This window comes from Thermobia domestica, chromosome 12, assembly GCF_964235325.1.
Source record: "Thermobia domestica chromosome 12, izTheDome1.hap1.1, whole genome shotgun sequence".
In the NCBI taxonomy this organism is placed as follows: domain Eukaryota; kingdom Metazoa; phylum Arthropoda; class Insecta; order Zygentoma; family Lepismatidae; genus Thermobia; species Thermobia domestica.
Genome location: NC_137465.1, coordinates 198,060,357 through 198,204,535, shown reverse-complemented (window position 1 = coordinate 198,204,535; position 144,179 = coordinate 198,060,357).

Here is a 144,179-nt window from a genome sequence, read left to right as displayed (position 1 = left end):
CAGACTACGCAGACTGGCCATAATAACTAGTATTTCTTCGATTTTTTCTGTACTTAGATTGTAAAGTATGTACCACCAGACATGTCAACTCTGACGCTCGTAGCAGTTGTAGTAGTAGTAGAAGTAATAATAATAATAATAATAATAATAATAATAATAATAATAATAATAATAATAATAATAATAATAATAATAATAATAATAATAGCAGTAGTAGTAGTAGTACTAATAAGAGTAGTAGAAGTACAGTACTTTACAGTCTTGAATAAAGAGTTAATTTCCCAAACACCAGTGGCGGCGGTTGGACGTTAAAAGTGAGGGGGCAAGACATGATCTGAATATTTTATATAAATGTTAGTTTTCCTGGTTGTTTCTAACATTTTGTTTGACGAAAGGTTGTATAACTAATAGGATACTATATTTTCAGTTAAAATACCGTATATCGTATATAATAGTTTATTAAGTAAATTGAGAAGAACAACGCAAGTAGATACTAGCCCTTTGTACTCTTAAACAACGAAAGTGTAAGAAGAGATTTGATTCCTTGCTCATGAACATCTTAAAATTCTGTCTGGAAAATTGTGTGATCAGATTATTTAATAAATTTGCAAAACAAATAAATAGAAAGGATAATATTAATCATAGTAATGAATAATGATGCTTGTTTTGCAAAAGTTATATTGAAACTGAGGACTAATGAAAAACTTAATATTTAATTCCAAACATGATATTAAATGTATGTTATTACTCTTAGAAAATGAAAGACAGTAAATACTACAAGCATATGCTACGACATTTAAAGAAATATTTGCTTTTGCAACTTCTTGAAATATGTTCGTTGCCATTAGGTGCAGATTTCACTTTCTTGGAACACATCAAAACACAACAATACTTACAATCCACACTTCAGTTATACAAAATAAACTTAAAACCTAGAATTATGTTCAATTTACTAAATTTTATTGTATATACACTCGTACATCCTTAAACACAACACTTCACTCGTATATTACACTACTAAACAATGGAAAAGGTAGAAGTTGTTTCTTATCACGCTCTTTTTAATCGATATTCCTTACTTTAGAAAGAAGAAAAGACATTTTAGGAACTGTCAATTTTTGTGCAATTAAAGAATAACTTGTGAAATAGGCCCTACTTTTTTGCATAATGTTCTTTCGATTAGCTTCAAAGCGGCTCACTAACATATCGAGCCCTTGTAAGAAGAAATGAAAGTATGCTGAAATTGTGCTCCTATAGGTTATTTTTTGGGGTTATTTTCTGTGGCGATTAAAACGCAATTACTGTAGCTTTCTTTACTCCACGGGAAGACAACCAATACGTATTCACGCAACAGCAAATATTATATGGCAGCATTTTTTCCTATTAATCAGTAACACATACAAAATCGTTATATTTCCAAATGAAACTATATACATTAATTGGTTACTTAAAAAAAGTGCGGGGGCAACTGGCCCCCTTTGCCCCTCCTAATCGCCGCCCATGCCAAACACATTACGATTAACACAGGCTGCCAACATTAGTTTCCGATCCGTCTTTCACAGTGTTCGGGCCGAGTCGGGCCGGCCCTGCTCGGCCCGGTTTGTGCTCGGCCCGTTTCGGCCCGATTTGCGCCCGGCCCGTTTCGGCCCGGCTCGGCCCGAAATGTGCCCGGCCCGGTTAGAGCCCGGCTCGAGATTCGGGCCGGGCCGGGTCGAGCCGGGCACAGAATTCAGATCCATTCGGGTCGGGCCGGGCCGTCTTTGGGCCTGGGTTTGCAGGGCTCTGCCCTGCACGGGCTGGGCGTGTCCTGTTCGGCCCGGACACAAATGCTATAGGGCCGAACCGGGCGCACGTATTTCCGGGTTGGAACCGGGCACTCAAGGACGGATTGGAAACTAATGTTGTCATTTTTTCCCTTAAATGTCCTCCTCTACCCCTGCCTTTGCCGTGTTCGTACGGTCTTACTGTCAGTCTATGTTAATCGTAGTGTGTTTGGGAAACTGACTCTTTATTCAAGACTGCAAAGTACTGTAATACTACTAATATTTGGTCTAGGAATTAATTCGTGCGGGTGGACAAGAGATGGCGCAACGAACGGAGCGTCCCACAGTTCCGTGTATCCACACATGTGTTGCAAACCCCTGTAATCGCGTATCGTTCGTAGTATAGGGCAGTGGATTAAAGCGTCAACAACACCAGTTTGTAGTTAAGTGAACATGTCGCAATTTGTGCCTGATAAAGTGTTTTTGCGGGGTGTCCTGCTGCATTACTTTAACATGCAGAAAAGTGCGACTGAAAGTCATCGTATTTTGGTGGAAGTGTATGGTGACCATGCTCTAGCTGAGCGAACGTGTCAGAAGTGGTTTGCACGGTTTAGAAGTGGTGATTTCGGCTTGGCAGACCAAGAGCGAGCTGGACAGCCAAAAACATTTCAAGACGAAGAATTGGCAGCATTGCTCGAGCAGGATTCGTGTCAAACGCAGGAACAACTTGCAGCAGCATTAGGCGTTGATCAAACAACAGTCTCCAAACGCTTGAAAGCCATGGGAATGATTCAAAAGATGTCACATTGGGTTCCACATGAATTGAAAGACAGAGACGTTGAAAGACGAAAAACCATTTGCGAATTGCTGCTTCAACGACAGAGCAGAAAGGGGTTTCTGCATCGAATTATTACGGGTGATGAGAAGTGGATCCATTACGAGAACCCTAAACGAAAAAAGGCCTGGGTGAAACCAGGTGAACCAGGTCCATCACAACCAAAACGAGATATTCACTGTGCAAAGGTTATGCTGTGCATATGGTGGGATATGAAAGGTGTGGTGTACTATGAGCTGCTGCAACCGGGTGAAACTATGAATGGAGAACGTTATCGACGAAAATTAATGCGTTTGAAGCAAGCTCTGGCCAGAACACGAACAGAATGGGAGAACAGACATGATAAACTTATTGTTCAACATGATAACGCTCGCCCACATGTCGCAAAACCGGTCTAAACCTATTTAGAAAATGTCGGATGGGAAGTTTTACCCCACCCGCCGTATTCACCAGACGTTGCTCCTTCGGACTACTACTTGTTCGATTGCATGAACAACGATTTGATTGGACAGCGGTTTACTTCTTCAGAAGATATCGAAACATGGGTCTCTGACTGGATCGCTTCCAAGGATGAGGACTTCTTTCGCCACGGAATCCGTACATTGCCTGACAGATGGGCGAAAGTGGTGGCTAGCGATGGACAGTATTTTTCTTAAGGTATTTATGTATTTTGTGTTTGTACTACAGCTTCAATGTGTGCGTACCAACCGCACGAATTAATTCCTAGACCAAATATTACTACTACTTCTATTATTACTACTACGACCACAGTTAATACTACTATAACTGCTACGATTTCGCGTCAGAGTTAACATGTCTGGTGGTACAGAATTTACCTTCTAAGTACAGTATTTTATAACAAGACTTGTCAAACAGGGTGAAATATCCCTATTTTCATTTTCCAACCATTTTTGACCATAAATCGACTTTTGCGAGGTGAGAAAGGAAGATACGACAGAAGGAAAACAAAGTTATTGTAGAAGCATTATCATCAATATTTTGCATTCCAAAATACGGAATGTTACTTAAAAAACATAACTTTAAAAGAAATATCTACTAAAATGAAAGAACAATCCTGGCATTTTAGGCGTGTGCGTAACAGTAATATACAAAATAAATATTACAATACTTTTGAGGGTCTAGATCATTTAGATTAGATATTGGTATTCCAAAGGTAAACAAATGGAATGTTTTTTTTCTTTTGACTGAAAACGTGATTTTGAATTATATATATATATATATATATATATATATATATATATATATATATATATATATATATATATATATATATATATATATATACAGACTGTTATACAATTCGTGTAATTTTCTACAGCACTGAAGTTTTCACGCCATTAATATAAAATTTGGCACTCTTATTGAGAAATATCTGAATTTTTCGAATTACTAAAGGAAATAGAAGAAAATTAATGTTTAGCCCCCCTTTTGGAAGTGTAAACACAGAAGTTCATTTTCCTTATGGGAGGTTCAATGTTAAATTTTGGAAGCAGTTTTCTCCAATAAATATTCGTAAAGATTTTGGGGCAAATGAGTTGTATTTGTTACGAAATGCAAAAACACTCATTCACAAAGCTAGTAAAGCCGTCTCAAACATTATTTTGGGAAGGCCCCCTTCGGGGGGCAAGGGCCGTAAAAAGCTGGTGGGTGATGTGTTACCAAATCCCAAAATTTATTTTCGGAGTGCCAGTAAACGTCAGATTAATCACGAATGTCACATAATTAATGCTCCAATGCTCCTTACATGTAAGAGTGACTGATAATGGGGCTACAGGCCCCTTTCAAAAGTAAGAAAATCACCAGAAATATCCTTAGTAGGGACATACGAGAAGAAGGTGTTTTTGTTAATTAGTGTGAAATTTGGCGTCATTGTAGCAAAAGAGTATGCATTTTTGAAATATAGAATGCTATTTTGGTAACGCACCGCCTTAGGGGGGCACAGGGGACGAAGCATTAGATGATGTACCTTTATAAAAATTCAAAATTTTGTTCCGGAAATGCCAGTGAGCGTCAGATTTTTCACAAATGTCACAGAATTAATATTCTAATGCTCCTTGCATGTGCCAGTAACTTGTGTGGGGCTATAACCCCTTTTCATAAAATATCCCCATAATTCTTCAATTTATTTGAGGTGACCTTTGTGCTGCCTCTGTATCATATCGGGTTGTGCATTAATGGAAGCCATGGCTAAAAATAATATACATTTCCTTTCCCCCGACTTCGATCCGACATTTTGTTCTCGAGTTACGGCTGTTTTGGGCATTTTTCCGACTGGTTTTTGGCTGGTCATAGCGCCAAAAGGAAGCATTGTGCACCCATGTTGTCTTATCACGGTGTCAGGAATGAGCTCTCAAACGTTGTAAGTGTTGTTTTGAAACACCCTCTATATTTCTATCCTGTTTCTGGTTAGCTTCTCTTTGCCAATCAATTTCCAGTATTCCCAAAATAATCCAAAAGTGAACTAAATTCACTAAATCGCCTTCCCCCCATGCTTTCTTCTTGTATAGTACTTATTATATATTTATATTGTAATTGACAGAGATTTCCAATATTGATTGAAATATCTGGTTAAAATTCTATTAGAGGAATTCCCTCTTCAGTACAGAAATTCCCTCCTTGCATCCTATCGCCATTTTAGGCGAGATGGGATTAAGTAAGATGGAAATTCCCATCTCGCCTAAAATGGTAGACATTCTTATTTTGGAGATATAAGTGGCTGATAAATCGTTAGGCGAGGTGGGATTAGGCTAGATGGGATGGAATCATCTGAAAAGGTAGGGGTACGGTAGGTAGCGGCATGACGTCACGCCGTCCCCCATGCCTATCTTTGCCCATTGTAATTGCTTAGGAAGTGGGAGGACGCCGTACACAGTTTTTTGGAGGTGGGGATAGGGTCCCCCGCGTTCCCACGCACTTTAACCCCTGCTGCTAAGTATTAATTGCTGTGAGGACTAACGAAAAATATTATGTGATAATAATAATAATAATAATAATAATAATAATAATAATAATAATAATAATAATAAAGTATCTGAATGATACAGATATTTTTTCAACTTTTATTACAATTGCTGTGGGTTCCCATGAATCTGGTTATATTGTTTTTGAAAGGAATAAAGAGGCTTCAAACAATATGATTTGTATAAAAGAAAAAAAAGCCTTATCAGTTGCAAGAACTGACAAGTGGCCTTGTGTCTGTTTTTTTAAACACAATGTTACGAGGCACAGAAGCCTCCACGCCTGCGGTGTGCTTGCTTTTTTGCCTCAGGCAGCTTCAGTACTAAACTTAAGACTTTGCTTCAGGCAGACAGTATTAAAATTCTGTCAATTTATGTGTAGCTATCAGCAACCACACAGGTTCTTTGAAACGCTGAATTTTACAAGAAAGGTTTTTTCCATCGGATAGGAAGCGAACGAAGCCCATCGTACGTTGTAATCCCTCCCCTCTTTTGCACACTGTGTGAAATTTAACTTGTATACTGTAGTAAGTTACAGAAAAGAGAATGCTATTTTTTTAAAAAATGACATTATCGAATAAGATTGACCATTATTACAATATATTCAAGATGAAAAATATTCTTTTAACATTCGTCGTACTTAGTTGTCTGCACTGAAATTCCCATAATGTGCTTTCTTCTTTTCTAATATGAGCTCCGAGCTTCTTCGTGTCTAAGTGGTTAGCGTACGTGCCTTTGGCGTGAGAGACCCGGGTTCGATTCCGCTGAGAGCTCATGTAGTTCGGGTTTGTCAATTAATCAGTAGGTCCCGTCTTATATAGCCTCGTTGCTGAAAGGGACGACAAAATCAACTCAACTCACATTGAGCACCATAGGAGATATAACTCCGAGGTGAATTTTGTCCCTGGAAAACTTCCCAAAAATCATCAACGGTACGAAATATGTCTGCAATGCAACATGTCCATCATTTCCAACTCTATGCTCTGTGATCTAGTTTGCTTTTCATGTTTTCAGTAAACTAGACATTCAAAAGGAAGAATAGAGGCTTTCTTCCAGAAAATTGTGTTCGAGGGTGGGGGGTCACACAGGCTCGTATCCACGGGGAGTCTAGGGGGCCGAGATCACCAAAACTTTTTACATTAGAATGATTTATGAGCATTAAAGTAGTCAGCCATTAGGATTTTTTTTGTTTTAGGATGATACCAGAATCGACTCCTGGTGTAAGCTCAACTTTCAGTATTGTGTCATTTGCAGGTCTCGTCTCATACAGATTCGTTGAAAATCCTCTAAACATGTGCTATGACTAGTATGCGAACTAAAGTTTTTTTTTAGCAAAAGAGAGAGAAATTTCTTGCTTTAGACTCTGCCCTGTAATCCAGTTTTTCTGGAGGCGAGATAGTATGGTTGGGAACGACCTATCAGATTCAAGTTCCGAACCCACATATAAAAGACCTTCCTTTATAACCTTGGTGTTCTATAAAGACGAAAAACAAAAATATACTGATAGCTCCAGTAATAGATATTATAGCAAAGAGATTTAAAAAATAGGTGGTTTTGAAATAGAGAAAGGACAGTACCTGAGCTTTATTAGTATTACTAGCATATATTACCCGCTTTGGTAAGTTAAAATGAAAATTTTAAAGCACAACTCCGTATTTCATGTGTTTAGTACCCGTGAAATATGCTGTTTTCGTTTTTAATGGCATCGATTTAAACAGCATGGGAAAGATCATTGATGAACTCGGCGACCCCAAAAATCATGGATTCGACACCAATAATGGTCATTTTCGGTCATTTATATATATATATTTCCTCCTCCCCTATGTTGCGGGCCATGGCAACGAAAGTGTCACTGTTCATCTCAGCGACCCCCCACAAATGTGGATTTAGCACTAATTAGCGGTCATTTTCCATTATCTTTAAATATCTCTTCCTCCTTTTCCCCCAAGTTGTGGGGTAGAATTTGAATTTAAACATTATCGAAAGTACCACTGCTCATCTAAGCGACCCAGTAAACTATAAATTTGACACTGATAGTGGCCATTATCGATCATTTTATATATCACTTTCTCCCCTTCCCGCAAGTGGCGGAGCTGATTTTGCATTTAAACCGGATCGAAGATGTCACAGTTCATCAGAATGATCCCGAAAACTATGGATTAGGCACTAATATTGGTTATTTTCGATTATTATTATTATATATAGCTCCCCCTCCCCCGTGCTGCGGCACACGAAATCAGAATTGTCACTGTTAATCTCAGCTACTCCTAAAACTATTGATTCGACACTAATATTACTCAGTTTCGATCATTTTTAAACGTTTATCCCCCTCTCCTCCATTGTACCCTCCACCTTCCCAACTATTAGGGCTGAACTTGGATTGAAACAGCATCAGAAGTGTTACTGTTTGTCTCATCGGGCCCGAAAACTATGGATTCAACATTAATATCGGTCATTTTTGATCATTTTTAAATTTCTCTCCCTCTCGCCCTCCCCTACGTTGTTTCGTCAAAGTAAATAGCCTAAAGTAATCCCTGCCCCTATACTCATGTATATTGAAAATTTGATTTAGATCGGTCGGGTGGTTCAAGAGTGATGAAGTCACAGAGACAGGCATTTTTATTATTATTTTTTTTACATATATCTGCCCCCTCTCCCTCCCCTACGTTGGCTCGTCAAAGTGAAATGATAAAAAAACACCCAAGTCCCGACCCTCATATTTGTTGAAAATTAGATCGAGATTGGTTGGGTGGTTCAAAAGTTATTAGGTTTTATTAGTTTCTATTTATACGTTCCCCCCTCCCCCCTAGGATGTACCGTTAAAATAAAATTACAAAAATGTTTCCAGATCCAAACCTCATACATCTTGAAAATTTGATTGCGATCGGTCGGATATTAAAGATATAGTTCAAGAGTTATTAAGTTACAAAAATAGTGGCTTTCAGTCTTATATAAATTGATTTTTATATATATATCTCTCCTTCTTCGCCCCCACGTTACTTCGTCAAATTTAAATAACACGATCCCAGGCCTGAGCCTCATCTATGTTGAAAATTTGATCAAGATTGGCCGAGTGGCTCAGGAATTATTAAATTTTATTTATTTTTACACCCCCCCCCCTAAGTTGTACCATCAAAGTGAATAGCTTCAAATTTGATTAAGATCAGTGGGGCGGTTCGGGAGATTTATAGTCACAAACATAGTGTTTCTCAATTATATATATATATATATATATATATTAGTAGTGTCGAATCTAGATTTTTTCCTATGGGGGCAACGTAAAATTTTACGGCACATTCCACCAGCCCCCCTTCCAACAGAACGGCGAATATGCATCGTTTTTACCACTACCACTCTACATTGAGACTTTTCCCAAATAGGCAGTACTGGCTTCGATAGAAGGAAAAAAAAGTTTGAAGGGCCGGATCGGGACAGTGAAGAGAAGAGTGGCAGTGTTGGGCAAATTTCAATTGAATTGACAATTACCAATTAATCTGTAAATTTAAGTGTTAATTGCAATTGACAACGGAAGTAAGTAATGGTTAATTGTTAATTGCAGTTGCCCATTAATAAAGGAGAATCAATTGCAATTAATCAATCGATTGAAAGTAATTGCAATTGAAATTAATTAGCAATTAATTCAATTGCAATTTTTGATTTCCACAGCAATTACTTTCAATTGATTGATCAATTGCAATTGATTTTCACTGATTAATTTTCAACACTGTAGTTCAGAGAGAGTGTGGGGCAATGAAAACTTTAGCCACGACCAACTGACCCATCACCCATCGTGACCTATGACCCACCGTGACCCACTCTGTCCCACCATCCACCATGAACCACTGTCACACACTGTGACCCAAGACCCACCGAAACCCATTGTCATCAACTCTAACCACGAATCATGCCCTCTTCTCTACTGACTAAAGAGTTTAAACTTGTAATAAAACAAGGCTATGAAATTATCACTCATTGGATTTTAAATTTCTACGATCAATCACTCAAGCACCGCTCTATTACAATAACGGTAGATCTGACCTTTCTAATATAAATAAAATAGAGTTTGCTTGAGTGTCTGTCTCTCTATCTGTGTGCGGCCCGTGGACCAGACGAGTGGACGAAAGTTTTTAAAATTTGGTCGCGGGTAGCTTGGTCTAGGCCACAGATCAAGACGAAGAGTTTTTTTTTTCAACCGGGACCGGCCTGGGAACCAGACAAGTTGGCAGAGAGTTACCAAATTTTGGACACGGATACCTTGGTTCAGGTCCCAGACCAAGGTGAAGCGTTTTTGACTAAATTCGAACCAGGGGAGTCTCAGGAGGGCGTTAACCCAGACATGTAAAAGTAGTAGAAAATGACCGATATTAGTGTCGATTTCATAGTTTTCGCGGTCGCTGAGATCAATGGTGATACTTTCATTAGCGATGATTTTCTAATTCAGCCACCATTGTATGTGGGCCGGGAGTCACCGGGGTGGAGAATTGCGAGACATGTAAAAATAATGGAAAATGACCGATATTAGTCTCAAATCAATAGTTTTCACTGTCGCTGAGATGAATGGTGATACTCACACAGGCGTTGACTTCCAAATACTGCCCCCATCGGCTGCTGGCCAGAGGCATGGTTTTTTTCAAAATTGGAACCAGAGGATCATAGGGGCTTTTATCGGAATATGTAAAAGTAGTAGAAAATGGCAGATTTTAGTGTCACATTCATAGTTTTCGCGATATCGGCTGGAGGCCAGAGGCGATTTTTTCACAATTCGAACCAAGGGGGTCTCAGGGGGCGTTTACCGGGACATGTAAAAGTAGTAGAAAATGACCAATATTTGTGTCGAATCCATATTTATCGGGATTGCTCAGATGTATAGTGACAACCCCGATAGTGTTTACGTTCAAATTCAGCCCCCATCGGCCTTCCCAATGAAAACACATGTATATATATTATTTTGTTTTCCATGTAGTTAACATTAATGTCATAGTAGATTAAATGATAAAATTCGAATTAGTAATTCTGTTTTACATTGCTCCATACATACACAGGAGCAAATCCCGGGGGGATGAAGGGGACATGTCCCCTCCAATCTTGGAACTGGGGAGATTGTCCTCCCCAATAATCCGATTTGAAATGTGTTTTTTGGGAGAGAAATTTGATTATTTGTGTCTGATCGCTAGAAAGAAAGTGAGATGAAATTAATGTCCACTCAGAATAAGCCTCAAATCTGCCCGCCTCCCAATGTTGAAGACAATTCTGCTCCCCTGATCCTCTACAGCATTGTTTCTCGGCTACAGAAATATTTTGAACATCGCTATATATGTATATATATAATATGGGAACGATCTTACCCGTCCCCCCCTCCCCTAATGTTGAAGACAGATTTGCGCTGTTGCATACATACCTGTCGTTTCTCGTTTCTTTTTGTCCATGAACTCAAAATCCTGGACAAGGCTTGCATAAATTTCTCGCCGTGCTTTTTGCTTTTCAATCCTGTTCTTGAAAGAGTCTGTTATCTTATCCCATATGCAAAGTCTACATTCCACAAGTTCAATAACGGTTAAAATATCGAATGGAAAAATTCCTGCCATCTCTAAAAATCTAAGCAAAACTAGAAAGGTAAGAATGCAATAATATACAACCTTTTGATCCAGTCACTGTAGCTAAAATGCAGAACTCTATCAGGGGGTCGATCCCGGTACAAAGGGGAGAAAGGGGAGAGGGAAAACTTGGATACATAGCTTTGGTCTTTGTTTACAATTGCCATTCTACACATTATTTTTTAAAATGGGAGATTTGGGATAGTTTTGGAAGTGAGAGAAAAAATCTGTAACAAGTGAAGCATGAAGTCACATCCCTATTGTTGAGATCACAATCAAGAAAATGCCAAGTGAGTAACTTGTCCTTGGAGCTTGGGAAAGAGTGTTTGATTGTGTTGGTTTCGTTTCAAAATAATAATTCTACTTTGACTTGTCAAAAAATATTGTATTCAATCACTGCTTATTGAGTGGAACCGGGAAAAGTAATCTGCACACAATTCTAATGAAAATAAAAGGAAGTAATAATAATCAGGATTTTTTTCATATGCTTATGTTCACAGTGTATCAAAATTTGAAAATTACGCTTAAATTAATTTCCAGAATGTATTGAAATTTAAATGCATTAATAGATTAAAAAATATACCATCAAAGAGTGTGTGTGTGTGAGAGAGAGAGAGACAGAGAGAGAAAGAACAAAAATTAAAATTTAGTGGAAAATAATCAAGAACTTGGTTATCTAAATTTTCTATATTCTATTTGGTAATAGCTATTTAGAGGGAAACCAGTACTCTTCAAACTTCCCACATTTTATACTTATTTAATAAAGGGAATAGCTACTCCAAAACAGAGACTGTAAAAAAATAATAAGCTGTTCCGAAGTTGTTTATAGGACAAGATAATAATAATATTATTATACAATTATAATAGAAAAAAATGGAAACAACAAAATTCCAAAGACAAGAAACGAAACAAAAATATACAGCGCCTTGTCACTCACTCTCTTCATCTAACCCACTGGCCGGCCGACATTATCGGCCACATGTGCATCCAATCATAAGAAAACATTGCCACCGACAAAATCGGTGTCGGCGATACCGCCGACATTATCTGGGGCTTGGCCGACAGCATCTGCGTGTCGGAGGATCGGCCGATAATATCGGTGGCGTGTGTAAGCTACGATTTGAGTACATTGAAGTCGATTTCACCGCCGACATTATCGATGCTTCCACCGATATTATCGTTGCCGTGTGCAAACGCACTAAGGCTTCTCTTTGATCTGTATGTAAACTTTTGTCAGTTGATGCAAAAAATAAGTGTGTTTGTTCTACGCTCTACATTTCGAAACTGATTTTATAAGATGAACAGACTCCCCACACTTGAAAACAACATAGACAGATTTTCTGAAACTTTCGTACGTTGTTAGCTGCAATATTCCTGTACAGGTAATTATTCGCGGAGATGTTTACATAGAATCAAGGAAATCTTTACGATCTATGAAGAGAAAGAAAACAGACTTTGTTCTTATTTGTTGTCAATCTGCATTCCATCGGTTTCTTTCTCTCCGCGGACAATCCTAAGTTCACGCACGTGACCTAGCGAGGGAAGAGAGAGAAAGAAATCTACCTGGTTAGATTCCTATCTGCTGTTCTGCACTGTTGCAAAATGCAGCCAATATCTTAAACAGCTTTTAAATGGAAGAAAATTAATTTTTAATTAGCGCGCTATAATATTACCTTAGCAAGAAAAAGTAAAAGTGAACATGCAATATTAATACTAATAAACATTTGGCCGAATTTTGAACTCTATAATATTATATAATAAGTGAATTATTAAAAGTGCATAAAGTTTTTTTTTTTATTATTGATGCGGACATTTTTAGTAGCCGCTCATTAATTCCCAGAGGGGGATTATCATATAATAAGTGAATTATCAAAAGTGCATAAAGTTTTTTTTTATTAACATAGAACAAAATGAACAATTAAAATAATATTTTTCAGTGCAAATAGTCAAAGCATCCAAAAATAAGAATAACCTGAGGCCAAGGTTGTGTGAACTGGAAAATAAACTTTCCCATAACAAGCTATAGCGTAACACCTAGCTGACCTCGATAGGTGCATCGGTGATCTCACAATTGTTTGCAGGAAAAGTTAAAAACACAATATCTGGTGATGTTCTGGTGGACAAATACACGGATTTTCCAAAACTGAAGGGAAAAACAAAAATAACCTTTATATTTGTATACATAACAATAATATTTATTAGGAAACTATTTTTTGACTGGTCTAAGATTCAAAAATATAGTGCCAACTAGTTGTGACAAACAAAAACATTTACAAATATAAAAAGACAGATTTTATAAACCAAATATACATTCTTTTGGAATCATTCATTCGGAATCCACCATTTCGGATTCACTTCGTTCCGTTCAGAGCTTCAACATGAAGTCTCTGAGTAGCTGTCGTCAGGACATTAAGTATAAACTCAGAAAGAAAGTATAACTAAAGTATGGTATAGTATGACAAGTCAAAAATTATTTATTAGCAATTTACATGTTTTGTAGTTATTGTATGCTTCTTTCTTTTAGTACCGTAATATATTTGTGCATTTGACTTATGTGTAATTGTTTCTTTTATTCTGAATATTAATTAATTACATTATGCATTCTTCTTATATATTTTATTCAATCTTTTATTTTACTATCTGTCACATCTGAATGAAACGTCATGGATCATTTGGGTAATGGTCTCCATGTGACAGGTAATACACTATAACTCTAATCCCACTATACTACCCGTTCCATTATTGTGGTATACTATTACTTTACCCACTACACCGTTGAGAATCAATTTCATTTATTTTTTTATATATATATATATATGTGTTAATAAAATAAATAGTTTTTATAGAATTTTGGAAATAAATATGCTATGTTATTATATATATTAGGGATGGCCAAAAATTTTCGGATCCGGATATCCCGGATCCAGTGAGATCCGGATCCGGATCTTGCCGGATCCGGACCTAGATCCGGATCTCGGATCCGAATCTCAGATCCGGATCTCGGATCTGGGTCCGGATCTCGGATCTGGATCCGAAATTCGAATCTCAGATCTTGATTCGTATCCAAACCTACATCTGAAATTGTGATCTTATAAAATTGAATATCGAAAATTCGTTAAAACTTTTTTCGGATTCACTGATATAGTAAGTTGCTGTGCTTTTAAATGTTTCCGTAACACGTTTGTGGTACCTTTGTTCTTTATTTTATTTTAACCTTGCAGTATTTACATGTTGCACTTTCTGTCGAAGTCGCTTTAGTAAAATGTTTCCAAGTTTGATTTCTTCCCATTTCAGAGTATAGTGAACTGTCTGAAAACTGATGTAAATGGTAACAAATTCTTCTGTTTAGCTCCTCTTCGAAACTTAATGTTAGCTTCACATTGATAATATTTATTTTATTCTTAGAAAATAAATTTTCTCCTTTTCTCAGATACAAATGAAATATCTTTTAGATAAGGCCCTTTTAATCGCAGGAATACTAGACAAAACAAACTCTTTATTAATAGTAGTTTCTGACCAACTAGAGTCCAACCATCAACAAATGTAATAATGAATATCTTTCACTTCGAAGGTATATACAACAAAAAATATAGACTGGTTGGCGTGAGAATTTCAGGAGAGCGCTATGGTTGTGTTCGTTGTATGACTTTATTACCTAACTTATGGCTTGCCCTTCTGAGGTCGGTCGTTTGTTGAAGGAGTAAATATAAAAGAGATTTCTATTATTTTTTCTTCACCCTCCATGTTTCTTTAAACATACATTGCAGGAGGTAACCAAAACATAACCATGCGTCGTATCATTGAAGCGTTTTGTGTTTTGTATATTAAAGTGTTCAAAAATATTTAATATATTCGCATTTGTTCATGTGATCTCAGGTTCAATTCTCGGTGGGAACATACATGAGAAAATTGAAAGCTGAAACAATATGAAAATAGTATTTAAAAGTCAGGAAATTGATATTAAAACTTTAGCTATATATTGGGACTGTAAGGCTGTAGTTAAATTAACCCACACGTTTCGTGAAGATATATAACATCGTTATTGTTTTTTCACTATAAGCTATCAGATACATCCTCAGAGGCTACTTTACCCTGTAGTAATCAACAGATGAAAACATTGGAAAAGGAATGGAAGGAAGGTCTCCAGAGCCTTAGATCAAGGTACTAACCTAGCATTTGCCCAGTATAACTGAGAAACAACCCTGGAAAATCCTCAGTCAGGATGGCTGGTCTCCGAATTCGAATCTGGTATTATCCAATTGCGAAGCAAGAATCATAACAAGTAGCCTGAGCTCGCTCCGTATTATTATTATTATTATTTAATTAATGTAATGTTTTAAAATTAGTGCAAATTAAACCGTACTTTATTTATTGCTGATGTTATAGTTAATACGTCTACATGAGACATCAGTCCGCTATCAAGAAATAATACTAGAACTGGAATTCAGGAAGCGGGGGTAAAGAGATTAATGAGGATGAGGAAACTATGTACGATGCAAAAACTGAGTAATTATGACTTCGTCACAGATATATTCACTTACATACGTCAATTAATATTTCTCTGATACAATGCACTCTTACTTTCTATAGTGGCAGGAAAATGGCCCGCTTTTGTAAACGAACACGCTAAGCACGTGGGTATAGGTGCAATGTCCGTGCAAAGAAATATAGGTAAAACTAGAAAAAAAATAGGGAAAGCGAGGAGAAATGATAAACCGCCCTTCAACTTAAAAAAAAAAAAACTAACTAAAAATAACTAAACTTAGAGTTACGAAAGACGCGAGACGAATTTTATTGAAAAGATTGTTTTTCCTTAGTGATTAGTTCTTCTAACTATGAACATGAATTAAAAAGAAAACAAGTAGCTAGCTCCGAGTTTCGCAAACTAGTTGAAAAGAAAATATTGGATAAAATTTAATAATAAAGAAGGCATTTATGATAATTAAAACAAACTAAATTCTTGGCACGACAGTCCTTTGGTTCCTACCAGCGGCCTTACGTTCAAAGTGGGGATGTGTAGTCAACGCATCGACACCCGAAGTCCTTATGCCGGCTTTCTAGACTGGAGTCCGCTACCTCTTACTTAAGATAACTCCCCCACGATGCTGGGTCAACATCGAAATTGTTGAGTGCCTCTCCGGAAATTGAACCCATGACCACGGGCACCGAAGGCAGGCTTTCAGTCTTCTATAGACGAAAAGCTATAGTTACACACATTATCTAATACAGAAATAAGTTCTGATTCTCTAATAGCTGCTGATGGTGATAGTCAAGGTTCACCGAAGCATGAACCCAAACCCAAACTGAGATATTGATGTCACTGGAACGCCTGAAAAGTCATTGTGGGCAAGTGAATTGCCCGGATGTCCGGAATTGTCAGGATGAAGGGCGATGGTGATGTGAAATGCGGGGCTGTCAGAGATACTACTTATGATAATTGGATTTATAATCTATGTTGCCATAAACCCTCTTCAAGAACATAACTGTTAATCTTAGCTTTGAAAATGTTACATAAGGAGCTTTATTGCTATTATTAGGTTGCATTAGGAATTATCGGATTTATTTTAACGCTTAATTTTTACATCTCTTCTAATTTACGAATATTTAAATCGCAATTATACCCTTAAGGTCAATTAGTGATATTTTAAATCATGAAATGAAATGAAATCTTTAAGTTTAACGTCCCGCGGTTATGCCGGTTAGGCTAAAGGAGACGGTGATAATGAGAAATGAGTGAAATGGTGGAATGAAGGAAGTGGGAGGAAACGGGAGAACCCCGAGAATACCCACGAGCACGATGTTTGTCCACCACAAAGTCCACACGGCGCGTGCTGTGATCGAACCAGGAACCCCAATCACCGGAGGTGAACGCTCTACCACGGAGCCACCGCACCCTTCATTTTAAATCATTTCGAACCAACTTTATATACGGTTAGTCTTACTATATTTGAATAATTGAGACCAGAAGCAGTCTACACGCTAAGTCCAAAAGAATCTTGGCCGACCTCCTGATAAACCACGTCTTTCAGAAAGATGAATTGTGGCAATCCGATACCCACACGAGGAAATCTTCGGTTCAGGGTGAGAGCTTCCATAAGAACCAGCACTCTCATCAGTGAAATGTGCTTTGGTAATTTTTATTCAATGTGAAAGTACCTAACTTTATTGCTAAAAAAATGGCATTTATTTCAAACAAGTTGCCATTACAGTTTTCGTATTTAAACACAACACTCATGAAAAGTCATGTTAAAGCGCGACTTGCCCTTGAAAAAGAATATGTATCTGTTTTTAGTTTCTCGTGTTCCCCAAAGTACACCCGGACTTTGTGCAAGTGCTTTCCGCTCGCACTACCTAGGTACAAACGGCTACGATCATGGTACTAGCACTTGTTTCGGTTTCCAGATCTCAAATATTTATCTTTCAGCCTGATTCTATGTATGAATCCGAAATTTCAAATCTAGATAAGGGGCACCAAAATTCATAGTTTATTCTCGGTGCTCATATTGTGATTTATTAAATAATTATTAAATCTAATTGTAAGTTATACATTTGATATTTTGAGCAGACTGAGCAAGATAAATATACGTAAAAACTAGTCAATACTTATCTTAACTGTTTATGTTTTCTTAACTGTCAATGAAATAGGTGTATTGAGGAATTTTAAATATTCGTGTTTTGTATTCCGGTTTCAAATATAAATATGTATGTATTTCATCTCGGTCCTTCAACTGGGTGGACTTAGATTCGACATTCGAACTCTCATCCGGATCAAATCAGATTATTTTTTTAGTTAGGTAAGCATTTAATCGTTAGTGTAGATTGAAGGAGACAAATAGACTTGCCAGTATTCTTCTTAATTTTCTGTTTTCTTCTTCACTGTCAGGACTTCGTGAAATTTCTTTCGGCGAATTTTTGATATTCAAGTTTATCACAATTTGGGTGGGATGTGGGTTTGGATAAGAATCAAGATCTGAGATCCGAATTTCGAACCCAGATCCGAATTTCGAATCCAGATCCGAGATCCGGACCCAGATCCGGATCTTCGAATCCGACCAGATCCGGATCCGGCCATCCCTAATATATATAACGTTACCCTCGCGCTCCCCCTCAGTTTTACCCTTACTATATATGAGAATTAACATTTCCCTTTATACTTATTATGGACATAACAAAATGGATACTCAGAACAGTTTTGGTTTTCAAACACTAATGCCAAGAAGCAAGCATATCTCCATGAAACAAGCATATCGTTTTGTTTCTTTCTTTCTTTCTTTCTTGACTCTTCGATCTAGTCGATCGCCTGAAGGCAAAACATCGCACAGCAAACAAGCTGCTTCGACACGTGCCAACGACAGAACGAAAGTCTTGAGTTTAGTACTCAAACTACACTCAGGCAAAAAAAAAAGCAAAATGCCCGCACGCTTCTGTGCCTTGTAACATTGTGTTAAAAAAACACAAGGTCAGCTGTCAGACACCTGATAAGACTTTTATACAAATCGTCGTTGTTTGAAGCCTCTTTATTCCTCATAAAAACAATATATCCAGATTCGCGAAAGCCCACAGAGATTGTATTAGAAAGTTAAAAAAATATCTTTATCATTCAGATCATTTATTATTATTATTATTATTATTATTATTATTATTATTATTATTATTATTATTATTATTAGTAGTAGTAGTAGTAGTAGTAGTAGTAGTAGTAGTAGTAGTAGTAGAATTACCACATAATATTTTTCGTTAATCCTTACAGCAATTAATACTTAGCAGCAGAAGTAAAAGTGCTTGGGAATGCAGGGGACGCCGTCCCCCACCTCCAAAAAATGTGTACGGCGTCCCCCCAGTTCCTAAGAAATTACAATGGGCAAAGATAGGCATGGGGGACGGCGTGATGTCATGCCGCTACCTACCGTTCCCCTACCTTTTCAGATTCACTTTATCTTTGCTTAGCAGGAAATCGATACAAGAGTTAGTAGGACAGCCACTCTTTATTGATAAAAATCGTAATTTGGCGTTATTAAAAAGAAAATTTCTGTGTCTAGAGGTAGAAGAGAGGGGACCATGGAAGTTACTATTGCCCCGTACAAAAATGAAACCTGTATTCAACACTGACTACGTATAACTCAAGGATTTTTTTAAAGCAAAATGCTTACACCTTTTCAAAAGTAAAATTAAAATAATTACTAAGAAATACATTCATTGAAAAACTCAAGGGTGGCAAGTCCACCGTTTTAAATCTGCTGCAGAGCGTTCGAGTCCAAATTCAAGTAAAGTTAACGCATGGAAGACCCAGGCTCGATTCCCGGTGGGAGTTCATGTGATTCGGATTCGACGTTAATTAGTAGGTCCACGTTGTATATAGCTTCGCTGCTGAAAGGGACGTTAAGTTCAAAATCAACTCAAGAAAAGTTAAAACAATGAGAATGTTTTCTACTGTTTTGTCGTATGCAATTCTATGTTAAATAAAACTACATACACTATTTGATAATGGAAGCATCGTCAGAAATACAGTATCCAATAAATAAAACTTTTCACGGAGGGTTTATCTGAAGATACATACAAATATTGAAAATAGTTTAAAAAGGTGCATAATGCGGAAATACTATTTTATCGCGTATGAACTTAAGGCTTCTAGAACAGCAAGTTCTGACCAGATATTAACACCGCATAACCAGAATATGATCAAGGGATGGACTAAACCAGCGTTTCCCAACCGGTGTGCCGCGGCACAGTGGTGTGCCGCGAATGGGTCGCTGGTGTGCCGCGAGGAAATCGGAACAAAATTATTAATTCTATAGCAATCAAATTGCAAGACATACAGAAAAAGGTATATTTGTATTTCAAATTACTAGGCCTACTATGAATCTAAAATTTAAAGTTTCATACTGTGTTACTTTTCTGTAGAACATTTTTCTGTACATTTCTAATTTTGAAAAAAAAAAGTGTTATCATTGTTATGACCATTAGTGCTTCTTTATTGTTGCAGACTATTTCGTAACTTGAAATTTTAAAATATTATTAAATCCTTCCGGCAAAGTAAACATGCATACGAATTACCTATATTTGTGTTTTAAAAGTAAAAGAGGTTCGTTTGTTCGTTCGTTATTTAGTGATCCTCCTTCTTAATGAAAGGTTGGATACAGTTTTCGAAAAAAAAATGTATTTTTAACAACTTGAGCCCTATATCTGATTGTAATTGTTTTCTATTTTTAAATTAAAATGAAAAATAAGCATAATGATTTACCACGGGGAAAAAACAGTGGTCTAGCTTTCTTCTCTGTGAGAAGGATGTCAGTAATCAGAAAAAAATACTACAGTATTTTATATTTTCAAATAATAATAATAATAATAATAATAATAATAATAATAATAATAATAATAATAATAATAATAATAATAATAATAATAATAATAATATGTGTGACGCGAGAATTCAAGTTACCCTGGTGTGCCGCAAGTTGAAAAAGGTTGGGAAACGCTGGACTAAACCATAGTTTCCAACTTTACCCAGTGTAAATAAAGTAGGATTGAAACCCACTCTATCCAGTGTACACCTGAGCGTCATGGGGGGAGGGGGGCTGTATCCCTATCCCCTATAAAATTCCTCTTGGATCCGCGCCTGTTGAAACCAATTCATATTTCATAACTTCATACACGGCACGATCAAGCACTGAATCTATTGAAATCTTACTACATAAAATAATTATCAAGTGTCTACACTTTTTCTATTAAAGCTCATAGTATATTCCATCATAATATAAATTGCCACTCATGTAGTGTGTGCTAATATAACTAGGGATGCGCACGAGACAAGATTTGTGGCTGTCTCGTCTCGAAAATGTGCTGTAAAAGTGATGTCTCGACTCGAAAAATGTATATTTCTCTATTGGAAGTGCCATGTCTCGACTCGAATTTTGTCAGGAAAATCCTGTCTCGATTCGTCTCGTGCGCATCCCTAAATGTAACTCATGACAAAAATGTTTTGTTTTAAAACAAAATTAAACGGTTGAAGTGGACTCTGCCGAGTAGAAGACATCCAATTTATTAAACCGCCTCGCAACTCACTTGGCAGCACACTTAGGTTACACTCTTCACCTTTTTCTCATGCTATCTAAAGTATCGGCTAATCTTAAATTCGCATTGCCGATTCGGGTTTTCTAACAAGAATTATTATGTTGCAACTTAATTTGGATGTGAAATCCTGACTTAATTAGCATTTAAGAACTTCGAAGTCTGCATTAAAATCATGACAGAAATATAGTTAAATCTCAGTTCTAAATTTTATGTCTAGCTTGCATCTAAATACTTGTGCTGTCATTTCTTTCAATGTTGGTAGGAGCCGAAGTTCCAATTGATCCCAATTTTTCGCTTTAATTCCCTCTATTTGTTCATAAAATTTTAGAGAAATATTATTATTAACAAGCAACACTTCTGAAGTGTAACACTCCGATCTTCATAAAATTTGGAAGGTAGATATTACACATGAAATAAACGAATACGTGTTTCTTATTTTCTGCGGAGAAAAGGGTTTTAAGGGGCAAGAGACCCCACCCACAATTTTGAAAGTTGACGCCCCAAAGGCAAAAACCAAGGAAACCGAAGAAAACGAAATTTTACACACATATTGCAGATATAAAATGAGGGAACACGTGTTTCGTATTTTCCTGGAAAAAACAGTTAGGTGGGGACCGGATCCCTCCAAAACTTTCATCACGAAATATCGAAAGTGATAATAGCAATATGACAAATGTGTGTAAAGGACACAAAGAATTGCAACGAAACTTTGTGTATGAACAACATACCAAAAAATAAAGGCACACGTTTTTTTTTTTATTTTGTGCTGAGAAACGATTTCAGGGGGCAAAAGCTATCACCCAAAATTTTGAAAGTTAAGGCCCGGAAGGCCAGAGGAAGTGAACCGAACTGAATGAAATTGTGCACAGATATTGTCGACATAAAATGAGGGAATACGTTTTTCTCATTTTCCTGAGAAAAAAAGAAAACCGTTTAGGTGGGACACACACACCTCCAGAACTTTGATCATGAAATATCAAAACTGCTAATAACAGAAGTGTTTGAAGGACATGACGAATTGGAACGACACATTGTGTAGGGACAATATGCAAAAAATAAACGAATACGGTTTTTCTTTTATTTTCTGCGGAAAAACGGTTTTAGGGGGCAAAAGCCCCCATCCCAAATTTTGAAATTTGAGGCCCGAAATGCAAGAAGAAGTGTACCGAATTAAATGAAATTGTGCGCAGATATTGTAGACGAAAAACGAGATAATTGGGTTTCGTATTTTCCTGGGAAAAGCGGTTGAGTGAGGCACGGACCTTCTAAACCGTTGATTACGGAATATCAAAAGTGCAAATAAGCATACGCAAAAGTTCCTAAAGAATATGGAGAATTGGAACGAAACTTCGTAAAGGGACTATTTGCAAAACAGTACATGAAACGTGTTTTAATTTTGCGGAAAAACAGTGTTGGGGCCTAGGTCCCATCCCAAAAAAAAAAAAGGAAATATTACCGTAATAGCTCAGAAAGGAGTGGACCTAAGCAAATCAAATTGTGTGTAGACATTATATGTAAAATAAGGGCTCTCGTGTTTCTCAAGTGTTCCTATCAGTTTTGCTTCAAATTTGGCATACCAATAGCAAACTGGAAATAAATCGACACGTGTTTTTCTTTATGCTGAAAAAACATTGCAAGGGTTAAAGGTGCCTTCTGAAATACTATAAAATGCGCTATACTGTTTGTGTTTGCTGTTACTTGATCTGCCAAATTTGAAGAAATCGGATGGAGACACGACACTTTTGAAACACGAGAGGCCATATTTTACATATCCAATATCTACATACAATTGCTTTCGCTTCGGTCCACTTCTCCCGCGACTCAACGCCTCGGTTCAATTTTTTTTTCTTTCAGGAAAATACGAAACACCTCTACAATATTAGTGGACATTTCATTCACTTCGGTCCACTTCTTCTTGTCTTTCGGGGTCAAATTCCAAAATTGTAATCGGGGGCTTTTGCCAACCAAAACCGTTTTTAACCAAAATTAAAAAATGTATTCGTTTATTTTTTGCGTATTGCCCATACTCGCAGAGCTCCTCCGTGGCTAAGCGGTTAGCGTACGCGCCTTTGGCGTGGGAGACCCGGGTTTGATCCCCGGCGGGAGCTCATGTGGTTCGGATTCCACGTTAATCAGTAGGTCCACGTCTCATATAGCCTCGATGCTGAAAGGAACGCTAAACTAAAATCAACTCAACTCAACCCATACACGCAGTTTGATGCAATTCTTCATGTCCGTTACAAGCATCTGATATACTGTTACTAGATATTTTGATATTTCGTGATGAAGGGTTTGGAGGGATCCATGCTCCACCTGGCCGTTTTTTCCAGGAAAATAAGGAAACATATTTCCTAATTTTGTGTCTACAATATCTGTCCAAATTTCATTCACTTCAGTTCACTTCTTCTTACCTTTCGCGCGTCAACTTTCAAAATTTTGGTTTTGGGTTCTTTTGCCCCTAAAACCGTCTTTCCGCAAAAAAGAAAAACATGTTCTTTATTTTTTGTCCACACAGAAAGTTTTGTTGCAATTCTTCATGTTTTTTACACACATCTAACATATTGTTACTAGCATTTTTCATTTTTTGTGATCAAAGCTTTGGAGGGGTCGGTGCCCCACCCAACCGATTTCTAAAGGAAAATACGAAACCCGTATTCACTCATTTTATGTCTACAATATCTGTGCACAAATTCACTCCCTTCGGTTCACTTCTTTTTGCCTTTCGGGAGTCAACATTCAAAATTTTGTTTGGGAGGTTTTGCCCCCCAAAAACCGTTTTCCCGCAGAACATAACAAAACCCGTATTCATTTACTTTCTGCGTATTGTCCATACACAAAGTTATGTTGCAATTCTTTATTTCCTTTACACACATCTGACATACTGTTATTTTTACTTTTGATTTTTCGGGATCAAAGGTTTGGAGGGGTCTGTGCACCACCCTACTGTTTTTCCCAGGAAAGTACGAAACTCGTACCCTCATTACACGTCTGCAATATCTGTGCACAATTTCATTCACTTCGGCTCACTTCTTCTTGCCTTTCGGACGTCAACTTTCAAAATTTCGGGTGGTGGCTTTTGCCCCTGAAACCGTTTTTCCGCAGAACAAAAAAAAAGTATTCATTTTTCTGCGTATTGTTAATAAAAAAAGTTATGTTGGAATTCTTCAAGTTGTTTGCACACATCTGACATACTGTTGGTAGCACTTTTAATATTTCGTGATCACAGATTTGGAGGGGTCCATGCAGCACCCAACCCTGTTTTCCAGGAAAACAGAAAACCGTATTCCCTCATTTTACGTCTACAATATCTGTGTAGAAATTCATTCACTTCGGTTCACTTCTTTTTGCCTTTCGGGCGTCAATTTTCAAAATTTTGTGTGGGAGCTTTTGCCCCCTAATACCATTTTTCAACAGAACATAAAAGAACCCGTATTGCTTTATTTCTGGCGTATTATCCATACAAAAAGTTTCATTGCAATTCTTCATGTCCCTTATACACTTTCTACATACTGTTATTAGCATTTTAATTTTTTGTGATCAAAGGTTTGGAGGGGTCCGTGCCCCACACGACTATTTTCTCCAGGAAAATATGAAACCCGTATCCTTATTTTATGTCTACAATATATGTTCACATTTGCACTCACTTCGATTCAGTTCTTGGGGCCGCGGTGGCTCAGTGGTAGAGCGTTCACCTCTGGTGCTTGGGGTCCCGGGTTCGATCCCAGCCCCCGCCAAGTGAACTTTGTGGTGGACAAACACCGTGTGCGTGGGTTTTCTCGGGGTTCTCCCGTTTCCTCCCACTTTCTTCATTCCTCCATTTCATTCATTACTCATCATCACCGTCTCCTTTAGCCTAACGGGCATAACCGTGGGACGTAAAACTTAAAGATTTCATTACATTTTTTTTCGATTCACTTCTGTTTGCCTTTCGAGTTCAACTTTCAAAATTTAGTGTGGGAGCTTTTGCCCCCTAAAACCATTTTTCCGCAGAACTTAAAGAAACCCGTATTCGTTTACTTTTTGCGTATTGTCCATACACAAAGTTATGTTGCAATTTTTCATGTCCTTGACACACATCTGACATACTAGCACTTTTGATATTTTGTGATCAAACGTTAGGGAGGGTCCGTGCCGCACCCACTCCTTTTTTCCAGGAAAATAGCAAACCCATATTCCCTCATTTTATGTCTACAATGTCCGTGCACAATTTGATTCACTTTGGTTCACTTCTTTTTGCCTTCACGGCGTCAACTTTCATAATTTTGTGTGAGAGCTTTTGCCCCTAAAACCGTTATTCCGCAGAAAAACCCTTCTCCATTTTTTTTTTTTTTTGCGTATTGCCCGTACATAAAGTTTCATTGGAATTCTTCATGTCCTTTACACAAATCTGATATACTGTTACTAGCACTTTTGATATTTCCTGAGCAAATGTTTGGAGTGGTCCGTGTCCCACCTAACAGTTTTTTCAGGAAATACGGAACTAGAATTCCCACATTTTATTTTCACAATATGTGTGAAAAATTTCATTCACTTCAGTTCACTTCTTCTTGCTTTTTCGGCGTCAAATTTCAAACTTTTGGGGTGGGTTCATTTGCCCCCTAAAACCGTTTTCCTGCAGAACATTAAGAAAACGTATTCTTTCATTTTTTGCCTATTGTTCATACACAAAGTTTCGTTGCAATTCTTCATGTTCTATACACACATTTGACATATTGTTACAAGAACTTTTATTTTTCGTGGTCAAATGTTTGGAGGGGTCCGTGCCCCACGCGGCCGTTTTTTCCAGGGAAATACGACATTCGTATCCTCATTTTACGTATTCAATATCTGTGAAAATTTTTATTCACTTCGGTTTACTTCTGCTTTTCAGGGGCCGCCGTGGCTCAGTGGTAGAGCATTCACCTCTGGTGCTTGGGGTCCTGGGTTCGATCCCAGCCTCCGCCAAGTGAACTTTGTGGTGGACAAACACCGTGTGCGTGGGTTTTCTAGGGGTTCTCCGTTTCCTCCCACTTTCTTCATTCCACCATTTCATTCATTACTCATCATCAACGTCTGTCTCCTTTAGCCTAACCGGCATAACCGTGAGACGTAAAACTGAAAGATTTCATTTTTTCTTCTGCCTTTCGGGCGTCAACTTACAAAATTTTGTGTGGGAATTTTTTTCTTTAAAACCGTTTTTCCGCGGAAAATAAAAAAAAACAATATTCATTTATTTTTTTGTCCACACATAAAGTTTCGTTGCAATTCTTCATGTCCTTTACACACATCTCAGATACGGTTACTAGCACTTTTGATATTTCGTGATCAAAGGTTTGGAGGGGTTAGTGCCCCACCGAACCGTTACTTCCAGAAAAATACTAAAACCGTATTCCCCCATTTTATATCTACAATATCTGTGCACAATTTCATTCACTTCGGTTCACTTCCTTTTGCCTTTCGGGCATCAACTTTCAAAATTTTGGGTTTGAGCTTTTTTCCCTTAAAACTGATTTTTTCACAGAAAATTTAAATAAATGTTTTCCTTTATTTTTTGCGTGTTGTCCATAGACGCAGTTTGATTAAATTCTTCATGTCCTTTACACACATCTGACATGCTGTTACCAGCACATTTGATTTTCCGTGATACGTTCCGTGCCCCACCTAACCGTTTTTTCGAGGAAAATACGAAAATCGTATCCTCATGTTACGTTTGCAATATCTGCGCTTAATTTCGTTCACTTTGGTTCACTTCTTGCCTTTCGGACATCAAGTTTCAAAATTTTGGGTGGGAGCTTTTGCCCCTAAATCCGTTTTTCCGCAGAAAATTTAAAAAGGCCGTATTCCTTTAGTTTTTGCGTATTTTCAATACAAAATGTTCCATTGCAATTATTCATGTCTTTTACACACTTCTGACATACTGTTACTAGCAGTTTTGATATTTCGTGATAAAAGGTTTGGAGGGGTCCGTGCCCCACCCAACCGCTTTTTCCAGGAAAATACGAAACTCCTATTCCCTCCTTTTACGTCTACAATATCTGTGCACAATTTTATTGACTTTGGTTCAGTTGTTCTTGCCTTTCGGGTGTCAACTTTCACAATATAGAGTGGGGCTTTTATATTAAAACTTACGTAACTTTATGTAACTTTTTCTTTTTTATGAGATTCTTTTTTTGGGAGGTGAGGAGAGAAATGTTTTCCTCTGATATGTGTCTTTTGCCATTCATCTTTTTTGAACTGCTTAAGTAAGATCATTTTGTAACTCTCCGTCATGATAAAATTATTGTTATTTTTAACAATTTGTTTTATTCCCTCATTTGCAGTCTGCCACACTGATATATTTATTACAAAATTGAGGTTTGGTCCAGCGCCTTTCGAATTCGGAACCAACCCAACCGCCGAGCTTTTTGGGTTGCCTGCTATTGCAGGAAAACGAGAATTGCAGGTGGTAATGCACTTTTGGAGTCGTGTATACAAAACCCGTGTTAACATATGAATCCGTTTGAACCTGCTGGTTGACATGACTAGGCGTCATATCATTTACGTCACTGTCCGACGTAACTAACAAATTATAATCACTTGAAGGAGACAACGAAAGATCACTCCTATCAAAAAATGGATTTGTACTATCATGTCGAATAACATAACCATGATCCCCATTGGGCATATTATTTAATACTAGCTGACCGGGATAACTAATACTAGAGCCCTCAAAATCCATTGTAAGAGGGATTTACCTCCTCTATTTATTCTTTCTCGTCTTTAATTTCTTTCCTTTTTTTTATGTGAATGAAAAAAAAATTAACTTATTATGAAGATAGTAGCTTGATAATATCAAAACTAACATACACAGTAAATAGCATTTATCTATCTTTTCAGCGCTGACCTATTCTTTTTTTTTTCCTGGTGCTGCATGGACACGTAATTAATATAAACAAGAAACAGGTTTTTAAACACCTGCTCCCAACAGAGCAACAACATGCAATAACAGCACCCACTTCTTATCGGCAGACAGAAACGAGTAACCTTGACTGGTTACGTATCTGGAATGTAAGCTATCTACCATAGCTGAGGTCAACACACCACGAAAGACAAAACATCGACACGCCAATTCATACAACGATGTCCAATGACTCATAGAAATAACTTAACTTTATTCTTGTAGCTTCTTTTCCTACTTTTTTTTTTTTACTGCCGAATAGCGTAAGCAAACTAGCAGACAAATTGCATAAATTCTTAACAATCGAGCTAAACAAAAATACTGACGACCGTACTTAACTAAATATATATATACATAACATGTACACTCGTCTACAACAATCAATGACCTGATTATATGGTATTCTGTCGGCTTAACAGACAGACAGAAACTCACGAACATGAAGATAGCTACTTAAAGCTGTGCAACGTACCCCGTCCCATATAATATGGAATAGCAGTGACGTTGGGTGGAAGTGAGCCGGAACAATTAAAACTGCCCTACAAAACTCACTACACTGAAATTACAATTGAATTTAAATTGTTTTAGAATAATGATTATATGATTTAATAAAATATAGCAAGCTACGAATCTAATTAACTCAATACCTATCGGGTTCATAGGTCAAATGAATATATTAATTGTAATTTTATTGCAAAGAAAAAGCTGTATATGATCGAAAATATTTATATGACAACTTGAATAGATAGATATATATATTACAAACGCTATTCATACAACAGAATTTAATCTATATGTATTATCAAAGCATATAATTGAGTCACTTACCAATGAGTAAAACTGCTTGTCCCTTTTACAACACATATATGGGTGTTTCAGTATTCCTCTCTAAATATTATATTTTTACACTTCTTCATAGAATCAAATGTTCTTACGAGAAATAGAGAGAAAATACTTTTCTATATGTCGTGGAATTTCTATTTCACGAACAAATAAGTAAGGCAAACTGGCCAACCATTAATCACATCACTCGAAAAGAAACAATTTCTTCAATACGAAATGTAACTTCACCCACAAAATGTCTCATGACGAAACCTTATAGGAGGAACATAACACAATAATATTTTAACGCAGAATATAATATAAATCAGACTCAAAAGTAAGGTTTCTTTTCACGGTGTTAATCCACTTTACGTTAATGTCCCTTCGAACCATAGCTATGCGTATTCTATTTAACAAGGCAAAGCTTCAAAATTCAATGTGTTCCACCTGATACTTTAAGTAGCTATATTAACCCGAATCCGAATCCGCTACCAACAGACATCGTAGTTCCATTTTCTGGCACTACGGCGCTGCGAAACTGAAATAATATCATAAGTCTCGAGTTCTGCTTTTTTTTTTAATCTTTCTCTCTTATTCTCTCTTCCAAATATCGTTACAACTGCTAACTGGTCGTATGTTAAGAGTGAGTTAAAGATTAAATTCAACTCTATTTGGACACAGCTGAATTCGCTTTGACGGAGTTCGCTTAAGTTTTATTTAGCGAATAGTAAACGAAACCACGTTTCAATTTCCTTGGCTCGGTTTGACGACAGTTTAGGTCGTCAAAGTTCTACCGACAGTTCTGAACGGTATGGTTCTGTTCGGTTTGAGAACGGTTCGGTTTGGTTTGAGACCAGTTCAGTTCGCTTTGGGAACGGTACGGTTTCGGCTAACCGCTTCAAACCGGTTTAAGTGGTAATCCAAAACCACGGTTTACATTTCAGGAACCATCTACCCCTAGGTAATTGGAAAAGACAGAAAATGTTATTGTTGCGATGCATCGATTCAAAAGAAAACACTCTTATCGCACTACTCCTACCTCCTCTTGTTAAGCTCTACGCAGACGAAAACTGAATGTTGTACAAAATATCTACTGAATAGGGTTTTAGGACTTAGATTTCTGGAACCTCAGCATTTATGGTCATGTTAGCTCGCCACGTATTAAGGATGACATTCCTCGACGTTCCCACCATCCTACGAAAGGGAAGGAAGAAAGAATTAAGAAGGAAGGAAGCGGCCTGAGACCTGTATGTTAGGTAACATCCCGGCATTTGACAGGCGTGAATGAGGAAATCCTGGAAGAAGCTTTTACACTTTATCTACTGAGTTTTCCATCTGGAATGACTCTGGGACCACTCTCACGAAAGGCGAGAGCGTTAGCGATACTCTATGAAGGCCACTGCACCTCGTTTCAGTAGAGATGCTAGTATGAAAGGTGTCTTTCCCTAAGGCACTGAATTGATCGAAAAATCTGGCACCATTTATATATTTGTTCCATTTCGATGAATGTCAAACCAAAAATTGTTTATTTTAACCGTTTTGGTTTGAATCGAGGGTCAATAGGCTACAAAGAATTTACGCTTGGCATCTTAATCGATTCCAAATGGCTTTTTTCTGTATTTCCTATCGATTTTGCTCTATTGTGACAGTTGAGAGAACAGTTTAAAGGGTTGACGTATAACTTAAATAAACGATTAATGGATTCGATGAAGCGTATTTCTGAAACGTTGAATCCGTATTTCTGAACTTCCAAAATACCGTTTTTCGATGAAACTCAAAGTTTTGTACTGATACCTACCGAGGGAAAGACAGACGGACGTACCGAGAAAGGATACTAGATGTCAGATATTTATCCATAACAGTTTGAAAATCTAGTATTAGCAATATCAGCGTTAAAGATAACCAATAATCCTAGGGATTGAGTATACAGAAAATTTAAATTTAAGAACGAAAGGTTTCCTTTTGTGTTTAATTGTTACATTTATATAAAGAAAAATGTGTTGAAAATTCTAATATTTTATTGACGTATCTAAGGTTAGTCTTGTAGTTGCCTAGAAAGATCTTAAGCTCGTTCTCCAAATTTATGTTTTCCTTTCGTTTTCAATATTTAAGATAAACCATTAATTTTACTTAATTTTGTGTGTAAAGCAAGAAATTTCATTTGTGTCAACTGAATGTATTACAATCATCAATTGATATCATTTTTCTCTGAATAATTAAAGTTTACCAAAGTAAATTAAACCAAAATTGCCAATATAATTTCTTACTGAAAATACAAAAGAAAGGCTTATTACAATCAAGTTCTGATACTGTACTTTTCTGCATTGCATTAAAAGGTGCAAGGTACGTTTTACACTGCTCACTGCCTCTCAACTCTGTTATGAATGTTTTTATTACAAAAACTAACGTGTTGTATTATTACTAAAGAGGAGTAAATAACACTAGAGCTGTTTAACGGAACTCGTTAATATGCAAAAGAAATACCGTATATATTTGAAGTACTTTTTCAGGAGTTAAAAAGGGTCAGATCAAAAATACTCAAATATCACACATTAGCAAATCAATTGGTAATATTATAATATGTTTGGATTATGAGTGTTAAAAATCAATTCTGGGGCCTATATACTTAAGAAAAAACATCTTACGTGCATATGCTTACTATTGTTTCTTCATTTTTGAAATGTCCTGACATTTGATTAAATATTTATTTAGTGTTCCTCGTACGTCTTTTAATCACTTTACACGAATTATCTAGTGCATAACACTTCACTTTAAGCAGCATTCACTGACTTTTGTGCTTTTTTAACTTTCTGCAAATTATTCTTACTCTTCTACGGTAGAGGGGCAGCAGTAGCTCAGTGGTAGACCTGTGGTGTTTGGGGTCCCGGGTTCAAACCCTGCTCCCTCCATGTGAACTTTGTGGTGGACAAACACCGCGTGCGTGGGTTTTCTCGGGGTTCTCCCGTTTCCTCTCACTTTCTTCTTTCCACGATTTCATTCATTTCTCATCATCACCGTCTCCTTTAGCCTAACCGGCATAAGCGTGGGACGTAAAACTCACAAATTTCATTTCATTTCATTTTCTTCTACGGTAGAATAGCGAAGTAATGAATCACCACAAAATATAAATTTCAACGTTATAGAGACATGAATAGACAAAGTTCGCTTCGAGGTGAATATTCCCTCTCGAAAATTTTTATTTTCACAAATGCACAGTATCTGTCGAGTACTTACAGAAATAACAGTGAAGAATTGGTGTTGTACTTAATACTATAGTACAACTGTTTTCCGTAGCACTAAGTTACACGTTGTTTACGGTATACTGTTCCTGATGCTAACTAAGGAAAATGCAAAATGCTTTCCATGAGCGTAGCAGCAGTATCGACAGCTAATCGTTCCAAACTATCCCTGGAAGTGGCCAGAACAACGTCACCACTAGGTGAATTGAAAAGCTTACTATACTCACGAGATGAAAGCAAATATTTCTCCGTATCTAAGAATAAGCACTATTTTAGAAATATTACAAATTACATATTTCAGAACAATTAGGGCTTAAGTAACTGAACAGGTTGCTATAAGTGGGGGATAATGTCTAAGATTTTTTTTCTAGAAATTATAGACCTCGTAGATCAAAATACTGAAGTGTTTTGGTTCCAGAGATTGGTAGTATCTTGTTTGAACAAGCATTTCTATTATGTCAACTGGGTAGTAAGCTTTACAGAAACGCTTGTGTATACCTTGCCTTACGTACTTAAACTATTGTGTCAAATGATTATCTATTACCTGTTAAAATATACTTAATCTTTAATAAGGCTGAAAGAATGATAATGTACTTTCCATTTTATGAATGATTACTCTACTAAAACCAAGAAACTTGATAAAGCTTATATCGTACTACAACTGAACTTCACAGAAACCAAGCGAATGCACCTAGTGCAACATCTTTTTACAATTGGAAAATAATACCACAATATTAATACAACAATCTTATTTCTACAGGGCGATTATTACACATCCTTAGTCATGTTTTCAAAGAATACCTTTCAACTCTGATCGCAGGGTATGTGCCTCTTGCCTCACAACACGTTTTAGCCACAACGAACTTCTATATCTAATAATTAATAATATTGCATGGATCCCCACATCACAACAGACGCACGTGTCAGCTCAACGCGTGCTATTATTTATAATCAACATAGCAGACAGCAATCCAACACGGAAGGAGCACCGAGGAACACCGAAAGCAGACGGACCTCAAGAAAGGACCCGAGGAAGACAAACAAAAGGAGGACCACCGAGGGATCCAGCATCAGTCGACCAACTGATCGCCTAACCTTTACCTTCCTATGTCTCTGTGGACTAGAAGCACCTCTTCCTTACCCTATGCCGCACTGGGCTAGGGATTCATCTTGAACTTATAATGCAAGCCTAACCAACAACCTGCTAAAATGTTCTGGAAACTGCCATGAGTGGAAGGAGCACCCGGCTAAACATTTATTATTCCTTCACTTGGTCATTGAGGAAGAGTCATTGAATTAACGACACTTGTACTTATTATATTGTATTTTGTAATAAAACTTGGTGAAGGGGAAAAGACACCCGGTCTATCATTTAACTCTACCAAACATTACAATATATATGTTTCAAATCATAGATTACAATTTTCAGATATATGTTACTTAAGACATGTCCGCTCAATGGGTGTTTGATCTGGAGACACAAATAAGTAAATATTATAACTGGGTACATAGTATTCATCACGGAAACCATAAATAAATAAATCTATTTTTTTTAGTAAATATGCATACTTCTCTGATAAGTAATTTCTCAAGTATATTGCGTTACCTGGTAATAGGTAACAATGTCTTATTTTATTTTAGATCACTCTGGGTTTGTGCCTGGGTGGTTTCAGCTGGTATTGCTGTTTTTGTTTCTTTGTTATTGTGGAATGATTACTACTACAGTTCAGTTTCTTACGAGACAGAAACCGACTACATCCACTGGAATTCTACTTTTCCAGCCGTTTCATTTTGCTCGTTGGATGGTAAAGACTGGACGAAGATGTAAGTAGAAAGATTATTTCCAAATATTATTTAAAAGAATTAGATAAATGTAGTTTATTACATCTTCACGATAACATGACTGAATCGTTTGATTTGAATTTGAGTTTAGTCTCCCGTTCAGCAACAAAACTATAAAGACGTGGATCTGCAGCCTAACGTTGGATCCGAAGAAATGAGCTCCCTCCGGGAATCGAACCCAGGTATGCCCAGCCAAAGACGCGTGCGCTAACCAATTAACCACAAGGGAGGTCACTGAACATTTTGAAATAAATTTATGAAGGTTGTTAGCACTTGGTTTGAGAAGCAGTTGTATAATTTGAATGAAAATTCATGTCGCAAGTGAGCAAGAAGCTTAGAATTGTACGCTGGAAAAATAACATATTAAGTCTCTCAAGTTAAGTGGATGATACTTGGTATATAAATTCCTCATAAACATAAAAGAGTTAGAAGTAAGAGATCAAAATATGCAGATTATACCAAATTAGTAAATCGCTAAAAGTCTTCATAAGTTTTGAACACGATATTTTGTGATACCGACGGAAATTCAACACCAAAATTTAGAAATGTACGTCATGGACCAAAAAAAAGCATATACAAGTGCCGAACGTTTGCCATAATTCGCAAAAAAATTGGAACATGCACATTTGATGTAGTTAAAACATTATATTAAAGAAAGGCATATTATGAAACTTGGAAAGCAAAAATATTATGAAGGATATACATGTAGAAGGCAGTGGAAAACGTAGTAACTAAGTTATAATAATGAAAGTCGAATTTGGAAATTACGCCAAGCTCCAAAAACAAACAAATTGTCAAAATTAGGTGAACCACAAGAACATATATTGCCAACATTATTTTCAATCTTTACAGAGTCTCAAATACATATTTCCCAATATTCGGGCAAAATACAATGTGACAAAAATGGTTATTTTTAAAAATTATGACAATGTACACGACAGTTTCAAACATTTGAACATTTCGCACCGGAATAAACGTAATTTATAGCAAAACTCGAATCAAATTATTGCACAAAATCTAGATGGCATATATCTTGGTGTAGACTACCTCATTACACCAAGGAACGTGGTTAATGAAGTATACTCTATATTAAATCTACATTCAATATTTAGACGCAGAGCACCGAAGTTTTAAATGGAATTAAACGTTATTTCGGAAATTTTCAACCGAATCAATTATACACATCGATTTCAGTTCCAAAATGAAAACAAACGTTTGGGGCACCAAATTTAGTGAAGTCAGAGCTGACGAGAAAACACCATATATCAAATTTGGATGAACACAATATTCAAATGTGTGCTACCGTCAAATCTGAAAGTAAGTAACACAAATTAGGAAACTGATACATAGGGACATCTAATGTGAATACTGTCAAAATGGAAATGTTCCAGAGCTTATAATGAGAAATCATTGAAATCCACAACATGTGTAAAACTAGGAATCAAATCTTGTGTAATAGTAATATATTCAACATTCAGATAGAAGTGTCCGAAATTTTAAACAGAATGTTATATCGGAAACTTTTATCTGAACAAATGATTTACCTTTTTTTACAATTCCAAAATGCAAACAAACATGTCGATGGGTATTTGGAAAAAGGTGATATGTCCATGCTTTAATTTTTGCAGAACACAAAATTCAAGTCATCTCATAAATCAGAGGTTCATGCAAACTTTGTTTTTATTAATGGAATATTTACGGGAGGTTCTTTTGCTTTTATGCAATGTGTTACAAATGCAAAAACGTTTATCCATATCAGTCGAAACCTGATTTTCGAAGAAAAATGGACATATCGCTTTTGTCCAAATAACTAATCGATTTGTGGACAACCTTCACCTACCAACACCATTCTTTCATATCTTTACTTATAGGCCTATGGCCTCGGATTTTTGATATGTGCAAATGTGTGTGTGTATGTATGTATGTATGTGTGTGCGTGTGTGTGTGTGTGTGTTGGGTCATAAAATTGGGTGCATTGAGATTAGAGATCTAAATACACAACGTTGGGGTTTAAGAAGCACTCATTTCATTCATACAGTGAGAAACTTTACATACGTTTGTTTTGTATTATTTAAAAAATATCTAAATTGTATTCTTATATTCTTTAATGTCTTCTTCTACCCATACCATTTCACCTAATTCTGAGTTGCACACCTTTAGAATTCTGACATGCTTGATATGGAGCAATTCACATTTCACCAGAATTATATTAGGACATGTCAAATTGCGATATTATAAAAAATTAATTATAACTCATATATTTTTTTTTTCATTTCTTCAGGCCCTTAGAAGACGTAATTTCGAATTGTATACAAGATGGAGAAATAAAACCGTGTTCTACATATTTCAGCCACTTACCTTCTGATATGCCGTACTGTTATACTTTTAATTCTCTGCAAACAAAGCAAGTAATTTATAATACCATTTTAATAGTTTCTTATTCTTGTTACGTGTGCGTTTATTCTTTTAGATATGTATACTCTTCTTAAATCTTAAGAAAAGTTAAATGTCTTTTTCTTGTTGATTATTTTAATGTAGAATTCGTTGTCCAGTTTCACACTAGAAGCACCAAGCGGCTTCCAGATATATATATTGAACGTTCTCAGTTACTTTTGTCGATTAGTCACTCGTACTCCACAACTTATATTTACTTGATATTCAACATATTTACAAGAAGTTTGAATAAGAAATAATCTGAGTGGAGGGAGTTTCAGCATGATATATACCTAGAAGCACCAAGCGGTTTTTAGACCGCATAATGTTAAGTAATGGGAAAATGAATGAAATTACTGTTGGTTATCGTGTTAATTTGCGAGTGGCAGAAAAGAGATTTTTATAAAATATTAACACATTGACTGCCACTGTGTTACTGAAAATATACCTCTTCTGGGCCAATACGATTTTCTTCTTTCAGACCAAATATAAAGTAATTATATATACATAACATTTCAAAACAATGAACCGTAAGCTCATTGTTGACTTTTTTGTATGTGGATGCATCATATAGTTTTTCTTGAACTGTGTATACATTTTAATATACAAGGCCTAGAATGAAGATATTCCTTGTGTATGGAATAGCATACACGCGGCGCAGAAGCAAGACGCCATCTGTATGAAATAGCATACACATGGCAGTCAATGTGTTAAGTATATTTTACATAAGGGACATTAAGTAACAGTAGTATCAATTATATAGCTTAACTTGATTTTTTTTTACATTTCTTTAAACCACAAGTGATTTTCGAAAACTCAGTTTTATATCTTGTTCCCTCTTTACCTAATTTGTATCATCAGCACACTCAAATTTTGTTTTCAGATTGTTTGATCACTCGTATATCATGCTTTAGAAAGGCACTTTATTCCTCTAACCAAGTAATTTTATACATTTTACACGCTTTGCTGAAATATGCGCTCAGTGCTTGAGAATACTTAGTTCTGTCTATAGGAAAATTATTGTGAGTGTTTGGTTATAATAAGAGTTCTGCTGAAATGAAACCATTAGAATTTCTTCTCACACTTCAGGATCTAGAATAACAGATATCTGGATATGAAGATTGGGACCAATTATCAGTTGTAAAAAGCGAAAGTTTCAATCAAGATAGTTTCTTACATGGTGATGACAGCAATAAAAGTTGGGAAGATGATATGCCGAATAATATTATATCTCCTACAACTACAAACAATTTTGTAACCGCAGATGGGCCAAAATTGATAAAGTTGAGTAACACACAGGACACTAAGTGGAGTATCAACAAGTACAACATCTTACGCGAAAAGCCTGATCATTCGTCGTACGCAGTTCTACATGTACACTCATGTCCAAAATTATTGTCGTGCTGTCTATGAGTACTTTGTTGTAGGAATATAATTACATAGCTAAATCGACCAGTGTTTCTTATAATTTTGGTATGTGTATAATCGGAAAAGATATGTATGTGGTAAATTTGATGTCAATGGAGCAGTAAATAAGAACAATAAAACGAAAATAAAACTTTCCTTCCATTTAGCAACATTTTGACTTATTCATTACAATTTTTGTATTTATAATCCTTTTCCTATGAAATTTACCACAAATATACATTTTCCGATTATACATATAGTATCTGTATTAAACGTACCCTGCAAAATCATTATCAAATTATATTCTTACAAGAAGACAGTTATAGGTATGGATATGAATCTACATAATGATTACATAAGTGCGTTTCGTCTGTTTGTGGATGATAGAATTCTGCGACTCATACGTTTACTGTTGACGTTTACTGTGATTCATATCTACGAAGCTAACATTCAACTGGACTTTGAATGCAAGTAGTATTCCAATAAGATACTTGTAGAGCAAACAACATGGAACATTATTTTACAAACTAATAACGAGCAGGTACAGATTTTCTGGGATAGTAAAATTTATATGATTTGATTAAAAACCTTGTTGATTTGAGAGACTAAAGAAAGGTAAATTTACTCTGGCTTCTGATATATTGCACATTCATCGGCAATTATAGCAAAAACTACAAGCCTCAGAAAATTTTACTGGTTGCGAGCTACTATTTCCAACGAAAGTTCGTTGTAAATTTATTCAACATATGCCGAACCAGCCCAATAAAATTGGGTTGAAATTTTGGAGATTGGTAGACACGAAATATGTGCTTGTGAAAGCATCAAATTGTTAAGAATGTTCCATTTCACTTGGAAAATCAACCACAAATATGGACCTGTAACGTATAAAACAAACTAGCTGAATATTTTTATATATTAAATTTGTATACTTATACTGTAGAACATATATTTTGTATTTATTGTAATAAATTATAATAAAATCATTGAAAGTGTCACCGTATACAGGGCGAATGAAGACAATTTTCTAGTGATTTACATTTCAAGTGAAAATTTTCTAGTGGGTTCTATATTACGTATGGTATTTAATGTATGTGGTTAGCTCTATTACATATACATTTGAGTGAGCTTGGGAGGGCAAGCAACAACCTGCCCCCAACTTCTGGCGCCTATGATCGTGTACTATTGTATTGAATACTTTTCAACCTTTGTTAAATACAATGATATACGTTTAACAAAAAAATGTAACGCCATGATTACTGATAACTGGAAATGTTCATGAACGGTTTAAAAAACCGTTTAGTGTTTTTCGGAGCTGAAAATTTCCTGGTGCTTAAAGTTATCAAAGTACTTGAGTATTCTCCAAACATTAACTGTAATTTCTTTAGGAATAGTCTTTGACATTTTCTTGTAGAATTGAAGTGAGGATTGTGATATTCTAACTATCTTACTCCATAGCCTATTTAACCCGGACGTTGAATGCTACGTTCACAAAAGCTCTCTATTGACGTCTATCCTTAGCCAACTGGATCCACATTCTACTTGCTATTCCTGTTTCTGCGAGACAAATCTTAATATTGTCCTGCCATCTGCGACTAGGTCTCCCTAATGGTCGTTTTCCGATTAGTCCTCTAGTTAAGACGTTGAAAGCGTTTCTACTTTCTTCCATCCTAGATACACGACCTGCCCACCTAAGACTCCTACACGTGATGACCCTAACAATGTTTGAAAATCGTATAAATTATGTATTTCCTCGTTTTGAAGTTTCCGCCATTCCCCATTCTCGTTATTCTTGGGTCCGAATATTCGTTTAAGTATCTTCTTCTCAAATACTTTTAGTCTAAGTTCTTCCCTCAGGGTAAGCGATTATGTTTCGCAACCATACAGAACAAGAGGCATGATTATCGTTTTATATATTTTAACTTTCAAATTCTCCGACAATATTCGCGCAGACAATAGATTTTGAACTGAATAATAAGATGAATTCCCTGCCTTTAGTCGACATTTAATTTCTTCGTGAATATGGTTTCCGTATGTTAATATTGATCCTAGATATTTGAAAATACCCACTGATGATGCGCTTCCAGGTATTTAGTTCTCTCTGCGTTTGCTACTAAATTTATGTGCCTGTAAGCTATGATAAGACCTCTGCAATTCATTCTAGTGCTTGCCTATCATCTCCTATTAAATTTACACCATCAGCATATGCCGAAACCTGGTGAACTCTGCCCAATTCTAGGCTCTGGTTGTTATCTTTGATTTTCCTTATAGCGTATTCCAGGACAAAGTTGAATAATGATGACGACAATGCATCTCCTTATTTCATTCCATTCTCGACGTGAAAGCTCGTAGAAAAAATATTTCTACACACACTTTACTCTGGGATTCATTTAAAGATATGTTAAGTAACTTAGTTAGCTCTTTTTGCATTCCAAAACCTGTAAGAATGTTTTATAATGTTTCAGTCCTAACCGAACCGTAAGCCTTTATAAAATCAACAAATAGTTGCTGTGCATATTGTATTTCCACTTCTTTTCGAGTATTTGTCGAATGGTAAATATTTGGTCGATGTTTGATCGATTTCGTCTAAATCCGTACTGATAATCTAAAATAACTTGTTCAGCGTATGGGGTCAATCTTGGTAATAGAACGTTTGAAAGTATTTTATAGCTTGACGACAGAAGAGAAATGCCTCGATAATTACTTCAGTCATTTTTATCACCTTTCTTGTGAATTGGAACAATAATTGATTCTTTCCATTATTGTTGCAATATTTCCTTGTTCCCGATTATAAGAATGAGGTTCTGAATCTTGTTTCACAGTTTTTAGCCTCCAACTAAAATTAACTCAGCCGGAATTTCATCTACTCTGGAGGTATGTGTTTCTTTAATTTGTTCATAGCGATTTCTACTTCTATTCAGTTAGGTTGTGGAATACACGGTTCTGCGGTGTATATCTCCCTTTCTCAGCGAACATTAGTTTCTAGCACCATGTTTGGCAAATCGTCAAAGAAATCTTCCCATCTTTTGAACATGCTATCTGTATCAGTGAGAACTTTTCCGTCAGATTTGTTTAATATATAAGCATGAGGTTGATATTTTCTTTAAATTCGTTGATCCCCTTATACAGGTCCTGAATGTTTTTATTTTTACTATATCTTCAAGTTCCTTTATTTTTTGCTTTCGAAAAACCGATTTTCTTTGTTCTAAGTGTTTGGGAAGTCTTCCGCCTGTTGGCTATGGAATTTTTTGTAGCAATTTCATTCGCACTTTGTAGCCAATATTTTTGCCTGTTTAACTCTTCTGCTAACTTAGTGCATTACTGGTCAAACCATGGTTTGTTCCTACACACTTCAGCGTCTCCCAATTTTTATTTTGCTGATATTTTAATGCTATCTCTAATTTCAATCCGAGTATCCTCAACAATAGTCACTCCGAATTTATTCGAAACTTCAATCTACTATTCTTCTCTTAAATACCTCTCTTCTAATTTCTTTAAATGAAATATTTCAGTTTTCAGACATTGAATATTCACCAGGTAGTGATTAGTGTCACAATCATCCCCTGTAAACGGCCGAACATCAATTATGCTATGTTGTCTTCTTCTTTCTACTACTAAAACATACTCAATTTGATTATGTGTTTTTCCGTCTGGTGGGGTCCAGGTGTATTTATGAAATTTGTGATGTGGGAATTATGGACTCTTTACGATAAGGATTTTGGATTTTGCAATGTTCGCGAGTCTAACACAGTTTTCGTTAATTTTCTTATGCAGAGTTTGGTTCTTATAATCGGTTTAAAAATATAGTCTCGCCCTACCTTCGCATGAAATCCCCTAATAGAATTTTTATATGATATCGAGGAAGATCGTCAGATATCTGTTCCACGTCTTAGTGAAAACTGTCTTTTATATCGCCATCCTTATCTTTGGTTGGGGTATGTTCCTTTAAAACAATAAAATCACACCACCGACCCTTAAGAGTAATAAAAGAAAGTCTGTCAGTAACTAATTCAACCCACTTAATTGCTGATATTATTCGTTTGTGAACGGGAAATCCTGTTCTTAATTGGTGATTTTTATTTCCTTTCCCGTAAAAGAACGTAAAATTTCCGGAATTCACAGTTCCATTTCCTTTCCACCTAACTTCCTGAACTCCTACTAGGTTCATCCTGTATTTCTGTAACTCAGTCTTTACAGATTTTATTGCTTCTGCCCTATAAAGACTTCTAATATTTCTTGTTCCAAATCTCATGTCCATTTTCTTTTGCTGAGGTCGTGCCAAGTTATCAGTCCTTGTTCGAAGTTTTTGTGAACGTTTTTGAACAAGTTCCTTTTTTACAACCTGAGGTTGTTAGCCTTACCCAAACTCTCAAGCTAAAGAACCACTCCTTGTCATCTGCCCGCGACTGTTTATTCAGTGTATTTGCAGCTAATCTCTACATCTAGAGACCTTCTTCTCAATCTGGAACCTGAGGACGCGCCATGCCATGGTGACAGGAATCCACCATTCCATTCTAATAAGATTTTTGTTAGTGTCCATCTGTTAACCGGTAAATCCGTTAAAACTTATCCGATTATAATAAAAAAATTGTTAGTCTCCTTTTTTCCATTTACGCATAAAAGAATTTTTAGACTTGCAATCTCAAGAATAAGGGAGTCAAATTTCACATATTTTGAATTTGCACGTGTACACGTAAAATTTTATAGTGTGAATAAAATGTATACTATAACAAATTAAGATATTATGATGCTACAGTTGAACTGTAAGTAATTGACTCTGTGCGTTTATCTATGCATGTTTCCAATGAAGCAAATATTAGTGCATATGATATATCCCAATTTACCTTCATAATATACATATTTAGATAATGGGTTAAATATTTATTTTCTCATTAACCGTAAATTAGTGTGGCATGCTCGAATATTTCGTATTGACAAATAAGATGGGGGAAATTTACAACATTAATCAAACTAAAATATATATATTACATATACCCTGCTTTTGAGATATAATGGGCATTTAGTACTATCAAAAATTGTGTTTTATAAGTGATGTTGTATTCTCTGTTATATTTAGGAATGTTTAAGTATTATAGGTAATAATGAATTCTTGTTTTAAAATATGACTCGTTTAAATTAACAATCGTGTAATATATATGATATGAAAGTCTGTTCAGATTAATACTTACTAGAGCAACCCACATTATGCTTTTTATAAATATGCTTTATTATGCTTAATTGTTAATTTCAGTGATTGCTTTATATTAATCATGTCCCCATGCCATAATCGTTGCCAACACCTAGTGGCCCACTTGCGGGTAAATGTCGATCGTCGATATAGCGAAGCGTCGATGGATTGCCGCTGGTGTCCCACTGGAGGCAGGGTTTCGTCGAGCCAAAACAGATATCTCGAGTCGGAGTGTTGAAATTACCATTGCGTAGCAGCGAGGACTTCGTTTTTGTCCGCGATCCTTCGATTCGTCACGGAGAATCGCGAAGGGACCAACACGAACTATCGCCAGTCATGTGCATGCGCTTATTATTATATATTTTTTCCCTGACTAATTGTTCCTAAAGTGAGCTCCGAATTCAAGAATAACCTCTGCCTCAACATCATGAAGTGTAAAATCTTGAGAAAGTGCAATAATTTTATGAATGTAGATGACAACTGTCGTCGATCATTAGAAAGTAAGTATGGGAGAACTATGAAATAAAGGAAATAGACACGCGCAAATTTTGTTAAAAAATTACATGAGGAACGCATTTTGTCTTATCCCAAACAGTTGCCGTCTAATATACATGGGTAAAGGAGCACTCTCATTGACCAAATTAAAAAAATCTAAACGATATTTCCCTTTACAAACGACGTTTCCTTCACCGCCTTCGTGGCGAAGTTGGAAGAATACCCGGCTAGAAATCATAAGGTTGCTGGTTCGAACTCCTTCCGAGGTACTTTTTTAAAGTGTGATTTAGACTCACCTTAATGTAAACAAATCCCACATATAGGCGATTTAACATATTTGGTGGAGTAATTTTGTGGTTCATAGCCGTTTTGTCACGTCTCTGCCGCTGTTGGTATAATTTTCAAAACGGAAGAGGGGCCACCGCGGATCGTTGCTGCGGGGCCGCTAATTTTTGGCGAGATATCGCTAGTTGTCCATCGATGTTCCACCGACGCTTACGGCATGGGGGTATAATGTATAATATTTACTATAAATTAAAAATTCAAACTATCTTTATCTATTTATTAATATTTTACGCAACTAATTTCTTTCATACAGTGCATTTCTACTTAATGCACTGTAAAGAGATATACTTTACTCGAGTCAGTTTTTTTATCAGTTGTGTGCACCTTAGAGGTACATGTATATAAATTGCTGCATTCTTATATTCGAAAAGATTTGGCATTTCAAATATTGGTTTTAAAAAATATTAATAAAGTATGTTAAACTTACAGTTAAACATAATTTTCCAGGAATTGCTTTAATAGAATTTTCCAAGAAATGTGCAATATATTTTAAAATATGCTTTATTTTTTGTTTTCTACAATTATACTTTATTATGCTTTCAAAATTAGTTTCTTCTGGACCCTTAGACAACCACAACCATGTTCAAGGTACCAACCATATGTGTGAATTGCTATTATGCTTTTTATGTTTTTATGCTTTTGAATTGCTTTAATAATTACTTATGCTAGTATAAATTTAAATTTGTGATGAGAAAGTTAATAAAAACATTCAATTGAAAAACGTTTTTGCTCTTTTGTACACTCCGCATCAAACAAATTGCGACAGCTAACGCCATGCAGTTAGGCCACCCAATATACACCTTCTTATCCCATAATAGAATCAGGTAAAGAGACCCCCTCTCTCTCCTCCTTTCTTCCCTCCTATACTAAAATTAGCTAACAACATGAGCGCAATTCTTATTTTAATTTACACATATATGCGTTTCGATAAAATGAAATAACAATACTGAGACGAAACAAGGTTGATAGGTTGATGTAGGGACAAACTGAAACACACATAATGAAAAATTGAAACCAATGGATGTCTATTAAACAGAGATTCATAAATGAGGCAGAGAAAGAGAGTGAAGAGGAGAGAAGAAGAAAAAGAAAAGGAAGAACATATAAAACTGTGGATTTCAAACGTAGAAAGAAAAGGACCTAACATTATAAAGTTCCGATTCCAGAAATCAAACAGTAATATAGAAATAACGTTTGTTTTTACATATTTTTTCCAGAACTATTCGAATATATAGAGGATGCTTTAAACATTCATTATGTCACTTTTATAATGGATAGCATACTCAATTTCAAGCAGAACTGTAGATCTCCCAGACAAATCCAGAATAATGTCAAAAGTTTAACACACATGCTTTGTTTCCGCGTTGTTCGATTGCAAATTCGGTAGTGCTCATTGGACGTACTGTTCCAAAATACATTCTAATAAACCCAGTAGGTAGCATTGGTCATATCCTCCATTTCAGACTACTAATGCAAACTGAACAAAACAGCAAAAAGAAACGAAATGAAAAGAAAAGAAAAAGAGAAAGAAAGAAAAAGAAAACAGAAGAAGTTCTATTTTACTATTAAATTTCTATCAGAAATACCCTATATTAAAAGTTCAAACTGTATCGTAATGAAAAGTTACAAATATTGGAAAGGAAAAGTTTATATTCCTCTTAGATGTAGCATGTTTCATATCTCAACGTGAAAGAAACACATTGAATTATAGGATGGGAACAAATTTTGTGTCGAATTAGTATAAATAAAATTTTGTTTTCAAATAACCAAATAGTTACCATTTTCTATCTTTTCCGAAGATTTATATGTTCCGAACACCCAGCATTGATTTCATCTCTTCCGGATATGACTTAATTTGCACAGATAGAATGAACACGCTAAGAACTCAAACAGATCATTGTGTTAGTCGGATGATGTTGGTTAGTTTATAGACCACCACTAGGTCGAGGATTCAAATCCGTAGTCAGCTGGTAATTCGACTGAGACTCGGTAACCCAGAGGATATAAAAGAGATTTTACTTATTCCCTTGCATTTAAACAGTATTTCTGTTAGAGATGACCAGGACTAGAGATGCTACCCACAGAGCACGAAAAACACGACGCCTAAGTTAACAGTTAATTAGATTCTCCAGACCAGGTATATCGAGCTCTTGCTCCGTTTTAACTTTTGAACATGAAGTACAGGTGTGAGAGAAAGGGGGAGAAGATGCAAAGACAGGATAGGGAAACATCAAGACAGAGAGAGAGAGAGAGACGAATATAAATATGAAACACACTTATCATTACAGTGTATGATATAGAACTCACACACTGTTTATTTGAAATATCGCCAGTGATGCCTTGTAAGTTCTCCATCAGAAGATAAATCTCTGCAGACATTATTTTATGCGAAAAAAAATCATACTACCTGATGGTCAACCGAACCTACATTTTCCACTTGGAAGTCTGGCACGTTACCACTACTCCACTGATTTCTTTAGCCAAACTTTGTTTAACGAATGATGTAGTGTTTCTTTCTGAGAAGGATAACACGAAAAGTGTATACTGCAGATCAATGATGTCTTTGGAATGTCCTGGTAATTCCCTTGTCCTTTCCCAACTATCATTCGTAAATCGTCTCAATCATTATACAGGTGTTTGCTTGCAAATTACTCATTCTTATGTACTGTTTGCCCAGTATAAGAAGTCGATTCTTCACAATCACTTTGTAAAAAGCTTAACTTCGACTCGAACAGGATTTGAACCTAGGTTGAATAGCTGTACTATTTATAAATTCATTACGTTACCACTACACTATCACGAGATCTCAAATTACAAGCCAAATATTACTTACTTTAGCCCTGATCATTTGAACGAACGAAAGTACACAACGAAATTAACTTATTCGACGGCCTAAAGAGAAACTAAAGCCCACTAATAAAGAAAAAACATACAATCCAAGAAAAATTAAAAAGAAAACACATTTTGCAGTAATTGCGTCGTGCAAGTTCAAAAGTACGTGAATAATAATAATAATAATAATAATAATAATAATAATAATAATAATAATAAGAAGAAGAAGAAGAAGAAGAAGAAGTGTTCACATTCATAGTATAGTAGTCTATTATTATTATTATTATTATTATTATTATTATTATTATTATTATTATTATTATTAACATCAATTATCCGCTTAGTTGGGTTAAATTGAGACAAGATAGTAATATGTTCCTTTACTCAGTCACTGTTTAGAATTACTAAAGCGCTCTTTGATATCGGTCATTTTCGATGTGTTTTATATATTTCCTCCCCACCCTATGTTGTGGGACACTGGATCTGCAGTGTCATTGTTTATCTCAGCCTGCCGGAAAACTATGCATTCGTCACTGATATTGGTTATTTCGATCATTTTTATATGTATCCCCCTTCTCCAAGTTGAAGAGCTGAATTTGGATTTAAACGGCATAAGATGTGTCACTGTTAATCTCTGCGACTCCGAAAAGTATACATTTGTCACTTATACCGGTAATTTTTCGTTCTTTTTTAAATGTCGCTCCCCCTCCCTCTTTTAAGTTACACCGTCAAAGTGATATGACAGAAACCATCTCAGGTTCGAACTTCATCTAGGTTGAAAATTTGATCGAGATTGGTTTGGTGGTCCAAGAGTTCAGTAGTGTTTTTAGTTTTATATATCTCCCATTCCCCTCCCCAAGTTCTCCCGTGAAAGTGAAATGATAAAAATCATCTCGGACCCGATCCTCACCAATGTTAAAAATTTGATCGTGATTGATCCTTTGTTTCACGAGTTATCAAGTTTTATTTATTCTTTCTTACTAATCCATCCCCTCAAACCCTAAGTTATATCTCAAAGAAAATAAATAAATACTATGTTAGGCCTAAACTTCATCTATGTTGAAAATTTAATCGAGATCGGTCGGGTGGTTCAAGAGTAATGAAATCAGAAAGACTGTCACTTTTATTTTCATTTTTTTAAAAATATATGTCTTCTTCTCTCCGGCCCCTACGTTGCACCAGTAAACTGAAATGATAAAATTCGTCCCAGATCCGAACCTTATCTATGTAGAAATCTGGAATATGCAAACAAACATCTGTATAATGATTGAGACGATTTACGAATGCTGGTTGGGAAAGTTCAAGGGAATTACCAGGACATTCCAAAAACATCATTGATCTGCAGTATACACTTTTCGTGTTATCCTTCTCAGAAAGAAACACTACATCATTTGTTAAACAAAGTTTGGCTAAAGAAATCGGTGGTATAGTTGTAGCGTTCCAGACTTCCAAGTGGAAAATCTAGGTTCGATTCCCCATCACCTAGTGTGATTTTTTCGCATAAAATAATGGCTGCAGAGATTTATCTTCTGATGGAGAACTTACAAGGCATCACTGGCGATATTTCAAATAAACAGTGTGTGCGTTCTAAATCATACACTGTAATGATAAGTATATTCCAAAGTTGAAACGGAGCAAAAGACCGATATATCTGCTCTGTAGAATCTAATTAACTATTAACTTAGGAGTCGTGTTTTTCGTGCTCTGGGTATAACATCTTTAGTCCTGGTCATCTCTGACAGAAATACTGTTTAAACGATAGGGAATAAGTAAAATCTCTTTTATATCCTCTGGGTTACCGAGTCTCAGTCGAATTACCAGCTCACTACGGATTTGAATCGTTGATCTAGTGGTGGTTTATAAACTAACCAACATCAACCGACTGACACAATGATCTGTTTGAGCTCTTAACGTGTTCATTCATTCTGTGCAAATTACGTTATATCCAGAAGAGGTGAAATCAAAGCTGGGTGTTCGGAAAAGATAGAATATGGTAACTATTTGGGGACAGAAAATGGTCCCACCCTATGTTGTGGGACACTTCATCTGCAGTGTCATTGTTCATCTCACCGAGCCGGAAAACTATGCATTCGTCACTGATATTGGTTATTTCGATCATTTTTATATGTATCCCCCTCCTCTAAGTTGAAGAGTTGAATTTGATTTAAACAGCATAAGATGTGCCACTGTTAATCTCAGCGACTCCGAAAATTATACATTCGTCACTTATACCGGTAATTTTGCGTTCCGGTATTTGGTTATTTGAAAACAAAATTCTATTTATATTAATTCGACACAAAATTTGTTCCCATCCTATAATTCAGTGTTTTTTTCACGTTGAAATTTGAAACATGCTACATCTAAGAGGAATATCAACTTTTCCTTTCCAACATTTGTAACTTTTCATTACGATACAGTTTGAACTTTTAATATAGTAACGTGTGCTACAAATTTCCAGCTGGAATGATTTAGTATTTTAGAAACTTTTTATACTTGGGGGTAGAGCGTAGATCATCTGAAATTTGTAACACCGTTTATTTAGACAACTCAAGGATGAATTTAACTAAACATCTTAGCATAAGAAATGAAATAATCAATTACTTTTTGAATATTTTCGACGTCACACCACAAGCTATTAGGACTCGAAATGGTTTTACTATAAAGATCTACTACATCGTAATGGCACAGAAACTTAACCATTATGATTATCTAACATCGCAAATAGATGCAGTACTCACAGGTAGTTCAACTCAGTTCAACTCCAAACGATGTCCTTCCACTATCCAATCTTAATTACAACTCCCGAGTTCACTCTCCGTCCTCAACCAGCACAACCCCTTTCCGGGATTTAGGTGCTTCCTGGTTGTGGCGAAGAGCTTAGCTCAGGTCTCTTTCTGCAATCTCTTATTTCCTTATAGGAAAACTTCCTATAATTGTGGTGTGATGCCGACGTTATCTGTTTTTATTTTTTCTAAGCAGTTTCAATATCACTTCCTTGTTTTATAGTAAACAACATAAATTAAAAAAAAACACATGTAAGAATTTCGGGTACTTTACATTACCCCTGCCTCGAAATTTTGATCACGGTTCTATGTGCCAAAAAAATGGATTACTGTCCACCTGTATAAACATGAAAAAAAAACAATAATTAATTTCGTCCATTAATCTTCGAACACTCTGTATATGTAAAGTTTTCTTTTGACTGGTATGTATGTATATAAGTTCTACCACCAGCATTGTCCGTCACCAATAATATGAATATGCGTGTAGTAAATACATTAATTTACAGATATTAGGACAAGCACAACTGTTAAGTCTGCACCATTACTTAGAAGTAGTGAAATGAGTTCCTTTTTAATGTTTGAATAACACGAAAATAGAAGAAATCATTGACATACCAATAACATTAAGAATTATAGTAGGCGTAGAAGGCTTAATTGTTGGATATTCATTTAATGTATCATCATAGAGGTGTATCGAAGAACAATCTGGGGTTATGTGTGAATATGTTTTTGAAGAAACATATTTGACAGATCGAATATGTGAATTTGAAACGTTATTTGGGGTTAATTTAAGTTTGAATAGTTTGTATATTATAAGTGACAAAATTATTAAAATGATTATTAAAATAGTAATTATAGGGATAACGAAAGTATATGATTGCATTGTTGAGCGTACCTAGAAAGGCAAAAGAAAAAATATTCAGAAAATGAAGTTGTAACTTGGTTTTCTTGTTTGAAATATGCTTAGTATAATTTTAAAAATAACCAAATATTTCTTTTTTAATTAACTAGTTTCTTTGAAGAATGCTTTGCATACCTGTTACCTAGTTAATCTACTGTGAAATAGACTCTACTTGAAAATTTGCTTCGCAAAATTTATATTCATAGCCTACTTAAGTTTCAATAACAATATTGTATTTCATTGTTTATTTCTTTTATCATGTTCAGGCCTGTGAATATGATTATTTAATTCAATTACTATCTTATTCAGCTTGTACATTTTAATAACTAGAGCTACAATAAGAATTAGTAATACAAACCCTACTAGTATAAAAATAATTCCAATGCTATACGTAATATGAGTATCAAAGTGAGCCCATATTGTCATAGTAGGGTTCACTGTCAAATTCGATAGTTGAGAAGAAAGGTTCTGTAATTTATCCAAGTAAAATTGGTTTCCTACATCCCATTGTGAAAACGAAAGATTTATAGGTAACTCTATGTGATGATATGTAACTTCTACGGTATGTCTACCATTTAAGATTATTTGATTTGCTATCACTGAATTGAACGCATTGTAAGATAAGAAATAAGCTCTGTGTTGATCGTCTGAATAATTTGAATAAACCGGTGTTCGGACATTTCTAAAGACAACATGAACAGTTGTTAATGCTGAAAACAAAATACCCACTGGAGAGTAGATAAATAAATTTGGAGTTCGTAGTATACTTTAATATATATAATAACAACTAATTAAAAATAATATGAATAAATATTCAAAAAAATCTGAAGATTTTTTTAATGGAATCACTCTAAGTTTCTTGAATGTCTATAAATAGTAAATTATCTAATTTCTTATATCGCGAAATAAGAAAGTTTTCGGCCTAGCTAGCTTATCAAAGAAATAGAATAGTCCCAGGAAAGAAAAATAAGGGTATTGATTCCTTTGTGTTCGAACAAGAAAACCGTAAGGCACTTACACTCACGGTGTCTGAAGAAGAGAGACTGTTATCGCGCAGTCTATTCGCACTTGCTGAGTGAACAAAATAAATCAATAGGAAACGCTTTCACCAGAGTGACCTAATATCCCTAGTCTAGACTAACATATGATCCTCTTCTTTTCCCATGTACCATCTGGATATTCGTCAAGTGGTTCTTGATTTCGCTTCTATTGGTGGTCATCTTTCGTTGATTGAAGATCTGGTTGACTCTCGAAGTTTCGGCGTGGGAACATCTTAAGTTGATAATAGAAACTTGTTTCATCTTTGGGCGTCGTCTGTGTCCACCGGCGTCTGTGGGTGTCATCTAGCGTCTTCGCTTGTCCTTTGGTGTTAATCATATAATTCATCATATTTCTTAGCTGTAGGTGTTGAATTGTTTCCATAGATGCAAATCTTGGAGAATTTTCTTCGTTCCATATGTTGTGGAGCAAATTGCCTACTTTCCAGACTAATGGATGTTTATGTCACAGCATCTTCTTCTCTTACTGATGAAATCTTCTTTAAAGATCTGATGTCCACTTCATCACGTTTGGCGTTATTCTTCTTATTTTGATATTCTATGACGATTTTGTTTGCACTGTTAGTGAAACCTACAATTGTAGCTTTCGTGTTATATTTGTGACTGAACAATTCTGGGATCCCTTTCTTTTTCTGATGGTCCTTTACTAAGACAACATCCCCAATCTGGGATTCCGTTTGCTTGTTTTCTTGACGAAACTTCTCCAGTTGCTTTTGATAATTCTTGATCATATTTTGATAAGCCTCTTCTCTTATCGTTTTCAAAACATCAATGCGGTCTGCATTTTCGATTATTTGCACTGGAGTCTGAAATTCATTTTCCAACAATGACCTTGGCTGATAAGCATGTAGCAAAAATAAATTACTGAATTATGTTATTTCGTTTGTAACATTATTTAACGAAAAGGTGAGTGCTGGCAGAAATAAGTCCCGTGTGTGTTCTTTAGACGATACATAGTGTCGTAACGCTTGTTGAATAGTGTCTGCTGTTTTCTCCACCAAACCTAAAGATTCGTGCTGATTGACAGCTATGAAATTCAATGTGGTTCCCAATTCTGAAAGTTCGGCCATTATTTTACTACGGTGTCCGGGAAGTCTGTCCAAAATAATCTTCTCTGGTAGACCATACTTGAGAAATACTTTTCGACGTAACGAGTCAGCAATTGATTCTGATGTTAAGTCTATTAAAGCATCTGTTACAATATACCTAATACAAAGATAACATGTGATTAGAATGTATTTGTTATGCTTTTCAGACATTGGGAAAGGGCCTACCTTTTCAATTTGGATAGTAGAAAAAGGCTGTGATTGAGTATGTCTGTGGTAACATTTTTGGAGGTTTAGTGACTCTCTTATTTAATAAACAGGATGGGCAACTTCTAACTTTGTTTCTAATGAACGTTTTCATGTGTGGAAAATAAATTCTATGCAATGCATAATTATATGTTCTCGTTTGGCCTTGATGAGCAGAGGTTAATGGAGACTTATGTATCATATCAAACACTTTGTTTTGTAACTTAAAGGGAATACATAGTAAACGTTGGGCTACGTTTGCAAACTTATGTATTCGATAAAGTTTTCCATCTACTAATTCATAGCATCTCGACATTCGTACTGCATTGGTGTTAGATGAAACTTCACCCGTTTCTAAATATTTATAAATATCTCCAAGGAATGTGTCCTCTCTTTAATAGCGGCTTATATCCTGTGGCTCTGTAAAATTCACTAAACATTTGCCTTGATCGATTTTTTCTACTGAAAGATCTCCCGGGTGTACGGGAAGTAATGTGTAACGACTAAGTCCGTCAGCTATATTGAGCTCACTTTTTACATGTATTGGAGTGAATTGATAATCTGATATATAAAAATACCATTTCAGAATTTTGGTGGCAAATTCTTACTAGTCTTCAGAGATGTTAGAGCTCTTGAATCTGTCTTCAGATTAAAATGTCTTCCAAGCAGGAAGTAACGGAATGCTCGAAATGAAGCTTTAATTGCTAGAAGTTCAATTTATAAAACACTCAATTTTTTCTCTGATTCTGTTAAGAAACGAGAGTAGTATGAGATAACATACCATTCACCTGAATTTTCATCGTCTGTCTGCTGTAAAATTGAAGAAATCACTGTCCCTGACCAGTCAGTATACAAGCACAAGGGATTGTTTTGATCGTACAGTGCGAGAGCGGGAGCTGCTAGCAATTTCTGTTTCAAAAGTTCAAAAATTACTTGATGTTGAGCGGTGAATTCAAACCTTTCTCGTTTACGAACGAGCTTTTGAAGCGGATCCGTGATTTCTGCATAATTGGGCAAAAATTTTCGAATATAATTACAAATTCGTAAGTAGGATCGTAATTGCTTCGTATTTTTAGGTGGAGGATAAGTTTCAATAGTTTTCAATATTCTGCCTGAAACTTCAAACCCAAATTTTGAAATTTTGTGTCCCAACGCTATGATTGATTTCATGGGAAACTGTGATTTCTCTACCGACACTCTTAAACGATAGATTCTCAGTCTATGCAACAGTTGTTCTAGAACTTCTACAAATGTCTCTTCAGAATTTGAAAACAGAAATAGATCATCCACATATAAGGCATATTGTCGGGCTGTGAATTACCTACTACAACTGTCAGGAACGTATTAAAATAAAAAGGAGAATTTACATAACCTTGTGGCATACGAAGGTATTCGAATTTTCCAAGATTTGGAATGCTAAATTATGTAAATTTCCTTGATTGAGGTTCTATTTCTAATGTGAAAAAGGCATTAGAAATATCCAAGTATCCGTAGTACAAGTGTCCTGACATAGTTGACAGTATTTCACTGACAGGAGGTAAACTAACACTATGATACAAAACTCGCGAGTTCAGTTCTCTCAGATCTTTAATCTTGCGCAGTTTTTCTGACGGTTTCCTAAGAAACATAACCGGAGAATTATATAGCGAATTAGATCTTTGTATCACCCGTTGTTCCAATAACGTATTTATAAATTGCGAAACTTCCGATCTCAGTGCATGTGGAATTGGAAATTGTTTGCGTCGGAATTTCTGTGTTAAGTTCAATTTTACATTGAAAATGTCTTGCTCTTCCGATCTGTTAGGATTCCACGTAAATACATCAGCAAAGCGGTAGCAGAGGTCTATTATTTTTCTTCTATATTCAGGACTGGCATCTTGACCAATATTTAATTTAGAAATTTGAAATAACTGTTGTCCTTTCCGTAATAATTCCTCATCCACAAATTTTCATCTATTGATTGGCAACATTGATTTGACTCTTCGATTTGAACATCTTCCGCTTTTCCGATTACAAAATTCTTATGAAGAACGACTTTTCTGACTAAAGGGTTAATAACGTCAACTACAGATTCGTTTTTATTTAAAATAGCCCGCGACACTAAAATTCCAATTTCTCAATTATAGACATTTCTGGCTCTAAAATCACTTCTTGACCTGATTTCGAATTAAAACATTTAAGTGGAGCAATTATTCTTGTCCTTGGAGAAAGATACGTCCTCTTATGAATAACAAACTTTGGATCATATGCCTCTGTTAATAAACAAAATATTGGCTCTGAAACCTGATGACCTGTATTACTCTGTTGTTGTGTGTTACGAGGAGGCTTTCCATATCTTATCTTATTAAGGTAATCAACACGGGCGTTATGAAAAATAAAGAAGTCATTTCCTAAAAGAGCTTTCGGACAAAAATTTTCCACTATTCTGAACCTGTGATGAAAGGATCGACCGTTGATTAGAAATTTGATTATGGCTGTGTGTTTCAGCTCTATAGGTTCACATAAAACACCAACAACTTTCGTAATTTCCTGTGACAATTTAGTTTTAGGAGATATTAATTGATTTATCTAAAATTGATATTGCACTTGCCGTATCTGCAATTGTTTTTAATTTTTTTTCTCAGTTGTATTGTAAATCTAACCATGTCCTCTTCAATTTCTAATGGAGTCTGTATCCCTTCTCCCTAAACATTCTGTTGTTTATATTGACGCTGTGTACTAGTATTATTAATCTCTACTGGTGGGCCCTTTTTCTTGTTATATGTACATCCACCGTCTGCATGTACAGACGCTGTCAGTTTAAATTATGAGTTCCCTGTACCTGATTCATTTGGGAACGATTTTGTACAGGAACATAATATGTCGTACCATTACTTTTCATTTGATTAAAACTAGGTACCTGTTGTACATGAGACACATTAGTATGGTGACAACAACACTGGTTGTTATGATAATTTGCGCGTCCAGATCTAAAATTTCCACGACAACCACGGCCTCGAAAATTGTTATTTTTCCCTCTAAAATTGTTGTATTGAGTATTGTTTCTACCCTGATTTCTTAAAATTGTCTCTTTTACTACCTCGAAAATTATTTCTGTTAATCTGATGGGATTGCGAATTATTTTGCGCACAGTGAGTGTTTGCCTTTTGCGAATCTGAAGAACCGCCTTCGATTCTCAGCGACAATTTTTCTATTTTTTTCTGTAACTGGTTAATGGAAGATGTAACCTCACTACTGTGAGATGATGGTGAAGGTGTGTTTGTGTTCTGAGTTTCCGAGTGTTCTGTTCTGTGTTGTTGTTTTTCTACTAATTCTCTAATTGCTTTCTCTTTTATTTTTCCTGTGCCTATGTGACGTAATCTCGTTCTCCGACTCGGACGAAGAACTGTCAGATGACGAACACCTACATTTCCCTTCTCTACACTTCTTCCTATACGCTTTCTTAATACGTGCATCTATTTCTATCTTTTTCCTATTTCTAATTTTACATTCACTTGCTTCTAACGCATAGAGAGCCTGGAAAAACGCATCTAAAGTGTCAAAAGACTCGTAACCTAGGTGTTAAATATAGTACGGTTTCAACCCTGCTGTAATGATTGAAATGATCTGCTCTTCTGTCAAAGTCGGAGCATGTTTGTCTACCATGGATAAAATATCATAAACAAACAACTGAATGGGTTCATGTTTTTTTCTGAATCCTATTCTGCATGGTAGAAAAAATCTACACTATCTCTAGCATTCTCAAAACATTTATTTATCTCAGCTTTACAATTCGCGTAGGTTGTTTCATCTGTAATGTTCTTTCTCTTTAACAAAGTTCGCAATTGTTCTTTTAGTTTCCCTGGAAACGCGGTGATTATCATTTGTTTTGCTATTTTATCAGTCCAATTATTTAACCGTACACAATCATCATATTCATCAAAGAACTGCTGTATCGTGATTTTGTGTGGTTTAAATTTCGGAACACGATAAAGTGAATTGTACACATTACCAATAGGATTTTGAGCTCCCTGGCCTTCACTGTGTTGTCCCTGCATTTTCTTAGACTTATAGTATTTCCGTTTTAGGGGAGGGATTTTTACTTTTATTGGGATCTTTTTGTATCTTAACGTTCTAAATTGTCCGTCTGAATGTTCTGTATCACTGCTGGAAGTATTATTCATATCCTACATACGAACAGAAAATAAACCTTCGCAATGCTGCTAATTTTGCAACCTAAGCAAAGTACACTGACCATTAGTTTGTAAATGCAGCAAATTCTTATATGACAACAGGAATCTTGGTGTATTGTCCGTTTCTTTAATAAGAAGAGGAAATGAATCTTGCAAGACCATATAGCATTACAACAACTGACGTCTGTAATTTCAACATACTATGAGAAAAAAAAAGAAAAGCATGAAACTCCTTTTACTCAACTTAACAAACTCATGTTATCGTCTACATAATTTAAACTACGCGTGATACGTTTCATTCCTATATGTATGAGGCAACGGAATCAAGCATGATGTATCTAATATAAATCGAAACATATGTGATAAATGACCATAAGCTAATTAATGTAGTCCGGAATCTTAATTTTACCCATAAATGGATAAAACCGGATGCTTCCACCATAACGTGTGCTACAAATTTCTAACTGGAATGATTTAGTATTTTAGAAACTTTTTATACTTGGGGATAGAGCGTAGATCATCTGAAATTTGTAACACCGTTTATTTAGACAACTCAAGGATGAATTTAACTAAACATCTTAGCATAAGAAATGAAATAATCAATTACTTTTTGGATATTTTCGACGTCACACCACAAGCTATTAGGACTCGAAATGGTTTTAACTATAAAGATCTACTACATCGTAATGGCACAGAAGCTTAACCATTATGATTATCTAACATCGCAAATAGATGCAGTACTCACAGGTAGTTCAGCTCAGTTCAACTTCAAACGATGTCCTGCCACTCTCCAATCTTAATTACAACTCAGGAGTTCACTCTCCGTCCTCAACCAGCACAACCCCTTTCCGGGATTTAGGTGCTTCCTGGTTGTGGCGAAGAGCTTAGCTCAGGTCTCTTTCTGCAATCTCTTACTTAGTTATTCCCGTATAGGAAAACTTCCTATAATTGTGGTGTGATGCCGTCGTTATCTGTTTTTATTTTTTCTAAGCAGTTTGAATATCACTTCCTTGTTTTATAGTAAACAACATAAAAAAAAAACATATGTAAGAATTTTGGGTACTTTACAATAGGGTATTTCTGATAGAAATTTAATAGTAAATTCTTCTATTTTCTCTTTCTTTCATTCTTTTTTCTTTTCTTTTCGTTTCGTTTTTTTCTTTTTTGGTGTTTTGTTCAGTTTGCATTACTACTCTGAAATGGAGGATATGACCAATGCTATCTACTGTGTTATTAGAATGTGTTTTGGAACAGTACGTGCAATGAACACTACCGAATTTTCAATCGAACAACGCGGAACAAAGCATGTGTGTTAAACTTTTGACATTATTCTGGATTTGTCTTGGAGATCTACAGTTCTACTTGAAATTGTGTATGCTATCCATTATGAAAGTGACATAATGAATGTTTAAAGCATCCTCTATATACTTGAATAGTTCTGAAAAAATATGTAAAAACAAACGTTATTTCTATATTACTGTTTGATTTCTGGAAACGGAGCTTTATAATGTTAGGTTCTTTCCTTACTACGTTTGAATTCCACAGTTTTATCTGTTCTTCCTTTTCTCTTTCTTCCTCTCTTCTCTTCTCTCTCTCTGTCTCTGTCTCATTTATGAATCTCTGTGTAATAGACATCCATTGGTTTCAATTTTTTATTGTGTGTGTTTCAGTTTGTCCCTACATCAACCTATGAATCTTGTTTCGTCTCAGTATTGTTATTTCATTTTGTCGAAACTAATGCATGTGTAGTTAGAAATAAGAATTGCGCTCATGTTCTTAGCTAATTTTAGTATAAGAGAGAAGAAAGGAGGAGGGAGTCTCTTTACCTGACACGATTATGGGTTAAGAAGGTTTATATTAGATGGCCTAACTGCAGGGCGTTAGCTGTCGCAATTTTTTTGATGCGGTGTGTATAATGTAGATGAAGAATGTGTTAAATACCAAAACGTTTGACTCATCCGGAATTGAACTCAATAAAAAGCACGTCATTTACCATTGAAGAACACGAACAGCACAGCTAAACTCCTTCTCTAGAAATAAAACTGAATTTCAAGGACAATGACATTCAAATCCGTTGCAAGTGTTTTTCTCGATTGTCTTTTAATTCTGCTATGAACGCGAGAACTTTCTTCGCTGTTTTTCGTTTCATTGGAAAGGTTTTTAGTTTGGACATTTAGGCTACAAAACCAGCATATGCAAACATATACCTCGTGTACATAATTTCGAAACAGTGTATCATTATGTATTTCAATAAATGTCAGTTTTTTTACACTTGATAAAATTTCAACATATTTTATTACACTTAAAAGAGTAATTAATTAAATATTCTTCAATGTACGAAAAATTACATAAAATAACTACATTAATATAAATTAGTTATATAAATTAGTTATATATATAATCATTGCAAGACATAATTAATCATTATATTTAAAAAAAAACATCTGAGAAGTGGTGGGTGTTGACTGAAAATCAGTGTATTGTATATTAGTGTTAAAAAGAAATTCAGTTAAACGTATAATATCAATATGTGTGTGTGTGGTGTATTTGTCTGCAGGTAGTTGTCACACAGAAGTTACTATTCAATATTCTCGTTACAACATGGGATCGTTTTCCACACATGGTTTTAGTTTGATATCTTCTCCGACTTCAAATACAGCTTTACAGTAACATTTAATAATAATAATAATAATAATAATAATAATAATAATAATAATAATAATAATAATAATAATAATAATAATAATAATAATAATAATAATAATAATATCCACATGTTTCTATTTGCTTGCAGAATGACTTGTGCATACCGTTGTCTTGCAGTATTATTCTCATATTATTATTATTATTATTATTATTATTATTATTATTATTATTATTATTATTATTATTATTATTATTATTATTATTATTATTACCACATTTAGTCCTTATGAAACTACAGTTCTTACTCAATAGTTATTTTTCGATTGTACGATATTTGATTTAACGCTTTTGATTGCAATATTTATAATATTTGGAAGTTAAATAACAATAAGAAAGGTCTTAATTTAATATACATTCTTGGTTCCTTTTAAACCAGTTATGGATTATTTAAAAATCGCTTTACATTTGTTAGGACACTTTCAAACACACCAACATACACTTTCGAAAGTTAATAATAATAATAATAATAATAATAATAATAATAATAATAATAATAATAATAATAATAATAATAATAATAATAATAATAATAATAATGACATTTTAAACAAACAAATTTAAGAAAGGAACATTGCGGACAATATCGGAGGAGAACAGAGCTCTAGTACTTATTTTTGGCACTGTTACTAACGATTAAAATAAGAAATGCCTATATTTCTTAGTTTGTGCTGTTTTATGATGGATTGATAACGAACTTTTTCTTTCTTGTTTCAACAGTGTCGTTTTTGTGCTTATGGATAGCTATCCATATATTTATTATAATCAATATAGCATAAACTGTCCACATCTTCAGTCATTCATAAGCTATTGTTCGTTTCCTTAATTCTTCAACTCGGTGATTTGATCCGAAAAGTTAATTTTGAGGTTTTGTGAATGTTATATTCACTTTGTAATTTATCATTGGTGTCAGTGTCTCTGTGTGTGAAGAGAAATGGAAGATTCCACTTCAAAGAGAAGATTTTATAGTGAAGATTACATAGATTTATGTTCATTTAAAGAGATGGTATTCAAATTCCACTTGTCCTTAGCAAGATGGATCCCTCCACCGTCCGATTGAAAATACGTTTTTCAATCAATACATGTAACTCTCAAAGACAAAGAAGGGTACAAAGATGGACATTCAAATTCTAGGGAACACTTACAAAATTTTAGTTTTTAAGAGTTCTCAAATTAAAATATGGTTCAATGTAACCGTAACAAGAGGGAAGCATCATTGTGTCTCTGGTTTATTATAGAAAATAGACCATCGTACTTACCCATAAAACCATATAACATGATAAAGCATTATCAAAGAGAACGCAGTTTTATTCTCTTATAAAAGATGTATAATAAAAGGTATAAAATTTCTCAAAGTGACACTTGAAGCACCCAGATTTTTACCTCCCTAAAATTTCCGAGCCCTCTTTTTGACGGCTGTTTAATTGCAAGAGATATATATCTTTTTCTATAAAAGTGTGTTCTTTTAATATAATATGTTTAATCTATTAGCTTATGTTTCATTTAGTTGTTCTTTTTGACGGCTGTTTAATTGCAAGAGATATATATCTTTTTCTATAAAAGTGTGTTCTTTTAATATAATATGTTTAATCTATTAGCTTATGTTTCATTTAGTTGTTCTTGTGACATTGTACTCGGTAGGCCACGAAACCCAGCCATTATATTAAATATAATATAAATATCGTAACATCGCACATAGGACAGTGACATGAAAAATTAAAATAAAGCAAAAATATTATATTTCTACGTATGTAATCCTTTTTTACTAGTTACGTCATCATCCTACCTTCCCTCTAAACATTGTCTAGGCTACGTTTTATAGCAAACCCTGTGTATGATACACGAAACTAATTATTATTATTTCGAACATTTTATTACATGAAAATGAATTTACATTTTCAATACACTTTTATTTCAATTTGTATACATTTTTTAGTTATATTTCACTCAGTTACTTTCAATATTCTTACCAAGTTCCTTCTCGTGGTGTATACATTACATTACTACTTGTTATAATTTATGTATAGGTAGCATGTGTGTAATTCTTAGACGTATATGCCTAGTTATTAAATAATTCATTTTGTTCTGGTCAGAAATGTGTTTTAAAAATGTTATTGTGATTATCCAGAACCATGGAGTTTATTTATTAAGTAATTTTTTAAAGACAAATTTACGGAAATGTAATAAAATTGCTCATTTAATTTAAATTTGTAATATGTAACAATATCATATAATTACATTGTTAATACATGTTAAATACATTGAACGCAATACAACACTTTTCTCTCGCTTACACTTGTATACTTTGAGGGAATTTCCTGATTGATCTTCAGATAATTTTGTAGTGAACATATCCTTTTCTTTCTGACTCAAGCACATTTTGGGAAGTTCTCTCGTATTTGTACGCATACTACCAATCAAGGTCTCCTGTTTCTTTCTCAAAGATTCGGCAAGTTTTTAAGTTGTACAACAAGTTATCGTAAGTAATATTCAGTTCTGTGTTGCGAAAAGGATCCCTCATTTTCAGAGCAATATTTTCGCCTATCTGTAGCGACGTCGTTCTTGGTTGTTCCAGGAAGAGAATGCTATTTAGTACATATCTTGCCATAACATGTGCAAGCAGCATAAATTTGAATCAAAATTTGCCAGGCTTGTTAGGCATATATTGTATGAATTTGTATCTCATCTTAGGAGGCAAATGTTCATCCACACAAACACTTTCGTAGAGTTTATACTGCCTGATACAATTATCGATGAATAAGTTCCACACAAATGATGACAAAGCAAACTTGTCCGCTTTTAGCCTTGAAGAGCTAGGCACTTTTCTTCAAATCGAAGATACTTCATTACTTGAAAAAAATCTCTTTCTTCTCATCATCTTTCTGTAAAACACTTACCATAGCTTTGGTTTTGTCGCCCCTTTATGGGTATATCTGAAGCTACACGAAGTACCAATATTGTTAGAAGTGAAACGTGTTATTCAATTCACATGGGGCCAAAGAGAATCTTGACGCTGTCTACGAGCTCCAGTAACAGTGTATTTCAGAATTTTCCTCAACATTGTTTCGTCTTCGAACAAGTCAAAAGCACTAACAAAACCACCATCTTCAAATCGATGTTACGCATAATATTAAAAACCATGTTTCTCGCGAAGGATGTCCTGTGAGGTAGTACGCCCTGCATTGTACTCTGCCCACTTTACAGCAACGTGTCCAATCAGCTGCTATAAAGATATTTGATCAATTACTTCTGGATCCTACATTTTATCCGAAGAAGTAGCTTCATACACTGCACTCTAGCTACTACTGTTGTCTTCATTGGAAGAATCTCTCTGTTGTTCTTCCAAGCGAAATTCATTCTTACTCAAATTTAGAAAGCATGTAACATTTTATCAGGTATCATGTTGCTTTTGTAATTATTCATATGTACCTTCAAGAAAAACTTTATTTCTACGGAGAAGAGTATTACCAAAGATATTCGAACATCATTGAAGAAAAAATAATTCAAAGAAATACCATATATATTTTACCGTTCCAGCAATGAAAATCAGAAATACAACATATATAAAATAACAAACTCATTAGAAAAATAATGTAAAATATTTCAAAATTTATTGTTTCTAAGAGAGATACTAACATATACCGTACAACCTATAAAACTGTCCACATGAACAACAAAATATAGATTTTAAAATGAAGCAGTCGAATTGAGGTCATATCACTTTATCTGGTTACGTAACGTCTCTCAACTGATAAGCATTGAGTGAGATGAGAAGCTGTTTATATTATGTTTACTTCCTTCCTTGTTTTGCGTAATACTTTGATATAAACACAATTAAACATTTGTAGTACACATTGAAGACATCAATACGATTCAAATTTCCACCTTTATCCTCTTATGGAACGGATTGATGTACTGGATGCCAAATGGTGTAATATTTCAATTGCTATCATTCACAACCTCTTTAAGTCCATTCCATATCCCAATGAGATATTGTAGGGAGAAAAGAGTGTCCAATGCAATATTATTATGGTAAGTTACACTTTATCCAATTATTTGCATTACTCTGAAAATCATTTGCAAATTACCAAGGTACATGTGATATAGAATAAACGTTGATCGGAATAAAACTTGAGAATTATTGGTTTTCACTTATAAATACGTAATTGTCAATGCTAAAATTATGTTTAAAAATGGTAATTACTTAATGCAATCTCTTACTATGTTATCACGTTGGTGTATAGTTCATTGAAGAAAATATTCTTAATTTCAGATTAGAAATTGAAGGACGATTCCTAACTGCCACACACGATTCTTTTTGTAGCTTCGAATACATCTATGTTGCTCCACTAACGGTAAGTACATAAATAATTAAGTAGGTTAATTCACCATATATATATATATATATATATATATATATATATATATATATATATATATATATATATATATCGATCGGGTGAGATGTTTTTAGCTTGAAACAACCGTGTAACGTCATTTATTATTGAATATTCCAAACTGAGAACGCTATAACATAAATTACACCCACATTTTGGTAGCTTCTACCGCCCTAGCAGCACAATTGAAGCCGAGAAAGCAGGGCAAATAGAAAGAACATTAATGTTGTATGTTATGATGATGAAAGAACTAATTTCGAATAGAAAAGGAAGCTAGAATAAGTTAACAATAGAACTGTCTTTGAAAGACGTTATTTCGAAATAATACTACAATCAGTGTCATATCGAAATATTTATCTGGTTTCTAAAAGAACGAACATTTATCTTTTTCTGTGTACATTTATTCAATATATCAAACCGTTCATGAGATATGGTAAACATGGGTAAGATTTGTATCATTGCTTCAAAGCAGCTAATTCTGAGAACTTATTTCAAACAAGCCTTGCAAAAGCTGTTGCTCTTATGGTCCAGAAGTAAAGGAAAACTGCAATAATTTCAAACATTTCACGCAAATAGATTTTTCGTAAAAAGTTAAGTTTTTAACTCCTCATAAATTTGTTTCCCATTTACTGAAACTAATTACGATAACGAACACTAAGGTAATTCATACGTGCGTTGCTTTCTCTGTTTCGTTTGAACGATTAGTATGATAAATTATTTCCGAAACGTGGAGATTTCTAATACTGTACTATCTTTATTTTGCAACACTGGATGAGTTATATGGTATCGTAAGCTCTCCTATAATACATAATAATCAAAGGTGATGCCATTTGAACAAAGTACAACTTTACATTGGGTTTGCAACACTTTTCATCTGTTCTACTAGAAGTAAGTCAAACTATTTTACCTTACAAATGTTCATTTTGTACAAAGTTTCAGTGATTTTTAAAAATTGCTTTACAAGTTGCACGGTTATTTCAGTAAAAAATCACCCGATATATTTATTTATTTATTTATTGAACAAATTCCCAGATACAGCATAACTTTGCCATTTTACACAGGGACATGCTAACAAAAGGAAACAACAACAACACCAACATAGAAAAAAAGAGTGTAAGAGTAAAACTATTCCATCAAAGCTAGTTTAATTGCTCTTTCAAACACTGGGTAGCTCGAAAAAATGTCCACATCAGTTGTTACTTGATTATAACAGTTTGGTATTCTATAAAAAAGAGACCTCTGTATAACAGCCAACCTAGGACAGGCAAGATGAAATAGGTGGGTATTCCGGGTGATGTGGGAAGGGACACGTAAGGATAGTTCCTGAAGTAATATTTCCGATCTTAAGCTTCCATTAACTATTTTATGTAGATATTTCAGGTCAGAGATAATTCCGCGTATTTCAGGAGTCTGAATATTAAGATGTCGCAAGAGCTCCTTCTTAGATAATATTCGAAGTGCAGGAACACGAAAACGGACTATAGCGATGAAAAAATTGAGAACAGAATCAAGTCTGGAGAGATGTGTAGGTGCTGCCATGGCCCATATGGGAGAGCAGTATTCGATCTTGGGCGCTATTAAATTTTTATAAAAAGTTGCTAATGAAGAAACAGTGCGTAGTTCGGTGAATCGATAAAGAAGTCCCAACATGCGCATTGAATTCTTTAGTATTGAGGAGATGTGATCAGAGAAGGTGAGTTTTGAATCAAAGATGACACCAAGATCGTTATGACTAGCAGAATGTGTGATAGGGGAATAGTTGATATGGTATTTGGAGGGAACAGGAGACTTTTTCAAAGTAATAGTAATACTGCCACATTTCTTACTGTTGAGTTTCAAGTGCCACATTTCACACCAACTTGTAAGGTAATTTATGTCTTCCTGTAGAGCAATTGTGTCATGGAGACACGATTTTCTCTGTATAACTTACAATCGTAGCAAAAAGCAGAAGGCCACTAAGTTGAGCAGATAAGTGCGTGTAGAGATCATCCATATACAGGACAAACAGCAGAGGCCCTAGCACACTCCCCTGAGGCACCCCTGAGATCACGGGTTGGGGGTTAGAAGTCGCCCCTGAAAGAACAACTCTCTGTTTACGGTCCTTCAAGTAGCTTGTGATTAGAGAGAGAAATTTGCCATGTACATTAAATCTACTGGAGAGTTTATGAAGAAGATGAATGTGACTGACAGAATCAAAGGCCTTCCAGAGATCAAAGTAGATAACATCTAATTGAGTATTGTTATTCATACATTTGATTGCACAGGAAAGAAGAGTACTTAAGTTTGAGAGACTTGAGCTTTTCGGTAGAAAGCCGTGCTGAGAACTATGGATGTAGGGTGAGGTGAATTTAAGTATCCTGTAATATATATATAAGTTTGCATTTCCAGGAACGCTTTTAGTAGTGTGTAGAGTGGAAGTATGGCAAAAAAAATTGATGTGAAAAATACCATAATTATCTGTCGCGACACTCGGACAATTTCTTAGTTATGGCCGCGATTTTCATATTTTTCTTCCAGGAACAATACCTAATTTATCCTCGAATTATTACCCAGATGCTTTATACGAACCTTCACGAGGCGCGGTTCGAAATTGTTTAACATTTAATATTTCTATAATTAGGGTAGAATGTAGAATAGTTGTCTTATCTTACGGTGTTCACAAAGTGACTCTAATATCTTAATTTAGTTCTAATTGTAATAAGTTAAAAACTGCTAAGTACGTTTGAATGAAGGTAGGATTGAAAATTATATTGTGTAGCTACAATTATATTGCATTTGCTAATAAATTCGTTTATTATTTAAATTCAGTACAACAATCTCATATTAGCTTGTATGCCTGAATGTAATACTTGCATGAACTTCGAATATGTGCATGAACGTGAGAAAACATTTTATTCAAACCATTTGCACTCTATTAAAATCGAATGAATGGTTTTGAGATATCCTGTATAATCTTCGTAGTGTTTTGTATTCACAGCATGTTCGGACCACAACTGGCTGCCTAATAGTAATTTCATACAATTGGAAATTACGAGATAGAGATTTAACTACTAATTTACAAAAGTATAATTTTCCATTCATTTAATGAACTTTGTGTTTACTAAGGGCACAATGTTGCTGATGTATGTGTTTCCTGTTCATAAAGTGAAACGATACGTTTGTTTGTCATCTAACAAGTGAAATATGTTGATGAGGAACAAGTATAAGTGTCGCACGCTAAGTAGATCTCTACCTTTTACTGAATCAACAATGAGAGAAGGGAAAAGGTTTATATACAATTAAACGATGAAGCAAGGCTTTCAAGTTTCACTTACCCGGTGCTACGCTCTACACAAATGGAGATTAATTGATTAAATAAAGCAGTGATTAGAAAAGTATTGATGGAGTTTTCATGATGGAGTATTGATGGAGTCATGTGGGAAGAAGTGTATGAACACAAGACACGATATTGTCAAACCACAAACTGACATGCCAGAAAAAAAAACAGGAATCTATCGCATCAGAGGTTAGCACAATTTTACTTGTATTAAGACACCGTGCCCCCTTAAGATAGACATTGTTCTTATCTTTATTTGATTGTCAGTCAAGTTGCATAAGATTCTTTTAAATAACAGGAGTCATACTTTCTTATATATTAAGGAAAGACTTCAAACGAAGTTTCAAGATATTGTGAAGGCAACAAAATATTTCTCTTTATTTATTTATTTATTTACTTTAAATGGTCATTTACATTGTGTTATTTTTTACATTTCAGTTGCAAATTCATGGTTCATATGAAGTGCCAATGTCTACAGGATTTAGCAACCTTGTTCTACAAATACCAGTGTCATTTAAACGTATTCGGGCTGAAATTGTGGTGACGGATGAAGTAGCTGATGAAGATGTGAAGACTATTCCCATGGAATCTAGGCAGTGTAGATTCCCAGAAGAGAACGAAGGAATGTGGGCCTACAATTTCTACAGCTACACTGCCTGCCTAGCTCAGTGCAGAGTAGAAAAGAAGTTAGAACTCTGCAATTGCACTGATATTGTAATTGGATATGGTTACAGAGGTATTTTTCATTCAGTTATTTTGTATATATACATTTGTGCATTGCATTTGTTATTATAGGTCCAAGTGTGTACATAGCTCTAGTATCAAATATGTAATTTTTATATTATTCTGTTAGATTTACTGTACTTTAATACTAATACAATTTACTCCTTAATGTGATCAAACATGCGATCATCTCAACTATTTAAAATTGAAAATAGCTTCTCTGCTATCACTTCTTTCAAATGTCGTTATACCAGGTTTATTCATTAAATTACCGAACTCATGCCCTCGAAACAGTTAGTGATGACGTAACACCTATTCGTCCTTTTTTTCAAACTACTGGCTGTATCCCATAATTGTCGTCATCGCTAGAGGCACACCTGAAACACCTGCTATGAAACGCATGGGAGTTTTCAGTTGTGTATTTCTCGACGTACTGTATAGTGTTAAATCGTTTTCCATTTAATTTTGATAACAATAGGAGGGGACAAATGCTCCTGTTTGAGTTTGAGAAGTTCTTAATTTTTAATTAATTGTATATTGTTATAAAAATCTTAAAAATTCTTATGTCGATGAGGCCCCTCCTGGCCCCTCCTTGGAAATATCTGAAATGACGCTACTGGTAAGGAACAGTAAAGATTTATTATATTGAAACAGGATCACTTGTTAGAATATTGGACTTTTATTGCTACTGGTTACAATATTAATAATCTATTACCTCTGGTTATAATATTTGGTCTCTAGTTTGAAGTAACCCCTCCTTGCGTAGTTACTAATTCTCGTCTTTGGTGCGAGCAATTCCCGGTGGGGGCACTTGGTCGAAAAATTTGTATAAAGGTTTTTCGGGTCAGCCATCTTGAATGAGATTTTCCTGGGTTTTCCTCATTTTCATTAGGCAAAAGGCGTGGTTGTACCTAACATATGGGCTCTAGGCCGCTTCCTTCCTTCTCCAATCTTGTGTTCCTTCCCTTTCCCGGTTAGTATGAACTCCTAGGGGCGTCATCTCTCATACATGACAGGCTAACATGTCCTTAGATGCCAAAATCCCAGAAATCTAAACTCTAAATCATTTGTTTGGAGGCCTGACGCAGTTTCACAATATAAAATAAAAGAGCTGTGCCTTAAATTCTTTATAAATGAAGATCAACAAATAACACGATGCAACAAATTATAGGATAGAAGTTCATTCATCGTATAATAAACTATGCTAAATGAATTAACTGCTGTTTTCAAGATATTTCATATCATGACAATTCTAATGTTCGACTATTACGATATTATACAGTATAGTGTGTACTTAATTGTCATGTTTATAACAAAAGATCATGAAACCCTTACTGGTTTCTTCAATATCGCTTTCGAAAGACAACGTTCCAAAATTTTGATTTTATTTCTTAATGTTAAACAATTCTTTAAATTGAAAACAGTGCTAATATATAGAAATTTTTAATTCCAGTTTTAAAGTTTCTTTCCACGCTATGTAACACAATTTAAAGTACAATGCATGCACGGATAACGATAGGGAATAAATCAATCGTCAACAACAAGCTTTCGAAGTTTTTACATTGCAGTTGGGATTTGCCGGTACGCATTGTTCTTCCAGGTATAAACAGATAGGAGCTCAAAGTGTCAGTAGTGATAAAAGTCTATTTTTGACACCTACTGTTCATTTACTATTGGATAGTAATGTAACGGACCGTCTCTACCGATCCATTTACAGAATATGTCATGAATTAATTTCTTAATGTTCGCTTTCATTTCAGCTTTTCAATGTTGGCTGATTTAATTTTATTTGATATTTGTCGACATTATGTCAATCTGTACGTGTTTGTTAATTATCTTGTTTTTAGTACAATGAAATTCATATTCCATTTTATTTATTAAGTATTAAGTGATATGCAATGGTATTCTTTATCTGCACCTAGAATGCTATAAATTGATTTTCTGCGAGATTTAAATAATCTTTGAAAATTTTTGTAATTAAGATTTAAAAAAAGTTAGCGTGATATATAGTGTATTGTCTTAAAACAAGACTACTAAATAATTTTGTGTAATTTTAAACCAAATAATCATCTAAAGATATAAACTACAATTATTTATTCTTCTGCATTCTATATTTTGTGAAAAGGGATTTATTGTCAGAAAGTTTAAAGAAAAAATTATGTATCTATAAACCAATGTTCTCCGGAATCTACAGGTAACATTAGCTGTACAAAAATACATTAAATGTAAGATTAATTCACGTCTGAATATCCAAGTTTTCTTTCATTGGTATTTAGATTAGCGTAACTATGTCTACGATATTTATCAAATTCGTTAGCTACATCCAATTAGACACTTTCTTATGATGGCACACCGTCTTGTTTCCGAACCTGTAACCTAGAAGAAGTAACACAAAATGGCGACTGTGAACAGGACTTTTCAGGTTGATTTGAAAACAACTTTATGATTGAGAAACTAAGACGACAGTTGTATTCTCGTCGAAGAAGTGTTTAAATTCTAACTAATTGAATAATACACTAGTGTTTACTTGGGATTCCAAGGTATTGTATGGAAACAGAAATGGAATTGAGAAATAATAAACTTTCTACTGCTAATTGGCAGGATAGTGAGTACGCGTGTTGCGTGTCGAGTTCTAGTTTATCGTCAAATGACGAAACTGTAAATTCTATGATCTGTAGTCGCTGTGAGTCTTGGTACCCTTTCGACTGCATGAACATACCAAATGAATTTGATTCTTTAAGTCAAAGTGAAGTGAAATGGCTGTATACTAAGTGTGGAACTGAATATAGTGCACCCGAAAAAAGCGTGCATCGGGAAGACAATGTGCCAATACTGTTTGTCCGGAAGTAACGCAGCGGACAATTTGAATGAAAACTCAACCAGAGAACCAGAGAAACGAAGCCGATTCGAAACGTGGTCGAGGTAAACAATTGTACTACTGATATTACGTCACCAGGGAAACCACAGGAAATTACATTAGAAATGGTTTTGAATAAGCTATGTCAAGTAGTCGAAAAGGCAGAAGAGTATCATGTCGGACTTCGAACTCTGCGCCTGGAAGTTCGTACTATGGGGGATGATATAAGGAAACAACAGACAGAACAACAAAACATATGGATCATGAACTTACAAAATATAGTAATTTGATGGTATTACAACCAGAAGATGAAGAGATCGTCAACCTAAAGAAATTATTTAGGGAAGAAGAGTCAGTTAAAATACAGGCCGATGGAAATAGAAATTATAATCTGTTACCACAATCAGAAGAATTGAAAGACGAGTTTAGAACAACTAGTGAAGATAGGGACAAAGATTTGAAGATAGTAACCGTTTGTATCGAAGAGAATTTTGAGGTCGTTAGTTGGAAAGTGCAAAGAAAAGAAACACAAATAAGTCGGTCGAAGAAATGTGATGCAGAAAATGTAAATTGTTACCTTATGCCCAGCATAACGTAACATGGCCCGATGCTTTTGAGCACCTTGTATATTGGCAGGAAAATTTTAAAAATTTATTTAGAATGTTAAGAGAAACTTTTATTTTATAGTAGAAAACCGTAGATCGAGAATTTTGCGTAATTTTAGTAAAACAGAGCGTTTCAATAGATGTTATATGAAGATTACATGATTATTAATTATATTTTATATATTTTACGCATTTATCCATGAATATGTTATTATTTTAGACAAATAAGTGTATATTTCAGCTTTTTCAATGGTTTTCAGTTCATTTCTATTCATATTTCGGCATAGGGAATCTTCACAAGAAAGCTAAAAATTTTATTTCGTAAAATCTTCTTCAAAATTCCAAATTAATAAAGTCAGCCATAATCCCTTCTTGGTGCATCTCTTTGTTTCGAAGGAAATTTATTTGATTGGCTAATCCACAATCACAGCTGCGGCTGAGATTTCGGTTTTCTTTGATCTTCGCACAGAAGCCTATCATCCGATCATTACGTCATGATTATCTTCCAATTAGGGATCATCTTCTTGTAACTCTTTGTCTTACGGCGTCAGCCATTTCAAGAGTCAGACGTGCAGTGTTTAGCGTCTGCAGAAAAGTGGAATAATTTGTGATCACGTTAAATTGTGTTAAATTCTTCGTTTTGGCGCATATTGAAAATTGTCATCAGAGATAAACGTACGGTGTTTGGTGTTTCAACAGATTATTAATCCAGAAATAGTCCAATTGTGAAGTGATTTCGTATAACATAATGGATACTAGCCTGTAGATGTCTAGTGTTATGGAATGAGCTCCTTAGCAAATTTTGCGCTCTCGGTCAGCCAGAGAACCTAAGAGAAGCCAGAGGAGACGGTGAAGGAGAGAGAACATTGAGTAGTGGTGCAGACATTGAGGAAGAAGAAGTCAAGCCACGCTCGATGGTTTTGTCTGGATAGGTGCTGTAGGAGTTAGTATCCTAAAACTGTTTTGAGACCACGTTTTACGAGTTTCCCAGGAATCTCGGGTGGAAAAGTCGTCAGGAACCTTTTTTTTTTTGTTAATATATCCGTTCAGTCGCTGTGTAAGAAGAGGATTCAAGTAAGTAAGGAATAGTGAAAGTGAAACTCAATCCAGGTATTTGGCGTCAAAATTTCCTTGTTCTGACAAACATGTGTGAATATATTTTCTGGTGTACGTGTAATATTCGTAATATGAAGCATTAAGTTCGTAAAGTTTCCCTCAACGCCGCACACATGTAGATTCAGGCAATGTGACATCGTGTTTTCATTCGATGGGGGGGAAACGAAAGCTAGAATCTCAGCACAGAGCGATTGTTGTAATCTCAAGAAAATGTGTGTACCACACACACATTTTCCCCAGTGAGGAAAAGATGTTTTAGATTCCCCAAAATCTAGAAAGTATTCATTTCGGTAATTCTGCTCAAAATTCAACTTTTATTTATTTTGGCATGTTTTCTTTGGTTTTTTTGAAATAGAATGATTATGAATGTTGAAGATGTAAACAAGTGTCAGATTCACGGCTACTGTCAAGTGCAATTGTACATGCATTTCGCGTACCGGTAACTGAAAACTTTCAGCAATAGGCTAAACCTACGTAATATTTTAAAAATCTGATACCCATCAAGTTAGAAATTGCAAATTTTTGTTAATTACTAGTAAATGCCTTTTTCTTCTTTTCATGAAATTCAATATATATATTCAGAGCGACACTGATGCAAAACTAACCACTGCGTCTTCGGTAGGAATGTGGTAGCGGATACGAAACAAAATATAAATGCAAAATAAGTATGGTGCTTTATGAAATATATGTGTGATTTTTTTTTAATATATATATAGGCTTGTTTAGGTTAAGTTAGTATAGTTAGATTAGGGCTTTAGGTTTAAGTATGTCAATATGTACATGAATGTTTTGCCTGTGCTAGATTGTCAGGTGGGTCCGAGCTGAAAAGAGGTCGCGAAGAGCGTAAATCCTCTACGCCGGCCACAATCTCGATGCACAGAGGAGTGTAAGCACCAAAGAATATGTAAACAGAAGTAAATCGGCTAACCACAACATGTAGGCAGTGAAGTTATTATTTTCAGTAGTGTTTTGTATTTTCTATTGTGTCTTTTGATTGTTTTTGCGTGTCGATACAGTGTCAATGTTCTAGAAGGCAAGAATATTAAATGAATATTAAAGAATATGAATATTTCGAGAATATGAGCAAAAGTAAAGAATGTTTCGGCTCTGAAAAGTATAGAAATCGATTTTATAAAATTTTATTTTGATGGGTATGTCAGTTCAATGTAAAATATTTTCTTATTATCGAATATTTTGTCCAATAATACATTCATGAATATTTTGAAGAATAAAACTTACTAGCCGTGAACGCATCTTTCCTTTCGAATACTAAATCTAATTAGCTTGTAGTTTTAAGAAGTCATAGAAATATGTAGTTCGATGTTTTTGGTATGCATGCGAAGCATGATCAAAACGAAGAGCAGTATGTGCAGAATAAGTTTACTGGGGAAATGAAATAGCTGTGAAATTCAGGGAAAAGACTTTCCTTAGTGTGACCGAGTTGAAAACAACCGAATCGGTAGAAATTTCTCATTTTATCAGTTTCGATCAAAATCTCAGTTTGGATTTTTTTTTAATTACAAAATTCTGTTTCGAGATTTTTTTTTTCAAATTCAGATAGGGCTTTCACAGACAACATCAAGATCTTCTTTGTGCTCAGTGCCAGCTCCACTCGGAGGTCGGTGTCCTGTGTCTGTAGTCGTGGTTCACGACCTATTTCCGGATGGGACGTGGATGATGAACTGCAGGCCTGGATATCGGACTGCGAGTCGAGACGGAAGAGAGTTTGGAAGCTTTATATCTCGGGCCAAATTTGAGTTCTATTTTCCGTAGATGATTGGCTGGGTGAGTGTATCAGTGACTGTTGATGGCGAGCCCGTACGGGCCCAGTAGGTTCGGTGTCACTAGTCAGTGATACATTCAACATAGCATGTAATCTCAATGAAAGGGAACATCATACAAGAAAACACAAATTAATTCAATTTATTTTATTTATTTTATACATTATTTATATTTTTTTTATAAAGTAAAAATGGCGACCCTTATCCAGGATTTCTGTTGTTTCAATCCTACGCGAGCGCTAAGGAAAACAAACGATCACAGCAGAGTATTTGTAATGGGGATCATTATGACAATCGCTGCATTGAATGAAACATGGTCACTTCTGAATCTGTATGTGCGTGATGTTGTGGGAAACAACCTTCATGAAAGTGGAAATGTCTGTGGGTAGCAGATCAAGTAACGAATCTCGTCATCCGAGTGAATATATATGCTGTTCTGATGAAATTGCAGGGTTTAGTGTTTATTGTGACAGCTGTTTTAGATGGGTACATGCCCAATGTTATGGTTTGTCAGAGGAACGAGTGCAGGAGTTAGACAAAAGCAGTGAGCCGTGGTTATGTAAGCCTTGCCTGGCGAAGCAGGTGACAGTGTTGCCACTGCCGAAATCTCCGGAAACTGAGAGTGATGAAGGCGAACGTGTAACGCGGGGTAGCCCGAATGATTCTGATAAGGAGGAAGGAAGTCGAGGAAACGTAGCTTCCGGTCCAAATGTACAATTAACGGACTTTGCGGCCATGATGGAACGCTTCAGTCAAACTTTAACTGTAACCCTAAACGAAAAATTTGAAAAAGTAGACAATAAATTCCAGGCGATGAGCAATCAGGTAGATAGTAAATTCCAGGACATGAATGAAAAATTCGATAATGTAAAGTTTGAATTGTTACAAACGATTAATGAAAAAGTAGCCCATGTGAACGAAGACGTAGAGGCTGTTAGGTCGGAAGTTCACGATTTATATACCTCTGTTGGGAACTATCAGAATAAAATAGACGCGCGGGTAGATGCCGTTGAGGAAGGTCTCCGGTTATCGGTTGAAGCGCAGAATCGACGATGTGACGACTTGACTAAGGAGTTCTCACATCTCGAACTCAGTACCCAAAGGTCGTGTCAGGCACTTGAAGCCAGGATTCAGACGTTAGAGGGAAAACAAAACCAAAGAAAAGATAAACGGTGTAGTCGTAAACGAGCGCGAGTCTTTGTTGTCGGTGATGAAATCGAGTCTGACGGGACCGAGTCAGACATCCAAGTGGATGTACCGGTCTCTTCAGTTGGGGAGACTCGTACTGTTCCCACGGTGACTGTCTCTGTCTGTCAGCCGACCAACATTCACGGCACAAATGTCCTTCCCTTTGAATTATCTACACGTACGTTGAACTTAAACAAGTCACATACGTCCTGTGTTGAGACAATAGGTTGTCAGGCGTTGTCCAGGAGGTCGAATCCATTGTTAGTTTCGCCGCAGGTGTCAGGATTTTCCAATCCTAGTTGTCGGTTGAACCATGTGGTGTCCTCTAGTAATGTAGCAGACATGACTCCTTCGTGTGCTGGAGTTCAGGAGGGAATATGTGGTCACGCGGTGGTATCAATGCCAGACAACTTAATTTCTGGACAAAATTACCAACACTATTCCATTTTCGGTCAAAATCACTTGGGTGCAAAGAGCCCCGTCGTTGGCCACAATTCTCCCGTGAACCCCAGTAGAAGCGAGGAAGGCTTTGGCAAGCGAACTCTAAATTTAAGACTTTCTGAACTAAATCACTTACCTACATTTTCTGGTGAATACGGTTTGGCTAGAACATTTCTAGAAAATTTGGAACAAACTTTTAAGGTAATTTCGGCATCAGAACACGAACGTCTAACCTTGGTACCTTGTTGCTTAACAGCTGGGGCCAAGACATGGTTCCAGACTGTATGTCAAGACATTAATAGTTATGCGGATTTTGTGCGTCTGTTCCGAGAACACTATTTTTCGGCGAGAATGGAAAGGTTGCAAAAGAAGTTCATTCAGGGAATGAAATACGATCGAGCGAAGTACAGCCGATTAACGGACTTTGCGTGGAAAATTGTAGCAGAATATTATGCTGTGGCACAACACCCGGATGAAACCGAACTGATTGAGATAGTCTTGGATTGCTTACCAGCTGGTGATGCCAAGTTGTTGAGGGCTGTTGAGCCAAAGAACATTCAACACCTTATGGTGAAAATAGCTGAGATAGAGGGACATCCAGAGCCTAGTGAACCGGTCACGAACAAGAAGTTTAGACGCTTTCAGGTGCGTCAGGCGAAAGTCGTCAAAAAGACAGAAAAGTCAGGGAAACAAACCACCAAAGATACTTCGTCTCAGACGGAGGAAGACGAAAGCAAGAGGAAGGAAGGAAGTTCCAATTGCAAAGGAGATGACCGATTTTCCGGAAACCGGGGTCGAAGAAGGAATTTTCAGTCTCGAAGACCATGGCCCAATCAAGGAAGACCGAATTGGGTAAGAGATGGTAATGGAAATCGGAATGCTCCGTATGGGTACGACCAACGCTACTATCCAGCGGCGATGAGTTATGGGTATCCGCGGGGTACATCTCAGACATGCGCGCCAAACGCGATGACTTCAGCAGGAGCGCAAGCCTATCCGGGATACGCGCCGAATTTACTTCCTGGAGGGGGAGTGGCGGCTCCCACGTCCACTTCTTCCCCGGGAGTGAACATGGCGATGTCCACTGGATGGCCTCCGCAATATACGACATTCGTACCTACGATGGCTCAGCCACCAGAAACGAACGGGAATAGTTTGGGAAATGCATACCGCAGCCCTCATTAGGGGAGAGTGTGGACTGCGATGTGGATTCCTCAACTCCCCAGAAAGAACAAGATCGGTTAGCGAGTGGTCAAAATTCCAATTTGGTAACAACCTCGTTCGATTTTGATACTAACCTTCTAAATTCGAAATTCAATGTTTTGGCAGATTCCGAAAATCGGGAAACAAAATTGGGCACGCCTCTGTTCTCGATTCGTTTCGTGATCGACGAGAAGGAGTGTGACTCCAGTGCGGGAAAAGGTATCCTTTTAACGTATCCTTCGCCCACGTTAAGTTGTTCAGTTGGAAGTCTAACTCTAGTTTGCATTCTGGATTCTGGAGCGGACACGAATTTGTTGTCTGGAGACGTTTGGAGGAGGATCAAGGAGATTTATCCGTCAGCTAAACTTCGTCCAAAATCCAACATTTCATTACGAGGTTTCGCAGGAGACTAATCTTTTCAAGTCAAGGGTTTTCAGATTCTAAATTTCACGATTCAAGGTTACGTTTTCGAGGTTCCGGTATATGTGATTCAGAAATTGAAAACAGATTGCATTCTAGGTTTCCCCTTTTTCATTCGGTATCATGTTCTTCTAAATTGTAAAACGAAAGAAGTCTCTCTTGAGACTGATTCTGGTCAGACCATCTCCATCAACATGGAAAAGCAGCATTGTTGTCGAGTCACAGTTGCGGAAGTATCATCGGATAAAGAGGAAGACTCTTTATACCAACCAGCTATTTCGAAAGAAGACATTCAAAATTTTGTTTCTCAGAGAACTGATTTAGATTCGGATACTAGGAATCGTTTATTTTCTTTGTTAATCAGATTTCGTTGTCTTTTTACAGAGAATCCCAGAGTCGTGAAGGTTGAGCCGTATAGAATACAGCTTTCAGACGACGTTCCCGTGGTAGGAAAGTTGTATCCTGTACCTGTTCACCTCCAGAAAGAATTCGAGCAAGTGCTGGACAAATGGTTGAAACTTGGAATCATCATAGAAGGTCCTTCACCTTACAGATGCCCTGTTCATATTGTGCGTAAGGCGTCTGGAGAGCTAAGGCCTGTAGTTGATTTGCGTGGTATCAATGAGCGTGTGATTGCACCAAAGATTCAAGTCGAACCGATCTCCGATCTAATCGCGCGAGTCAGTGGTGCAACCATTTTCACCTCATTGGACTGTACGCAGTCATATCACAGTGTACCGATCCATCCAGACTCTTACAAATACGTCAGTTTCATTTACAAAGGTCGTCAGTATCAAATGACACGTCTAACCATGGGTTTGAAATCATCTCCAGCAGTTTTCCAATCAATCATGCATACTTTTTTCGGCTTAGAACCTTTCAAAAACTTTCTCATTGTGTACCTTGATGACGTCCTTTGTTTTTCATCATCTATTGACGAACACTTTCAGCATTTGGAAAAGGTCTTTGAAACTCTTCGTTCGGCAAATCTTTCGCTCAATTTTCAAAAGTGTAATTTCCTTCAAGTGCAAATTCCTTTTCTTGGCCACCTTATTTCAGGATCATCCGTCGAAATTAATCCCAAAAGTAACGAGGCCATCCGTCACTTTCCTCTGCCGCGGACTAAGAAAGCTTTACGAAGATTTCTTGGTCTCGTGGGATGGCGAAAGCGACATTTTCCTGACTTTGCGGGGTTAACAGCTCCATTTTATAATCTTCTGAAAAAGGACCGAAAGATTGAATACTCTCCGGAGTTACTGGAAAAATTCGATCAGTTGAGAGAACTTTTAAGTAGTCCTCCCGCACTTGCGCAACCGGACTTCAATCTTGATTTTCATTTGTACAGCGATGCGTCTGCGGAGTCGTTGGCCGGCTATGTGGCGCAATATCCCCCGGGACAGGATGATCCGGAGGTTATTGCATATGCGAGTCGGCGAATAAAACCGCACGAGGCCTCGTTGTCAGTGTTCCAGTTGGAATTAGCTGCAGTTCTTTTCCTCTGCGAAAAATTTTCATACTTCATATTAGGGCGACGGACTACGGTCCACTGTGACAATGCTGCAGTCACGTATGCTTTCAGTTTAAAGAACCTAGATGCTCGAACAACTCGTCTTCTGCTTAAACTGCAACGCTTTGATCTTCAGTTCATTCACATCAAAGGCACGGACAATGAAATCGCAGACCTGTTGAGTCGCTATCCTCCAGAGATTCCTCAGGCAGAAGAGGATCATTTTGTAAATTTCTTGACCGCGGAGGACACGGACTTCTTGAATGTCACGGAACTGAAGCGAGAACAGCGGAAAGATCCGTATTGTAGAAAATTACATGCCATTTGGAAGGGTTGTCAAAACAATACTAGGGTACGTGTGGAGAATAATTTAGTTTACGTCAGAAATTCTCAAAATTCTGTTTGGTTGCTGGTCATTCCTTCCAGCTCAGTGAAAAATATTGTTTCGGCGATTCACAACAAAGGCCATTTTGGAGTGAAGCGATGTTTGTCGTTCGCTAAGGCCATGTTTCATTGGAGAGGTATGCGTGAGACTTTTACAAAGTATATTCAAGAGTGCCTTCTTTGTGCACGAACCAAATACTCCTACAGGGTGATTAGAAAGGAGCCCTGTCATGTTGAGGCGTCTTCTTCCTTTGAGAAGCAATGCCTCGACCTGGTCGGGCCTCTTCCTAAGAGCCAGGGATATAAATATATCTTATTTATTTATTTATTTATTTATGACTTCTTTTACGTGGCGAAGTTAAGGCTCTGCAGCCTTCTCCGAGCACTTAACCACGTGCATACATTCTTTTCTTTTTTTTAAAAAAAAAAGCACCAATATATAGAAAATATTAACAATTACAAAAGAAAAGTATTAACCACATAAAGAAAGAATATACCACTGAAGTAAAAAAAATAGTTAAACACTTCAAAAACAAAAATGGAAAATAATATACAATATAGGAAACAAAATAACATGGAGAAACTTAAAATGCATATATCATGTAGCGGTACCAGAACTATGAATATATAAGCTGTACAAATTAGCATAGGTTACCTATTGGTTGTGTGTTCATATGTGGGTTATTAATAATCTCGTAAAACGAAGATGACTCATGAGCTACCAGTATCCTTATCTTTACTTAAGAGAAGGGAATTTACAGATTTTTTAAATTTGGCAACTGTGGAAACGTTGTGTATTAATTGAGGTAAACTGTTCCAGAGGCGTGTAGTACTTACTGTGAAGGATTTTGAGCATGAATCAGAATTGTGACTGGGTATGGAGAGTAAGAAATTATCTTGTGATCTTGTGCTTCTAGTATGAAAGTCTGATAAATATAAAAATCTACGGGCAAGATACGATGGTTCTGACGTAGTAAGTATTTTGTACAATAGGGTAAGATTATGTAAATTTTGTCCATCCTGGACGTCTACAGTCGTTTTGTGTGTTTCTTCCCTCTTCGGACGGCACACACAAGAGAGATTGTGGCGGTCCTTGAAAAGAGATATTATTATCAGCTACCATACCCGAAGTATTTGGTGAGTGACCAAGGTCCGCAGTTCTTATCGGGCGTCTGGAAAGAGTTTTGTCAAAAACACCGGATAAAACATATACTTACCACGCCATACCATCCAGCTTCCCATGGCATTATCGAACCCAGACATCGTGATCTTCATCGCATTCTCCGCCTGTATTGCAGTGACAACCAGTCCAAATGGAGTAATTTTCTAAAAGCAGCCCAAGATTTGTGCAATCACTCTTGGTGTGATGCTCTCGGATGTACTCCAGCGGAGCGTTTCTTAACGTATTCAGCATCCAAGAGGTTCAAAGAAAACTTCGTTTGGCCCAAAGAGACGGTGCAAGTAAATGAAGACAAGAAATTTGTAGTTTCTGTTCCGGCAGCAGAACCGAAGAAGGAGAGAAAGCTGCGGAAACAGCAAGACATCGTCACAGAAGGTTCTTTGGTGATGGTGAAAACTCATCATATATCGTCAATACCCAAAAAGGTGTTTGCTAAATTTATGCATACATACATCGGACCTTACAAAGTGGTATCTTTATCTCGAAATTCAGCGAGATTGCAAACTCTGAAGGGAGAAAACATAGGAGTTCAGAGTTTTGACAATCTGAAATTGTTTCGCTGCTCAGAAGAGAAAAGAAAAGAATTATTAGAAGGATGAAAAAAAAAGAGAGAAAGAAAACTTAGTTTATAGATTAAGGTTAGGTTAGAATATTATATAGGGAGAATGTATAGTTGTAATTAGAATTGAGAGAGAAAAAAAAAGGATGTTTTATCTTGTATAGTCTAGTAATTTAGTATAAACAGAAAAAAAAACAACTTAAGAAGAACTCATAAGTTCAGATTTTTTTTCCGAAGCTCCCGGAGGATGTTACCTTATGCCCAGCATAACGTAACATGGCCCGATGCTTTTGAGCACCTTGTATATTGGCAGGAAAATTTTAAAAATTTATTTAGAATGTTAAGAGAAACTTTTATTTTATAGTAGAAAACCGTAGATCGAGAATTTTGCGTAATTTTAGTAAAACAGAGCGTTTCAATAGATGTTATATGAAGATTACATGATTATTAATTATATTTTATATATTTTACGCATTTATCCATGAATATATTATTATTTTAGACAAATAAGTGTATATTTCAGCTTTTTCAATGGTTTTCAGTTCATTTCTATTCATATTTCGGCATAGGGAATCTTCACAAGAAAGCTAAAAATTTTATTTCGTAAAATCTTCTTCAAAATTCCAAATTAATAAAGTCAGCCATAATCCCTTCTTGGTGCATCTCTTTGTTTCGAAGGAAATTTATTTGATTGGCTAATCCACAATCACAGCTGCGGCTGAGATTTCGGTTTTCTTTGATCTTCGCACAGAAGCCTATCATCCGATCATTACGTCATGATTATCTTCCAATTAGGGATCATCTTCTTGTAACTCTTTGTCTTACGGCGTCAGCCATTTCAAGAGTCAGACGTGCAGTGTTTAGCGTCTGCAGAAAAGTGGAATAATTTGTGATCACGTTAAATTGTGTTAAATTCTTCGTTTTGGCGAATATTGAAAATTGTCATCAGAGATAAACGTACGGTGTTTGGTGTTTCAACAGATTATTAATCCAGAAATAGTCCAATTGTGAAGTGATTTCGTATAACATAATGGATACTAGCCTGTAGATGTCTAGTGTTATGGAATGAGCTCCTTAGCAAATTTTGCGCTCTCGGTCAGCCAGAGAACCTAAGAGAAGCCAGAGGAGACGGTGAAGGAGAGAGAACATTGAGTAGTGGTGCAGACATTGAGGAAGAAGAAGTCAAGCCACGCTCGATGGTTTTGTCTGGATAGGTGCTGTAGGAGTTAGTATCCTAAAACTGTTTTGAGACCACGTTTTACGAGTTTCCCAGGAATCTCGGGTGGAAAAGTCGTCAGGAACCTTTTTTTTTTGTTGTTAATATATCCGTTCAGTCGCTGTGTAAGAAGAGGATTCAAGTAAGTAAGGAATAGTGAAAGTGAAACTCAATCCAGGTATTTGGCGTCAAAATTTCCTTGTTCTGACAAACATGTGTGAATATATTTTCTGGTGTACGTGTAATATTCGTAATATGAAGCATTAAGTTCGTAAAGTTTCCCTCAACGCCGCACACATGTAGATTCAGGCAATGTGACATCGTGTTTTCATTCGATGGGGGGGAAACGAAAGCTAGAATCTCAGCACAGAGCGATTGTTGTAATCTCAAGAAAATGTGTGTACCACACACACATTTTCCCCAGTGAGGAAAAGATGTTTTAGATTCCCCAAAATCTAGAAAGTATTCATTTCGGTAATTCTGCTCAAAATTCAACTTTTATTTATTTTGGCATGTTTTCTTTGGTTTTTTTGAAATAGAATGATTATGAATGTTGAAGATGTAAACAAGTGTCAGATTCACGGCTACTGTCAAGTGCAAGGGTACATGCATTTCGCGTACCGGTAACTGAAAACTTTCAGCAATAGGCTAAACCTACGTAATATTTTAAAAATCTGATACCCATCAAGTTAGAAATTGCAAATTTTTGTTAATTACTAGTAAATGCCTTTTTCTTCTTTTCATGAAATTCAATATATATATTCAGAGCGACACTGATGCAAAACTAACCACTGCGTCTTCGGTAGGAATGTGGTAGCGGATACGAAACAAAATATAAATGCAAAATAAGTATGGTGCTTTATGAAATATATGTGTGATTTTTTTTAATATATATATAGGCTTGTTTAGGTTAAGTTAGTATAGTTAGATTAGGGCTTTAGGTTTAAGTATGTCAATATGTACATGAATGTTTTGCCTGTGCTAGATTGTCAGGTGGGTCCGAGCTGAAAAGAGGTCGCGAAGAGCGTAAATCCTCTACGCCGGCCACAATCTCGATGCACAGAGGAGTGTAAGCACCAAAGAATATGTAAACAGAAGTAAATCGGCTAACCACAACATGTAGGCAGTGAAGTTATTATTTTCAGTAGTGTTTTGTATTTTCTATTGTGTCTTTTGATTGTTTTTGCGTGTCGATACAGTGTCAATGTTCTAGAAGGCAAGAATATTAAATGAATATTAAAGAATATGAATATTTCGAGAATATGAGCAAAAGTAAAGAATGTTTCGGCTCTGAAAAGTATAGAAATCGATTTTATAAAATTTTATTTTGATGGGTATGTCAGTTCAATGTAAAATATTTTCTTATTATCGAATATTTTGTCCAATAATACATTCATGAATATTTTGAAGAATAAAACTTACTAGCCGTGAACGCATCTTTCCTTTCGAATACTAAATCTAATTAGCTTGTAGTTTTAAGAAGTCATAGAAATATGTAGTTCGATGTTTTTGGTATGCATGCGAAGCATGATCAAAACGAAGAGCAGTATGTGCAGAATAAGTTTACTGGGGAAATGAAATAGCTGTGAAATTCAGGGAAAAGACTTTCCTTAGTGTGACCGAGTTGAAAACAACCGAATCGGTAGAAATTTCTCATTTTATCAGTTTCGATCAAAATCTCAGTTTGGATTTTTTTTTTAATTACAAAATTCTGTTTCGAGATTTTTTTTTTCAAATTCAGATAGGGCTTTCACAGACAACATCAAGATCTTCTTTGTGCTCAGTGCCAGCTCCACTCGGAGGTCGGTGTCCTGTGTCTGTAGTCGTGGTTCACGACCTATTTCCGGATGGGACGTGGATGATGAACTGCAGGCCTGGATATCGGACTGCGAGTCGAGACGGAAGAGAGTTTGGAAGCTTTATATCTCGGGCCAAATTTGAGTTCTATTTTCCGTAGATGATTGGCTTGGTGAGTGTATCAGTGACTGTTGATGGCGAGCCCGTACGGGCCCAGTAGGTTCGGTGTCACTAGTCAGTGATACATTCAACATAGCATGTAATCTCAAGGAAAGGGAACATCATACAAGAAAACACAAATTAATTCAATTTATTTTATTTATTTTATACATTATTTATATTTTTTTAAAGTAAAAAAATCAGTGTTTAGGAGTACTGAAGAATGTGCAAACACTGCAAACAGAAATGCAAAAGCTAATTTCCATGAAGTGACTAAATGTGATCTGGAAGAAAATGCAGAACTGAACCTAAATTACGTGGAATTGAAATTAGAAAATGATACCAATGACGAAGGAAAGTTTGAGTTCCCTGAAGAGAGAAAGGACGTAAATGGAATTAAGTCTGTTGAAGAAAGTAATGCAATCAATAAGAGATCTCTTGAGAAAACAGTTATCAAAACTGGTCGAAGGCTGAGAAAATGGGAAGAAGCATATGGACACAATATTTATTTAGAGAAATCTGTGATAAACTACAAGAGGAAAAGCCGAGAACATAATTGAGTTGGAGATAAGGCAAAGACTATGAAAAGGAGAAAGAAGCATAATTTGAGTTGGAAGAAAAGAAACAGAAAATCTTGCCTTCAGTTGGAAATGAAAGTAGTACGTAGAAATACAGTGATAACTACAGGAAGAAGAGGAAAAGAAAATTTGAAGCGGTAGTCAAAAGGATGAATCTTTGATCAAAAGAAAAGAAGAATATGAATCCATATTTGAAATGGTCAAAGCGAATTTTTCATCTCAAAGTGAAAAGAAAGAAAATTAAAAGTGAAATAGAAAAGGAAGAGAACTGTAATGAGACACAAGATAGGTGGAATTCCAAATCATGTTGGAAGTTTCGAAGAAGGAAACGTACAACAAGGAAAGAAAAGATGGTTTGGAAGCGGGAAAGATGGAAGAAAATAATGTATATAGAAAATGAGATTTCCTGTTAGTTGTTATATCAATCTCGTTTTAATTTTTGATTTGTTTTCTAACAATTAAATATTTGAATACATATCATGGACCCTATGTGGTCATACGTATATTTAAAAGTTGTGCTTTGTTAGGAACTTTCTGTTTTAATTCCTAACTTGTTAATAGTAGTTAAATACTTATATACCGTACATACGAGTATGTTCAACTTTACAATTTCATTTGCACATTTAAAATAGCATCTCGTTAAGAATTTTAATATGTCTGTAAAAAAATTATGTTTCCTAATTGTTCAATACGTTTTTTTCTTAAGCCCGTCGCAGTAACGAAACCGGAGATCGTACATAATAGAATGAATTTTCATCATGAACTCATCTTTATATGCCTATTTATTATTAGTGTATTCGTAGAAATATTTACCGAAGTAGAAAGTGAATACATGAAAAATAGAGAATATAACAATATGATTTACATAATTCCTTGACATTGTCAATGGGTGGTGACAAAATATGCTATCCCATCACTAAGTCAATAAAATGTTGAAAAGGAAAAATAAACTTATCAAATACACCTTTAAGAGTGGAATTGGCCTTACCATAGTCTGGTATTGATATTACAAATGAGGATAATACTGCTTGATAGTGCTTCGAGAAAGCGGAACGAGGTTAAAAATTAACGGAAATAGATTAAGAGATTTCATTTCGTAATAGTATTGGCATATACACAAGATATATTATAATACGCCAAATCTGTCAATAATGGACTCCAAAGGGGCATTATCATTTTTCCACAAATAAGAGAGTTAGTTACAGAGAGATTACACAAATTTAGAGAATGCAGTAGTCATGTGACGATTGTTTGGAATATACAATAAATAGATTAGTTATAAATTTTAATGTTGAGTAATATCGAATTGAGTAATATCGAAGTGTCAAGTTACCTTGAGAACAAAGGGAACCTTTTTTCTTTGTGAAGAAACAAAGTATCTTTCGGAGAGGGGTCCTATAGGGTAGTGTACTAAGAAATTATTCTTGTTTGATCATTTTATTATCAAGTTATATCGTATTTCTATAAAAATGTTTCAATTCGCTTACTGTATGTATTGAAAGTGAAAGTAACAAAATAAGGACTTAGATCATTTTTATAATGAACTGAAATTGACAAAATTTATTATTAATGACAGTTCTTAATCCTCTGAAAAAAATGTGCAATATGATTATGAGAACAGTGGTGTCTGATTAAATGTTATTACTTGTAATTGCTTATAATCAGTTGAATGTATCAGTTGAATACTTCAGATCGCAGAAGTTATTTTGTTAGCATAATACGTATGAGCTGAGAATAGCTCTCGTCCATTATGGAGATGTTACTAAAACGTTGGAATAAGATAAAACTGTTTGTGTTTGTAATCGAGATAGTTTTCTCCCGTAGTAATACATACGGAACAAAAACTGTCGTATATGTTCTGGAAGTTTATGTTATTGAAACGTTTCCGTTAGTAAATGTTTTACAGCAAATTAAAACATGAAGTTGTATTTCAGATTGCAACCTCAAAAGTACACACAATTATTATCGACAGACCTTTAGTGGTGTAAGCAGTCAGCTTACAAATTTTAGAGGGTTTGAAGAGTTCTGGAACAACTTACACAATCATTGTTTTATATTGTAAACTGTAATTTCCTTGCTTCATTGTGTCAAACGCTTTTTGTCCATACTTTTAGCTTTCTAGACCACTGCATGATGTCTACCAATTACGAAAAAGAGCGTTTAAGTGGGTGGTAATTATTTTCAATGGCACATTTCTTTATCGTTTGCCAGTGATACAGCGTTTGTTTAATGAAATAGTTGAGATCAGAGTACGGAAGACGTATGTAACTCTAACATATGCAGAGTTCTTGGCTGCTGTGTCGGTACACTCGTTTTGTGGATACCGAAATGTCTCAGTATCAAGTACAGTAGACAACGAAGACAGAGTACTGTTGTCATAACTAACGATATTTCAAAAGAATGTCTTGCACTAGGGGGTGGTTACTTAAGATATTCTGCAGGCTTACAATAACAGCTTATGAGTCAGTGGAGATAAGTATAGAACATAACGAAAGGAGATACAGAAGCATGGTAGAGATCTTAACTCATCTTAGTTCTGTACGAAATCGTGAACATAGGCGATATCAACTAGTTAGCGTAGCTAATAGCCATTGCTTGAAGAAACACGAAAGAACACAAACCAGAGGACTCGGTTTAAATTTGCAACGGAATCGTAAGGAATAAAATTGAGAGAAGTTTCGTGTAAGCCATAAAGAGCTCTATGAATTGTAATCTAGAACATTTTATTTCATTATTCTGATATTTACACCTCATCCTTATTCAACGTCACTGAATTTCAAATTATTTAAGTGAGTTACAATTAAATGCTTTCTTAAAAAATGTTTATTTTTCATTCACTACAGATTACCAGAGGATATGTGATAAAGCAGGTAAACAGTGTCTGGAACAGAACAAAGGTAAATATATAACTTACAAGTATACACCATATTTTAAATAGTGTGTTTAGTAATACTCTTCCATGAAAAGTATTGCACATACTCCATTAACCGTAGTATAATAAATTAACCTATTCTCGGTTTCCGTTATTAGCTCATACTTTTATAACATAAGGTTTAGTGGAAACAAACTCGCATATATCATCAATAGAATCAACTGAACTCAATGCCAACTATTTACAAAAGTTAAGAATCTACTCAGTGTAACTCCTCAACTTTCCAAAACCTGGGAATGTGAAAATAAGTACCACATTCACATCGTTAAATAGCAAAATAATTACTTCATTTTGTTATCTTGTTCACATCAGTTGATTTTGAGTTTAACGTTCACCAACGATCACCAACAAGGCTATATGAGACGTGGACCTACTGGCTAACGTGGAATTCTAACCACATGAGCTTCCGCCGGGAATCGAACCCGAGTCTTCTACGCCAAAGACCCCAAATATAAACTAGGGACTAGCCATTACGACGTTTGTAGGATGAACATGTTATGATATTTCGCGAAGATATCTATGGAGTATAAATTCATGAAATATGAACAAAACCATGTGAATCGTATCTGATAAAATTGCCACAAAAGAACTCTCTAGAAGGGTAATCTAGTAATTCTAGATTTTCTTCAGGGAAATGATTCATACCAGTTCATAGGGTTGTTTATGAAATATTGATATATGAAATATAAGGGAAGTAACTCTTAGTAGCATAGACAATTTGCAAAACGCCTACTGCAAGCTTGGATTGCAAGTCAGCTAAGCTTGAATGCAACTTGATTGGAAAACGTGCAGGTATGCCGACAAGTGTATTCGAGTAACGTAGTTGCATAGGGGAAACCCTGCATTCAGTATTCCATTCAAGCTTGACGCAAGCGTTTAACAAGTCAAGTCAATAGTCAATGAACGACCAGGGATGATATGACGCTCTGTGAAGTGTCTAAAGCAATGCTTGCAAGCACAACAAAAAGGCAGATGGTGTGAAAACATGCTTTCAAGTGCAAGCGTAGAAAGTCAAAAGCTAAGGACGCGCCAACTGGCCAATAGCTTTCTTAATACTAGGAATTAGAATCCAGATCCCAACTTTTTTTTTTACTTTCTCTCTTTTAAATTATCCTAACTTTTGTGGATAGAAAGAAAATAAAAAATATGCAAATTTTATGAAATGCCCAAAGTCTTTTATTTTTTACTGATACCTTGAACTATATGACCTTTAGGCGAATGCACACTTCTCCAAAGCAAATTGCAAGCTCGAATTTTTGTAAGTCCCTTAAAATTCTAAGTTTGGCACAACGCATTCTGAGTGCGAGAAGGGGAAGGAATGAAAAAAGAAACAAGACTTATGATTACTGCTCACATTTTACTGTTTGAAATTCTCAGTTCTTCTTTTGTTACTTCTAATAATGATACTTCTAGTACACAACAGTACCTTAGCATTAATACAGCAAACTTTTTCTTTTTTAAGAAATAAAACACACACACTTCTCAACGAAAAACAAAAATCGTCATAAAAACAAGGGTACTTAAGAAGTTCGTTCTCTATCTATGCAACTGAAGGAGCGTTCTCTAGTTGTTCCGATAGTCATGCGTGTTAAGTAGTCTATTTTTGTGTTTGCGCAATACTTTTTAACCAGGTTCGAATCCCACTCGATGCATTTATTTTTTATTTTGTAATTTTTTAGTCATTCTTGCCGTACATTTTTATAGTTTATGTATTACACGGCGGTGATGGACAACTTTCTAATTTATCCCAAAAAAAGTGTGCATACGTAGAACGTTTCCTCTCTCTCTCTCTCTCTCTCTCTCTATATATATATATATATATATATATATAAATATATATATATATATATAATATATATATATATATATATATATATATATATATATATATATATATATATATATATATATATATATATATATATATATCCCAATGTGAGTCCCTGAAATTTTTGAAAACCTGTAAACAAACCCGGAGATCTAGTGTTCAGGAAATCAGTATCAGATTTAATACCTTCTTCATCACTACCAGAACGCAATTCTTCTTCTTCTTCTTCTTCTTATTATTATTATTATTATTATTATTATTATTATTATTATTATTATTATCATTATTATTATTATTATTATTATTATTATTATTATTATTATTATTATTATTATTATTATTATACATGTCTTTGGCGTGGGAAACCCGGGTTCGATTCCCGGCTTGACTTCATGCGTTTCGGGGTCTACGTTAAGATGTACGTTCACTTCTCATATAGCCTCGCTGGTGAAAGAGGCGCTAAACTCAAAAACAAATATACTATTATTATTATTATTATTAACCGCATCTTTGGCATGAGAGACTCGGGTTCGATTGCCGGCGGATGTTCATGTGGTTCGGTGCCTTTGTTAAGCTGTAGGTTTACTTCTTATATAGCCTCACTCGTGAAAGGAGCGCTAAACTCAAAATCTATTATTATAATTATTATAATTATAAGTAGGAAATATAAAAAGATTTTAAGGTACTAAATTTGGTGAGATATTTTATTTCTTTCTAGTATGGACTTTATTGTTGTCTTGCTGTATCAGGACCGTTCTAGATAGGTTTTCACGACGATCTCTTTTTTTTTTTCACTTAAAATCCTTAATAGCTGTGAATAGTATCACCTCTTCCTAGAGTCAATTGCATCTTACAAGAATGCACTCAGTTACATAATACCTTGGACAACACCTTACTTCGAACATTCTCATTTGGTATTTTACGAGAGGGGATGAGGCGTTTTCTCTACTGTCTTCAAATAGGTTTTGTCTCCGGTTCAATGTAGTGGATGTAAGCCATATATTCAATTATGATATTATTTTTAAAACCTGGTTGTGTCCTCTTTTTAAAGATAAAAGATGTACTGAAAAGTGAGATATCTTTCACATTTTACTATAGGAAAGCATATCTGAAGAGAAATGAAAGTGAGTTGAGGCCATACTGGGACACTATCTAAAATATCGTATATCCTGCGCAGGGTGATGCTTCAAATTTGAGGAGAAACGTACACCTAGAAAAACACTGAACACCCTGCCAACTGTGTTCAGCACTCAATCAATATTTTCCTCATGCTCTCCCACATTTGTGTATTCAAGACTTCGTCAGAGGATGTTGTAACTTTTGATACAAAATGCCTATAATTTCTATAGCACACCAAAAGTTTTGATTTTGCAATACTGCCATGGGTAACATCAATATTTCCTGGGTCAGTATTATTGAAGGTGCACTGCAGCGAAAATAATTAAAAAAAATACCTTTGACCTTTTAGAAATCTGCAAAGTAAATTCTTACGGTAGCATTAGAAGTTGCACGGTTCCTCAACAATTGACACATATCTAGTTGGATTTTTGGGGTGATAACCTTCTAGTAGAGGTACCCAATATAAACTCGGTAATGCGCATCACAGAGCTGGTTAGGTTGCGATGAGCTATCCGCTCAGTTCAACTCGGCTCAGATGAACCATCCTCTCGTTTTGGTTCAGTTGGGGTTCCGCCACATCTCGGTAGACGTGATATATGAGTGGTCTTTCTGAGCTCGGCTCTGTGGTGAATAAAGTGCGAGCCGACCAATTTAAACCAATTGCACAATTAGAGTCCGCACGTTTTATTCAACGCATTCAAATGGATTGAATTTCGTCGCTAGAGGTTAGATCAATTGTAGCTTTTATGGAAGTGGCTGTATGTCCGGCTTAGTGAGTCTTCCTGTATCTGATCTCTCCTTAAAGAAATTCCTGGTTCGATTGTGAAGAGGATGGTTATAAAACAAAGTTCTTGTAAAGTCAGGTGTACTTTTCCTACTCGATAAATTTCTTGTATAGCTATTTTGAAGAATTAATGAAATTACCATTTATTCAGTAGCAGGGTTCAGTAGCTTTTATCAAATCAGGTGAGTTTTTCCATGGTTTTTATTGGACATTTGAAAAAGAAACACTCAAAAGGAAGTTGTCTTTTTATTATTGAAAATCAAACTTCACAGTTTTTGTTTACAATACCATGTTTCGCATCCATACAGCACTCCAGGACTTTCATTGGACAAAAAATATTCAAGTGACAATTAGCTCACATTTTCTTTACTGTTTATGCACTCTGCTGTTCTGTTGGAGATATCAGTAAGAGTGTTAAATGAGTATCAATTTGGACAACAACCATACGCTGATGTTCTCTCATCCTCCATAGCGTAAGCGTGAAGATTCATGAATTATCGGAAATGAATTTTCTAAATGGTAGTCCAAACTTTTGAAAATATATATATAGGGTAATTTTGAATAGGCCTAAGATAGGCACATTACAAGCAATAAAATTTGACAGAACGAGAAATATCCTGTCTAGAGTTCAATCTATTGGTTAAGTTACTTTTAGAATGTATCGAGTTACTTTGTCATCAACTTTTCCTTATATACAGTATGTGACACATGTTATAGGGTGATAGTTGATACTTATATAACTAATAGTCGGTTCGGAAGTAGTGCGCTATTTGTAGCGAAACTACAATAGCTAGCTACAAATCTTGTAGCTCTAGCTGTGGCGTCGCTACAAGTCTAAACCTGTAGCTTGTAGCTGTAGCTGAGTTACATATTTTTATAATGTGTAGCGAATTTTGCACTAAAGCTACAAATAAACCTTTTCCAGGACGAAAAGATATTTTGTAACACCAACATTTTCTCAAACTTTTTTTAAATTTTTATATGATGAGAGGTAGGAAATATAATTGTTTTCTGATTTCCTTCTCCAATTATTTTGCAACAACATTACAAGAAAATTTTCTTAAATAAATTGCGTAATGACGATCGGTCAAAAGGATAGTAATGACAGACAAAGCCCTTATGTAATATTTTAACCACATTTTAAGTTCAGTTAAGCATATAGATGCCAAGTGAACTGTATTTGTGACAAGAGCTTAAGTAGCGAATATGTTTCTGGAAAACTAGCTAATAGTTGTAGCGAGCTACAATTTTTATCATGTAGCTGTAGAGTAGCTACTTTTGAAAAGAAGCTTTCCGATTACTGCTCATATTAAAATAATGTTGGCAAATGGTGAATATACTTTATACTTGATATGATTTAGAGAACTCGGGTCATAACCAAAGAAGAGGCATGAAAACCATGCCCCTACTCACCTGAACCGATGCAAACTACTAAACACTGCTTAAAGTGATTAATTCCTTACGATAGCTATGAAAAAACTTTATCGAGTTGGAATTAGTGCTGTCAACCGGCTCTGCTCCAGCCCTGAGCCACCGGCGCAGCTTGAACTCCGTTTCGGTTCAACTGAGCCAACAGCTCTATTCGGAATGATTGGAATGGGCCATTGGCTCGGTTCGGCTCGGCTCAGGTGAGAAAGTGGCTAGAACCGGGTCAGTTGAGATGAGCTACCGGCTCGGTTAGGCTCGGCTCAGCTAGGCTCAGGTGAGCCATAGGCTAGACCCTCCTAGGTTGGGGTGAGACATCAGCTCGTTTCGGCTCAGCTGAGGTAAGCCATTGACTTGATCCGGTTCAGTTGGAATAAACCATCGGCTCGAACCAGCATGGTTGGATGAGTTGTTGGCTCGGCTTACTTCTCAGTTTGGCACGGTGGTGACTGAGCCGGGAGCCGAGCTGTTTTAGCCGTTGACAACACTACTACTTGGAACCTGAAAAATACCAATTTGGAAGCAGTAGAGGAAACACCTCATCTTCACTAACAAAATGCTCATGAGAGATTCTTCGGGGTAAGATGATGGCCAATGTTTCATGAAGCTGAGGGCATTCTTGTGAGATAGACTGTAGCAAACGGTGATACTATTGAGAGCTATTAACACGTTTAAGTAAAAAATGTGAGATCGTCCTGAAAATCTATATAAAATGGATCTGACATACCAAGATAACAACATACAGTTCATAGGTGTAACCAGCGGCGTAATTTAGATTTTTTCTGGGGGGGATCAAACATTAAGACGTGTATTAGGGTCCCATAGCAAAGTTGTTTTTCTAATTCTTGAGCCCTCTCTTCCCATCTTTCTCTTAGTCTTTATGGACCCCCGGAGCCTGTGGGCCCTCCCGCAACGCGAGGTCTGCGGTTCCATTAGTTGCGTCCCTGAACCCGTTTCATACATGACAAATTAATTAAGGGGAAATTATTGAAAATCTCAAAGCCACACTAATACATATTATTTCTGGGGAACCTAATAGTAGACATTTTTTCTGATATGGGCCCCAGACTCATTTTTCTTTTAATTACCTTTTGTGTGCTGTTTTGTTTATATAATGTAGATTCTGTTTGATGCTTCATTTATAGTTTCATCTTCGTATTATATATGGAGTAAATTTATTTGTCTTAACATGGGCCCCCATCGAACGGCGGGGAGCTTCTCTGGAAGAGGCAGTTGCCCGATGCCCCCCATAAGTTACGACCCTGGGTGTAACAACAAACTCAGAGGAAATAAAATATGTCATCAAATTTAGTACCCTAAAACGTTTTTTCTATTTCCTAATTATAATAATAATAACCCTAATATTATTAATAATAATAGTAATAATAATAATAATAATAATAACGGTAATAATAATAATAATAATAATAATAATATGAACTGCGTTCTGGTAGTGGTGAAGGAGGTATTAGGGCGGATAGTGATCTTCTGGACACTAGAACTCCGGATTTAATTTGAGGTTTACGAAAATCTTACGGATCGATGCAAGAAGTAATTTGCACTACGAAGGAATCACAATGGGATAAGGTTTTACACTTGTAGACCTTCTTATTTTTGGATAAATTAGAAAGTTGTCCATCACCTCCGTGTAATACATATACTATAAAAGTATACGGCAAAAATAAGTAAAAAAAATTACAAAATGGAAAAAGTAAGAGCATCAAGTGGGACTCGAACCAGGTTCAAAACTACTAAATCCGCACAGAAAGCAAGAACTTAGCTCGCATGCCTACCGACACAACTATGAAGTTCCATTATTATTTCTTGAATAGGGAACGAATTTCTTAACAACTCTCCCTCCCTCTTTTCTTTAATGAATATTTTGGTCGAAAAGCGTGTGTGCTTTATTTGCAACCAAGTGTTCTGCATTTATCAGGTACTATGAAGTTCTAAATGTATCATTACATTAAGTTATAAATAGACAAATGAGTATTTCAAAAAGCAAACTGTGAACTGTGTTGGGAAGTCTCGTTATTTTTTTTCTTTTCATTTCCCTTGCCATTACGTTGACTATGATGTTGCCAAACCTACAATTTTCAAGGACTTAGAAAAATTCGGCGTGCAATTATATTTTGGAGACGTGTACATACATCGGCGCTTAATAACTAAAGACCAGACATTTAAAAATCACTTTTTAGCTTATCGAGCCATGAAATGTGTAAATCTATTGAAATTTCAAATTTGACTCTCCTCCCATCATCTCTCTTCTCTTTTATCGTTTCTTCAATGTAAAAATACACTTTCCATTTTCGGCTCAAAATATTATGGCAAGAGGGAAAAGGAAAGAATTGTTGGGAATTCATCTCATATTTATTTGGGAAATAAACTTTCATGTTTAACAGAAGCTAACTAACAAATGCATATTATATCGTCTCCTACATCTCAAGCACAAAAATAACATGCTGACATACACAAAAGTAGCTAAATGATAGATAAGTAGACAGAATTACCGAAGTCATATATATTAAATGGAGTTTTAGATTCATAGAGTTTTGCGGCGTCCCACGTTTATGCCCTACGAGCTAAAGAAGACTGTGAAAATGAATGATCATGAATGAAATAATTGATGAAATTAGAATGCGGGAAGAAACGGAGGAACCTCGACAAATCCCGCGAACATGATATTATTGTCCTCAATAAACTGGTATGGACGGCAACTTAACTAGGGAACTTCTCGCATCGGAAACGACCACTCTGTCACTAAACCACCGTCCCCTTTAATTTTGGTTAACATTTCCATTTACCTTCGTCTCAGTTTGTGACTTATCCTAGGAGAACTTCTCCATGCGCATTAAGGATGTCATCAAAGTGTGATTAGAAAACAAATATGCACTCGTGATTTTTCGTCAGAGATTATTTCGAAAAAAATCTTAACACATTGCACTTATATAATAAAGCCACTTTAATAACACAATATGTTTCATAATATATTTCACTTATATAGATGAGTGATAATTCTTGTAGATTTCTTGAATAAACATGATTTAGAAAGTCACTGTGTATGAATTATAAATGAAATGAAATGAAATTTCTAAGTTTTACACCACACGATTATGATCGCAAGGCTAAAGTGATGATGAGATATTAATGAAATGGTGGAATGAAGAAAGTGGGAGAAAACAGGAGAACCCCGAGGAAACCCACTCACACACAGTGTTTGTCCACCACAAAACTCACTTCGCGCGATCTGGGATCAAACCAGAGAACTCGAATACTTTACCACTGAGCCACCACGGCCCTATGAATCATAGATATCAAAAGAAATTAGACGAAATACAGCACACTACTGAGGATATATATGAAGGAAAGAGAAGATGAAGATACTTCACAAAGAGAAAAGAACATGATATTTAGGAAACAGACATAAATAATACGAAAATAACGATTGAAATACCTCTCATATTTCGTAAGTGTATATTTCCTGTTTCTGAGTCATTAAGCCGTCTGCTAGCTTTCGAGATTAGATTTCTGTAAAATACAATGTTATGAATTGTCCCTGAAACAACAAATTAAACATTTCAGCAGGTGACTATAGTGTTTTCAAGTCTCGTATCTAATGTTATCAGTTCTTGCCACTAGCAGTTTTCATGAGACTCAGATTTCAAGATATATATTTCTAGGTGTTTATGATCTTTATGGAAAGAGAGAAGAAAACATATTTTCTTGTCTGCAAGTATGAGGTAAAGCACGTTTTCTTATTTTCTGCAGCCATATTCTGTATAAATGTATTCATAAATAGAAAGTGGATGCAGTTAATGTCCATTATTTAAATGAAGTCATTTCTTTCTTTTAGTTTCATTACATGTATTTCAATTAGTGATTTTCTTCCTTTGCAGATTTATTGGATCCCATTAACTCAGCAGAAAATCCAGATAAGGGATTAAAGTGTAATTGCCTCCGAAGTTGCATCGAGCAAAGTTTGGAATTCCGATACAATTTACTGTGAGCGTTCTTTTATATTTATGTTACAAATCAGTATATTGACAGATTATTCATTAAATTATGTCTTTGCAATTAACTAAAATGAAAAAAGATCATAACATTAAATGTAACTACTATTATTCGTAGGTTATAAAAGCAAAAATATGAATCTGTAAGTAACAGGATTTCCTAATAGTTAACAGTCGCTAATATGTACCGCCTGATTTAATAGATGTCGCTATCTATACTATCGCTTGGGACTCAAATTTGAACCAATATAATTTAGTGTATAACGAAGTTCTTGAGCCATTAGATAAATACAATATGGAGATTAGGGTTGTTGGTGTGCTACCTGAAGTAAATAAAGTGTTAATTTTAATGCATTAGAACTTTTAATGAAGCATTACTTTTACGTATACTCCAGAGCGAGCCTAAGTCTTGGGGGAAACAACTAATTATTTGTATTAATAGCATAAATATATTTTTTCAAAACTTTACTATACAGTCATATAAATGGTTACCAATATAATTAAATCATTTACAGTTTGGTCATGTAAAATGTATGAAATAGCAAAACTCAAGTTGCGTTTTCAGTGTCTAGCAGTTGTTAGTGATTTGTTGTAGTAGGATAAGAACGCCTGTTCATGCGGAATGACAGTTGGTGTTCACAGTAGGGTATACCTGTGAGTTTCAAGGAGGTCAAATAGTTTGTGTGTTGTTAATTGGCATAGGTTATTTTGGGTAATCAGTGTGTTACCTGGGTCTAAATTAAAAGTTTCCAATATAACAGCAGCGTACATGCATCGAAACAACATCGCTAAAGAATAATATTGGACTGAAGAGAAGACACAGTAATTGTGCTCGATGAATATTGAAGGATATTGTCACGAAGAGTTATAGAGAGAATAAGGCAAAAGTGACTACTTAGCTCAAAAATTTGCGAAGATCATTCTAAGTAGAAGACTTATTATGAGATATTCTTCGTATCATCCTATAAATACTCTTACGAATTACAAGTAAAGGTTAAGGTGGGGCAGAAAAAAGTATTTTTGTTCTTTAATTCTATTCAGCATGTCAAAATAAGTGCCCATGCAATATTTTAATATTATGACTCAGTTGGTCTGGCATGAAATGTATTGAAATGTTTCATTCTTTATATTTTTCTCATCTAGCTACATAATAGAATTTTACTTAGACGCATACAGCTCAAGCACTAACCGTTTCCGCTGGTCTACTAGCTAGTGTGAGCATCTTTCGTGTTGATACTCTCTGGTTCAATTGCCAGTGGAAAAGCGCGACTATGTTTATTTTCCTTCTTACTCTCTTTCATTGACCATTCATTTTCTTTAGATTGTTCGAATATTAACTCAACGATAGCTGAGATCGGGTCAAAATTCCTAAACACTCAGAAATCTTAATTTATTATAATTATGTCGGGTATTATGCACACGTCTGTAATTGGGTTAACGTTTCATACGTTTAACAATATCAAGTGTTATTTATGTTGTCCTTCGACAATACACAGTACTAATCTCGTAAATATAGTTGTCTAACATTCTGGAATAACATGACGTACAGACTGTTTCTCTCTTATGATTACCATTGTTGCATGATTTCCTTTTTCAGAGACGGTAACGTTGCAGCTGGAGACCTCTGTTCTGCTAGCGTTCATTATATCCTAAGCAAGACTAGACGAAAATTGAAAGTTGTTCGGGGAATGATAGATATTGTAGGTAAGTACACCATAATTAGCAATTAGTACATCATCTTCTTCTTGTACCAGTACAGGGTGCTCAGAAAGTAAGTATGCAGTTCATAACTTGTGGTATTTTATTTTCAATAAACCACTTTAAAAAACTGAAATTAACACGAAGCTGAACTTTAATGTCATGGAATTTATAAGAGATGTTGGAAATAATCCCCTTGTACTTGAAGACACAGTTGCACACGTTTCTGCATGTTCTTGAAGACGGTGTGCAGAACAACGGGAGTGATGTTCCGAACGTTACGTGTCAGTGCAGCTTGGAGTTCTTTTATGACGTGCGAATTGCTTTGATTTCCCTTGAAGGTACCTCAGAGAAAGTAATCCGGTGGAGACAAGTCGGGTGAACGCAAATACAGCCCCTGCTGCTGACGTAAACTTGTCTCCATTGAGGAACACATGCTCCACAAGAATCACTCTTTGTTCAATCGTCAGCGTGGTGACCTGGATCACAATGATGTCACACAAGACGTTGGTCTTCAATCAAACCGGGCCTGTGAACAAATACAAATACCTAGTGAAATAGGATACAAATATAGTTCAAATATATTAAACAATGGAAAATGTTGTATTACTAATTGACAATCATATCAGTCATTACTTAGCACATCACAACATGGCCCTGCATAGTTACTTGCTGAATACCCGGAACTTCATTCTTCTTAATAAAATAAGTTATTTATTTTAAAGTGGCGAGAAAATAGATGAGAACATTCTGTTGCGTACTGGGAACTATCGACTCTACAGTAAAATGAGTGTTCGTTGCTATTGAACAAACCTTATTAAGGCTAGGACTTAACATCTCAAGATATACCACATTGACTTGACACCTAGTCTTCCGTTCCAATCGCTGCTATCGGCTGAAGGAATTCCACTCTCTTTCGTCATCCGATCTCTCCCTTAGCTACAGCTGAACCCTTATTAGCTCAACGCGTTAGTGTGAGTTTTAGTTCACATTTTTGCCACGGATCAACACATTTTGGCAGCACTATAAACAAAATCACAAATGTGAATGAGATCTGGTCCATAGAATGCGAAATAAAAGAACACTTTTAAGAAACGGAAGTCAGTCTGAAAGTGGAATATAAAGAGGCAAGTTAAGTGAGTGGCAATTGTAAAGTTCCACAACTTGGTTACTGACAAATATTGTGCATCTTACACAGGATTTGACATGCAGGACTGTCTAGCTGCGTGGACGAGTATGAGAGGATTCATTGGTGACAGTAAACAAGCATCCTCATTAATGAAACCCCCAACTTTTCTTCATCCTCAATGGATTTCTGCAAACAATCCCTCGACGTGGCTCCTAACCGGACTTGGTTTTAAAGTACAGCAACATGACGTATGTTAGCACTTCATTGAAAATCTCCACCCGTGGAAAAAACACGAGTCAATACTCTCTCTGATTCTCTCAACTCCCTCCCAAGACCTAGAATCCCTAGTTATTTAGGTGAGTTGTTCAATATAGAAGTTTTTCTAAGTTGTAAAATTTACATTTTAATATACATTTCCAAACTATACACACATGTATAGGTGGATTCTTCCTCACTTCTGCATACAATACTAGGGGAGACGCAGGCATTTGTACCACCGTTGCACCAATTTGTCCAAACCCTTTGCAAATGAAAACTCAGGGCCCTCGCTATTTAACACTTTCCTCATATTACTACAATTTCTCGTGAATGATGTGATGGGCTGTTGCAACAGGAATGTTATTTCGGCGGTTTTCTTGAAGTTAATCCTCACTGGCAATGTTCTCGTGAATAGTGGCATTCGAAGATCGCCCAGCTTTAACGTCGCCAAAATTGCACACCCTGGCTTCATCAAACAACTTGCGCCGCATTGTCATTCTGTAATTACTATAAACAGCAAGAAGTTCCTTTGTATGGCAGTAGTATGTAAACCATTCGCGTTACAGCTCGTACTTCTTCCTTACACCAGTTTTCCAAGGGCGTGCGTGTACCGTCAATGCTTGTGAACTTACGACGAGTGACCGCGTTTTCCGAGAAAGCATTTTCTTTCAGCACTTAAGCGCATGTGGCTTTACATCTAATAACGAGTCGATATTTTAATAAGAATCTTATTCTTGGTCTTTGAGTTCAAAATATGCAATAATTTCTCACTAAAAATCGGAGGCCAGTTTTAAGTTCATAGTCACAGACACCATGGTCTCGTATTCTGTTTACAAGCAATGTCTGGAATCCCTCAGTTCAATGTCACGTGGTGCATTTTAGCTGCGAAACCCTGTCTGGTCTGAAACATTGTAGCTTTTCAGTTTCGGGAAAGTTAGAAATATATATATGGGCGCAAGAAAAAAAACGGTAGAGGGAAAGAATGCGTTTAGAGGTTGCATTAGCAAGAACACACGTCATACAGTAACGCTCCTTTATTAGAAGAATATGGGGTTTCCTTCAGGATGTGTCAAAAATGTTACATTGTAAGTAAGAGAACGCTTAAGGAAAATGTGTTACCGGCGCTCGATCAATGAAGAACGTCTCCTTGATCTCGCTTCACAGAAGAGAAACTGAACTGAATATGCCATGTTCAACAGTGCAGATCATATTAGAAATTATTCATGTTGAATTTAGAATCATTATAAAAAATCAATACATTTAGTTTAATTATACAAATATATATTATCATATTTTCTCAGATATTTTTCTTTTTGAAATCTACTACCATGTCTAAATTGTAAAAACAACAAAGCTAAGACAAATAGGTCGTGCAATGGAAGCTAGTACATTGATACTACAGGTAAATAAGTTTATATTTAGCTAAGGTTCTCATATTACAAAAATGAAAATCCGGAACGCTACTAAACTACGAGAATATTTGAAATGCTTAAAATGAAAAGAAGTGTTATATAATAATTTAGTTTCTTCCATTACCTAGGTAGATAGAGTTGTTCAAGTAAAACGAAATCAGATTTTTAGTCATTTTAGTAGTCATTTTTCTCCCTAGTTAATCAAACGTAAGCAGATGATTTACCCCTCTCCCGTGGTAAGCAAAATTGCCTTTTTATTTATCAGGATCTGTTATGTTTCGTGGCTTTCAGAGTGCTTTACTAATTCAAAGTATGATGTTTCCCCTCACACCTTTTGTCTGTTCGTATTGTATCCTTTGTTAGAAAGGGTAATTCATTGACAATATGTTCTGGCGGCGTTTCTTATTTTGACCTCAATAACTAGCATCTATACTTACGTCAGGATGACCCCCCTTTCCACTGTCAGCTCACTGTCAACATTTGAATTGCCATTCTCAGAAGTTGAAGGGTATAATGATATACCTAATTCTGTGAAGAAAGCAAACTATAGTATTCCCTTCGCTGAAGTCCATGACATTTAAGCATCCCGAGAAATATTTTCGGGGGTCCACGACGCAGATCTCGATTCCAAAAGGTTTCCGATTTTTTCGAACGAATAGCAACCCTATACTTAGCACAAATAGTATTCTCTATAAATGAAAATCGAAGACTGAGATACACATAATTCTAAAGCTATCTTCAAAATTCAGAGTACATATGCTAAATATATTCCTAAATAGTATTGAAAGATATTGTTGGATTTTAGTTTTACTGCCTCTTTTTAATTATCATCGGTACTAAGATAATTGGGTGTCTTTTGTGTAACTTATTTTGTCTACGATAATATAACATTTTGTGTTAACAACCTGAAGAAATATCATAATAAAAACGGTAAAGAGTGCGATCCTTATATCGTGAATATCACAATCTGTACATTATAATTTCACTATGGAATACAATAGAGAAGCTAGTATTTGATTTGATTCATGGGATGTAATTATGCACAACTGGTAATGCCTTAAAGCGAGTGTTAGAAATATCAACTGTGAATTACCGTTTTCTTTAGCACAGAACCAGTCTCACCATATTCTTCGACAGACTTAGTAGGACGTTAGGGCTAATACAATTCAATTCAATACAGGCTCAAGGCAAGTCATGTGCACACCAAAATCATCATCTGTTATATTTACTTTGTTATTTGACTCATTTCAAGATCAGTTTTACAATTTGAAGTAAGTATATAAGAAAATTATTTGTTTATCCATACTAAGAAAAATATCAATTCTAAAACTTAAAAAATAATGGTTTTAAACATGAGTAAATTTGTATTTTTATCCATTTACAGTTTGTGTTAGTGGCGTCTTTGCTCTTTTCCTGGGAGCCAGTTTGATAAGTGCAGTGGAAGTCATATATTTTATTTGTATCAAACCATGTTTTCTGCTGGTGCGATGGAGGAGAAAAAGATACATACCGCATTGACTTAAACATTCATATTTTACTGTACGCTAGAAATGAAATATGTATAAGGGCTCATAGTTATAGTGTGATTTCTCATGATAAGCAAATAAGAAAGTGATTTATTATAAATTACTAAGTATTTCATAGCTAGTTATTAGGAATTTAGAATGATAGATATATTGTACTAAAGATATTCATGCGTAGTACAAACACATGTAGCCGAATGATACGAAGTTGTTCTACAATGGAACCTTGTTCGGACAAATTCTTATTGATAAAATATAGGCATTAACAAAAGCAACCTCCTTTAATGAAATTGTTGTAGGCAAAATTTGCTTTAATGTTAGGCCTGCACCTAAAACATAGATGAATGTGTCAATATTTACATTTGTGAGTTGCTTTTATATAAGGTAGTAAAGCACTGTAGTTTCATAAAAGCTTCACTATTATATATGTGTGTCTGAGCTCTTATTCTTTTTTGTGCGTATACTTAAGAATGTAACTTGAGTGGTGGTAATAAAGCTATAGCACATAGTATTTATTAGCGTATACTGTGCATGTCATTTTTCTTTAGTGGTTGGAGCTAAATATTTTGAAAGAAATTCTCCTATATTATTGCATTTAAAAAAATTGATGTCCAAACATTATATATATATATATATATATATTAGGGTGGTCCAGAATCATATGGCCAAAAACAAAATTTGTGCAGGACACCGCGGCACCTTCTAATTTTTTTTCTTCCAATGTTAGTTTATTTTGGTAGAATTTCAGGATTTCAGCAAGTGAATTATGATGGACGAATTGGTGGAATGAAAAAGTGGTAGTGTTCCGAGAAAACCCACGAGCACAATGTTCTTCGTCTCAAGCTTACTTGTCTTGATACTAACTAGGGACCTCACTCATCAGATAGTTCTGTAGGGGGTCTCAGTTACGACTCCCGATGGGTGAGCCTTTGAAATATTAAATGTCCTCGATGCATATGTGTTCGTGTCCCTCTCGTTCAATAACCGAATAAAATAAAAATAACTTACCTAAATACTTTCAGTCTTTTTTTTAAATTTAAACTTGAATTCTCTGGACTATAATATTTTATGACCGAAATCAGTGTTTCATCGTTAATAAAATATTACAATCGCAAACGTTTGCAATGTATTCAATACAAGAGTGTTTCTTGACTCTTACTTAGAACAGCAGTGTTAGGATAGTGCCTTGAGCAGTCGTTTCGTGATTCAGGGGTCCGCGGTTCGAGTTCCTCCGACGAAATTCAAAAACATTTTATAATTTAAAAAGTTGATATTTCTGATGTATAATAACAAAAAACAGTCAATTTCTTTCTTTCTTACAAGTTAGAGTTGAAATGACTTCCTTCACAAGGGAAAAACTAACATGACGTCACAGTCTACACTCTCGACTCCTACTGTCTGAAGACTTGACGTGTTTCGCAAACAATTCATGAATACAAAACGGTCATCCTTAAGGTCTAGTATGAGTCATAAATTTGTCTAAAACGACTTTGTGGAATTGTTTTTACGTTCTTCCACTCTTACTAAAATTAATAATAATATTTCCGTTCGTCATTTTCAACACGCTCCACTTATTCGTTCAACCAAAATTGGTAAATTAAAACTATTATATATATATATATATATATATATATATATATATATATATATATATATATATACGAGGGCTAGTCAAGAAAGACTTGGACTGATTTTTTTTCTAGGCAATTTATTATTACTCAGCAACAGGCACAGGACCCTTTTCAAAGTAGTCCCCGCCAATTTGAATGCACTTTTTCATTCGAGTCTTCCAGTCCTCAAACACGTGTCGCAGGCCATTCTTTGAGAGGTCCTTCAAAACCGCCTCCGATGCCTTCAGAACATCGGAATTATCGGAGAAGCGGCGTCCACGCAGTGTGGATTTTAGGGCAGGGAATAGAAAAAAGTCGCACGGTGCGGTAGGCGCCTCCACCATCCTCAAACCATTGCAACAGCTCCCTGTAAGTCTCCACTCGAACGGCTTTCTGCTCTGGTGTCAGGAGTCGCGGAATCCATCGCGCACACACTCGGCTCATGTGGAGGTGGTCATGCAAAATTTTGAAGGCACTGCCATGAGATATGCGTAGTGCGGCTGCCAGATCGTCGATACTGATGCGGCGATCTTTTCTAACAATGATTGCTGCCGTGTTACTGTTCACCTCAGTAACAGCTGACGCTGATACACCTGGTCCACCAGCTTTCGTGATTATCATTCGGCCCTCTTTAAACTTTTGAACCACCAGAACACGGTACTTCGTGGCAGAGCGTCATCTTTGTAGGCTGCTCTCAACATTCCTAGAGTTTCTGTTGCACTTTTCCCCAGGCGATAGCAGAACCGTATAGCTGCAAATTGTTCATCTCGTAAGACTCCATTTCTTCTACAGGCAACTTCTAGAGGCGGCGCAGAAAATCACCTGCAATAAAAAGTCGTGGTTACCAAACATGCAATGATTCCTTAACAACATTTTATATATATGCACAGCAAGACCCACCCTACTTGTATGCCAAACTATGAAGCTCCAGCGTTAACAGAACTGCCGGGAAAAAAATCAGTCCAAGTCTTTCTTGACTTGCCCTATCAATATAAGGCAAACATAATCTAATGTCTTTTACCCAAAGAAAGAGCATTACTATGTATCGTGATAAAGACAAATCCTACTTAGTTTCTGTTAAGGCAATTGAAGGTTCGATTTTCATATTGTCCAGTAGCTGACACCTTTTTTCCCCTCTTTTCCTTCCAAAGTATCTCTTAGAAGGCAATTCATCCTTATAGAGGGGCCAAAAAATTTCTTTTGATTTTCCTTAACTTCAGTACGTTTAGTTGCATTGGAATAGGACATAATATTTAGGTCTCAAATATTCATTAATAATAATAATAATAATAATAATAATAATAATAATAATAATAATAATAATAATAATAATAATAATAATAATAATAATAATAATAATATAGAAAACAAAATTCCGTATGGGAACAGATTATATTAAAATCTGTAAAATCGTCCCTAGCGTTAGGCAAAACATGGAAAATAGTCGGGATTGGAGACAATTGTAAGGACCATCAGGACATACCCTCTGCATACGTCCCTACAACAAGCTCAATGTTAAACGTAAAGTTTTCAGGCCAATACCATGTAGAAAGTAGGGATACTGAACCCAGAAGAGCCATACAAATATTTGTTTTTAAGTAATGGTTATGCCGGCTAAGCTACAGAAGTCCGTGCTGAGAATGAAAGAAACATTGAAATAAAGAAACTGGGAGGAAGCGAAATCCGGAGAAAACTACACATACGGTGCTTATTCAGCACAATGCCCAGTAGGCAGGAGTTGTGTGAAAGAGGGTGAACCACTGAATTAGCAACACTTCAGTAATAATAATAATAAGAATAATAATAATAATAATAATAATAATAATAATAATAATAATAATAATATTAATAATAATAATAATAATAATAATGGTATTAAAAGTTTCAAAGTATTTCCAACATTTGGAAAAACTTACTTAAACATAGGGAGTTCGGAGAAGGGTTTCCGTACCTTCAAGATACACCTCTGCAACTACCAACATTTTAAACAAAAGCTTTCCACTAACGTTTCATGTAGAAAGTGTTCTACTGTATGTTTTACGAAAATAACTGTAATAGAAATATTTGAATATCACTCAACAGTAAGGCATATAATATACTAATTTTTGGATATGCAGAGGTAAGTATAAAAGCTTTGCTAAAAAAATACGTACACAGACCATAATTCAAGTAGCTGTAAAATACAAAGTAACATAAAGCTTATAAGGTTTCGTCTACAGAGCAATTGTTACCTAAACAATGGACATGAACTATTTCGAGAATCGTAACAAAACGAGAAATGTTTACGATACTTCTCATCTCGTCTCGATTTTCATCTCTAAAGCGAGATGATAATTTGAGTTACCCTTATCCCGTCTCGAATGTAAAATGTTAATTCTCATGTTATTTTGTTTGTTTTAGAAACAAGATGAGAAATTTCTCTTCTCGTAGGCAACATTAAATAAAACTGAAATATTCTTCCCAACTGTCACGAGTACTGAAACATCCGAGTATTGAAATATCTGAATATAATAAAACGTGTGTCATCGTCGATCAATCGCCTTCAAAAATCCTAAAGTAAAGAAAGTGCCCGATTCGGATTCGAACCAGGAATCTCTAGATTACTGATCCAGTTCCTTGACCACTCAACAACGATCACTATGCTCTAAATAAATCGCGTTTAGTCTCGTTACGTTAGGTTTCTTTGCCTCCGCTTGCAAAGTTGTATGTTATATTTCTTCGTTTCAGAACGTCTTTCGTATTTCTTTTATGATGATATAAGTGGATAATCTCCGGCAAAGTTTATATTAATAACTTGAGTTGTTCTTAAACTTTTGATTCACAAGTTTGCTTCTTCTACACACGAAACTACAGATATGACAAATTTAATTCTCATACTTTGCACTTGCTTTTAAAGCAGCCACTATTAACTGGTAAAGCATTTTTTCCGTCACGATTAATGAATTTTGTAACATAACACTTCAAGAAATGAATTAAATGAAGGATGGAAAAGTTGATATCAAAGTTGAGTACTGTAATCTAATAAAAAGCATGTAATAACGTATCGTATTTGAAAATAATGTCAGATACTTTTAATTCACTAACTGGTATTAGATTTGGTTCAAGCTTGAAGATCTGGAATGCACAAACTGAGTGCAGCTAAAAGAAAAAAGCATCAAGAATGGACGAGATTCGAAGGTAGGACCACCAGCAGAAAACACGTTCACTAACGACTCATCTATCAAGACAACACGTTTTATAAGTTGTAAATTTGCATGCAAATAATACCATTATACGTTACTGCAATCAATGTATTGTTCTTTTTCTCTTCAAAACCGTAACATGTATACTACGATTCGTTTCGTTTTTCATTAGAACTTTAAAAGACATGATTTTTGTTTGAGTATAGGATCTTACTTAAAAAAAAGGCAACACATTGATATCGAAAAAGTAGTTAGCGAATTCCTCTCTGAAAAAGATCACCTGTACACTTATTTTTCAAATGGTAATTTATAATTATACTTACGTTGGTTGAAATTTCTCCATAGTTATGTGGACGAGACACTGAAACCACCCCTACCAAGAGGTGTAGATGACATGTAAAAGACGTCAAATACGAACAATATTAGTGTGGAAGTCTTGTGCAAAGATGAATAGTGACACTGTGGATGCGCGTAAGTCCAAATTAAGCCTTGATTGGCATGGAGTTGACAATGGGAGAGTGACAGACAAAAAGAATCGAAAATATCCTATATTTGTGTCGAATGGATAGTTTTCGTGATCTCTGACATAAAAGGTGATATTTTAGATGTGGATATGTCCAAAGTTGGCCTTATTGGCATGAGGTCACAGGGAGAACCAGTGAAGAATTCAGAACAGTTTCTTTTTAGTACGTTTCAATACACTGCGGATAAAAAGTGATAATGCATAGATACTGATATCACGCTCGGAAAAATCGGAGATATAACTTTTGGGGAAACGTTACTAACTGCTCACTTTCTAAAATTTTCACTGCTTTGCAGGGGGCAAAGCTTTTTGAGGGCATGTTTTACTAAAATGTCTACCATCATTTCTAAAATAAAACATAATTTACAGTGATTTCGTGGGGCAGGATCTCTGGATTGCCAAGACCTGCATTCTGAGTATGTCCCTGCTGCTCTGAATTGTCATAAGCTCCTCTTCAAATGTAAGACGTAAAATGTACTTAAGAAACGTATAACATAGAATACAATATAAATAGAAAATATGTTATTATAAATAAGAAATACAATAGAAAATAATTATAAAACATAATGTTGAAGGACAAGCTTTTTTAAAACAATCATACTTGAATGTAAAATGAACTTTTAAAACAACTTTCCATTTATGCAAGGCTACTAACATGTGAGGAGTGCTATCTGGTAGCCACTATTGATCTCTTCGAACCAGAAAACTATGAATTTGACACCAATATTTTTTGTGTTCTATTACTTTTTTCACTTATAACCCTTTTCCCTCCCTCAGTGTCTTAGCCCCTACAGTAGATTGTTGAGATAGTAATTCCTACGTACAGTAAATTCGTATGAAATTCTTCCAAGAGTCAATGTTGCACTGAACGTTTCTTTCTGAGTCAAACTTTCTAAATATATATTCATACATTCCAGTAAGAACTGAATTTTGTATTTTGTAAAGAAAATAATCAATAAGAAAGGTTTCGATTCGAAGGTCGGACCATACACGTAGGAGTAACTTACATAACCATTCACCTAACACGAACACGCACAGGGTTTGGCAATACTTTATCAGATGGTTCTATCAAATTTAACCTAATTACCACAATAGTAACAAATGTTACTACCCTAAAACGTGTTCTGAACAAGGAGAAGTTCATTATTCACATTGTAACTAAGTTACAAGAGGTTTATATCCTATCAGAACGGCGCATCCACCAAGTCAACTTTTGGAATATTCCATTAAGTTGGCTTTCAACGTAGCTAAAGGAAACATATGTGAATGAGTACAGAGTTCTCCGTAGCAGAATGGATAAAGTCATGGTTCGGTAACTGCAAGGTTCGCGGTTCGAAACCCGTCTCGGAAGCTTCAGATTTTTTAAATTGTTAATTCTTCTGTTCTCAAGATCTTTCTGTCCATTCGTAATCATCTGATGCTCTCAAAACTGTTCTCCACCTTATTTCGACAACTGCCTAATGTGATCCTCGCAGTTCGAAACCTTCCCTTCTTCTGTATCACAAAATCACAATTTTCGTCATAATACGAATGGTGTCCGATCATTTTCTTCAGTTCTAAATCTGTGTATATAAATCATTTCTCTCTGTCTCCATATTTCAATCTCTCTCTCTCTCTCTCTCTCTCTCTCTCTGTCTCTCCCAATGTCACCCAGGAACTCATATGGCTTGAGATCAATCCTTCGACTCTTGAAACCAAATGTAAGGTCTCTAGCAATGTGCTATCGTAACTCTATAGGTTTGTCGCTAAAAGCATCGCCATTTTAGATTTTATTCGGGAGGGGGGAGAGTCTCCGCCGACAAAAAGTTTTTACTTTTTTATTGGTGTATGACTATACATTTGCTTAAACAATATGTATTTATGAAGCTCAAGGCGAGGGACTTTATACCCTCCTGTCCTGCCCAAATGACGCTCTTCGATCATTTGCTTGCAATTACTAAAAAGAAATGAAATTAATCATTGAATAACATTCTATTTCTGTTAGTAGATATTCTCGAGCTCTGTGCGTACATTACAGACTTTAGGAAGCACAAAACTTACTACCGTTATTGGCAATTTCCATAGATTTCTTAGGGAGCATCTTACTAACTTCCAGTTCTTAAAGAAGTGAAAGAAATGAAGCTATGGGTAAATTGTGTGACTTTAAGAAAAATAGGCTCTTAAAAGATATTTCAGAACAAACAAATGAAAAACACTTTTTAGAGCTATAACGTTGTGAACTTTATTCCTGTTTTTTGTCTGAATGGAAAGAGTGTATTACGTCGCACACGCTGCTTTAGACAATGTGAGGTGGAGGAGGGAGGGATTTGGATTGAATACAAGAAATAACTAATCGATCGAGACATGTATTTCTGGATTACAGAAGAAAACGGGGCAAGAGTTTGTTATTAATTTGGACTTAGAATTTTCATAATTTCTAAGCCGCGGATTGTACATGAAGGTTTGCCAAGAAGGAGTCAGTAAGACAATAATATGAAGAAATAGAAAAGTATGAACACAGAATGAGTATATGTTACTTATAAACACGTTGAGGCTATGTTGAAACCAGACTAAAGATCAATGCACTGAAAGATAGGCAGAAAGATCCATTATTGAAACCAGAGATAAAGTGAAAAATGAAAGAAATATTTAGAAAGTTCCTATCGAAGAAACAAGCAATTAAAATCAGAAAACATAGACGTCGTAGACGAAGAAACACAACAGATTCAAGTACGACAAATCTTTAAGGGATTTAAAACATGGAAAACCTTCAGGTGTTCAGTAGATGACGTACCAACATTAATCTTACTAAGTGTGGAACAGAAAGTTAAGAACAGACTGTAAATTTAAATAGCATTTATGAAGAAGAGCATGTGTTTACAGATTTCCAAATCACCAATATTCTGTCAATTCCAAAAACATTAGATATTAGCAAATGCGAAAATCACGGAACTATAAGCTTGCTTACGCATGTTTAAAAAATATTGAGTGACATAATTTATATGAAATTGGATTCCAAAATAGAAGAAGAACTAATAGACGAGCAGTTCAGAAAGAAGCGGAGAACGAGGGAAGCAATACTTGCATTAAGACGATTGCTAGAAGAAAGATTTTCAGTAGAAAAAGTAACTTAAACAGGTTTGAAAATGTAGAATAAAGCAAGCTATTAAAACAATAGAAAGAAAATTCTGAGTGAAACAGGAATGAACTATAATGTTTGAAGAACAATATATAACATTTACAAAGAACAGAAGGCAGCAATTGATGTAGAAGGAAAGAGAGAAATAATAGAATCAGAAAAGGAGGTTAAACAAGGAGTATCATTGTCACCAATTTCGTTTCACCTGTACATTGAAGAAGCAGTTAAATAACACAAGAAGAATTAATAACAATTCGTGGGCATAAAATACAGTGGAACAGATTTGTGGACGATATCATAATGTTAATGATACTGCAAAAAAATTTGAGACAGTTATAACAGCATGCTACATCTACTTAGCGTCATATTTAATATGAAGATTAACGCGAGGAAGCAAGAGATATGAGATATCCTGTAAAGCAAATAACAAGGGAAATTATGATCAAATAGATTACCTGTTGGACGAATAGGAGGTTTCTGTTACATATATAGTGAAAAGAGAACTATAAAAGATAGATACAAAATGCAAGGTCCGGAATTGCTCAGGCTAAAAAGGCATTTGAAGAAAAACGGAAGCTTTCAACCGGAAGCATCAGCATAGAACTGATCAAACTGCTGCTGAATGCATACATATGAAGTGTGGCATTGTATTGATGTGAGTCATCAATACTAGAAGAGAAACAAAGGAGAATAGAAGGCTTTGAAATGTCGTTCTATGGTAGACTGGTTAAATTAGATACACGGTATAGAAGGGTATTAGAATTGGTAAGGGATAAAGGAGTATATTGAAAAATAGTACAAAAGGATGACAGAGGATGATGGGGCACATTATGAGACATGGAAGGAATTTCAGTGGGAGAAATACCTAGAAAGCCGGGATTAAATTATAGAAACCGAATAATGCAAGATATGCAAAAACTACAAACACTTGAGAATTCGAGAGATTGTTATGTATATATATCGAATATATTTTTAACTAGTTGATAGTATCTTCTGTTGTTTTATCTCTCTTAATAGTGACACTCATACATCTAGTTATGACATATATACTCCTAACAGTTGGACACATACTACTTGGCATAAACTAGTTACAGCTTAAAATAATATCCCTATTTTGTTAAGGTATTTACTTGGAGTAGAAATATGTTGTCTAAATTCTGTTGTTAAATACGCTAACTGCTTTTCTTAGAACTACTATAGAGTCGTAAGTGGATTATAACCCAACAACATAATAGTGATATTTTCGAAGGCTGTCAAAGAATATTGCAATTTAAGCACAATCTCTAACTGTCAGTCACCAGATTGAAATGGAAATATTTGAGCGTTAGAGAAGTTTGACTGAAGTAGTGCAAATTATATATCTTACTGCCCAATTCTCGGAATGTATTAAGCAATAAGGTCGCTGGGACAAGTGTTATTGTATTTTCAACTTTGGACTTTATAAAATGCAAATGGCTATAGATTTGAAAGATGTTGACAATAAAAAGCTACAAATTAACAACTCATTACAGCAGCATGGACTGCTTATACAGTGAATATTGTCACAGTTAAATGGAATCTCGGACAATGGTATAAACAAATTATTAAGATTTTTACATATTTTCTCAGATGGCTAAGAAAATGGAGATATGGTATACATAGTCTTTCTAAAATCATTATTTAGTCCTTATGTCCTTAATGATAGTTCGGAACATGAAATGAATGTGATTTCCGACCACTGCGTTATCACATTTGTGAATTTCATCGTCATACAACTGTATGATTGATAATTTGTAAACGCTACATGTTTTTAAAATATAGCTCAAGGTTTCACTATGAGTTATCTCGAACATGGATTATACTTCTTCTTTCGGAAATGTCTTCATACAATCTACTGATTTATCTTCCTTTAGTTCACATGACCATTAATATCTTGGATATGTTTTCTTAGCCCCCGTCATATAAATAAAAGTAAAAATAAAAATGTTAAACACTGACATTTGGGTTAAACGTGAATGGTTTCATATAACATCACTCTTCTACCATGATGTGTTCACTACTCTTCTCTAACAATACATTCATTAGTATAAATTCGTGTGTGTGTGTGATATTTCATTGATCGATCACTAAAATACGCAAGTTCTCGACTCTCCTGTTATCTGAAACTGGTTTTCGCTACAAATCGAAATATATTGAAACACAATTGAATGTAATTAAAAAAACAGTCATACATATGATTAAAGATTTAAGTCATTGCTGACTGTATTTGCGTTTCTACCCTTTTAGAATCATGTACCACCTAGATTAGTTATAACATCCTTATACTCGTCATCAATCAGGTATACAGAATATTAAAAAAATATTATGGGAGGTTTTATGCTCTGTTATTGCACATTTTAACCCTTATCCGGGCAAGACATTTTTGTAACGTAAACGGGCAACCGGGGCCTGTGAAGCCCAGTATATATTTTCGTGCAGAATACACAAAATCAATGCCTATTGTCACTTACTGTTCCGACTAGTCTAGAGTGTACCGGTATATATTTTTGTCAAGTAGCGAAACTTCGTGTCACGCTTTCGTAAGCCAAGCAGAATAGCAAATCCGGTCCAGACATTTTTGTAACGTAAATGAGCAACCGGGGCCTGTCAGGCCCAGTATATATTTTAAGTGCAGAACACTCAAAATTCAATGTCTGTTGCCGCATACTGTTCCGACTAAAGGTTACAATAGTCACGTGTTCAATATATAATTATGTGACAATTTGATCTAATATTTGACAGGAATTTCACTAAAGTTATACGGGGCCTCCTAGGCCCCGGTTGCCCGGTTACGTCAGGAAAAGATTTTCAAATTTAAAAAAAACATTAGTTTTACCAACTCGATATGTTCATGATTTTAACTTCGACGGAAGATAGAAGAATTCAGTATTTTATGTCTTCGAAATATGTATGGTTATTGAGAAATTTTAGAAAAATGAAGCTATTGGGCCTGGGAGGCCCCGGTTGCCCGGATAAGGGTTAAGTTGCTTAATACTAAGAACTTAGTGAGCTCCTTCGTGACGAATCAGTTAGCGTACGCACTTTTGGCGTGAGAGATTCGATTCCCGGCGGAAGCTCATGTAGCTCGGATTCAACTTAATCAGTAGGTCCACGACTCATATATTTCGCTACTGAATGGAACGTTGAACTCAAAATCATCTCAACTTAGTATTTTGCACAGTATGCAGTGTTAGATGTTCATGTTAAACAATGAACAGATATTAAAAATATGTAGTTTGATATAGTATTATATAATTAACGACATTGTTATGTTCTCTTACTAACCTCTTAAAATGTAAATCAAACAATAAAATTTCTCAATTTCTCAAAGGTTCTTCCGATATATTTTGTTAGAATCATTTTCTTAAAATTCACCCTCATCATACGATGTAAACGAATGTGGAGAAAAAACTAGTTATTTTAAGTGTAATTTTATTATACGTGTTTGATATTATATTTTACAATGAAACAGAAGTAAATCATGATCACACTTTGAATTATAAATCAAGTGGTAAAGCAACCAATAATTCGAAGATAATAAATTATTTAAATAGCTATATTATGTTTTGTGTTCATGAAGTTTGTAAATAATGAAAATCAAACTGTTGGCCCAAATTATGTTGGTGTCAGTAACATAAGATTAATATGAAAAATATTATATAGGTTTTTAAAGTATATGTAGGAGTGATAGTTAAACCAATTGAAGGAAAATTGTGAAAGAAAACGTGAAAAACTCTAACAGCACATGTATAAAACTGTTGTATGACGATAAGATAAATAAATGTTATAGAGGATGCCCTTTAAATAATTTATTCGCATTGTTATTATTACACACAGCCCTCATTCCAATGGAAAATTGTAATTCTGCACAGCGGTTGCTCCATCATATGCTTAAATGGGTCAAGTCGTCATAAGAAGCAGGCATATGTCAGAAGGTAACTCATCAAGAAAATTTGTACCTTCAATAGTCACAACATTTAAGTAAAGTATGACTGCATCTAAAAACAACGCCACACCGTTAAAAGCAAGTGGGGAAATGCGTAGTAGTACTTCTCTTACACAACAAAATTGGAAGCCAACAGCATTATTACGTTCTTATAAATTTCTTACTTCAAAATCACAGATCAAATTTAAACTATGATTATGAAATGAATTATAATATTGTTTAATTTATGTAAAACAATTGGCAATTAATAGGACGAATTTATTATGTTATTCAAAATAACTGAATGAATGACATCTTAGAAGAAAAATGTGTAATATCCTGTAAAACTATCCGAAGAAAGACATCTTTACTCTTTCTTCGTTAACATATTCAAAGTATTTCTTGCTATAAAGTATGAACTAAGGGCAATTAGGACTCGTGTTCTGTTGATTTTAATTCGAAACTATAATTAGAATTTTAACATTCAGTTTAGTACATGGATGGGATAGTTTGACTTAGCAATATGGTTACGGTACGTCCTAAAGATTAGGTTAGTAAGGTCCAGAATTTACGTGCCTCTGGACATTGGAGACGTACAACTAAGAATACTGTGAAATATTAAAGGTGATACATCTTATAAATACAAGGTGAACCAAAAGTCAGTCTGATCCATAAATTACGTCTATATACGAAGCTTCGATGCTGAACTCTTAATTTTGGTTCTAATCAACATCTACTGCTACGCAAATCAAATACCATAGCTCACGTGGTCTCTCCAAAAAAACGGAAGAAGGAACATGGGTATGTGTTTGTGACCAAATTCTGATGCCTCTTTGCTCCCAGTCTTGTCTTGGCTACTAATATGGATACGATACTTCTTCATTTACAGTTAAAATTTATTATTTTAACTTCCGAATTATTTAAACACATTAAATTAATTGAAGGTGTTTAAATGTGGTTATTTAACTTCGTATAAAATAATTAAGATTCTCAAACACGCACAAGCGACACTCAATTAAGACAAAATTCCAAATCTTCCAGTTTTTACTACAATTTTAATAACAACATTTTCCGTTAGAATTTTCAAAATTTCGAATCGGTATTCAACTTGAATTGAACATATTTAACAGCTAAGCAAATGTAGATCCATTGTTTATGAATTGGTTTCAATTATGGCACTGCAGAATATTAATCCCTTAGCATCACCTTTAGACCACGAATTAGAATCAATCACTACTATTACGTTTCTAGCAGAATTAAATGCTTTATTTGTTAGCCCTACTTTTTCCATTAAAGCTACAGTGAAATCCGTGTATAAAAGCCACCTAACCAAGACATTCACTATTAATCAGATACACTTCTGGATCTAAGAATTGTTTGGTTTTACAAATTTTTCACTCTTCACAGTTGTTTTGCACTAATCAACTCAAAAATTTAGTTTTAACAATAAAAAAGTGAAACATACATTATGTCTTTCACTTCACTAAACCGAAGAAATATTATCACTCATTTTAGCAAAGACACAATTTTCTCCTAACGACTATTTTTTAAACACGAGACCCAACTACTATGATGCTGAAGTGATCAAACTTGTCCAGAGGCGGATCTAGAAAAGGTAAAAACTGGGAGGAGCAACAAGAATCCAGACTATGATAGGTATATCATGAGTTTACTATACTCTTTTAAAAAAAATATATAAATAATAGCTTCAATTACACTGGTCTACAGTGGATTTTTTACAAAAACAAAAGTGGCCAATCTTTATAGATTTCGAGGCGCTGAACATGAATATCACACTTAAAATTAGGTGGTATCTCAGGATTGCCAGTAAATGTGGAATTTACCTAAAACATACATGTTTTTCATATTTATTTTGTTAGGTTTTACTCAGGAACGTATAATTACGTCCCTATTTATGGTTGCGGAATGTATTATACCTCTTTCTTTTCGTCGATGACCATACGTTCTTAAAATGTAACAACCATTCCGGTAATCGGTACCGTTGGGAAATTATATACCCATATATTCGAAAATATCCCGTTTCTTAGAGGAAAATCCGATTTTTTTAGATTTTACAGGCAACCCTGCAATAGTAATATTATAATTTATTTTTGAAAAGTAACATGCCAATATTGGGAATGTTTTTGCAAATGTCGTCATGATCGAAGTGAGCCGAACTGTGAAAAAAATATTATGCCTTTTACCGAAATGCCGAAATTTTACATACCTTTACAACATGTACATTAAAAATGTAATATTCACTTCCGTATGCCGAACAGAACTATAGGACAATACATTGAGACAATGTAACTATCATTTCGGAAGTCTGTCTGGGATAAGGGATTTTAGGTACTGAAATATTGCACGAAAAATTTCCTTTCTGCAAATTCCGACTTTTTCTGCCTACAGCTGGCAATCCTGCAATAAATAACGGGAAAGACTGCTGGAAAAGTTATTTTAAGACTGGTAACATTATGTGCCATTAAGAAGACCGAACTGAGAATAAATATTATCCTTTGAACTGATATACCGCAACCCCTGCCTACTACATTCTTCCCAAAATAAATAAATAAATAAATAAATAAATAAATAGGTCCTCGGACCTTCGTTATTGCTGCAAAAAGGTAAATTGTACACCAATTTATTGCCTAGGATAAATGAATGTACTTGCCTTCAATGAGTGCGCCATTTCTTTGCCTTTCTCTTGTAGGTTGTGTCTGGAGCATCCCTCTGTAACGTCCAACAGAAGTCAGCCAACATTGCAGCTGTCCACCGACCCGTGTATCGATGTTTCATGAGATACATATTCCTGTGAAATATCTCGCCGTGTTCATCACTGAAAGCACCACAGTTCTCTGGGAGGACATCGAGGTGTGAGTGAAGAAAGTGCATTTTCAGTGTCATGTTGCGGCCAATGTTTTGATAAGCATTATTTAATTCATCCACAAGGTCCCTGTAATTGTCGGCTCTCTTGTTTCTTAAGAACAATGTGGTCAAATTACGGAATTGATAAGGTGTTGGAGTGGACTCAGAGACTGGGTCATTTAGGAGCTGGCGTATCTGTGGACCAATGAATATTCCCAGTTTGATCTCTGTACATAATCGTGGAAACTCCATGCACAGATATCCGAATGCTGCTTCATTCGTGTACACTGCCTTTACAAACGCTGTCATAAGTCCCAACTTAATATGCAGTGGTGGGAGAACAATTTTCTGAGGATTCACTAGAGGTTAATTGACAATATTTTTGAGCCAGAAATCAGGGCTGTTCTTAAAGGTCAATCCTTTTGTGTATAGTGTTTATCTCTTGCTCGACTGTCCCATACACATATATAACAACAATACTTAGTATAACCTCCTTGCAAAGCCAACAAAATCGAAATTACTTTGAAATCTCCACATACTAGCCATTCATGCTGATTATAACTAATGACGCGTAGAAAAGATTTCAACTTAGTGTACGTTTCATTCACTAAAGCAGCATATGCGACAGGGATGGACGGTCTATCTCTATTATTACGTAACAGTACACCTTTCAGGCATGTTTTGGAACCATCTATGAATAGTCTCCACTCGTCCGGTTTGTATGAAATATGTAGGTCATGAAACAAACCTTCAATATCACTGCAGAATGTAATGTGACCTTCAGTACTGATACGGTTCTCAAGTTCTTTCTGACGATCCCGAAAAACTGACACTCGCACTGTTTCAGCTAGGAGCTTCCACTGCAGCAGGCGTGAGGCTAACACTTCAGCTTTACACTTCAAGAAATCTAAATCCCTAATCAGATCACTGAGTTCACGTTGTGTGATTTTGTGTTTCGCTGGATGAAGATGGCGTAAATGAAGGATCAAGAACACTGGTGGATGGATGCACCTCTTCGGCTGGATGTGTAGGATCAGCATCCTCGCTATCACTGCTTGATGTGGTTAAGTTTGGAGAAACAGGAACTGGCAGTCCTTGTCCATGAGGCACAGGGCGAATTACAGATGGGATATCAGGGTATTCGATATTTCTCCTCCTTTTGGCATTGATTCCTTTCTTCAATGGCTGTGTCACACAAAAATAGTAATCAGACACATGATTTGTGGGTTCGCGCCAAATAGCAGGCACGCCAAACTTCATGAAGACGTTTTTCCCATGCATTTTAACATTTAGTACGGAAGAACACGACGTACTACACACGTGTGCAGCCCAAGATTTATCTTGGTCTCCCACTCGACAACCGAAATACAATGAATAGGCTTTCCTTACTGCAACAGTAAGTGGTCGCGTTCTATTACCACAAATAGCGTCTGCACAAATATAACAAAAGTTATCAGGTTTGTTCTTGCAAGTGTGGGGCATTTTCATGAAAACCGACACTCGTTCAAATAACACAAACACTCACAGTTTAATTCAAATACTTTACTGTTTATACATTCACCACCAACCACCTCTCAACCAAGACACATTACAGTACAGTAAAAGAGAGCTCGCCGCACGCCGCCAACAAGTTTCAGCCTGTCGAATGATCGGGTGATTGGATCGTGGGCACATGAGTGAGCTTTACGCATTGTTGCCAAAAAGTACAACTTGCTTAACGACGGCAGCAATACTGTTGTTACACTTCTTTGTATATTGCTATTAACGCAATGCATTTGTTCCCTAAGTACGTGTGACATATACCCCTTCGAAATTTGTTGACAATACGTTCATCCCATGGGAAAAAACATTTTTTGTGTGTGGATGTGAATAGAATATAAATTGTTGGTGTCAACGTATATTTTATGATTATATTTATCCGAGGATTGCCAGTGCAGTTATTTATTGCAGGATTGCCAGCTGAAGGCAGAAAAAAGTCGGAATTTTGCAGAAAGGGAATTTTTCGTGCAATATTTCAGTACATAAAATCCCCCACCCCAGTACAGACTACCGAAATGATAGTTAGATTGTCTGAGCGTATTGTCCTATAGTTCTGTTTGGCATACGGAAGTCAATATTACATTTTTAATGTACATGTTGTAAAGGTTTGTAAAATTTCGACGTTTCGGTAGAAGGGATAATGTTTTTTTCACAGTTCGGATCTCTTCGATCATGACGACATTTGCAGAAAACATTCCCCATGTTAACAGGTTGCCTTTCAAAAATAAATTATAATTTTACTATTCCAGGGTTGCCAGTAAAAGGACTTAAAAGTCGGATTTTCCTCTAAGAAAAGGGATTTTTTCGAATATATGGGTACACAATTTCCCAACGGTACCGGTTACCAGAACGATTTTTAAATTTTCAGAACGTACGATCATTGATGAATAGAAAGAGCTATAACACATTTCACAACGATAAATAGAGACGTAATTATACGTTCCAGAGTAAAACCTAACAAAATAAACGTGAAAACCATGAATTTTTAAGGTAAATTCCATATTTACTGGCAAACCTGAGCAACCACCTAATTTTAAGTGTATATTCGTGTTCAGTGCCTCGACATCTATAAAGACTGGCTACTTTCGTTTCTGTAAAAAATAAAAAGTGAAAATTTCTTCATCCAGTGTTATTTTTGTCGCTGAAAACAGTGAGGGGCCTAGGCCTTCGGCTCCAGGATAGACCCACGTCTGGACTTGTTTATTTTATAAATTTAGGCACCAAAATAACAGTCGACAGCAAACGACTCTCGCAGGAAACTTGAGAGACTAGTGCTGCCAACTATCACTAGCAATGTTAATTAGGTAATTGAGTGGCACACAATATGTTTACGAGAGCTGTTTTACATAACAATAGTTGTCATCCAAACAAGATGAAAAACACGCTACCTTGGCCTAATTTTTTACCTCTGTTTTTGACAAAAATAATTCTTCCTGCAACACAACATAAGCTTAAAATTTTCGTTCAAGCAAGAGTTTCAAGCATATATGATATAGAGCGCAGATATAGCTAAGCGCATAACACCTGCCGTAAAAATATAAAGTTCTCAAAAATTTATATTTATTCGTACTTTCAGTCATTATCTATTCATGTTATGTCTACAATGTCTTGTTCCTTTCTTTCACATTTATGTCACTAGTAGAGAATGATTTTATTACATAAACGATTGTGGATGTTTCGGATGTATTTTTATCGTCTGATTCCAAAGGACTGACAACTTGGCACCAACTCCCACGATATCATACGAAAATTCTATTAGGGGATTTCAATGCAAAGGTAGGACGATAGGATAATTAAAAACCGATTATAGGGAACGAAAGTCTGCATAAGCAAAGTAATGACAACGGTGTTAGACCTGTGAACTTTGCAACATCCAGAAACCTAAACCTAATCGTGGAGAGTACAATATTCCCACATCGCGACGGTCGTAAATACACTTGGACATCACCAGACGGAAAAACACATAATCAAGTTGATTACGGTTTAGTAGATAGAAAAAGGCAATCTAGCATAATTGATGTCCAATTCTTTAGAAGGGCTGATTGTGATACTGATCACTACCTGGTAGTAGCGATAATACGAGAGAGATTATCGTTAACTAAAGGTAATATTCAATGTCCGAAAACGGGAAGATTTAATTTAAAGAAATTAGAAGAGAGCCAGGTAAGAGAGAAATACCACATTGAAGTTTCGAATAGATTCTCGGTTTTAGAAGACTCGGAGTGCACTAGTGTTGAGGATACTTTGATTAAAATTAGAGATAGCATTAAGAGTTCAGCAATAGAAAAATTGGGACACGCGGAAATATGTAGGAACAAACCATGGTTCGACCAGGAATGCCTTAATCTAACAGAGAAGAGAAAACAGGCAAAATTAATCTGGCTAGAAAATCCGAGTGAAATAACTACACAAAATATCGCTGATATCAGGCGGGAAACTTCCAAAACTTTTAGAACAAAGAAACGCGATTTTTTCAAAGCTAAAATTAAGGAACTAGAAGATAATAGTAAAAATAAAAAATATTCGAGACATGTATAAGGGTATCAGCGAATTTAAGAAAAGCTATCAACCTCGTGCTTATATATTAAAGAAAGCTGACTTAATAGTTCTCACTGATACGGATAGCCTCTTAAATAGATGGAAAGATTTCTTTGACGATTTGCTGAACACGCAGCCAAAAACTAATGTGCGTGGAGAAAAGGAGACACACACCGCAGAACCGTATATTCAAGAACCCAACCGAATAGAAGTAGAAACCGCTGTAAAGAAATTAAAGAAACACAAATCTCCGGGTGTAGATGAAATTCCGACTGAGTTAATTTTAGCGGTAGGCGAAAAATTGTGCAACAAGATAAACAAACTCATTCTCTTTATCTGGAACAAGGATGAATTGCCACAAGAGTGGAAAGAATCAATCATTGTTCAATTCACTAGAAAGGCGACAAAACTGACGGTAATAATTATCGAGGCATTTCTCTTCTGTCAACATCCTATAAAATCCTTTCAAATATTTTATTAGCAAGATTGACCCCATACGCAGATGAAGTTATTGGAGATTATCAGTGCGGATTTAGACGAAATCGATCAACTATCGACCAAATATTTACCATTCGCCAAATACTCGAAAAAAAGTGGGAATACAATACCCCGGTACATCAATTATTTATTGATTTTAGAAAGGCGTACGACTCGGTTAGGAGAGAAACATTATACAACGTTCTTACAGAACTTGGAATACTGAGAAAGCTAATTAGATCAATTAAGATATGTTTAAATGAATCCCAAAGTAAAGTCTGGGTAGGAATTTTCTTGTCCACGACCTTCCACGTCGAAAATGGTCTGAAACAAGGAGATGCGTTGTCGCCATTATTATTTAACTTTGTGCTGGAATACGCCATAAGAAAAATCAAAGATAGCAACCAGGGCCTAGAGTTGAACGGTATTCACCAGGTTATGGCATTTGCTGATGATGTAAATTTAATAATGGATGATAGGAGCACAATAGAAAGAAATGCAGAAAATTATTATTGAACGCTTGCAGGAACATGGGTTTAGAAGTAAATGCAGAGAAAGCTAAATACATGGAAGTTGCGTCGGGATCGTAATAATGCAAATTGTGGATGCGTTAAAATATTAAATAATACTTTTGATAAAGTGGATACTTTCAAATATTTAGGATCAATATTAACAGACGAAAATCATATTCACGAATAAATTAAATGTCGACTAAAGGCCAAAAACAGGTAATTCGTGTTACTATTCGGTTCAAAATCTCTTGTCGTCGTGAATTCTGTCGACGAATTTGAAGTGTAAAATATATAAAACGATAATCATGCCTGTTGTTCTGTATAATTGCGAAACATGGTCGCTTACACTGAGGGATGAACATAGACTGAAAGTATTTGAGAACAATATCCTGAGACGAATATTCGGACTCAAGGGGAACGGGAATGGGGAATGGCGGAAACTTCATAACGAGAAACTACATAATTTATACGGTCTGCCCAAAATTATTATGGTCGTCAAGTCTAGGAGGCTTAGGTGGGCAGGTAATTTAACTAGAATGGAAGAAAGTGGAAACGCTTTCAAAGTCTTGACTGGAAGACCCATCGGAAAGCGACCATTAGGAAGACCTAGGCGCAGAGGGGAGGACAATATTATGATGAATCTCGCAGAGATAGGAATACAAAGTAGAAACTGGATCCAATTAGCTAAGGATAGAAGTCAGTGGAGAGCTTTTGTGAACGCGGCATTGAACCTCCTGGTTCCATAGGCCATAGAGTTAGTTAGTTAGTTAGAGTCCAAAAATGAGGTCACAAATCTCCCATCATAAACCCTTTTTTACTAATTTTGAAAATAATTTATTCCTGTTTATTACAATTTGTGGTGACCGTATATGTTTTCAATCTACTGTTGGGCACTGAAGAAAGATGTTCCTCAACGAAGTACACCCAAAAATCCAATTCAGATACATTTTAAGTTAGTAAAGGTAATTTCAGCTAAGATCGGTGAGATTAAGAAGGGAAAGATGCCACTTTTTTGTCAAAATGAGTTGAAATTGCCATTTTGTTCCTTTAATTAAGACGCATATTTTGGCATGAAAACGGAAAGATTCCTTTCATCATTATGACGTAAGAGCACGTGAAAAATTTGACTGAGGTTAAGAAAGGAAACATTCCAGGTATCTTTCCATTCTTATTCTCAGCCATCGAGCTAAATAAGAACATACTGGAGTGCCTAGGTATGTGAAGTTCCTATTGTTTTGCTATGGAACAGAATTTGTTCAAATTGAGGCCAGTTTTCGGTTATTTCCTAGGAAAGGTCCGTGTTGTCACTGTTAGATGCTTCACATATGCAGTTCTTTAGTTCATATTATATCTAACTCCATTAGTACTCCTAGTTGTAATTGCTTTTTATAGAAAATATGATCGGTTAATATTGCTGAGTTAATTTCCGTTGCGCGTACATGTGGTAGTATCAATTTACCCTACTCGGTAGGCACTCCAGTCTGTTCATGAGAGGAAAACACGATAACCATAAGAAATTTCCCAATGATGTTTTAATAGTGCTAAAGGAATACATCGAGTCTTACCCCAAAAAACGTCCCACTATTCTTCAAATCCTGTTACATATTTAGAGGCTGGGCTGACATGCACAAAGAAGCATAAAATACTTCTATAAAAGCATCCAGAACTAAAAGACATAATAAAATATGAGTACTTTTTAACTTATTACAAGGAAAATTATGGGTACCGATTCGGTAGGCCGCAAGTTGACTTGTATTCAACGTGTGAGGACCTAAATACAAAAATATCATCATCGACATTGAATGACAACGCTAAACGGATCGCTTTAGCTCAATTGATGGTTCATAAAAGAAGAGCAAGTTTTACAAGAAAATGGAAGAAGTAACTGAACTATGCTCTAATGGAAATGACGTATATGGAATCTGCTTTGATTTCATGCAAAATCTTCCTTTGCCGTGCATACCTGTTCAAGAAATGTTCTCTTTAAGGAAGTTATGGCATTACATGTTTTGTGTTCATAGTATAGGAAATGAAGGATCTACCATGTACACCTATCATGAAGGAGTTGCAAAGAAAGGAGCAAACGAGGTGTGTTCTTTATTGTATGACTATATAAACAACAGTGTTAACCCTCAAGTAAAAACTCTATACGTATTCAGTGACTCATGCCCCAGGCAAAACCGTAATCACACTTTGGTGAGATTGTTCCTATTTCTTACTATTATTAGGCGATTTAATGACGTACATGTATTTTTCCCCATTAGAGAACACAGTTTTCTCCCCTGCGACCGGACCTTTGGTGTTATTAAGAGAGCCATGAAACGCCACGATAGTATTTATTCCCCTGATCAATACAACGATATGATTAGCACTGCAAAAACGAAGCAGCCTTTGTTTCAGGTGAAATCCGTTTCAAACGAACAAATTTTGAACTTCAAAGGATGGTGGCCGACATTTTTCAAAAATACTTGTGCTAGTGTTCGAACCAAACAGCCTTTTAAAATCAGTACCTACAAACATTTAACTTTCACAGCAGCAAAAAGGGGATATGTTACAGCTCACACTTTTATAGACGGGCTACAAACTGAAGTTTTTAAACTGTACAAAGGTGGTGAAGCAGACCCTCCTGTTGAAAAGGTATATAATGGAATCGTTCCCATAAAAAGGAAGAAACTCGAGGGTGTTGCCCAAGTGGTTCACTATGTGCCGGAACAAGCCAGAGTGTTTTACAATAAACGTTTAGAGTGGCCTACTCATGACCATGAGAGTGAGGACAGTGAGTAGTAATAGAAACAGTGTACAAAGGCACAAACCAATATCTCATGTATTTTATTTTTATAACATGTGTGAATAATGTTTAATTTTCATTATATTTGTTGGTTTAACAATAAGTAAGGAACAGTTTTAAGCTCATAAATACGCTTTTCTTTACTTTTTTCGACATCTTAGTCTCTTGAGATTAAAAAGGGAAAGATTCCACCGTTTTTAAACTCATATAATAAGTGTAATAAGAATGTAATGGTAAAACACTTTTGTGTATATGTTAGTTAAGGTTATAAGGAGCAACTTTCCAATAGTACGTTTCTTACTGTGACTATTTGTTTGGTTACTATGAAGTTTTTTTCAGTTTCCCAAAAGTTTGGTTATGTGGAATCTTTCCCTTCTTAATCTCACCCGTTCAATAATACTATAGTGTATAGGTACGACAAATGTTTTTCATGTCATTACTTTAAAACCCTCGGTGATGGGAAAGTTCTGAAAGAATATTTGAAATCAGTATAAAAACAAAAGTTAGAAAAACCCATTCTTTCCTTTATAAGATACAAAAGTTCAAATTTGGTTGTCCAGTATATTTTACATAAATATACACATTGCAGAAGATCTGGTTTAATATCTTCTTCTAATTATCCTTGTAAAGGCATGGCCAGTTTTCTCACATAGGCTTTGATAATTTTCAGCGTAACATAGTCGATTATTCATGCATTTGATTACAATTAATTCCGTAACTGGTTGATGTTCAGCTGAGCTCATCTCTTACAGTTACATTATGAAGAACATAGCACAACTCACAAATTGCAAAATAAAACACAATAAATATCTTATATTTGAAAAATATACATGCAATGATTCTACTTGAAATCACAATAATTAACAACCTTTGAATAATAATATACACACTTGCATAATACGTCAATATTTCTTCCTTTATTCGACGCATTTCAGTTTTCAGATGTCAAAAGTACACACGATTATATCACAAAAATACATAATAAATAACACACTTTGTTCCAGGTTACTTGCTAACTCCTCTCTTCATCAACTTGATAGGTATTAGATCACATTCATTTTTATGACAATCAGTACTCACACTCAGAAGTGAACTGATTATGTTATTAAATAACAGATTGAATAATTAGACAGTAGTATACATTTTACATGTATTACATGTCGACTCAGCTTCCATTAAGAAGCATTAATTTATCCACATATCGCCCTCATAGGTAAACCGAGTCGACAACAATTACTTACCAGTGTTTAACACCATAGATCCTCTTATATTGATAACCCGTGCGACAAACTGAGATCTATTCCAGAAAATGCCAATAATGGACAAATTACTTATTGCTCTGAATTCAACAGCTCTCACACCTCTACAATCCACATCATAAGCATCCTCGTAACATTTCATCCATATAGATTCCTTCTTCATTATCCGCTTAATAACTCTAAAGCCACATGGAATTGAGCACTTTAGGTTCAAGTTATTAGAAGTCTACTTCTCAATCAACTGCTTTATACCATCAATCTATTACATCAATATCACAGAAACGTTCCTAAAAGTAGCTTCTCCGCTTACAAGGACACTCCCAAGTATTTTCAAGCTTTTCAAAGAAAGATATCGACAAAAACCACTGAACTATAACTTTTTTGTGACTGACGTTAATGGTGGTTGCGGGGTCTTCTCAGAAAAGAAACAGCCAGAATGTCATCATAGAGAAGTTTCTGGATCACAACAAAATTCATCTGAAACGGAGTTACCGTTAGCGACATCTGTACCATCAGTTCATTGGATTCTATAATTATAGTAGTGTTCACTATCTTGAGGATAATTGTATTTAATTTGCAAATTATGAATGCGTTTTTTGAAACTATTGGAAACAATGTGAGTAAAATATGGATTTACGGGTACAACAACTACTACTATTGCTACTACTAAGTACTAGAATAGGGAACAAAATGACAGAGAAGAGTGCAATTTGACGAGGAGTTCAAAAGGTATATTGTCTCTCGCCAACATTATTTAATAACCTATCTATCTGCAAGAGGTAGTGCCTACATAATGAAGACGGCATTTCGATAGGATATAGAATAATTAGATATATACGTTTTGTAGATGATATGGAGCTTGTAGTGGAATTTGAATGATAATCAATAAGATATTAAGAAGGGCTGCGAAAAATATGTGATGTATATAAGTGTTAAAAAGATAAAAGTCATTCTGATTACAACAAAGCGGTCGGAGTCAAATATAGAAGTACACTGAGAAAAAAGTGTAGATGGCGTACGGTACATGAAAAGATAGGTTGCATGTGTAATTCCTGTAGTTTTTTGTACTTAACGTACAGCAGACGTATAACTGAAAACGCATGTTTTATAATACTTTCTGTATAAGCGCTCATCTAGAAGTAGTTTCCGTGTGAAACAATGTGGTCGGTACAAATGGACGTATATAACATACAAATGGACGTATATAACATATAGCTGACGAAGGTAACATAAGTATATGCATGTGATATACGGAAAACTGTTAAATGTCAGACATCCTGCAACGGTATGATGTAACACCTAAGGGCAGTACCTATGTAGCAAACGGATAACGTATGCTCCGTACTGTTTTCTATAGTAAGCAAGAGGAAACCGTATATTTGTACAATATACCGCTGTCCGGAGAACGGAATTTTCTCCGTATAGGAGGAAAGAAAATAGAATAGATTATTAGTTTTCAGTACTGGTTAGTATTATTAGTGATGCTATGAAGTGTGAACGTAAAATAAAGCAAGAACAGGAAGGTTTTAGGAGGAGAAGAAGTCTAATTTGTTAAACCTCGAATAAAGAGTTGAGAAAAGGATTCATAAAATGCTTCGTAAAGGGTATTGTACCTTATGAGGCAGAAATATGGATATTACTCAATAGTGATGAAACTTGCAAAGTACTAGCTAAGTCTTATGCTGACTATTGGAATCATTCTTTGGGAAGTAATGGGTATACCAAACAAAAACAATTTGTTATACCAATTAGAATCTTCCGCCCAGAAGTGGTTTTCTTCGCAGCAGCACAAAGTATGATCTCACACAAAAGTACTAGAAAACTTCGGCAAAACTACTTAATCTACCACCAAGAAATAGTTCAGTACAACCACCAATGCTAACAGCAAATGAAAATAAGCAGGTGTAATGATATGTTTAGTAATATTGAAAATTAGCTCTGCTTGTTTTTAAATATTATATGTTTATGTTCTTCAATGCAAGCTTCTAACGTAATTTTAAAATTTATGAGGTATCCGTTCAACAGCCTCATTGTAAAAATAAATATAACGTTTCTGAGCGTTGGACGGATACCTCATAAATTTTAAAATTACGTTAGAAGCTTCTCATCTGAAGGTTCTCATGTGATCTAAATAGCAGGATGGAATATTATCCCAGTGAAATGTTGGTTGATTAGGAAAGTGTAAAGGATGAAAAACTCTTCACATTGGAATGCTTTTATATACAGACTGTCCCCTAAGTCTGTTTACATAGACCATCTCTGTAACTATTGAAGATACGAAAAAAATGTAATAGAGCAATGTTGTTGAGAAGTATGTGTTTTCAATCTAAAATGTTGGAATTTTTGGAATTAGATCAACCATTTGGGCTCTACACTGGTATAGCTTCCAATGGTAAAGAAAAATGCAACGTTGCCAAGTCTTTGTTGGACAACAATGAAGGTGAGTGGGTGTGGTTTGAAGTATACTGGACCAAGGAGATAGAAGGGATGGCCACAATGAAGGATATGAAGAAGGATTACAAACAACGTCAATTCAAGGTAGTGGCGTCACCAACAGAAAGGGAGGGCGCAGGTACGAAAAAAATAACGGAATTTATTCGCAGCAAACTAGTAGTAATTCCTTAGTGATGTTAACGAGATGTGGCAAGAGGATAATTGAATAAATTTAGAAAGGGCCTAAGTACCAAAACTCAAAAAAGCAGAAAAATGTCGATAAACACGAGTTACCGCAATACAAGTTAAACGGAAATTGCTACCATATGAGTGCTTTAAAACAGAAGCAACAGCTATTAAGCAATAAACTCTTTACAAAGGTATTTTGCTTGATACTAAGATAACTTTGGATGCAATTTCAATTCTACTTATTGCGGGACTTAGATCCTGTCTCATTATTCAATTGTTGTCTCGTCCAGAAACAGAACCACAAGTATCGTCACGTTTCCAGACGAGTTCAAACAGGACAGATTAATTATCTTGTCAGAGTAGCGTGCCGCTGGTGTAAGAGTACCGTGCCTACCAGCGACACGGCATTTTGGTAGGTGGAGACCTGCCCCCATAAGCCATACTTACTAAGGTTTCTCCTGGTTTTCCTCAGTGACCCTCGGGTACATGCTGGGATGGTCCTTTCTCTCAGGTCAATGCCGTTTCCTTTTCCAGTCCTAGACTCACCTAAAGGGTCCGCGGCGTCTGTACCTCTCCGTGTGTATGAAGAATAATGACTATATATTCACCTGCAAACACAGCGAAAAGGACCTTCATCCATCCGGTTTGAGTATACGTGCCGCTGCGCAACAGTTTCACCGCTATCCACAATTCCCATTGTCGTCGTATACGGTGGGTCTAATGAATAAAACTGAGTCTTGACTCTGCTCACTATGCTCGTGTGTAAGATGTGCAAGCTGTGCTTCATAAGCAAACTCTGAAATTTCGTTTGAATAGAAACTACTATAATTGTGAGAACTTGCTCCTAAGTAACCTAAGCATGCTCATAGAGTTTGCTTCCCTCCGCTCTAAGACTGCCAACAAATAGTCTGTCAGATGTTTACCTAATTTAAATAAACATGTTAAAAATGATTGATAGATTGTGGAAAAAATAATGATTTTTGCCAGCATTTGTGGACATGATAAGAAATTATCACATCATTTCTAGTGAATCCTCAAGCATATTCGGAACTCCTTTTCCTCGAAATTTAGAATAGGGTCTAATTACAAAATTGCACTATTAGTGGGCCTAAATAGAGTAGTTTTTCTACAGAATTAATATTTTATATCAAATATTTAATAAAATACACTTAATAACCTGACATTTTCGTGAAAGCTCGACATATTAATAAACTTCTACGATTATCCTAGCAATTGCGTTACTCTTTTCTTGCCCTCGTTGTCTCTTATCTTCTGCAATGGCGTCCTCTTCTACAAACTCTCCCTTACAAATATCAAAATCTCCATATTTTAGATATTTAGACACTTATACAGAACAAAACTGACTAGAATCACCGAAGGCACTTTGATGGTTGACAATCTTATTTTATTTTCTAGAATATCAATCATGTTTATCGACTTTTTCTGGCTGTTGAGTTTTGATACTTAGGCTCTTTTTAATTTTATTCAATTGTCCTCTTGCCCATTTTGTTAACATCACTAAACAATTTACACTGGATTGCTGTGAATAAATTCAGTTCAACTTCATTTGCACACCTGCCCCTTCGTCTTCTGATGATGCCGCCAATACCTTGGATTGACGTTGCATGTAATCCTTCTCCATATCCTTCATTGTGGCCGTCCCTTCTTTGCCCTTGGTCCAGAATACTTCAAACCACACACACTTATCTTCATTGTTGTCCAATAAAGAATTGGCAACCTGGCATTTTTCTTTACCATTGGGCGCTATACCAGTGTAGAGCCCAAATGGTTGATCCAATTTCCAAAATTCCAACATTTTAGATTGAAAACACATACATGTCAACAACGTTTCACTTTTATAATTTTTTCGTACCTTAAATAGTTACCGAGATGGCCTAAGTAAACAGACTTATGGGACATCCTGTATATATATATATATATATATATATATATATATATATATATATATATATATATATATATATATATATATCACTAGTTTATTTCTGAAATTAACTTGCTCGCTTTTGACAATGGTGTAAATTTTTAGTTCGGTGAACCTTCCCCAAAATATTTAGTAGGGAATTCTCTCATCCTCTAAGGATTTTTCACCATGCTCAGCAGTGAAAAAGAAGTTTTCGCTGAGCAGTCATTGCTGAAAGTAGAACTTCGTCAAAGAAAAGAGTATTCACCCTTGACTATTCCTTTCATTCATAGTCTTAATGGAGTATCGAACTTGAAAAGAATACAGAACCATTCCGAAAAAAAATCTTAATAAAAAGGTATAATTAAACTATTTTCCGAGGCGCGTAGCTAGTCAGCGAGCCGGAACATGGGGGTGCAAATTCTGTCACGTGGTAGCTGTGCACAGTGAAAGCGCTGTGGTTAGTATGTGTGAGCTGTTAGCCAATTGTTTTCACGCTGTTGTACAAATATGCTGTGCGGCTGGATTCAGAGGTTCACGTACGAATGCTCACAGCTGTTCCGAAGATAATCTACTTATAACAAGTGTCAAACTAATGGTACCAATTGTAAGAGGACTTCACTGTTTTGGCAGTGTACTGTGTTAGCAGATAAGGAAAGCATTGACCTTACCGTCATATAAGGACTATAAAACAGGCTAGAGATATGGTCATTTGTTAATTTTTGAAACAGTTCTGTAGTGCAAACCGGTGTCACATGAATAGGCTGTAGTATCTACAGAACGTAGCAATCAGCATACTGCTCGTGAATGCCTAACAATGATACAGCTGAAGTTTACAGAATGATTAATTTATCACAGAATCGACTTCCCCAAACCCGTTTCCTTCGTTCGAAAACACACCAGTTGATGCCTGAATGTAGACAATGTTGAAGGATAGTATGTGCGAGCAAATTGTTTCATTTTGTAGGAGTTTATAATATATTTGGTAGGGTATAATTAGAATCTACTACAATGTAAAGTAAAGTAGTGCCCATTTTGAATACTTATATTACGTATATGTGCTAAATCAATACGCTCATGGTTGTATGTTAGTTTCTCTCGAAGACAATAAACTCACAGTGATAACAAGGTAACATTTTTCGTGAAATCATTTTGGTACCCTTCATTTTGAGAGAGTCAAGGTAATTTAAAAAATTTAGTTAGGCATTTTCAAAAATTTATATCTTAAAAGAATATTAAGCGAGTAGTACCTACCAACAATATCTAACATTCCTCGCACAACTTTTAATCATCGTCTGGTTTTGATTAAGATAAAGTGAACAGTAATGGAACTAAGTTCTCAAATGGCCATCTCTCCTTCCCTGTAAGATCATGTTTTTAAATGTTATAATTATTTTGTTAAATACATAATTGCGACATATCATTTTATAAACACTTCTATAAGTATTCCTCCTTTTCGTATGTAATATCTTAATTTTCGAAAAGCAATATTGATAACATAAGGAAAATTGCGAATATGGGAATTTAATTGAAGGGGTCAGGGGAAGAAGGGACTATCCCACAATCTTGTGATTGGCACACAAATGTTGTTAAAGTAGTTTGTTGTAGAAGAAATCTAAGTAACGTAGGTACTTTAGTTACTAGAGTAGATACAGAAAACTAAAGTATATCCCACAATGCATTTAGTTCTAGCTTACACTTCACCCACAAAAATAATTTTTGATGGAGGAATGGAATTGGCACGTCTTCCACGAAGCCCTTTAATTTACTTTCCTGCATATCATTATTAATTACCTTTATTTTTATCTGTGCCACTTGTTAACGAACCAATCTGAGCATGATGCAGTTTTGTGTTAATAATAAGTATTCTATTAAAGTTTATCGGCACTGTTGTTGTTTGGGAGACAACCGATATGTTACCCAGTTTCTACTATATTAACTCTCAGTAACTCTCACATAAAGCAATTTTATAGTAGTTTGACAAGAAATAACAAGAGTAAAAAGGCGATTGGAAAGATAATATGTGATAAAGATACGAGTACACAGAAAAAAAATTTCATTCTCAAATTATATACATTCCTGTAAAATGAATTACTTAATAACTCTGAAGAGAATATAACTCTTTCGGTATGTATTGTATCTATAATTCAACGATAAGTCCAGTGTTGCTTATTACGTGTAATGTCAACTAAGATTTGTCTACAAACAAACTTTCTTTTAAAAAATCATCGCCATTTCCAACTCTTTCTCTTCTTTTTTAGATGAGTGCATAAAACCATAACTCTATCTGCCCTCAACATCATGGTTTTATACAGATTCACACATCTAAAAAAGAAGAAAAGGAGTTAAAAACAGAGTTGGAAATGGCGATGATTGTTTAAAAGAAAGTTTGTTACTAAATAATGACGTACTATGGATTGTCAAGTAAAAGTAGCTAGAAACAGAAGCATGTTGATTTAGATTAGTTACCAAGTAATTAACGGAATGTTATTACTAGCAATTAAACATTCAACAGCTGGCGTAGTCGATAATTTTGAACCACTTTCTTTTAGTCGACCAGGCTATGATGATGTACAGAGATAACATGTATATTTCATTAAAGTGAAATGAGCTAATGGTAAAATTTCTTATTGATACTGGAGCAGCAGTTTCAAGAATTGGTTATACTGATTCATTATTAGAGGGAACATTGATAGAGCTATTTAAGGGGAGACTGAATAATGCTGATGGTTCTCCAATTAAAACATTGGGAAGGTGTGCAGTAAAAGTGCAACATCAAGAATTTAAAGAGTATTTGCCTTTAATGGTTGCTCAGCAAGAGCCGTTTCAACCCATTCTGGGTAGAAGTTGGCTAGATCTAATTGTTCCATAGTGGAGACGTCAGTTGACTTCTATTTCGATAGTAGAAGTGAATTGAAACAGATTCAATCTATTCAAAGTCAGACGACTAAAGTGCTAAGAGATACAATTTTTCATCAGTTTAAGGAAGTATTCGATGAATCTATAAATGTTCCTTTTAAAGGTTATAAAGTATCCATTCCCTTAAGACAAGGAGTCACGCCGATATTTAGAAAGGCATACGAAGTACTTTATTCATTAAGGGAACAAGTCAAAAAAGAATTGAGCTTTTTATGTAATGCTGGTGTGCTAAAGAAGATTTCACAATCAGATTGGGCTACTCCAATGGTGATAGTTAAAAAAAAGAATGAGTCGGTTAGACTGTGTTTAGATTTCAAGCGTACGCTGAATTTACTTACGGAGAGGGTTAGCTACCCTCTTCCTAAAATAGAGGACTTACTTAACAAGATATCTCATACAAAACTGTATGTATTGTTAGACTTGAGGCAAGCCTATTTACAATTGGAAGTTCAGGAAGAGTCGCAGAAATATTTAGTGATAAATACACCTTGGGGATTGTACTTGCAACACATGCTACCTTTTGGACTTAATTGCTCAGCTCAAATTTTCCAAAAGTTTATGGACTATGTTATACAAGATTTAGAAGGAGAAATATGCTATCTAAATGAAACACATGAAAAGAAATCTTTGAATTTTACGTCCCACGCTTATGCCGGTTAGGCTAAAGGAGACGGTGATTATGAGAAATGAATGAAATGGTGGATTGAAGAAAGTGGGAGGAAACGGAAGAACCCGAGAAAACCCACGCACATGGTGTTTGTCCAACACAAAGTTCACTTGGCGGGAGCAGGGTTTGAACCCGGGATCCTACGCACAAGAGGTGAACGCTCTACCACTGAGCCATCGCGGCTTCACTATCTAAATAATGTACTAATATGAGGAAGTTCAGTTGAGGAGTGTTTTCAAAGAACTGTCCAATTATTAAATAGATTCATTGATTTTAACATACATGTGAACAAGGAAAAAACTATTTTCTTTGTCGATGCTATAAAATATCTAGGTTATGATATTTCCCCCGAGGGTATTCTCCCTGCACTAAACAAACTGCTGCCTATACTGGAAACTCCTTCTTCTAAAAATATAATACAATTAGTCTTTTCTTTGTAAGATGAACTTGTATCACGAGCATTTACCTTCATTACCGTCACGCATTCCAGCGGTATACAAGTTACTGAAGAAAGGAGTATCCTGGGAATGGAGTAGTGAACAAGGAAATTGGCTACAGACATGCTGAAAAAGCCCGAGTTTTGCAGCTCTTTGATGAAACAGCAAAAGTGGTACTTAAGACTGATGCCTCGCCAGATGGAGTTGGGGCAGTATTGTATAATGATATAGGTGGACACTTGAGAACAGTGGCGTGTGCCTCGGCTACTCTGTCTGAAGCAGAAAAAAATCGGAATTTGAAAGAGAAGCTTTAGCGGTGGTGTTTGCTGTCCGGAAATTTCACAAGTTCTTATTCGGTAGAAACTTCAAAGTTATAACGGATTCTCAATCAGTTAAGTGAATCTTTGGTCTAAAGGCTGGAGCTTCCGCTAGACTTTAAAGATGGTTTCTTCTTTTAGCCAATTATGACTTTGATATTGTTTATAACATATCTGTAAAGGTGGCTGATTTTTTTTTTCAGATTTCCCTTAAAGTTATCTACTGAGGAGGAGCTACTACCTCCTGATTATATAAGTGAGATTGCGTGGAGTATTTTAGATATATCCGAGGTAGAAGACGATTCTAAGAAGGATTCCACGATTACAAAAGTTAAAGAGTGGGTATTGCACAGCTGGCCTAAGAGTCTACCGGCTAGCCTTGACTTTAAGGAAATTCAGGAGATATATAAGAGAAGATATCAACTGGAATTAAATAATGATTGCTTATTTTTAGAGAGGAAAGATTGTACTCCCTAGAAAATTAAGAGCTCCCTATAAGGATAAATTACATAGGGGCCAACTGGGAGTTCTTGCCACACAGGAATTAGCTAAAAAAAAAGTATTGTGGCCCAACATGAATAATAAATTACGTAGTTACATTAAGAGTTGTGGAGTTTGTTTGGCAATGGCTAACTGCACGGCCAAACCTAACTATATTAATGGCCTAATTCGGAAAAACATTCTTATATAATTCATGTAGACCACTGTCAAATATTCGGTTTCATCTTCCTTATCATGGTAGATACTTTTACTCACTGGGTTAAGGATTGGAAAGTAAATTCTATGAACACTTCTACCAATTTAACTTGTCTAGAAGAGCTGTAAGCTTTGGTGGGGTTTCCTAATACTTTGCAATTGGACAATGGGTCACTGTTTAAGAGTAAGTTATTTCAAGAATATTGTAAGAAGAGAAGCATTAAGTTAGTTTTTACTCCACCATACTCTCCAGAAAGTAATGGTAGTGCAGAGAGAGCGGTGCAGACCTTTGAAAAACTATTAAAGAAAAGATATTTAGAAAATGGTTGTAGAGTCTCCATCCAAAGTATGGTTAACTGGTTAGCTAAGATTAATTATGCTCTTACACACACTCGTACTAAAGTCATCAATATTTCGCCTGCTTCCTTCTTGTATTCTTTTAGGCCTCGTACGTGGTACAATGTTTCTCCAGCAATAATTGTCAATGATAATAAAGAACAAGACTGTATACAGCGCAGAGAACTAGGCTTGAAAAAAGGAACACCTATATGGGTGAGAAATTACAGCGCTGGCTTACCAAAATTTATTAAGGCTTATTTTGTACGACACAGGGGAAATAATGTTTTGGAGGTTCTAGTAGATGATTCTATCAGAAGGGTTCACAGACAGCAGATAAGGATTGCAGATGGGAAGTCAAGTGCAGAAAATGAAGTAATAAAGCACTTCTTTTAAGCATTTCTCACATATTATTATTGGCATTTCTGGTATTTCATTATCAAATTTTTGGAGGTGTCCGTGCACCACCCAACCGTTTTTTTAGAAGAATACGAAACATGTATTTCCTAATTTTAGGTCTACAATATCTGTGCACAATTTCATCGACTTCGGTGAACTTCTTCTTGATTTTCGAGCGTCAACTTCAAAAAATTGGTTAGAGGGCTTTTCGCTCTAAAACCGTTTTTCTGCAAAAACTAAAAAACACATATTCGTTTATTTTATGTGTAGTATCTACCTGGCAAATTTTATCAAAATGGGCATGTTACACTTGGGAAGTGTTATTTGTCGGGCAAAACTAGTCCCTTGCTGTATTTTATCTGCTCCTGTTTCTATATTTGACACCAATCACTTCGTTATAATCAGCATGGATTTTGTCTTTCTAACATTTATTTTCATCCTATATTCTACACAAACTCTTCTCAAGTTTTCAATATCTTATTGACTTTCTTTTTATATTCTGCAACAACAGCCATATCATCCCCAAACCGTATACAACTAATCATTTCAGATCCTAACGAAAAAATATCTCCATTATGTAGACTCCTCTTTGCTATCTCTTTTAGATAGATATTAAACAATGTCGGAGAAATATATCATCCTCCACGTACTCTCCTTCAAATTCCATTCTTTGTCTACTTTGAATTTGCATGACAAATCATGAATAATTCTTTCACTTTATATAATATTTATGGACGAATATGTAATAGAACCTATATCAATAATATACAACATTCCTCAAAGTAACAAATACGGTGAACATAAACAAACGATTAATATACATATTACGTCAGGGTGAAATAGGCTTAAACTTCAGATACTACAAAATACATTTCATTTGCTCTTCCTGCCAGTCTAGTGGCTAGCACGTGTGCTTTTGGTGTACGGCGTCCTGGGTTTGATTTCCGCTCGGAGAATTTTAACTGTCTTTAATGTTTTTGTGTTTGTGTCCCTGTCGTTCAAGGTTATTTGAAATAACTGTAAAATGTGTAAACCGAGTAGAAAATAGAAACAAGTTACTGAGATAGGGCGGTGAATCCCTTAACTTAAAGAAAAGAAAAAGTGGTCTAAAGCGCCTGCGCGTAGATCACTCTTAACGTTAGTTCGAGTCCTCAAAGTAAGATTTTTCTTTTACCTGTTCTCGAAGTTTCTCTTTGTGTTTCTATCGGATTCGACTAAATAGAGACGTCGCGGAATTCATTTACTGACTAAGCCAGAAATTCTGATAAAGAAAACGACTATGATTTTAATATTAATAATACAATTATTATTATTATTATTATTATTATTATTATTATTATTATTATTAGATAAAGTACGAAGTTTAAGATGAGGCGATGCAGCACTTACTTAAACTAAATAATAATTTATTTGATAATATTCAATAGTACACTATACATTTGCGAGAGTTTCCTTTGGAAATGAGTAGATAGTCAACCTAACTTCTAGCGCATTTCCCCCTCCACCCCCTAACTACCAAAAAATTATGAACCCACCACTAACCATTACACTTTAACACAGAAGGATAGCGCAAAGTGAGATTGAATATGCTTTTATGACATTTAAAATCATAAAAAACTTACATCTAAAATATTACAAATGGAATCCTACACAAAATATATTTATTATATCTTAATCTCCTGTTTATAAGCTTTTATTTAACACTTGAATCATGAAAATCCGTTTATAATTAGCTTTAAAAACTCAATGAGAAAGAATACATACAACTCCGGAACAGATGATCTGTCACTGATTCATTAGAACGATTCCAGTACCAGCACAGGACCATCCAATCCGATTCTCTTTCCTTCTCTTCATTCCAACATACATATATACATACACATAGAGTCTTATAGCAGCTGCAACATGTTTTCTTTCTTTTTATAAGCAACTCCGCCAGCATTAACCCAGATGAAACCTTTGGCGGAGTGTCTGTCTTCGATTTCTTGATTCACAATCGTCGCTCATGAAAATTTTTGATCGGACAACTTCAACTATGCAAATTAAAAAAACTTTCCGTGTTACTTAGCTAGCATGAACGAGAAACTGTTTAAATAAACCCGCCAACGAAACTAATGTTTTACCATGCAGTGTCTCCAACTCCATATATTTTTTCGGAACATTCCAGGATTTTAATTTTTCAAGATATCGCTTTAAAACATATCTGGATGAATTCACCCCATTACTAATAAATATGATAATTGTTAAAAATGAGTTGGCAGCACTGATAGTTTTACCCCCAAATAACGTTATTATTTAATACCTCGGCCCCTAATTAACCGATTTCAAATATTCAAACGGTAAATGAATACTAATAACATAGCCAATTTTTCAAAATGCATAGATGGTTGTATAACCCAAAGGATACTTTTCCCTTTTTCAATATCTCCACAAAATTTCAACAAAACGAAAAAATAAAAATACTATCATAAGACAAATAAAATTTTAAGACTTTTTTAAAGAATAACATTTTCCCGAAAACTTAAAAATAAACCCGTAAAAAATTCCCGAAATTTTGAACTTGCTATAAAATCGTCAAATATTAACCGATTTTCAAAATTCAAACGGTAATCGATAGAGAAACCAATTGAAATTTTTTGAATGTATTGTGGGTTGCATACCTCTAAGGATAATGTTCCGAATTTGTTATATCTCCGTTGTTTATTAACCGATTTTCAAAATTCAAACGACAATCAATAGACAAATAAATTTCCTATCTATTGAATGTCTTATAAATTGCATAACTTTAAGGATATAATTACAAAAAATTCAAATAAATCCCTTATTTATATATGTATCTTTAAAATTCAAATGACATTATGTTCTATATATCCAAAGGTTTTAGTTTTTTATAATCTGATACTATAAAAACACTTAAAATTACAAGTTCGGATATTGATAATGAAATCATAAAAACACTTATACACTTAAAATTACAAGTTTTATTTTTTGGATTTATTTCTAAAGTAAAACTGATGTATTTTATAACAATTATCTAAATCTTTCAAACCCTCATACTTAACAAACAGCTTATACTTTTTCAAATCTTTCAATACTTGCTCAGTTTCATCATTATATCTTTGTGGTAATAACGTCTTATATTTCTCAACTAAATGAACTAAAACTCTTTGACCATAACGCTGTGTTTGAATCAATTTCCATAATGTTATCTCGTACGCTTTACCTTTTTCTAACTCATCTATGCAAAGGAATCTCAATGCTTTAACATCATTTTTTTATTCAAATAATTAGCCATAGTTTATTTATTATAAGTAAAATGTTCGTTTTATGAGAAATTCATAAAACCAATCCTCATTTCCATACATAAAATTTACATAACATTTACATAGAGAACTCAACAGTTGGACAATTATCTTTTAAACCAGTGTATTTGATTTTTATTCCATCTTTAACGATCTCATCGATCATTTTATCTGTTAAGTGTTTTGTAAATCTAGGTGGAAGAAAAACCTTGAACTCCTCACACTCAATTAATATGCTCTTTCCAAACTTAGTTTTAATCTTTTCCATTTTCACAATCTTATATTCTGTATTTAATTCTAATTCTCTTAATCCAATAACTTGTTTTCGTTCAAGACTTCCAAGTTTATTTAAAAGCTCAATATGACTTGACATCGTATTTATTATATAGAAAATCAATGAACACTCTTCAATTTTTATCTTCACCAAAAAATATTTAATCATTTTTTATCAATTTTATTTATGGAAAAACTTGAATACATTTAACTATCTAAAACTCTTCTACTACTTTCTCATTCTTAGGGTCATATGTAAAGTTCTTTTGTCCAATTAAAATCGCATAACATATAGTATTAGCAGCCACAGCTTCTGCAAAGTCTACTACAATCTTTATGTTTGTTCTCTCATTTACCGATACATTCTTCCTCTTACTACAATTAATCACATACATTGGTCTGTTATCTATAAACTCTTTAGGATCATAGTACATTTCGGTATTGCCACATGTTATTCTCTTAAATGCAGTATAATCTTCGTACATCTTAAAATAATCCTTGTTAGCAATATCTAAGTTTCTTGATTCTTTTGGAAATACCTCATTCCTCCCATTCTTAAGATAGATATTCTTTACCTTAAAATGATCAAACTTATTTGCATCTGCTGTTTGTTTGCCACTTCTATCAGTTTGGAACATTACAACTACGAAATCAGGCATATCGAATTGTCTAGAATTAAATTGAGTAGTAACATCAAACTCCAAGAAAGAACCTACAACAGTCTTTTGAACACATTGATAAGTATGGAATGAAAACATGATTTTAGGTTCTTTAAGAATATTCAACTTTAACTTGTTTTCATAATTAGATTCGTATTCAACAATAGGCATTCTTATCTCCATACTTTTTATTGTTATTTTTCCATCATGAGGAGCTGCTGCACCTGCTCCTGATCCAGTCCATTTATACAAGACATCGTTATTGTTGTTAGCTTTTGTAAATGTTATTCTCAATCCACCTTTCCACATAACCTCTTTATAATCACTTAAAAAGCCAGGAATTAATCTTAATGGATATAAAACAGTAAAGTCCTTTCTTAGACCAAGTTTATCATCTGTTTCAATTCCTGCTTGTTTTAGATATTCAACTTCTGGTTTGGAAATCTTTAATGTTCCGATAGCTGTTGATGTTATTCCTGGTAGCTCAATCTTATCTATAACAACACCATGCTTTCTAACCTCAATTTGAGAAAAGAAGAATGGGAAAAAGTTATCTACAAGTTTTATAGTATCATTTGCACCAAATGTTCCTCCGACTGATGCACCAACAACTTCAAAAGTCATATGACAATCTGCTTTGTGTGGATGTATAAAGCCATCACCCACATCGAAATCAAACTCAATATCTTTGTTAGCTTCATTCAAATTATTAAATGTTCTTGTGTTAGCTTTAAAGCTTTGTAACTCGTAACTCTCAACACTATCCATTTATTATAAAGAAAATCTTGAAACAACGCTTTTATGGGATATACCTATAAAAGAATCATACATAATAACAATTAAAAACTTATAATCCCCATCCTAACTTAACCTTAGCATTCATAGCAGTACCAACCCCAAAAGCAGCTAATCGTTCACCAATTGACGCATCACTACTAAATGCTCTTTTCCATGCTTTAGTTTCTAGTTCCTTATCTGCAATATGTCTTGACTCTGTATCTTTATTGTCTCTGTAATATATATCGTGTTCTTTACAAGCCTCATCTAATGGGTTAATACCTTCATCACCTCTATCTAACCTTTCTTGAAGCTTCGTAAAAGGCCCGCAAAATCTGAAGCCTGGTATATGTAACTCTGGTATTCCCTTCATGTTTAAAATCTTATTCATTAGTCCTTTTCCAAGCTTCTTATCATTCCAGAATCGTGGTGGTAATGTATTTAAGATCTTAATCAAATAACCTATACCTTTTGGATCATTATGAATAAATTGTGAAAGCTTATTATTAATCATACTCACTATACCTACTTTCTCATTATAAAAGTTATTATTACCAGCCTTTTCTTCTCCATCTATAACTATTAACCGATCAATTAACTTTCTCACATCATCCATCCATATATATTCTTTAAGTATCTCTGTATATTGTTTAATTCCTTCACCAGTCCTTTTAGGAGTTGGAGGTAAAGATGGTTTAATATAATTATCCCAAATAGGCTTGATAATATTAATGTACTTAGAACCTCTATTAGATGCTACTTTTTTATCTCGATTATATTTTTGGAAGGCAGCATCTGATTCTATTATTATTTCCTTGTACTGTTCAAAATCATCATCATCATAATCTTCAATGGTTTTATTAGTATTCATCGTTAACAATTCCCATAGACCTTCTGTTCCCTTATAAGTTTTACCATTAATTATCAAATCATCACCATTCACTTTAACTTCAGAATTTCCTATCTTATTTATTATTTTTCCATCTTCTTCTACAGTTCTTATTCCAAACACACTATCATTTCTTTTACTATAATATTTCGTTGCAATCTTACCAAATGATTGTGCTGTTGTTAAAGGCTCTACTCCTTCAACTTTGTCTTAAATTTGTTTTCTCGTTTGTTTTATTTCTCCTGTTATAGGCGTATCACTACTACTTGGGGAACTATCATAAGTTATCTTTTTAGGTGTTTCTAGTAGACTAGGATCTATTGAAACCGTCTTATGTACAACTGGAACAAGTTGAGTTATTAGATTTTTATTTTGTTCTGCTACTTCTTTGATCTCA